The sequence below is a fragment of the Mugil cephalus genome, chromosome 3, assembly GCF_022458985.1.
Source record: "Mugil cephalus isolate CIBA_MC_2020 chromosome 3, CIBA_Mcephalus_1.1, whole genome shotgun sequence".
Taxonomy (NCBI): Eukaryota; Metazoa; Chordata; class Actinopteri; order Mugiliformes; family Mugilidae; genus Mugil; species Mugil cephalus.
The window spans coordinates 9290105-9434283 of NC_061772.1; the positions used below are offsets into that span (position 1 = coordinate 9290105).

The 144179-nt window shown below is 42.8% G+C and overlaps 1 protein-coding gene and 1 long non-coding RNA gene across 2 annotated transcripts; one reads left to right on the top strand and one right to left on the bottom strand.

Annotated features, from left to right (window-relative positions):
- The first annotated feature begins 25987 nt into the window (after positions 1–25987).
- Positions 25988–30769, top strand: LOC125005320. The gene is made up of 2 exons (XR_007112442.1): positions 25988–28868; positions 29107–30769. It is a non-coding gene; the product is annotated as an uncharacterized LOC125005320 (long non-coding RNA).
- A 1937-nt stretch (positions 30770–32706) lies between these two features.
- On the bottom strand, positions 32707–101239 carry mafa (v-maf avian musculoaponeurotic fibrosarcoma oncogene homolog a (paralog a)). Its single transcript, XM_047580590.1, has 3 exons — positions 99546–101239; positions 91674–91739; positions 32707–35199 (listed from the first exon to the last, which is right to left on the bottom strand). Exons 1-2 carry the CDS (start codon positions 100502–100504, stop codon positions 91712–91714), a joined length of 987 nt encoding a protein of 328 aa, XP_047436546.1. The 5' UTR covers positions 100505–101239; the 3' UTR covers positions 32707–35199; positions 91674–91711.
- Positions 101240–144179: the final 42940 nt, after the last annotated feature.

The following is a 144179-nucleotide window of genomic DNA, read 5'->3' on the forward strand; positions in this document are numbered from 1 at the left end:
GGCACGATTGTTCCTGGTTGTACCCAGGATTGGACAGGGCGTCCAGGGAGTGTGCGCGTTCAGACTGTTCCTCCTTGACAATTTAGTTGCACGTCTGCATTAATTTCATCGTCCGTCCCTCCTGCATTGAGTATTCCCATGGCTGGTTGCAACCGGAACACTAAAAACTTTTTGTTCATGTTTATCTTGTGTAGACTTGTAGGTAAATGTGCTTCCGTTGAGAATACGCGCTAGAACATCATTGTACTGCAGTGACTCTTACACGGAGAAACTTCAGCACTGAAACGAACTGAAGATGGATTTATACACTAAAACAACTCAAAACAAGAGCAGAAGGAACACATGTTGGCGTGTTTGTTTTCTTGTGAAAGGTGAAACCCTTTCCCTGTAATGGAGCTAACTGGAGTGTGAGCCCTGATTTCAGTTGTTAAGGGTTAGGTGATTTGGGGTGCAGTAGACAAACCTCGGCTCTGGATTGGAAGCATGTGGCCCACATCTGGATCTGCTTACGGTGTCAAGGAGGGCGCTTTCGTGACAGCCCGGCACGTGGCAACAAAGTAAAACATTTGCAGGAAAAATGTCCCTGTAACTCACTCGTGAAAGAAATGTTAGTGTGGCAAGCAATTTTGACAAGCTTAGCATTGTATTTATAACAGACAGGGGAGGAGAGGTTGTCCAGAGTTTAACAACTTTTGGCTTGAAGAGGAGAGACTTCAGCTGAAAATACAGAGACGTGAAGTGTCGTTTTTGATTTTCGTGACGCCCTGTTTAATTTATTTTAAATGGACTCGCTCTGCAACTATATATATTGTAAATCAATGAATGATTAGGTGCAGTTAACTTGTCGCCCAGATCAGTATCCAACTACTAATCTTTTCAACCTGAAACGATATTTTCATGTTAATGTACACTTCAGATTTATGTCATCTCACTGTTTTTGTCTTTCTGATTCAGCAGAGTCTTCTCTTTAATCCTTGTCTTGTCAAGCAGTTAGCTGGAGAACTTCAGTCAGAACAACTGGTTCTCGTTTGTAGCACAAAGGGAAGTCTGTTTGCTGGGGCTGTATCTGTGAGATTACATTCCTTTCCGTCGTTGCATGCATATGGTGTATTAAAAGAGGGGTTTTAAAGGGTTTGTACCACACACTGCTATTTCCTCCCTCATTTCTGATGTCCGTCTAGCTGCTCCGGCATGCTGCTGTGTCTACTATTCATATATGTCTGGTTTACACTTTGTCCTTTCACGACTGTTCTTCACTCACACTTTCTCTTTCTCCTTACTCTCCTTCTAACTCCTCTGTCCTTCTCGCAGGCCACTCTTTCCGAACACTGTTTCTCACAGCTATTTCTCTCCCTCCCCCTCTGCCCCGCTCGCTCTCATGGACATGACAGTGCGGGGGGATAAGGGAAGAGTAATTATGGTTCAGTGAGGCTGCCAGGTGTGATAAATGACTAATAAGGGGAGCAGAGCCCTGGGTCCTCTAAGGAGGACTATTACAGTCTTATCAGCACAGGGCTGCAGCTCACAGCCTGGCCTGGGACAGAGGCCCTTGTAGCTGCGCTCGCTCCTCTCCTAACCCCTTCACCTCAGTCATCCTCCGCAGCCAACATCAGTCCAGCCCACCCCAGAGACGAGCTTCGGCTTTAACATCTTAGCTGCTGGTCCAGAGTGTGCAAATTCATCGCGTATCAACGAGTTTTCGTGCCACATGCATTTTGGTATTTGCAAGGATAGACAGTTGGCACAGTTTCTGTGCTCTTGATCAGAGAAAATACACAGAAATCCTGAGGTTGAACAAAATGCCCTGGCCGCGGTCGGTGATGAAATGTAAGGCCTACCTTTTCTTTGTCAAGGGGATAAACCTTATTCATACTGTGTTCGTGTATGCATCAACTGAAGATGCTACTTCTGTTCAAGATGACTGACATGGCACTTACTAAACAGAGTAGCATTCATTTTCCACAGGAGAATTAAGCTATATCTCCTTTTGTAACTATTAAAAACTTGTAACTTTTAAAGGAAAGGTATAGAACAGTGCTGAATAATCTTTAAGTAGGCGACACAGCCGACTACCATGAGCTAATCTTTTCCACCGGTCAATACCTTACCATTTTGGCAAATTGCAGCTAAGCTGATGTATTTAAATCACATTTTTTTTTCTGTTCATGCCATTAAAATTCTAATCTCGATTTATGGTAAACAGGAATAAAGATTTTGTTTTCTCTTGTACCCTTTTGTAGCCATACAAGTCCTCCCATATAAACTGTCCATGAACCGACTGCTGCTCAGGGCACACAATGTGTACATTCTTATCCAGTTGAATGATATCACGTCTGGTTTAAATTGCCTTGCAGCCAGTTTTATCTGATGGTAGCATGGCTTTCTTTACTGTATGCATTACAGCAGAAAGATGGTGTTAAAACTTGATAAGCCATTGCCACAAAAACCTTCAATGTAACCGATTGCTGTATGCATATCTGTGTCTCCATCCAAACCTCACAATAGAGAAATTCATATTCTAACCAGTGTGTGCTTTGAATAGCTGAAAATGGCCGAAGAATTCCTTAATGATGTCATTTCCCCTGTCATTAACCTTGCTTTAACCCCTCAAAAAATCAGGTGTTGTTATAGAATAAGCAGGGCCTCCACTATATACAGTTTCATACAGCCAAAATTCCCTGGCAACAAGCAGATCTTTCATAATTCCTAAACACTAACATGATGTTTTATTTAGGAAGTACATAGCTTTTTTTTCATATTGCTTCTTCTTATCATTTAGATTTTTAAGGAATTAAATAATTTAGTAAAATGTTTGATCAAATGAACTTAGTGAAATGGTAAATGGTTAGATTGAGTGAGGCATGCACTAAATCAAACATAAAAAGACAGATGTAGCTCAGAATTTAATTGATTTTCCACTGCTCATCTGGCCCATACAGAAATGACAGCAAACTATGAAAAGCTATGAACAATCCCCTCCCGAGTCTTTCAAGGATCTGAATTTGTTTCCCGTTCAGTCCTCGATAGACTCCACCACTCCTTGTACCCAAAGGACATAGTCAGTCCTCCACTAAATCTACAAACAGAGGCGGACTGGATGGACAACCTCCCGTCAGTATTTAAAAGGCATGGATGACAAACTGGTCCAGCAAGTACAGCACCTGGATCTCACATTTAACATTCTGTCAGATTCTCCTCTCCAGAAGGGAAGAATAGCATCTCATTGTGATGTCAGGAGAGTGTATTACCACCGTTTCACTTTTTTGCTAACTCTGAATAAAGACAGACAGTCTAAAGAAAGAATTTAGCATTGTCCATCGTGGTGTCAGTCAGCTTTCTACCTTTATAAGCAGTCTTCCTTCCACTGTCACACTACTGTGTATTACCAGTTCTGGGCAGCTGTTCTTATTAGCAAAAAGAAACTGGGCCCATCTTGATCGATATTTAAAGAATGAACTGTGTATGAAGTCTGCGATATCACCAGCAAGTATGTGTGGCTCATCACTGCCTAGGCATTGCCTGACAATACCTAACTCCCGGTTACACTAAATGTGGGAGTAGAGGTGGGGCTGAGGCAGGCAGGTGATGTCTACGCAGGCACCCTGCATCTGCACCCACATGTCATTGTCATTGTCACCAGTTACAGAGATCACAACAGTTTTTGTGGTACCTTGTTGGTAATATATTTATTGCCGGTGTATATGGGCATTTTAACATTGGACTCTTTGGGGATTGACTCTCCTTTTAGATACAGCCTCAAGCTATTGAAGGCTACCATTTAGTCTAAAAATAAAACTACCCACAACTTCATTACTTGGTACTTCAGTCTCCCACAAGGTCTTTGAACTGAAGTCAAAATGATCCTTCGTTAGGAACCGTCCCACAAACTCCAAGAAAGCTAGATCGTCTTATCTTTACTGTAAAATCATAGACAATTCTTCCTGCAACACATAGCAACACACAGCCTTGTGAGCGCCTCTCTAACCAGTCGACTGCTCTCTCCGTTCAACAAAGAAGGTATAGCCCCTTGTAGATTTTCATCAAAGAGGTGACATTTCTTAATGCTTCTTTTAAAGCCAACACATACACCTACATTTAGTTTCCAGTGATGACTCCAGGTGCAAGAACCGTCTTTCCTTTTCTAGACCAACGTCTAAATAATCTTCTAGACCACTTCCCCATTTACTAAAAGATAGCCTACCAAGAGCAGTGGCCACTTCACAGCTCAACTTTCATCATAATCGGAATCATTTTATTGCCATTGTACAAAGTACAACGACGTTGAGGTAGCAGTTCCTCATATTCAGTGCGATGTGAAAGTACCATAGCTATATAAAAAAGAGAGAGAGATACGGAAAAAAAAATCATTGTGGGTGTCTCAAACTGCAGTCTCTCTAAGCTACCTACCAAGCACATTCTCACTCAAGACTATGATAGAGAACCTACACTACACTACACAAAACTGACCAAACCTTTGTTACTTGGTAGTTGGTATTTCAGACAGTGACTATGGGAACAAATCTAGTTTAATCATGCCCACTGCATCAAATAGTCTCCAAACATGTGTTTGTACTAAAATTAAAGATCCTTCCTTATGAATTGTCCCACAAGCTCCAAGAAAGCTACATCAGGTTCTCTTTACTGTAAAAATCATCAATAATTGTCCCTGCAACACACAGCCATTTTTGTGCAACTATACTGAATCTTTGCTGTAATACTAATAATGCAACCCATATCACACTTATTTCAGGCATTTAAACTTGCAAATGTCACGGCTAAATATATTTGCTCTCATCAGTGTGTTTGTACACTATGGAATAAAGAATGAACATGATAATATATAAACTGTGCATAAATAGCCAGGGGAAGTGTGTCAGCAAATTTAGAAGGACGCAAATGGCATCTGTGTGCATTTACACCTCAGCTGTTTCCCTACATTCAAATGCCATCCATTGCCAGTTCTTTCTCCTTTAACCACCCAGATCGTATAGTTTTTTTTTAGCATCCTCTCTTGGCGGATGTTTTAAGAAGGAATGAATGACAAATGAGTAAAACATGCACCCAATCCTTTAACCCCCCATCTCAAACTCACAGCTAATTCATAGCCCCGTTGATTACCCAGGGGAATTCTTTTATCTCCCCCATTTCATTCCTGAAGCGCTCGGTGGACATTTTAATGGCTGCACTTTCATCGTCTGTCAGATATTTAAATGGAGAAGTGCGTGTGCGTGGCGGGGAGTCAGGCAGCACGGGGGCCATCTCAGATTCTGCATGTCAATCTTTAATGCCTAGAGATATGGACGAGCTCTGACCTCTCACTCTGTCATTCTGCCTCTCCCTTGCATAAATTGACCTCTTGATAATCATTTCCTGCTCCTATCTGCCGTAACGAGTGTTCCAGGGCACTTGATTGTCACGTGACCCAAAGAGAGCCATTAGGGTTGAGATATTGACCCCTCTGCAATGGCCGTAGAGCCTTTCTCTGACATATGGACCACCGTAAGATTGTCATGGCAAGTGAATTTCACTCCGCCTGTTATGACCATGAACATCACAGAAAGACATGTACTAGAAGGGGAAACCATAGGTATAATGGAACTGCAAGTGCGTGTCATTTGCCATTATTGCTATCTGTTGGTAGTTAGACCTAAAGGAGTGTGTGGTAAAAGAAGATGCGTGAGAAGATGAATGAAAGCTGGATGTGTGGTTTGATAAATGATCTTTTTTATTTATTTATTTTTTTTTTTGCAAAAATTGTGGACATGTTCATGTTGCTTGTATTATGTTGCTGAGGTATTCTGGGATTTTTGGCAAGAGTGCCACATCTCCATTAAGAAATTGTTCCCTGATGGTATCGAGCACTGCTGTTAACCTGATTTAGCATCACTTTAATGAAGCACTTGAGCGGCTGGGTGATACATCCACAAAGAAATGTTCGATTTTTTTTATTGTTTCATTGTTACAAGGGTTTCACAAAATTAATCATTTTTTCTGTTTCCATGATTTTAAGATAAACAATGATTTGAAACCTTAAGTAAACGGTGCTTTCCCCGGGTGATCTGCTCCGTTTCGTACTATGCCACAATACGTCTTCTGCTATATATTTGCGGCTCAGTCGTTCACACTTGCAATCGGTTGGTTGCATCATCTTTACAAATCCAGACTCCTTCACCTTGTCATGGGTACCATGACTTCCTGATATCAAATGCCAGCACAAGTCCGGTCATATGGGGTGACACTGGAAAATGCGGGAGCCACAGTTTGTTGCTTTTGGGCTGGGATCTCATTGAGACATGGCTTGCTCACATTCCACTGCATGGTTTTGTTGTGGGTGGTGCCACAAGTTTAAAATGGTGCTACATTTCATTTACTTTGATAAACATTGTGTTAAGTTAACATAGTACAACTGCCTGTTAGACATCTTACGTTGACAAACACGTTCTATCTCAGTGAAGTAACAAGACCACCTTCATCTCTCAAACTCTATGACTAAACTCTAATGTGACAGTGACTTAAACTTGGCAAAAAATCGACAATTAAGGGATTTTTCATATTGTTCAAAAACAAAAACTTGAATTATTTGATATATTGTCCTTGATTCCTTTCACCTTCCTGAGCTGCACTATGACAGACATATGCTTATGGCTGCCCACCTGCTACACAGCAGTGGCTGTTCACAGATGAGCCAACACACACACAGAGGCTAAAGGTACTGTGGTACGTAGCCTACGCCAGTGAGAGCCATTTATCCGGTGTACAGCAGGCTATAGCGTTAGGGTCTGGGCCTCAGCTACAGCACCAAAATTGATGCAGAGGTATAAACCACACACAGAATGTTATGGACAGAATATAAAATTTGAATGCTACATACTGGTTTTGTAACAACCGCTCAGTCTTCCTCTCTTCTCCCTAATAATGCCATCTCGCATTTGTGTAGCAATGATCTTTCGGTTTCACCTGGTTTGTCGCATGATACAAATTTTATTCTATTTGAATGTTAAGAAAGGATAGTATGAAACCCTGACCCCCCTGGATCCTCCAGTTCTCCAAATGTATATACCCAATTAGTTCCAGATGCAAATTCTACTTAATTAGTTTACCTAATCCTTACAAGAGTAATGGCCACACACCAGTGGCCCTCAAATGAACATTTAATCCTTTGCGGGCACCTCTAATCTTTTCATATTAAAAGCTAAATAATCAAATGTGAGTATCGATCTAATTATACATGGATTTCTCTGGAGAGCTCTTTGTGTTCCATATGTAGCCTTCAGCCTGCGTTGATATGCCAGACTGTGGGCAGATTTGTAGTAATGTAAAGCCTTGGGAGAAATTGGTGCCCAAATAAATAAAATGAGAAACGGAATGCAAATCTGTAAATACGCTGTTTGTGTTGTATGGATTGCTTTATTTTAATGATAATTAATCATTTGAGTTGGGACTTGGAAAGAGCTCACACAGTGTATCATCTTAATTACAGTAATACACAATCTTGGGCTGATTTTGCATGCACCGCGCAGACTTACATCCAGTGTCCCTTTTGAAAACCAATTTGACTTCATTTAGTTCAACTAAATGAGGGCTAGTTAGCTGCCAAGTCCATTACAATAAACATTGTAAAATGGGCACCGTCAACTTAGGCCCTGTTTTATAGATTTGAAGATTTGTGCTCATCTTCATTGACACAGCAGCAGAGCTACTGCCTACAGCCCTTTTCAGGTTGTCATTTGTTAACTCTATCGCTGTGTGTCATTCACAGCATGTGTGTTGTACCTTCTTTGTGGCTTTATTACCATTGTGAGCGCAATGGACGCACACCGAACATTTTTGTACAGCTTTTGTCTTAGTTATCAGTGTGAAAACTGTATTTAATTACGGGACAAAAATTGGGCGCTTGATTCCTATTTGCCCACATGCTTTAGTGTAATGTGTTGATGGATGTGCACGCATTCACCTGTACAGTTAGCATGAAGGAACGCTCAAAATATATAGAATATTAGCACAAGCCTCCCAAATTCACCTCTTACAGTGTCCTTTAGCATTTAATCTTTAGTGTCTAAAGCAGATTTTATTCTGCATAAGGAGATCGTATGCCCAATAGTTTTTTTTAAGAATGGAAAAATATTCCCACTTCATTTTTCTTCTTCAGAGTATTTTCATTTTAGAATTTGCCATGTTGAGAGGGGTGCTCAAAAGGTTTTCGATGTGACCTAACAAGAATGATTGATGACATGAATGGCTTTCTATTCTTTATCCGAGATTTGGTCACACGCTGGTATTCAAAGGGACTTTTTTTCCCCCTGCAAAACATTCAGTGATTTGCTAAAGGACACATGTTTTGCGCCCTTGGTTGTAGGCGGTGCACTGGACTGGAAATATAATTAGATGTGTTTATTTTGTGAGGAAATGCAGTTTTGCGCTTATGTAAGTGAATAATTTTTAGACAAATATGCACACCAACTTGGCCGGCTCATAGGAATACCACAGCTGTGTGTTGAAAAGTAGATGGTTGATATAATCGCTGAGGAAGAATAATGTGTACAGACGGAGCTCAAAATATTTCTGGGTAACTATGTTTGTTCTTAGCCTCATCACATCTACAGATCTATAGATATTTGTGTTTTCAAAGACCATTTGGTTTTCTGATTCACTTTCACTTGATCTGATACAGTAGGTGTTTCCTGTTATGCGATTATGAATAAATATGTTTTCACCTGTGGTTATCTCAGTGGTGAACTTGTTTGATACTAAGACTTGTATCATGAAAGAGCAGCATAATGCAGAGATAGATGAGAGCCCTGTCTACAAAGGTTGTGCAAAAGCGCAAGAAAGGTTACGGTTTTCAGTGAAAGCAGTAAATGACGTTCCTCTAGTGGAATGAAGCTGCATTGAACTGACTCTGTGATACGTGCTGAAATAGAAGATTAATGGTGTATGAATATCTTGTATTTTCCTGCAGATTTTGCTGTGTGGGGTAAAAGAAATAAGTTTTTTTTTTTTTTTCTATTTTTTAAAAAGTATAAATATATAGAGTGTATTCTAGTCTACTTCTAGTCTACTACTAACCGCAAACCATGTCCTATATTATTTCTTGATCATTGTTATATGACATGGAAAAGTTTGGACACTTTTTACATGTTTTATATATCTTTTAAAGCAGAGGTCTTCAATGTTTTTCAGGCCAAGGCCAAGGAAGTAAGAAGTAGGGACACTCTACCTACGATATGTGTTCTATATTAAACTCAGCCTTGTGCTATTTATAAATTTAAATTTGTGGGGGGAAATTGTGGGGACTGGACATTAACAAATAAATAAAATAAAAAAATGTCTAATCAACCAAAGACTTTGTGATCCCCCTGCAGTACCTCTGCGGACCCCCTGTTGAAGACCTAGGTTTTACAGGACCTACATATACATCATTTAATGAAATAAGCCCATATAAATGTTATATTTTGTAGTCATTTTTTAAAAAGTTGGCACATTTCAAAACTAAGTCAACACATTAATTATCCCTTAAGTGTGGTTTATGTAGACGGCGTTATCTATGCACGGACCCTACTCCGGTGTGAGCCATTTATACTTGTGCTCTCGTCGATCTGGCTGTAAAAACGCCACCGGCGCTGTGTCTTTTTTGCCAGTCGGCTTTCATGTTTGTTTCTACTTCCTGCTTCATTTTCAACAATGGCAGCTGAAATTTTGCCAAAGACGAGTCATATAAATGTTTGTATCGCCGAACCTCCTCAGTTAACCTTTACTCGATGTGTTCCATCTTTGTTGATCCAAAAGGAAGCGATTCAAAAACTTCAGAGATGGACAAGCAGACGGAAATACTAAAGCGGAAACATGCTTCTGCCAGGCGGACCAGTCACAGTTCTTGTGGTGAACGTTATCGTAACACGTGGTTACATTTCTGGGGAGCTTCACATCAGGCTTCGGCGTTAGGGTCTGGGCTGATGACGTAGCTATGGCATCAAATTGAATTTAAATATAAACCACGCATTAGTCAGGCTTCCATATAAGTTGCCAGTGGTTCAAACTTCTTTAGAAAGTGAGTGATAGAATCTGTCATATTTAAATGTATGACATCAAGGAGCTGGTGTTGGGTGTCTCTGCCACCGAAGTGTGTGGGGTAATCTTGCCAAGATCCTTTCAAAGTAAAATAAAAGAAAATCATCTACCGATTTCAAACAATTGCCAGTTTATTCACAAGTGACCTCCCCAGCAAATTGAGCCCAAGATTAGAGTGATGCCAAAAGAACTCTCCAAGATCCCCTCCAAGTTTCAGTGACAAAAAGTCAATCAAAATGAGATTGTACAAAATTGACCTGGTCGGGTGTTGTTCCAGGGAAAAAAAAAAGCCTCTTCTGTCCAAAAAGTACATTAGAGCAAAACTCCACGTTGTTAATGAACACACAGGCAGAGATCAGGCTTTTTAGAATAATGTGCTCTGGACAGATGAATTAAAGATGGAGATGTTTGGGCACAGAAACAGTCGTGTTTGGCACCGACCAAACACAACTTTCTTTTACGAGGAGCAACTTATACCAGCTGTGAGCCACATTGGTGGAGTCTTTTTGGTTTGAGGTTGCTTTGCTGTCTCAGTGGTAAGGCAGCTTGCTACCATTGATTCATCTATGAATTCTGCATGATATTAAAGAGTGCCTGAACATTATGTGAGACCATCTGTCCAAAGAAATAACCAGAGCTGGACATTATATAAAATTAGAACAGTAAGTGGTCTTTTTCACAGTGGCAAATCAAGAAGGAGAGAAGAAATGAGGGTTTATGGAATAACTTCATCAGATACTTGATCAGTTTGGGATCTAGTGAATTTGGAGGCCAGGTCAACACCTTGTGCTGTTTTTCATGTTTTTTTTTTGGTTTGTTTTTTTTTTACTACTGCCTAAACTGTTGTTGTGTGTGTGTCTGTGTCAGGCTGCATCCTGCTGGAGATGGTTGCTGCCACTTTGTACTTTGTACTCCAGGGGGGCAGCGATTTGTAAGATGCTTTCTTAAAATTCATGTGTCTGTCTGGAATAATAAAAAAAACAATACATTTCCTTTTCTAAACCAAAATAGTCTTGCAAAATGCTTTTCTGTGATATAGTGCAGTATCGTTGAAATCTAGTAAATGGTCTTCAACATACACTCCACTGGAAGGCCTTCAAAAACCCGGGTTATGCTGATGAGGTCTGATGGGAGTTGTGAGAAGTCTGCATCATTAAACTGTTGATTCCTCCGGTCTCTGAGCTCTCCCGGCCTGTCAGTGTTATCTCTCCCTCCCTGGTGGGAGGAGACACGCTCCATGGGAAGGGCTATCACCGTGGGCTGGTGTGGAATCAGATTCTCCTATCACAGCTCCTGACCTCACTGTTATATGATAGAATGTGAAAGTTAACCTGGATCAGAGCCCGGGGACAGTGTCTGCCTTTGTCGAGGGAATATGATGTTTCACTCAGTTTCAGGACTTCTCTCTCTCTCTTGCTCTCTCTCTCTGTGTGCACAGTGTTGGCCTTCAATGTGTTTGACCACACACATTAAATGACCGTTTTCCAAAGCCAGACCATTCAGAAGTACAGGCTTGAGTTGTTTCAGAGCACATACACTTTTGAGTGCACCTTTGCCTATTTGTCAAGTCGCATTTATTCCTTCATCACCCCATTTACTCACCCGAGAACACAAACCGTTCACGAAAATGCTTTCTAGTGAAAAAATATATTTAGAGAAAGAGGAACAGTTCCCTTCCAGAGCTTTGTTTAATACTTGTGTGTTTGCCTTTTTTTCCTCCCCTCCTCCTTGCTGTAACTTTGACTGAGTGCCACGATCCACAGCAAAACAACAAAGCAGCGAAGGTTATCACCGGCGCTGCACTCAAAATCAGGGAAAACGTTTCAGATTATCACTTTTACACAGCAGAGCTGTGTAACGTTCGCTGGATGCGTGGGAGGACTCGCTGCTTATAATCTGCTGGGAGGATCTGTGCATACACTGTTTGGTATAAAGGTTAATGAAATTACACAGGGGGTTGCTGCCACAGCTGCAGGTGTGCTCTCTCACACACATGCACACTTAACAGAGCGCTGGGAAAACAGAAAGAGCCGAGTTCCTTGGCTGCGAATTAACTCTAGACACACACGTGCAGATCGCTAAACCTGCGAGTGTGGTGGGCACGGCGGAGCTGACTGAGAAGTGCCAATACGCACAACAGTGATAAATGGTGCTGAAGATACAGTGAGTTTGTCCGTTTTTACAATCAGCTCCGCACAGGACAAAACTAGTACGGTTTTTGTGCTTAATGTTCTGATTCCTCTGCATCGCTGTTGGCCTTTCTGGATATTTCACACAAAATTATGCGTCAGTGTACTTGGCTCATCAGTGGTTCGTTGTCAGATATATTTGTTATGTCTGGCTGCGGCCCTTAGTATTGTTAACAACAGGCTGTGCTTCACACCCTAAACCTGTCAATGATTAACTTCCAAAAAATTCAAGCCTGTAGTAAAGCACTGATTATGATGAACGCTTTGTGACATTTTTTCCTAATATCTGGGCCTGTTGCAGCGGGTCAAATGTCACATAGTGATGGATTCATCCGTCCTCTAGTTGGCAAGAACGAGCCAAGATTAGAAGGAGCCAAAATGCAAGGATGACAGCAGGACAAAGATATTCAGTTTCACTGTCTTTAGTCTGTTCTCTATTCTTACAGCTGTTTACAACTATCGCTGATCCCGGGGAACAGATGGTGGTATCCTGCTCTCTGCTTTTCTCTTTTTTTCTTTTAATACCATTTGCTCATGCATGTTCCAATCCTCCCATTTGTATTTTTTAATCACTGTATTTTTACGACTTTTTTATTTTTTTTTTAAACCTCTGTCATAGTTCTAACACCAATTTGGTAGATTGCCACTTAACAACTTTTTTATTTACTTTTTATTTTGTAATGGTTAGTTTATAAACCTGTATTTGGCTTCATCACGTGACATCCAGAGCAGGATGAAATTAAGGGTGAATTTACCTATGCGATTCTGACAGCTGATGATCCATTAATGATAAAAACACAGGTTGCCACGGCACTGCAAGGGGAAAGAGAAACTGCGAAATAAAGCAACAACACCAAAACAAATGAGTAGATTGAAGGGGCGGGCGGAAAAAGTGAAAAAAGAAAATGAGATAGAGTTGCACAGAGAGATCGAGTTAGAGACAGGGAGGGCTGGAGGGATACAGCCAGTGTTCTAATGACTTCACACCCCATTAGCCACTTAGTCTGATGCGTCACACCTCATTATGCTGCTGGAGCAGCAGTGCATGAACGCGTGAAACCGTCCACTCAGCCGGACCTGTCCACCCGCTCCAAACGCTCACTCACTTACAGCAATTAGAGTGTGTGTTTGTGTCTCTGTGTTGTTTACGTGTGTGTGTCTGCGAGAGAGAGAGAGAGAGAGAGAAGGTAATATCCAACTGGCCCTGCCTGGTCCTGAAAACAAGTGGTTAAAATTGATTGTTTTCCAGCCCAGCGAAGACCTTCTTAGCAGAGATGTAGCTGCTCCCGCTATGTGGCATTTCAACATAAGTTCGCCATGGCTACCCCGCAGCTCAAGCGGGAAATGCTGCGAACAGGCCAGAGCAGCGCTTTCTTTGTCAGCCTTCATAAGGGAGGAGGACTGAGCAGCGTGCTCCAGAGGACTCGCCTTAATCACTCCGCCTTAAACACGCAATCGCACATGCACACACACACTCTTGCGCAGTGTTATGCACGCGCACGCACGCACGCACAAACAAACACACACACACAAGGACAAGGAGATGGAGAGAACGGAGGTCTTTCCATGCCATCCCCTGCACGGGCAGCCCCAGTTGGCAGAGTGTGAAGTGTTCCTTTCCAGGACAAGGCCTGCTAACTCAAATCCCTGGCCAGCAGCCACGCTCCTCTCCATTACAAACACTGGACCCATTTATCCCAGCGTCCCCTCCGCCCACCACCCCCTCTCCAGTCGCACCGCCACCCCGGGGGGAATGCCACATAATGGCTCCGTGGCCACTGTAACTGACATCTCTATTCAGCTAATGTTTATTGTTTTGCTCTGCTTGGTTTGTTGATATTCAACAAAAAGTGTGCAGCACAGAACTAAAAAAACAAAACCAAAAAAAAAAAAACCCAAGTGGGTAAATATTTGCATCATTGTGCCAAGCTTTGTATAATTCATGGATCCCAGACAAATATTTCATATTTAATCTGAGTGCACTCCTGTTTCCAGCCTAGTTAATGTGTTAATACATGGAGATGAAGGAGCTACTCTGTTATGGAATTAAATGTTTTTCACTGAACACCTAAATTTCTTTGTATTTCTTTAGCTATTACTTAAATCTTGTCCACCTTGGCCAGACCAAATTTCCAAATCTGAACTGCCCTCTTATATGGTTTACACTTGGGATTTGAATCATGTGCCAATTTGATAATATTTAGGATTTGGTTTTCTGATCCTCAGCAGCCTTCGTTTGCTTAACCCACGCTGTGAGCAGGCCCCTTCCAAGTTCACTTTTTCCCCCTCCTTCTCTCTTGTATTTCTCATGCAAATAAGGATTTCCGTGATTTTTTTTTTCTTCATTCACATTTTTGTTGTCAGTGAAGGTGGAATGCAACGGGTGAACGCATCGAGACGCATGAGCAGATCACTGTGACACATAGTAAAAAGAGGGGGTTGCTCTTGAATGGGTCTCACTCCAGCTGTTATCTGCTGTGACCTTATGTCATGGAATACAAGTCTGCAAAAGAAAAAAAACAAATGGACTTTTGCATAGAATTACCTCTCACAATATTGTTTAAAAAAAAGAATTTAAGAGCAACAGACCAAATGACTTAGAAATGGAAATTCCTTTTTAGAAAGACATAGTTTTTTCATTATACGTGATCTCAACAGTTTAATAGTCATCTAATGAAAGATAAGCCAGAATGCAGAAACTGTTTTAATGCTTTTAATTCAGTCTTTCTTTCCGGTTGTCTCGCAAGTGTTTGGTTTTCCCCACCAGAGCTGGGGCCTCTCTCCTGACCTTCAGCGGCGCACCAAGAGATAATGTAATCATGGTCAGGGAGTCGCTGCTGTCAAACACATCTCCTCCCTGTGATGAACGCACGCCGCGTGAGCATGTCAAACATCACACACCTGAACACCTGTCTGTTTCTGTCTCCGGCCCCACCTAGCCCCCCATCATACAGGACGAGCATGAGAAAGGACAAAACCGGGGGGGGGAGGGGGGTCGCAGAGAAACCGCCCTGTGCGCTCGCAGCGGAGAGGAAGGATGCGGCGGGCGCGGTAAATTACGGCTCGCAGTAATTGCGCTGTTAATTTGCTGAAATGCGAGCTTAATTAAAGAGTTTATCTGCGCGCAGTTCACGCGCCGCGGTACATAGGTATCATAATTTGTTAGTGATCAAACCTCGCTGACTGGCAGCTGTGACAGTGGGCACAGCTTGGAGCGTGTTGGCCCCCGCCGTGCCCTGATACCGGGTCACGGAGGCCTTGCTGCGTCGCTGTGTGCTGCAGACAGGGGGTGGCCTTTTGTGTCAGGCTTCTGTGACCTCGCTCTTGATTTCTCCCCTCTCGTAACCCTCTTCATCTCGGCGCGCTGTCCTCCAGGATGAAACGCAACGAGCTTGTATCAGCTGGCATGCAAAACATGTCTCACATGCTGGGGTAAGCCTTTAGACGGAGCGTGCTCGTTCCATAGCAGGCGCACAAAGGCACGTCTGTTGTGGTGCTCCCGTGTGTGTGTGTGTGCGTGCTGAGCTGTAAATATAGAAGGATAGCGGTGTGAATAAGAGGTAACGCCCTCTGTCATTCCCAGACAGTCTCAACACACAGCAGCCCGTGACTTTTCAACTGCTGAACTTAACCCTCGCTGCTGGAAGAAACTGTATCTACGGACATGTGACGAACATGCCCTTGCCCAACCCGCACTCACACGGAATAAAGATTACTCTTTATTTTGAAGACACAAGTGTGTGGGGGAGGGGTGATAACTTACTATGGTCAAATCTAATTATCCCTCTCAGTTCATTATTCCCTCCACTGCCTCCACTCACTGACCCCAAGCCTGCTGTCTCTCTCTCTCTCTCTCTCTCTCTTTCTCTCCTCCTACCTCCCCTCCTCTCGCTCATTTACTCTCCCTTACTTCTTCTCCTCTCTTACTCCCTCTTCTCTTTTGGACGGAGGTATGGGTGAGATCATAATTATGTTTTGACACATGGCGTTAGCCCCTAGAGCGCGAGGATTTTAACTCAAAGTGGGAGTTGTCACTGCGACAGCCCTTACTGCTCCTAATTGGAGGGGAGGGCCAAGAGGCCCGCCCACAGACCAGGGTGGCAGTTTTAATGAGGTTATGTTCGTACAGGAAGTCAGAGTTGTGACAGGAGGAAACTGTCATTGGCCCGTTAAAGAGAGCGGCTGACATCTCAAAGCTTACTGTGTTCGTCAGCGAGAGGGGAAAACCTCTCCACTCCTTCTCTCTACAGGTGGAGGCAATTAAAACAGAAATGAAGAGCTAAAAAGCACCCAGGGCAGCCACACCGACTGGAGTACTTCACCAGTAAACACCAATCAGAAGAGGAAAAGCCGCTGATAGAATAATAATTGCTAAATGAAATACTTATTAACCTCCTTGGACTCACTTCAACACGACTCGGCTGAAAATGAGCACAATTACCCCAACTAAACGGCAATTAACGCAAATCAGCCGGAGTATGTCTGTGCATGTTGAGTGTATCTTTGCGTTCGCTGTGTTATTACATGCGTGTGTGAGTGCGCCCACACTGCGCGGGGAGTGTGCCGCTTGGTGACGTTTTTTCTAATATTTGCTTCGGCCTCAGAAACGGAGGGAAGGAAGGTGTTGAAAGCTAAACTGCAGACGGCTCTAGCCAAAACACTGGCCCCAGTGTTCTCCAGGTGCACCCTGTTGAGAAAGGGTGCCGTTGCCAGAGTAATGTGGCTGTTGGTAGTCCGCCCTAACAAACAGGCAGTGCAGCACCTTTGATCTGCACAACGCTCAAAGGGAGTTCCCACTTTGACGAAAAGTCCATTTACGAAATCCATTCCATTCTTTCTCTCAGTAATAACGAAATCCAAAACACTGGTCCAACGTTTCATCTCAAACAGACATTTATTTGGAGTGGGAGCTGTGTTTATTTTCCAAAGTACTTTTCGAGCGGTTTTGAGATTCAACTATGCTTTTAAGCACACACACGATGTGCGTCGGCGTCCAACCAAAATGATCACAGAGATCGTAAGCCATTTCCTCCCGCGAGGCCCTCCACGGACCTCCGCGTGTTTCGGGCACCGGTTTGTTTTGAGGACGAGGATACCTGCGCGTGGGGAATAATTCTGTGGGATGCAGAAAATGACTTTTTCTAAGAAACGTGGGCAAGAGATGGCTCAGAAGTTTTCCTTTAATGGACTTTGTTCAATTTGTGAGTCTCAAACGTCAGAATACAAAAATATATATATATATATATATTAGTCTTATTTGAAGACTGTGTTTCTTAAATCTTTCAGTTTGTGTAACACATGTAGTTATACACGCGTAGATCTGATGCCAGCTGGTCTGGTCTTTGGTTCGCTTCACCTGGACCTTATAGCATGAGCCTAATAGTCTCTCTTTGTCCACCATGACAATATGTGGCTTCACACAATTAGAGAGGTCTCCTTCCTGCTATACTATAGATAAGCATCGCCTGCTGGCTGTATAGATTGGAACAGGCTCTCCAAGGTTGTCTGGAGGTCTTTCTGTGTTTGGCTCCTCATTCAAACAAATAGCGCAGAGCTCGCTCCGCTAAGAAGGCAAAAGGAATGTGGGAGGATCTGTCCTGACCTTGCGTGCCATAGGTCACGGCAGTAAGATGGGGATGAGGTGAAGCATTTGGTCCCATGCAGAAAAAGACAAGGTCAGTGTGTTTTTTTCAACGAGCTGGCGGAGGTTGTTTAGTTAGTTGACATGGACCACGGCAAATGGGCTTTATCAGGAGATATGGACACCAAGGTGAGAGGGGGCAAAGTCCCATTTAAAGCCAATTTGAATTTAATGCCATGGTGAACATGATTCTTTCCCATGTTGCACATCAGAGGCTTCTGTGAGAGATTTCTTGTGGTTTGATCTGGAAAAACAAGCGAGCAAGGTGCCTTTTAACGGCGACTCCATCAGGATGCACAATCTCAAAGATCTAACAGCCACATGGAGTGGCTGCTCCCCTCAGGCACACAGGTTCTACCGTTAGGCTCATGGCCACTGTTTTGCTGTCGGCCTGGTGCGTGAGAGCTGTGGAGAGGTTACGTTTGAGCTAAAACTGCTACAGGCATGCACCACTTGACGGATCACTTGTGTATGTAGAGAGCGTCTGTGCGTGTGAAGCTCTGGCTCAGAGCTGAGCACATCCCACCTACGAGGTACGTGTTGTGATCAGGTCTGACTGTAATCTCACCACAACCCAGGTTCACATTCACCCCCGGAAAATTTTCATGAGTTTCAGCGGAGAGCACTATTGCTTAACTTCTTAATGCTTCTTGAGTGTGAGAACAAACATGCTAAGGCTGTTACCCAGTACTTCCTCCGTGTGATGAAAATGGAAACAAACATACTAGAAAAGTGAACGTGCGCGCTCGCCAGTCGCCGTGTGGAAAATACTGAGCACATGCTCACAACAGGTGCAAGCGCAAGATTCCAATATGTGTCCGGATGTCGGTTTGACACAGTCAGACAAAAGTGAGAGACATCATCAAACTGGCTTAAATGTCACCAAGAATTAAGGCTGAATCATTGCAGATTCATTAGTCTGACGGTTTCCTGTAAATCCTTGTGACACGCTGTTGTAGAACCGTGTTGTAGCGTATAGACTTTGTGAGTCTCTACAGCGATCACCTCTGGTTAAACCAAGAATCCATAATGCTCCAAGGTCCACTTAGCTGGGCTTCTCTAACATTAATAATGCACAAGATTTTCCTAATGAAGGAACATATTTTTTCTTTTCCATTTTTCTTTCAACATGTTGGATAACTGTGTTAATCAAGGCTTTACTTTCAGATTTCCTCTCTAATGGCATATCCAGTGAAGGGAAAAGGTCACGGTGGTAATAGACTGATCTGTAGTCCTCGGGGAGATCTCTCTCCCTCTCTCTCTCTCTCTTTCTTTCTCTCTCTCTCTCTCTCCATCTTTCTTTCTCTCTCTTTCTTTCTTTCTTTCTCTCTCTCTCTCTCTATCTTTCCGTCTCTCTTTCTCTTTCTCTCTCTCCGTCTGTCTTTCTCTCTCTTTGCTTCAGACAGTCTCAGACATCCTCATCTACCTCCCACTGTGCTCAGCCTAGCTCGCCAGGATTTCAATCACAGGGCCAAATGAAATTATTAAGAGGTGTTAAACTTATTAATCATTAAATTAGCTAAATGATCCTCCAAGTACAGCCCAGATGAATGACATGTCATTCTGTAATGCAATTTGCCTCTCCACCTCTCCAGCGGGTGAAGGTCAAGATAGGGCCCAGAGCGCGGCAGTATATTTCTCATTTCTTTTCTTTCCTGTCTCCGTGTGCACTTCAACAGAGTGTGTGCTCCGCCTGTCCATGAAGCGCACACTGGGACTGTTTAAAAGAACACGGCGTGCTGTGAAATGCCAAAATGCAGTGCACAACGTGGCTGCGAACGTGACAAAAAGAAATAAAATTTAAGTATACTTGACACTTCCTGTCATCATTTCCTTTTTGATTATAGACACGTAGCAAACCAACTCTGGAGTTTCGGTTTCCCTCTTATCTTGATTTGATTGGTGGGAAAGTAGGTGAGCATATATGAAACACACCTCCTACATAACACTTATGTTCTCTGCATTAGTACGCTGTGACATTCTGTTGATATGATGTATAAACATCCCATGAGAACTGGAATACAGACGCCACTGTGTTGATGTCAGCTCTGTCCTGGTGGTTGACTCACCTTTCAGAAACCTCTAGAGTCATCCCGCAGTGTTGTAGGTTTAAGTGGTTTACTTGAAAATATGCAAAATTCTTAACACTCACCTGCCTAAATGAATCATTAGGAAGTGCCTATTTTTACTCTAACTCTGATAGCATCTATGTATCCGGCTTGAACACAGAGATATTATGAGCCCTTTCTCCTTTCGGCACCAGCTCACCTTCCCTTTCTGATTTGTCGTCAGTGTACCATAGCAGAGTCATTCCAAATGCGACAGTGCCCGGTAATCAGTGAAGTTATTACGGATTTTACAGAAGGCTAACAAAGCGTACCTGAGGTCCGCCAATTACTGCTGTAGTTAAGGTCAGTGCTGTGGATGGGGCTTTGAGGAGGCAGACAAGGTCACACCATCTAAACATTAAAATAAAGTCCCTTTTAATTTAAACAACCGTGGAATCAATCATACAATTGTTCCATCTATCAAGTCTTGAGATTAATTGTTTTTGTCAAGGCATCGAGATCCTTTGTAAGATTTTGGTCATTTCTCACTCTGCCATCGCCATCTGTTTCTATGCGGTGTTTGCTGTCATACCTGTGTGTGTGTGTGTGTGTGTGCGTGTGTGTGTGTGACATACGCCCCAGTGGTGCAGATTAGTCCTGAGGGATTTAAATATCATTTTAACTAATCTGCTCACCTGAATTTAATGAGACATGTCCAAGGGGCTGTATGCATGTGTGAATATGTGCATGCGCGTGTCCATATGTGAATGCGAGTGAAAGTGTGTGTGCGCTGCGTGTGAATCTGTATGTTCAAGCGTGCGTGCCTGTGACTAATGAAGTTCATTGCGGGACTTCAAATAGCCTCCTTCATTTGGTCCTTTCAAAATTTGCATCTCTTACCTGTGTCTTAGCCATAAAGGCAGAGACGAGGAGACTTCCTCTGTTTACCTCACAACCCGAGCACCGCTACTTTTATATAATAAGCTGTCAAGAAATCAATTCCATCTGTTATTAATACGAGTATGATTGTATAATTAGTCTGAGATCAATATGGCATTGATTCCAATGCAAACAAGGGATTAGAGCTCTCTGTGTTGCCTTGGTCAGTTCAGCAGACATGATATGGACATGTTCGACAGGCTGACCAGCTGGCCTGTGCAACCTTGACCAAGTTTACATCAATATGTGATTGAACAGAACATAGAGGTTATGGGAAAATGCGGAGACAGAAGTTGCCAAAAGGAAATTAGTTGTAACATCATCTGAATATGCATTCAGGTCTTGGCATGTTCATGTTATTTTTACTCAATGGTTTGTTTTTTGATAGCATTTATTTATTTATTTTCTCAAAAGGATTCAGCATATGTTTGCTGGATTCCGTGAGACCCTAGGGGTTTTTTTGTTGTTTTTTTTTTTTTTTTTGTGGGGGTGGAGGTACTGTCTTAATAAATTGAGACATGCAAAAATATTTCTGATTCTTGGCAGAGTAAATTAGACTTTTGCAGAACTGCCATTGTATTAATATAGACCAATGAGTACTGGCAGTTCTGGGAGTATTAGTTGTAGCAGCAGTCACTCTTAACAGTTCCTTCTCTGCACAGGTTTTCTTACCTGAATTGTCAACCAACAAGCTAGCTACGTTGTGTTCTTAGCTTTCAAGGCTCCTCAGATTGCGACTTGTTGTGTTTTTTCTTTGCCATTATGTGTTCTGTTAATGTGACTAGTTGAAGTTACCCCATGATAGCCAGGAGGTTCTATCATCAATCACCTGCTGACAAATACTTGAAAAAGAAGGCAGTTTCTAAATGGTTTCCACAGACAGTTCCTGTGGTGTTAGGTTCACTTCTTTGTAGCACTTTACGAAAATGCAAGATTCTTAGATCTGCATGTGCCATTGAAGGTTTATAGATCAACAACTTAGTTGATTTCTAGTATAAACTAAACGTGATATTGGCACAGTGAAGCTATTTTATTTTGTGCATTTTTAGATAAATATAGTTTCTACGGCTGTGCAAACAAGGAAGGAACGAAATGAAAGTAAACATTAATTACATTATCAAGGGTTACTAATGAGGGCTTTTATCTGTGTGCACTTTTACAGAGTGCAACTTTAGGCTTGCAGTAAACTATGTTCATGTACATATTGCGTTGAATTGTCTGTTCTATTTTCTGTCCTGAAACATCCTTTGTGTGTGCGCACTTCGCGTTTGTGTTGACTGTGACTGTCAGAATGTGGTTGTCAGTGTGAAAGTCGACCACAAACATGCAAGCGTGTTGCCAGACATTACACAATAGGCCCACACAAAACCCTCCCTCCCTCTATCACCATCGCCTGTTTCCCCCTGTTCTGCTTTTGTTTTGTCCAGCCTCATTTGTGATGGTATTTATCTCAGTAAACGATACAAAAACCTCGCTCTTGTCTGAAAGAAGAGTCATTTACAATCATTTACATTAACAAAAACTGTATTTTACCATTACAATAACCTCAGACAATAGCATATATCCGCCTCGTTCAGTTTGTGCAACAAATGAACAGAGGTACACGCGCTTCCATTGTTCTGGTTTAAATGCGCCATAGCATAATCATCCCCCCCTCCACTTCGCATATTAGATAATGAGAAGATGCTGATAAGTTCCTCAATACAATCTGCTCCCCACTGGCTAATCCACATCATTCGGTATTGTGAGGATCACAATGATGGTTTATTATTGCTCATTCAGAGCTCAACAGTGATTTAAACATTTGCAGTAGGAACAAACACACTGCCTCAGATCACTCATCCGTTTAAGAGGATGCCAGTTGTACTTAGTAGCAGCTGTTTGTTGCTTGGAGGGTGTTGATCATCGTTAGTCTCAAAGCGCTGCAGTTGATGCCTACCTTTGAAAAGCTGCACGTTTTTTCCAAGAGGATGTAAAAACAAACAATACCAAGATGGACAGATGTATGGTGGATGTGCCCGTCAGGTAAGTAAGTGCAAAATAGAAAATGAAGGGGACTTTGATATGATGTGGCTGCAGTAAATGTTCCCATTTCCTCAGGATCTTATAAAGACATCTTCCTGTTTAACTCGGCTATGCCTCTGCTGTCAAGCACCTGGTGTATTGAATTTCACTGACACTCAGACCCTTAATGAGAAGCAGAGCGACACCTTCACATTATAACTGGTGCCCTACGTCTCTCCATTTCTATGACTTGCTTTAATAAATTACTGTCCAATAAGAACTTTTATGATCTTGGCATATGTTGCCTTTTATAGGTGAAAATAATTGCGTTCCCAGATCACACTACCCATTCTGAACATGAGAATGAGACTAGCGGAGCCTACAAAATGAGATAGTTTCACAGTGTCTGCACAAGTCCTTCTCATTTGGGTCGTTACGCCTCCCCCTCCTTCTTTCTCAGTTTCCTGGCATACCTTCAGAAGCACCAACCCCCCCTCCTCGCCACTCTCAACTCCACTCATGCCTAAAGAGGCCTGCGCTTGCATGCCAACAGGCACTCTTAAACCCGCAACACCATCCCCCAATCGACTTCGTACACACATGCACAGGCACACATACACAGAGTCTTGTTTTTCAGTTCCCACTGAAGTGTGACAGAAGCCACTTGACAGGTGACACACACACTTGATGTTATCGGGTCAGGGCCAGAGATTCAGCCTCTTGAGTGATGAGAGACTGTCACTGGCATTGTTTATCTATGCTACAGGAGGAGAGAGAATGGAATGACAGAGAGAAAGTGAGTGCTTCTTTCTTTCTTTGTCATATATCACTCAAGGGAAAATGGGAGAGCATGTGAACTTTCTGGCCAAAAGCAATGATGAACAACTCAGAAAAATGAAATGACTCTCAAGGTATACATGATGATATTCTCCATTATATAGGTTTCTGCTAAAATGCCGGGAGGCTTGTGGAGGCCTGAAACAGAAGTGCTCTTCAGTCATGTAGAGAAATGTGCTGTAGTCGGCTCACAAATTGATGTGGCTTTGTTATCGGCATTGTCAATTGATTGCACCTTGGGCGATAATGAAATAACTAATTGAATGTGTCCTCTTGTAAACAATTTGTTGAAACGTGCAAAACACAAACTTGCCTCGCTCTGTGTGAGTGCCTTTTAATTAAACAAAGACTGAGTCTGATAACCTTCACAAAACTATTAGCCACGCCTGTGGACGGAGCCATGGACTGATCTCATGATAAACTCGGTGATAATACAACAAACATCACTAATGTTATTAACTGATAAATAATCTGTGGGGTATCATTGTTTTGTGGTTGACCGGCAAATGTGACTTGTTATTTGATATATTTAAATAAGTGAAACAAGCAGATCATAAACAGACACTGTAATTGCCAAGAACTAGCTCATCTTCCTGTTACCGCTTTTTATTTGAAGAGAAAATTCTAAAAATGGTTTTCTCCTTCAGGGTTCACCCAAGAATCCTTGCATGCCATCAAAATGGAGAATTTGGTGGGCCAGATGTCCAAATGTGGACAATATTTCATTCCTGTAAACACATTTCAATCTACATGTCTACACATATCAGCCACAACATTAAAACCACTGACAGTAAATAACATTGTGTTAATCCAATGCTCTGCTGGCAAATGTTTGGACCTGGGATTCATGTGAGTGTTATTTAGATATGTACCACCTGCCTAGACCAGACCATAACAATGACACTCCTTGATGGCAGCAGCCATCCCCAGCAGGATGCAGTCTGACACATACCCCTTTCACGTCGAAAATACCAGGTTGACGGAGGATTTTCAGACCCGGGGCAACTCGGGTTCGGTGCGCTTTCACATTGCCAGAAGTCCCAGGTCTGACCTCCCACTGTGAGAGCTCCGTGTCTGTTTTTTTTTTTCCTCCCTCTCATACGCCATCGCGTCGATACCGTCATCATTAAACATTTACGTCCGCCAAATCTCCTCTTCTCCATGGATGCAGAGCAACTCTCAGATCTTTTGGTCTTGTCAGTGTGCCATATTGCTCTACAAGCTGTATATAAACACAACAGCGCATGCTCTTTCACGTCAAGGTTCCGCGGTGTGATTTCTCAAACATTGCGTAGGGCTAATTCTCGTGTTTCCACTAACGATCGCGTAACAACACATTTGACTGAAAAAAATGGACACAAATCTCTGCCCTTTGGAGATCAGTCTCTTATGGGAGTAAACCAAAACTTTGCTCTGTTTTTGAGCTGCTCACATCCCTGGAGCTTCTACAATGACACAATCTGACAGGCCTGTTTTTGTTTCATGCAGTGTGAAATGGGCTGCACACACACACACAAAAGTGATTTAGGAACAACTCAAAAAAACACAAAGAACAACACAAGGTGTTGACCTGGCCTCCTGGCCAAATTCACTAGATCCCAAACTGGAACAAGCCTGATCCACAGAGGCCCCTCCCCTCAACCCATAGGACCCAAAGACAACAATAACAACACTGTGTTACCAGACACCACAGGACACCCTCAGAAGGTCCATGTTCATTCTCTGATGAGTCACAACTGTTTTGGAGGCACAGGGGAGATCTACACAACATTAGGAACAATAACAATAATAATAATAATAATAATAATAATATTGGTGTCTATCAATCAACTGTATCGTTTTCTCCCACTGGTCTTGCCTACTACCTGCCCATTTTGTGTTCATTTTTTCACTTATCATCATTACAACTTTGTGAATTTCATTATGATTCCACAGTTTCTTGTTGCCACAACACTAAGTTTCTTCCTGTGAGTGCGGCCTTTTAACTTCTCTACTTTCACAGCTCAGATACTGGGGTCAAAGGTCATTGTGTTTGAGACTGGTTTCTTTAGGTTCCCTAGGGTTCCCCGAAAAATGAATGAAAATACAAAACACTTAATTTCCCCTGAGGCGGTTTTCTCAAAAGCGCCTCCGGAAGTCCTTTCCAAGTAACCTCTCTGATTCTGTTTAGTTTCTCTGTCTTGATTTTGTCATGTCACAGGAAATGTGTTCAGTGTGGTAAAGAGAGAGTTCAGAACTCGACACAACACAACACGTTTTCTTGTTACAATAATTATTTATTAAATTTAAAATATCTTTAGCACAGGTTAAAAATTAGACACTTCCATCTACCATGAGCGCCTTGGGTTTTAACATGGTTCTAACATGGTTGAAAATAAACACTCTTAGAAACAAGACAAAACAAAACAAAAAATCTTCTCATTTACTCCATTGCTGTATTCATAAAATGTCACATTAGATTTGCTAGGGCAGAGGCAAATTTGGCATTTTGATAATGTTTTTTGTATTTTTTTTTTTATTAATTTTTGAATAATGTTTTAGAAATGAAGAAAAAACCTATCAAACATTTCAAAATCTCTTTCCCTTGCAAGTCATGATTTGGAAAATTTGAGTGAAAATTGCTCGTTGTACCAGCTTTGGAGGTTTGCATTCACCGATCAGAAACAAATGAATGCCATTTGGGAACGGCATGCTTTAAAGCTGGTGATTTTCATTGATGAGACAAATGACATGGCAGCCTAGTTTTTGCCACTTTTGAGCTAAATGCCTTTGCCACTATATTTTATTGGTTGTGGTTGACATTAAGGACACAAAAGATAAATAATTAGTTAAGTGTACGCATGTGACCGTGCAGTGGCAATAAAGAAACTGCTAACAGCATGGTCAGACCGTCCCCTTCCCCTTGTCTTCTTATTCCCCCCCATCTCGTCTATTCCACAAACCAGTGATTTATGGTCATTTTCTTTGCCTCAGCCCTACCTTATGAAAAACAAAGAAAAAAGATAACAAGTAACATGAGCAGAGCACTGTAGTAAATGGCAGGCCGATGCATTAGTTATCAGTAAGAAAACATTAACAGCAAAGACAAATATTTTTTGTTTTGAAGTTGTTTACAAACCATATCCTTGTTCACAATTTATCATGTTTTTCCCGTGTTTGCTTTTTGTCATCGTTACATGCCATATGAGAAGTCTGGATTACAAAAGTACCTGAACAAATTGCTTGTATATTAGCATGCATAGCTGTTTGGTATTTACATCCTATTTACAGGCTTGAACTAAGGAGAGAGGGATCTACAATACGTTTCCTTTCATGTGTTTCATTTACATTTCTAGGATGGAGAACAAAAAGCAGCCTCATACCGATTTGCCGAGTACACAGGACATGCACATAAAATAGAATGTTTGCTTGGCTGAACAAAGTGTGTCACCCATCTACGAAAAAGGGAATATCCCAGCTTTGTAACAGGCTGTGTCTCTGACCAGTGCTACCGCATTGCATAACACGCATCTATTTGTTTTTTTTTTTTTTCTTTGTCTGTATTGCGCACCAGTCTCTGAGCACAGGGGGCTCGGAAAGGTTAATTTACGATGTTAACCGTGCCGTGAAGGGAAAAGCAAATAGGAAAGAGCATGCACAGCACCAGAGAAGGACATTAAGCTGCGACTACATCTTTCTCTTTCTTGCTCCCTCTATCTGTCCAGTGCCAACAGTACCCCCCCTCCCCTGATGTGTACAAAGACACAGGGCTATCACCATCCATCATCGGAGACATACTGAGAGGATCTTACGCCAGTGATCAGGCTGTAAGTAGGCACTCACTACTGACAACTCAGTTTTTTTTAGCAGTGTGCCTGTCACACCCAGAGGAACATGTTCATATCAACGTAACACATGTGCATGGAAATAAATTAAAGAGCCATTTAATGAATGGAATGGAGGAAAACACAGGATACGTAAATCGTACAAAAAGCATAAATATCATCACATCTATAAGCACATTTATGTCCCTTTTGTTAAAGGGGTACTTCTTTCTGTAGAAAGAGCGGAAGACGCGGATATATTTATTTGCAATCCAGGGGCCGCGCATGGGGCGTCGCAGTCATTAAAGATATTGCTCATTTACTGAGAATAACATCAGTATCACATCCTTAGTTCTCCCCGCTACTACAAGTCCTTTGTCCACCTCCATCTCATTTACAGTCAACCTCTAATATAGGCAATCAGCAGCAATATACCCTCACTTGGGGGTCCATAAACACTTGATTTCACCGAACTGCCTTTGATAAAGGAGGGAGGTGACTGCCAGAGCATGTTAATGTGCTTTCCCATAAAGCTTATCTCTGACTGGGGTCATGAAGGCCAAGTGGCAAGGGGCTGATCGCCATAGCAATAAGACCCTAGAAGCTGTTACCGCAGCTTACGACCCCTCTGACAATAACCGAGCCGACCAAGGTCTACCTTTGGATAATCAAACCCCTCATCCAGGCCCATGTGGGAAATAATGTGGACATTTACTACAGTACAATTGAAATGAGGGGCGAGCACAAATTAACCTCTGGTAACAGTGAAGGGGCTCATTGTGATAGGAATCATAAATTTTTAATTGTTCACCAGCAGCAATATTTTAAAAGCATGTAAAAACAAAATTATGAGCTGACCCACACTACTACTGGGACGCGGCCACAGTTTAAACAAAGCAGGAATCAAAGAATGTCACTTCAATGTTCAAAGCCAACAGATTTTCCGAGAAATATGTGTTTATATATATATTTTTCTGTTAGTACACTGAGCTGCATAATTATGTTTCTTCTATTTTCGTCAGGTATATGTGATGATGCTGTATAATTCAGCAGACTAAGGATGGGCACTTTGAAGAACACTTTGATAGCATATGGTTATCCCCTGCTGGCTCACACTCTCTGCTCTGTAGGGGGCCCAGACGGGATGTATTCAGAACTTTCTGGACTCTGCAAACTTTTCACTTCGCTAAAACGGAAGGATTACACCCTGTTCACAGCAGGGAGAACAGCATGCATCCAAGAATCTCCCCTTGAGCCACTGTAATCTCCAGTTTGCACCCTGAAGACAGACCCCAACGTCCCCTCAAAAACAAGCCAAGGCTCAGATGGCAGAGAAAGGGTAAATGAAATCAGTGCTATTAACTTCCTGACCGCGCTATGCATCTGACCCTGAAGTACCGCCCTCAATCTTTCCATGATATCAAAATATCAAGTGAAAAAGCTTGCTACCCAAAAGTCCATTCAGTATTTTCCATGCGCATTAGCTTCATCAATTTAGTTTCAAAGCAGGCAAATTGGAATCTAGTTAAGTTGTTTTTTTTTCCTGCCGTTAATTTTCTCTCTGTTTTCTGGCTCAGGTGCAGGAGACTAAATCAAGCTGTCAGAAACCAGACTGCACAGCTAAACGGTGCAGACTGAAATGCCACCTGTCCACAGCTTCTGGTAATTTATTATTTCCCCATTTATTTGTTTCTATAGTAGCAACTTGGGCACTCGTATGTGCCCCTACAAATTCGGCTTATCGTTCTCATCTATGCAGAGGTTTGAGTTGTTTCTCAGCAGCTAAGGTTGTGATTTCCTCCATTATCTAATCAGACACTTAAGATTTGGTTTACAGCATTTGTCAATGGTATTACACTGAGGTCAGTCCAGAGCATTCTTCCCAAATGAGGCATTTTGGTTAATCCGATTCTCTTACCCACCCCCCCCAGTTTTCTTGGGAGCCCATCTCATCTCAGCGAGGGGCTTGATGGCTGCCCACCTAGAGCTCAGGCTTACGTGCAGGCCAGAATGAGGCGGGAGTAAGGGCTTTAAAGGCTCTATTATTCATCCCCGTCATTAGCTACAGTATGTGGCACAAGGAAAGGCTGCAATGCCTCTGCTGCTGTCTGGCTATTAGAACATTCCTCATCCATGGTATCACCACTTCACACTCACTTGATGTGCTACTTTTCAAACATTTTTTATTTTTAGCTCAAATACCTGAATGAGTTCGATATTCTGCGAGGAAGGGGGTGGTCTGCCGACAGTGTATTGTGCTCATACATGTGGGTCGTTTTTCAAGAGCCTCAGGTCAGCCGAGGGTCAGGATTACAGCGGAGCAGTTGACCATGGGTTGCTTCACTGTAATCCTTTCACCTTTGACCCCACTCCCACTACGCCATCCATGTGCAGCTTTAGGTCACGGCTAATCATGACACTCACACAGACGGAGACGCTCACGGCCACAGAGTGTGTCCGTGTGCTCGTGGGTTTGTGTGTGTGTGTGAGCGGGAGAAGATAACAGCGCGGCTGTTTATGTTTTGGCCGCTTCTGCGTTGCAGAGCAGGAGGAGCTGCTGTGGAGGGTTTCTGTCCTCGTTATGTGTCAATATTTGTTCGGAAATGTTTGTTAGAGATAGAAATGCAGGGTCCTCCGTGTATTATTACGATCCTATAGATGTATGTTATGTTGTGTTTTGTTTCGTTTTTTTATGTTCCAGTGTGACGGGGCTGATGCATCAAAATACAACAATATCCTGGAGTCAGAGCACTTGTAAATCCTTCGTCATCGTATTCGTTCAAAATTTATACAGAATTCTGAATTCTATTAAACTGTAAACTTGAGCTTCTTTCATCTTAGCTGTGCTTGTCAGCCTCAGTCCACTCTGGTAGTTGTATTTTTAACTTTTTAATGAAACAAACTGATGTTTTGTCCCCTTCGATTATTTCGTCTAATAGAGGCCATAGAATCACTTCAGTTGTCTGCATTTAAATATTGCCCCAGAAAACAGGGCCACTCAAACACCTCCCCCTACTTTGCAACTATTGTGCAGTGACAAATGAATCTGTTGTTTCTGTGTGTGTGTTTTTTTTTAAGTTGAAGTTCTACATCTTAGAAGAATTTCATCTAGCTAAAGTTCTTTTCTTATTAGTAAATAGCCATGTTTCCTCAACTCTCGTCTTGTAGAATTGTGTTCACGACCAGAGCCAATGGGTTTGTTTGTTCTTCAGAGTCGTGTTTCGTTTACGGTTCACAACTTCTACTACTCCGCTAATTAGGCAATAGAACCTACAGCGCCACCTTCTGACGACACGGATCAAACTAGTTTTTCTCATCGATCTTATCTTATTATATTTAAAAAAATTTGTTTCAAATTTGCTTGACAATTGCATGGAAACGTGGCTGCCAACTTAAAATATCGAGGTGTGAATACTGCACTCATCTTTGTTGTGGTAACTGACGTTTTCCAAAGAAGCGCTTTAACCGTATCTTGAGTTACGCGTCTGTGAGGCGCAGTGTCTTGCACCTATTGTCTGTCTCACAAGTTGTTTTTCTCCCCAGTGTTCCACCTGTGTTTGCTCTGTCACTTGGCCCATATGTGTGTCCGCTTCAGTGGCCCACAGACATACAGCACACAGCCAGTGATGACACTAATGGAGTGTTTAGTCAGGAGGACATGGACTTATTAACCAGTTGAGAGAATGGGCTAGATGATAATCAAATAAAGTGGAGATAAGTTAATAAGCTGTGAGCTTGTAGAGTAAGCTATGCAGGATTTATCCTGACTGACATGGCACTTGTATGCTGCTACTCGCCGAGATACGCGCTCAGTACTTTAAACATTAAACGGAGGGTAGATCCATCTCTATCAGCCACAAAGCTGCTCTATTTATCACATTGCTTGCCGAAATATAAACGCACACATATATACACATGAATATCTATAAACATGACTCTACAAAGCGTTGTCTTTCTGTCTCCGTCCTCCTCTTTCACTGCTCCTGTTTATGCATCAGACCAATGAAGGACCTCAGTAGCCCTATCGCTCAGACTTCTCCTTGCTTAATCCAAAAACAAGATTGTCGAGCTACTTTATCCCGGAACCCCACTGACTACAGAGATGGATTGACCGCTTTGCCGAAACAGATTATATCTGTCCGACACAGGGGGAAGATGGTGGAAGGAGGGATGAAGGGAATGGAGATAGGGAAAGACAGGGATGAGTTATTTGAGGAGAGATGTGGTAAATAAAGGGAGGAACCTAGAAGAGTAAGAAAGAGGTAGGCGAGTGGGGGAAGGAGCGAGGAGAGAAGGAGGACGGTTGATTAAGTGGGGCCCGTGCGAGGGAGGCAGAGGAGAGAGAGGCTGTGGACGGGGCCCAATAGGGGGTAAATCTGAATCAGTAGAGCTCTATATCTCTCATATCGCTGCCCCCCTTCCTCTCTCCCACATATCCATCATGTTAATATACATACAGCGTGGCCCTCTGGGTAATATATCTTTGACCTGTGATTACGCTAACAGCTTATTGTTTGCACACTGAACAATCCCATTATGTCGACAATCTGTTTACATACAGCCTTGCTGTTTAGATTAGCATGGTGTGTGTGTGTGTGTGTGTGTGTGTGTGTGTGTGTGTGTGTGAGAGAGTGTGATGAAAAGACCAGGGATGTGCTTCTGTGTGTTTCTGTGCACTTCCACATGTTCTGTATCTGAAGGTGCACAACTATGCATATTGCTTTGATCCTGGTCAGTGTCGCTGGCAGATAAAAGCACACTCGCTGCCTGACTATCAGGGCGGAGCAACTTCAGTATTGCAATTCAGATACATAGAAAAGCAAATGAACCTGTCACGGCGCCACATCTGTGCAGAAATAAGGCGTTGTTTCGCTTCTAACAAAGTGGGAAGCCTTGAGGCTCAGAGAAGCGCTTTCTCGGTGCCTTGTTTCTTGCCACATGCGACGTCTCAATTTGAGTGACATCTTCATCCTTTCTGTATTTTAAATCTCCTTTGACTAATCACTGCTAAGTCCTAAGTCCTAATTTCAAGTTTGTTTACATGTTGACTGTAAATACCTTCATGTGATGTTTAATGTGCGCTGACAATATTTGACTTAAGATGTGGCTGCGGAGCCAGGTGTACAAAGTAGGCAACGACATGGATTCAGCTAAAATGACATTATTGTGCGCACCGACTCGATCAGAATTTTTATTATTTTGTGTCAAAAAGGGGAAACACAGCTGTTCTACAGAGTTCCTCTCTACTCAGTGTCATTTTTCACTCGGTGAAGCTGTTTCTGTACAGATGTGTGGGCAGGCATCGAAGAATCACAGAGGGTAACAGGTATTTAACCATGAGGCTGAACATCTGGGTGAGCTGAGAGCCACGCTCATTAACACACAGTTAACCTCAGACTGGACGGGAGGTCATACCAGCTCAGAGAGCTGCATAAGAAAAAAAAAAAGAAAAAAAAAGAAAACGAGGTCAGATCAGTAAAATACTTCTACATAATCCCAGCACAACCTTAAATTTTGGTCAAAATGACCTCTTGCTCTCTCATTTCTGCCAATCCTCGCCTCCTTTCTCTGCTCTCAGACTCCTCTGTCGGTGCGTGGACTCATTGAGACGTGCAAATCCCTTTGACACGGGATGAATAGACAGTTGCTGGCAGGATGCCCCATGCCACGTTGTGTGCTGCCACTTAATTGGAGCGCCCCAGTTTGCCTTTCCCCCTTCTTCTCTTCTTCTACCCACACTCACTGTGGCCAGGTTCAAAGAGTGTCCCTTCAAAGAGTGCACAGCACTGCGGTTTGGCAGAAGACAACCTCTCACAACGGGAACGGGAGACTTGAATCTGTTTCTGTCAAGTTACTGTACATTTCCAGAAATCAAAGTCGGGAGATGACAAAGAGCTTGGGTTGACTCACACAGACGGCCCCCTGACCACCTGCACGTCCTCTCCTATGAATAATGGTCACGTTCCATCTACAAGTCAACATGCAAAGTACAGCATCTGAGACTATACATGCTGTACATATATACAGCAACATATTCGAGTGGTGCTGTGTATGCTTGTGCATCCGTATGCATGCGCTCATATGTGTGAGTGCATTTCTATCAAATTGAGCGTTTGCTTTGTTTTCCCCGTTGCCATAAGCGTTCGTCAGTAGCATTCAACGCTGGGACCCTCCTCATGAGGCTCTATGGGGACATGCAGCAGTAAAGTGGACTGTGGGGACATTAGAGGGGGGATCTCTAAAAAGATATGGATTCCTCGATGCACAGCACACACGGAGAGGTAGAGGATGCATGATGGTGGAGATGAGGTGTTCATACACTAGTATTTTCCCTGTTGTCCATGCAAAGGGTTCCTGTCTTCACTGATGAGGGGCTGATCTTTGAGATCGTCTGTTCATTGGCTTGGCATGTTGTCTGTCGGTCCATTTGGTTTTTCCTCACAGTCCACTGGTGACGGAGGTGAGAGTCCTCATGTCTACATTGCAGTCAGCGAGGTGCTCTTTTTCCCCCTTCGTGTTCAGGCTCAGGATCGGAGCACTGTTTCAAACTGAGAAAATAAAAAAAAAAGTGTCCTTTTCCCTTCTCTGACAGCTTCTTTGCTATAGTAGTTACAATTTGGACATGGAGACTGTCTGTGTGGGAGGGGGGGTAATTATTGCAAAGGGAAATAATAAATAAGTCGATACTGGGAGAAAATAGTAAATGATTGACCGGTTTTTAAAAGTAATGTCAGATTCATGCCTTCAGTTTGCTTACCAGTGTAACTGATTGATGACACCAAAGGGTCCTGCCTCAGTTTCCAAGTGAGGTCGTCGGATAACAACATTACCTACAGCTAATGCCTTTATGCATCTATTCAAATACATAGGAAAAGTGTCCAGATACCTGGGACTATTTCTATCAGAAAACAAGTTCAAGTATTCTAAACTTTTAAAAAGGTTGTCTGAAGTATCCACATACTGAGATTGGTGATCTAACTGGGTGGTAAATATACACTATAGTCTGGTCCATGCTCTTGTGTTCATTCATCTCTATTTACATGTACTAGCGTGGATATTGGAGAGGAAGACTAGGCTGTTACGTAAAGAGAATAAGAAGAATAAGGAGTATGATTTTTAAAGTCCAAATAACTCCAAAGACTCGAGAAAAGATATTTGAAATGATAATCACGTGGGCTCTGAATAGGTAATACTGGATTTATATGGAAAATATCAAACCATGAGTACTCTATCCACAGTAATGAAGGTTTATGAATTTGGTGAGAGCAACTTGGTATGTTTCTTATATTAGGAATAAGAATAGGGCTTTATTATGATCTATTTACAGCATGCATCAGTGATCATCCCAACGAAGAGAAAATAGTCTTTCCGATGTATATATCCAGCGACGTTTGCCACCACATGATAATGAGTCTGTCTGTTATTTTTTCTTCTTCTTTTTTTTTTTTTTTTTTCGTGTTTTGTAGAAAAAAGCTGGAGGTAAAATATCAGGGAGGGGAACAGGAGTAGTAAGAGGCCTTCGAGAGTTTCACTGTGAGGGGTTTCGAGGGATTCTAGCAGGTCTTGTCTGTTGTTCCTCAGTGAAGTCAGTTTGAATGTTGTGCTTTGTAGATGTCTTGTTGCGATTGGTCAGCCGCTCTGATGTCATCACTGCTCAGTTGTTGGGTTATCTGTTAACAGAAGGAGAAAGGCGGGGAGGAGTTCGGAAAAGAAAGAAGAAAAAGTCATTAACTTGTGACTCAAACTGAAGTTTTCTCTCACACACACACACACACACACACACACATGAACGTACATAAAGTGATAAAATGCACGATGAGACTTTGAGTGAAGTCCACATTATGAGCTGTACAGGACCCACTCTGAACTCTGTCTCCTCGTCCAGGCTTCACGGTGACACACACAATGAGTCAGTCGGTGTATTTGGAGAGTGGGGTGGGCTCGCCTGTCACTGGTGCCAGTGTAACAACAAAGGCAGAGTGACCACCCTGTGAGTGTACATGGCAAACCTACTTGGCTGAGATTCAGAGTGACAGTGGCGTCAGCATGGGAGGGGGGTGACTCTATTATCAGCTTCAATTAAGGCCAGGGAGAGATGAGCAAATTCATTAGCAGTCCGGACGAGTCGACTTCATGTCTACATTATTACGTCTATTCATGATTTAAAACATAAAGATACTGCGCTTCATTCCGTTTTGCGTCTAGATTCACACAAACTTTGGTGAGACCCTCCAGCATGTCGTGCACTGTGTAAGGATGATTCATGGAGCAGAAGGAGGTCTTTGTGGGTGGGCCATTAGACACAGGGGCTATAGTGGAATTCAGCGAGTATCTACTGGAGATCCAATTACATGACTCCACTGTAAAGGTGCCGCCTGCACCCATTATAAATCACCATAAACAAAGGAGCTATTGACATTGCTTTGCATACCAGCTTCACTCATGAATGTAAAATATCACAGTTATAGTGAACAATTGTGGAATTAATTGTGATGTTTAAAATAAGACTTTGTTCCATAGCTGATGCCAATATTAATGCAGGTTGTGTTTAGTGGTTTTATTTATTCTTGTTGGTTTTTGTTCCAGGTTTAAAAGTTTGTCACGTTTTCAGTGTTGTAAAATGGGCAGTTGAAACAAACTTTAATACATCCTTTTTTGACGGAAAATCCAATTAATGAAAAAAGCCATAAAATGTAAAATAAAACATTGGTAAATCATAAATAGAATTGTCCAAGTCCAATAGCAAATAACCAAAGCACTTTGAGGACAGGACGAACATCAGAAATGGGGAATGTCACCTTAAGATTTGCAAACATGGCACTCAACAAGTCATCCCATGTTCTACTTATAAATTGCTCTTCCCTATTTTTCTATTATCTTGGTTGTATGAATAATTTTTTTGTGTATGAGATATATAAGTTTAGTTTTACTAAACATTTTATTTGTTACTATACACTTTCCCAAGAACACGGATAGAGCCAGAAATAATATGCCTGGATACGTTCAAGGCTCTGATTTCATTTCTTGCATTCTTACATTATTATAAATTACCAGCGCGAATCTGTGCAAGTTATGCGCCTCTGTTTTGTCCACCTTTTGCACAGCAGTCAGCCATGTCCTCTGAGCTAATATCCTCACAACTGAGATCACAGCCGTTGCCCCGGGGCATGCTACATCCACTCTCAGAGAACAGCAAGCGTCAAGACTCCAGACCCTTCAAAACGCAATGTGGTCCCAGGGTGTGTGATAACAGAGTATGTGATGGGAATGCAGGGCCATTTGGACCTCCAAAGCCAGGTGTTAGCACTTCAGCTCACTGCCTCATCAATAATTGACAGAGGCAAACCAATCAGAACAATTTGCTCCCCACAGCGAAGTGCTAGAGCAGCCTAACACCAGTGAATCATTAATGAGGCAATTAGCTGAAATGGTTAGACGGTTAGCCCTCGCTGGCAGCACTCCTGTGATTCTACTGTGACGGTTCGCCTCATACGGGAGCTGCACGTGATGGACTGCTACGCAGGACAACGCAAGAGAGAAGGATCGCGCGACGGCGCCTGGAAACAGAGCTGGATCTCCTTCAGGTTGGAGTGTAACTTGGGTCAGTGATGCCAGCTCTCCATCTGTTGACCACAGCTCAGAAGGCCAATAATGGGAACAAACCCAATTGGCCATTACCATGGGAGATTGACCTTTATTGGTTGTTGTTACCATCGCACAGACCAACAGAAGCTGTCTCCCGGGTGATTCAAGTGTGGGAGAGCCTTTATGGACATGGATGAAATCGACCTCAGTGACATCACTCAAACATGGGGGAAAGCAGCAGCAACAATAACAGCAAAGATGGAGTTTGCCTTTGAAGAGCAGAGATCCTGGATTGTTGTTTGAGAGGAAAATCAAAGCCCCGGGGGAGCTGCTCACAAAGCCTCATCGATCGGCCATATTGGAACCATTTCATAGTTTATCGATGCTCCTCTGCTTGCTCTCTCAGCCCTGGGTCCAGTACAGGCTCAATTAAACCAGCAACCTTGATCTCAGGAACAAACCATGCGAACACTACATTCTGTGGATTATTCCCAAACACACTCGCAGACGCTCTCATCTGAGGCAGTTGTTTTCTTTTTCACTCTGTCCATTTCTTTCAAGCCAGTTGGGGTAAAAATGATGCTGTTTACTCTTCAATACAACACAAACTCTTCGATACAATTGTGTGCGAACACACACGCAGGCGCTCGATTTTTCATTCATCTTTCTTTCCGTTTCTCTGGGATGGAATGAAGGAGTTAAAGTGAGCAGGGTCATAAATGCATAGCAACCTCTTAGGATTTGTTTCTAAAAACACTTCACTGTAAATTGCAGTATACGAGGGTGATGACAACAACTTCAACCAAAGCGAAGGAAATAATGAGTGCAACCGGCTCATGTAATCTTTCAGTGGAACAAAATTGTCCGGATTCTCAGGGCTCCACCTCCGGCGACAAAGAAATCTAGAATAACGATTTGGCTCTCTTGTGTTCACTTCAGATGTTTACGTGCTACTCGCCCCATGGGTGCGGAACAAAACACGATAGTTAATCAATATGCCGTTCTTTAATAAGTTCTGATGACATATTTTAGGACCCGTAGAAGATAAGGAAAGTTGAAGACAGGAAGAAAATAGCTCTACTGTCCATGCCAATTATTTGCCCCCGCTTGGAATCGCTGCGTTCAATTTCCTGCACAGTCTGAAAAATTCCCTGCGGTGTATTAATAAGTTACGCTTCACAAAGCAATCATTTTGGGAATTAATTTACTATGCCAATAGCTGGATGTTCACAACAGTGTACAGTTGCTGCCTAAATTCATCCAGTGATCCTTCATTTAGGTACGTTTGTATTCAAAAATAGGAAAAAAAAAAAAATCCTAGCTGTTCAGCTTAAAGGAGAGTTTCATTTTTCACAGCAGTAAAAAGCCGTACATACACAATTGCTTATTTTATCTGTTGAAAATAATACACATAAGGTAATTTCATCCTGAGTTGGACTAGGAATTTATTACAGCTTTCAATCATTCTTCAGTTTCCAGTTGGCTGAATGAAGTGGGTTAACTCAGTTGATGTGGAAAGTTCAGTCGCTTGTTAAAATTTTGAAATTTTATTGTGTTATGTAGAAAAAAATGCGACCTGTTTTTTTTTTTTCATTAATAAAAAATAACAAAAATAAAATATTTTAAAATAATACATATATATATATATATATTATATCATATATATATATTATATATTATATATATAATATAATAAATTCCCTATGTGCTCTGATAATTATTGCTGGTGGAAAAAAAATCCAGCCATTGATTGGAAGCCGGGTCAACGTGCGTTGCTGATATTGACACTTGCGCAGCTATTGTAGACAGCTAGTCTCTGTTTAATGATTGCTATTCACTTTTATGGCCCTCTCAGGATGCCATCTTCAATAAATATTTGCAAACAGGAAATTTGCTGTATGACTTGAGAGAGCCATAACTCTGGCACCTATGTGTTTTGAGATTAACATGTAATTAAAATAGTAAATCAATATTTATTAAGCAGCCGTACAAAACAAATGAGAAGTCAAGTCGTGGTCATGTAATGAGTCACTGGATGAAGGAAGTGCTCTTTGAAGTAGCGACGCAAATATTTCTACGTGCCGAGAAATGAAATGCCTACAGAACTGCTTTAAAAGAAAATTATGTTTTTTTTTTATTTTTATTTTTTACTTCAGGGTGATAGGAAGACACGCACAAATACAAGTGTAGAATACACTTACACGTGCACCTCATCCTGTGACCCCCCCCCCCCCCCCTTTCTGTCCTAACCACACTTTTTAAATGTGGAGTCTATACTTTTTCATTCACCGACCACAGCTTTCCCACAGTTATCATTTAAGTATTTTCGTGCCTTGCAGTAGCTCCACCTGCAGAGAGAAACCACCAGAAAACACCCCGCCGCTCACATTCCTGATCGCAGCGCGGTGAGACGGTGAAACGGGCCCACAGGACGCGGCCTGTACTCACCAGCAGCTACCGTGTGTATGAAGAAGAGGATGTTAAAAGCTTAATGGACTGCTCCTCTTATTGTTTAAAAATTGCTCGACATATAAATGGCTGAAGAAAGAAAGAAAGAACAACCATCATTGGCCGGCCTCAATTATGCATTGAAAATAAAGTTATGAGCTAGTGGCTGAATTATTGATGCTGGCACCGGGAACAAGAGCATGTTGGCAATGTGTCACTGCTTTTTGCTGATGCTTCATCTTGTATTGATAAATTTTCATCTAAAAAGCCCATGAAGTCTTGATCTGTGAAAGATGGAAAAACACACCATGAATATTGGAAATTGAATGCAATATTACTGGAAGAGGGAAACAGATAACATCGAGTAACATAATGGAAAAATAAAAAATAATAGTCGGAGAACGCGGCTTCGAAACGTTGTAGTTTTTCCATTTACATCATCGAGTCAAACCGCAGCATGTCGTGCACAATGGAGGTGTTCCATTAATACCAATATTTCTCAACTTTACATCTGCGTACGCCGCGTCTTCGCAAAATAGGCCAAAAAAGCTCTAATGCGCTCGGTTTTTGGGACCGTCCCGCACGGCTGACACATTTCCTGAGATGCAAATGCTTGTGGTTCATCTGCCGATAGCCGCTCTCTATCCTCTGTCTCACTGACTCACTAAGACGCCCTAACGCCCACACACACAAGAGACACGTGCAAGTATGAGCAGAACATGAATTAAAGTGCAGATGAATGCTGCAATATTACCATATTTTTTGGCGGAAATAAAAAATGAGAAATAGCTGTGGCTTCAGTTTCTTATTTTCGCGTCACCTTTATCGCGAGCAGCACTTAGAGGCTAAAAGCTAAAAGGCTGGACTTCCTTCACGATTCCAGTGAGGTCATGGTTTACTAATTAAATAAGATTCACATATTTGTCCATGTATTTTTTTAATTTCTACATCACCACTGTTACTTCTGTTCAGAATCCACTCGCACTAAAATAAATACATACATACTGTGTAGCTACTGTATATTGTGCGCTAACCTCCACTTCTTATTTTGGAGTATGATGCACAGTTTTATAATCCGTGAGGCCAGTCAAGTGTGACTTTGTAATTGTACTGCAGTGACTGGTGTGTGTGCTACAGCTCGTCTGACTGACTCCCTGCTAGTCATGGCTGTTTAAGGTCGCCATCATCTTTCTTTCTCCATAGCTCCTCTGTGTCAGACACTCATAAATGGCCGAAAGTGATCACTAACCGTCAGAATACGTTATTGCTTATCATGATGAACTTTACTGTAGAAAATCCCTATTAATATTAGCTGTGAGTCAAGGAGTGCTCGGCTCTTATCTCTGTGGATAGTTTGTGAGTGACGCTGGGGATCTGACTGCAGTTAGGTGTGGTAATTTTCATGTTTTTAAGAGCCTGTAGTGGAGACGCAGATTGCCCAATCAGACCGTGCGCGTAGAGAAAAAGTCACAGCGAGAGCAGCACCGCACCAAGTGTTTCACAATCAGCATCGTCTGTGCAGCCGAACGCTGCGTGTGAAGTGCCTTTCAGCAATTATTGACGAGCTCAAACAAGACAAAATCATTTCTTTAATTTTTTGATTGTTTTCTGATTTGGTACTTCAGTAAAAATACAAATGCTGTTCCCCCAGTCAGATGAAATGCTCCAGGCCTTTTTGATTAAAGTTCACACACATGGATACTTTTTTCAAGTGAGTCACAAAAACACAATTACTCTGTTCTGTTTAAAAATAAAAAAAATAAAAATTGAATTGGCTGCCTATTAATTTACAGGACATGTATTCCCTGCAAATGAAACACAAAAAATTGCATTTGCATGCCAGTGTTCATTCATGTATTTTGTTTAAATTATTTTAGGTGGCGTATTACTAATTGCATGCATAATAGCGAGCGTCACATATGCAGACGCCTTTTCTAAGACACACTTTTCGTGGGCAAATTATGTGAATAAGTATAATAAATCCGCCCTCTTACTAGGCAGCTGACATTTTGAGCAGATACATAAAAAAGCTCAATGAATCATCTGTCACCCTTTTTCAAAAAGGTTTGTAGAGGTTGACAAAGACCGAGACATCAAAAGAAAAAATACAGAAGTGAAACCAAGTTGAAAAGCAAGCGCCTGTGATATTTCTCACGACACGTTATGACTGTCCCCTGCCCGCACCCGAGTTAAGGCCAGTTCAGAATATCTCCCTGCATGAATCACTGAGCGGCGCTCTCGGTTAGTGCGGTGCTACAGGGAAAAGGATGTTCTTGAGTCAAACAACCGCAGGTCTACGCTTCTCTTATGCCCATACACCTACAGCCTACGCATGAGTGTCATTGGACGTGCCGAGCAACGTTAAAACCAACATTGTGTACATTTTAATTTTCTTTCCTTTTTTTTTTTTTTGTTCTGTGTCGGTTTCATGGCATGTGACTCAACGTCTTCGTCGTGCTTCGGTCTTTCATCTCCACAACTGCTGAGATACTCTTATTTCCGATAAATGACTGACTTTATGTTCAACTGGCAGTCAAAGGCCACTGTTAACCTTTCCACACCTCCGCAACCGAGTGTTTTTCACCTCATTTGTGAGGTGTGAGATGTGTGCTGTTAAAGAGTCGCCCACTCTCTTCCCTTCCAACGTCCCATAATGTTAACCTGTGGAGACGCTACTGAGAAGATCAATACCCATCAGGCTGCTAAAATAAATACATTTATCACACCCTGCTACTGGCTGCGACGTACTACTGCAGCCTGTTACATCTGATTGGAGGCAGACACTTATCTGCCAACTACACGAGCCGCCATCGGGCTGTCCTCTACCGTCAAATTACACTCGGATTTTCATTTTCCATGCCTTTGAACAGGAACATGACAAGCTCACGGCTCTTTCCGGCTCAAAAAGAACGAGACTTTTGACTGCGCTCTCCGTGTTTTGCCGCGGCTTGCGCAAGCTCTCGAGGTTTTAAAATCTCGTCTGAAGAAAATGTTCCTTCTGTCCTCCCTCTGCTGCAGATAAAGAACAGGCTTTTGAGTAATTATGGTGCATTATCGCCAAGGAACGTTTCATTGCTACATTTTAAGCTGTGTAGTGAGCGGTGACAAACGAACGACCATTTTAATTTCTGTCAGGAGGAAAAACACATGGCTGGAGCCAATGAAGTCAGCTCTCTCATTCTGCCACTGACTGAGACCATCTGGACCAAATAAAGTTTTTCCCTTTGAATCAACAGCTGTTGGAAATTACACGGGAACACTCTTCGTCTATATATCGGCCTTTTTTCCCCCCCTTCCCTTTTCTTTTTTTCGTGTTTCGCGCTCCTTTTAAGAACCAACAGTGTTTGTTTTATGGTTTTAGTTTAGTGCCAGATTTGATCAGTGCTCACAGCAGAAAGCAAAATAAAACCCGACTTTCCAAGTGCACCTGTTTCCCCCCCTTGTTTTGCCTCCGCACACGCCTCCTGGCCCGTCTTTCTCTCCCTAACCCTCGCCGCTCTGTGGCGGTAATCGAACGGTTGACCATGTCAGTCAATCTGTCAGCGGCTGACAGTTTTACAACACATGCACTACACTGATGGGTGCCATCACTCATGTAACGATTGGCCTCCGTGCGGAAATCAAAAGACAAGACAGAGTGCGAGGGTTGGAGGGGACTGAACAAACGGAAGTAAAGGCAGCCGGGTAAAAATAACAGCTTGCGCGTCTTAAGGCAAACACAGCAAGAGGAAAAGAGACTCAATTTTATCTCAGTTTCATCTGAATGAAACTGTATAGTCTTTGAACGTTTTGAGCTTGAGGAGGTAGATTTTCCTCTCAGTGCTGCAGAGATGGAATCACAGTGGTTTTCTCTTTCCGCTGGCCGTCGTAGAATTTGTTCCACTCCGCTGGAAGATATGATTTCTAACACTTCATTTCGCCCAGGATTATTATTAACATTACACGGCCAAGTCATTAACATATTTTTTTTTTTAAACCCTGTACCATCTGTGTTTAAGGCAGTATTTTGTATGTTGTGGTTATGCTTTGTATCTAGTGATGAAATGCTGATTTGCTTTTCAAGAAAAAGCATTTTCTGCGCAGACACTTGAGCCTTTTTCATTTGTACAGTCAGTTGCATTTACATTTCTAAGAGCTTTTTATTTCGTCCTGCTAGCTGACAGCTGGGAAGTGGCAGGAAACGCGAGGAAAAAGTTCCTGGTTGAAGCCGACGGCGCACGGCCTAGACGGCTGGGTCAGCAGGAAGCCACAAGTATGCACGTTTGAGTCTGGAGTTTTACTTACATTTTAGCCCGTTTGGAGGTAATAAATGACCTGATGGCTTTAGGAAAATGTAGATACAATTGGTGAAACGTGAGCGAGACGGAAAGTCATTTTATTTATTTAAAAAAAAACAAAAAAAACTATAGAATTAAAAAGATACATCCATCAACTGCTCATTTTTTTATTGTTTTGGCACCACGGTAGCTCGCAGGTTATTAAAAAAGTGAGAAAATGAAAAGTCCATTGAGGAAAAAACAATTTATGAAGCGCGTTCCTTAACTAAAATATGTTTTTGAACACTTTATTTGTTCAGAGCTGCTCCCAGACCCGACAAGTTGAGGTGTGCTTTCAGACGAGTCTGACATTTGACAAAGGGGGCTTAATTAATTAAAAGAAGCCGTGCTATAAATTGTATCTCGACGCAAGCTCTCCGGAGAACCAGGCGAGTCCTAAGCGTTCCCCAGAAAGCAGGAGGCAAAAGCTGCCCAGAGGAGAGAGGCAGCGGAGCCAATCTGTTTGTCTGTGCATGAGGAATGGCAGCAGTAGCATCCCGCCGTCCCGCTCTGTCATGTGGGAGCCAGGCTCCGACAAAAAACATGCCTAATGACTCAATTCATTCATCCCGTCACTATCTCTTCATCTTTGCCTTTCAGTTGTTTTTTGTTTAATGGTTTCGCCCATATGTGCCTCCAGTGCTTAAGCTATGGGTCCATGGTTAACATCTTATAGTTTCTGTGGATGTGTGCGTGGCGACATCTACGACAAAGTGCGCTGCGTCCCACTGAAAACTTAATCTAGGGAGTAGTGGGGTCGGATAGTTGCCAGTTGCGCGGCCACGGAAGGGTTTCGCTTGTGTTTTGAGAGACCGTGCGATGCATGTCAGTGACATCTGGGCCAACACAGCCGGGGCATTGATCAGACTGTAGCTCTGGAAGGTCTCTCAAAAGCTTTATTCTTAAATCTATGCTGACAGGCGATGACATGATGGAGACGGGGCTGGTGAATTGATTGTGTCCTCTCTCTCCCTTCGCTCCCCCACTTCTCCTCTCGTCTCCCTCGCCTCTTTGTCCCCTCACTCTGCCTTCTATCTCTTCATCCCTCCCGCCTCCTTTTTTTCCTCCATCCTGCTCTACTCATCGCTTGGATGTGTCTAGCACAAGATGTCAGATTATTTCCCAGCAGACACTGCGCTGTGTGACAGAGGACTGGAGCTGTACATCACTGGATGACACTTCCTTTGCCTCCCCTCCTCCCTTCCCTCCGCAGACGACATCAAATATCACCGGGCCTTTTTGATCACTTAAAAGGCTTGTATTAGGAGAGGAGCCGGTGTCTAAACAAAAGCAAACAAAGTGTTTCATCTGCCACGTTTGTCAGTGGGCCATATGTGCCATGTAACCGTATTTCAGAAAAGGTGGTAAACCACACGATATCACGCTTTATGGGATGCGGAACGAAACCTCAGATGCTCTGAGATGTCAAGAAGCAGCTCTTCAGTCAGTCCAGTCTTATCTTCATGTCTCGAGCTCCACGAGGAAACCGCATGCATTACATGAAGCGGGAAAATCTTTTGAAAACTTTTAACTTGTAGTGCTAAAACCTATAAAATACCGTCGGTTTTCAGATTTTTTTTTTTTTTTTTTATGTTCTCTAAAACTGGGCTTCAGTCCATACCTTGTAATTCTAATTGAATGCACTGAGGGCTCTGGCATTGGCGGGGTCGGTGTAGTATCCAGGCCAACCGCTCAGCATATTGTTTCTGTGGCACCTGTCCCCCCAGATTAATAACTCCAAGGTCTGCTCTGGCAAAGCATGCATGGATACCAGAAATTACAATACTAATTCAGCACTAGGGATTTATACGCCAGCCTCTCCCAGGATTTACGGCGAAAGAGAGCTGGGGAGAGGGCGAGAGAGGAAGGCAGACTAATAATGCCAGCGAAAGTGATTAGCTCAATGGGAGAAATTGTGCGTTTGTAGTCCTGCGATTATTATTGTGTTTCTCATCACATAATGAGTTTGAACAATGCAGTTAATGGTATTATTGGCGGGCCACCAGGAACGGAGTGTATATAAGCTTGATAGCACTTTTTCATCAATAAATCACTCCAGTGCACATGGCAATATTTAAATCTATGTTATTAAAATTGTTGGAACAACACTATCAGATTTATGTTGTGTTATTTTATTATGGATTGATTATCATCATCACAGGCATATCTGATTTGCGTGGTGGCAGCTGGAGCGTGGTGGTTGGTTTAATCCATTTTGATTGCACTGCAGGGGAACGCAACCACTTTGCCTGAACGGACGGCGAGTCGCAGCGCACCTCTGATTAGGTTAGAGGGGGAAGAAGAAAAGTGTTTTTATTCTCCCTATTCCGCGAAACAGTTGTGCTAACCTGTTGTTGAATTCCCTGAAATATCTCTGTCCCCTGCGCTGGTATCATCTCAAGAGGAAATAAATTACAAATGAAAAACACCACACTGAAATCAGTTCATCATTCGCCATTATTGCCTCCTCTTTTACCGTAGCTCTCGGCCATTTATCTTGGTAAGACTTGAGACACAGAGAGTCTTTAGAATCATTACCGGTTTGATGAAAGCATTATGAATCGCTTCAATTCAAAAGCCAATTGTATTCAGGGGATAAAGACAAATGGAAAAGAAATGCATCAGAGGCACACTGGATTGTCCGAGTAATTTTAGATGCATTAAAATGGAAAAGAGACGGAGGGAAGAAAACGTGTTAAAACCGGAGAATCACGAGGAGCGGTAGTGTGACCACAGTACAGACACATCCTCTCCTCGCCTGTGTTTACAAAGTAGTCTGAAGTGAATCTAATCATAATCAGTTTGTTCTCTTTATTTGAGATGAATGACAATTTAGGCAGGCAGCGCGGCGTCGGATGAGATCAGCCTCAGCACGGAGAGGCGGCCTAGTGCCTCCGCTCACCGATACGGCAGCAGAATTACCGGCTCTCAGAACTGTGACAGCCCTGAAATTACAATTGAGTTTTGCTGCTTTCACACCTACCTCCTTCTCCCTTCCTTGTTCTCCCTCCCTCCCCAATACTCCCTTTCTCATTCCCTCCCTCCCTGACGGCTCAATAACAGGTGCCATGCTAAGAGAGCTGTTACAGCCGTCCCTGAGTGGTTGTGTCAGCAGCAATGTTCGGGTTGAGCTTTCCAACCTGCTCACCGTGCAGGAAAAAGGGAAGAGAGAATGAGGGGAAAAAAATCTCTCTGGTCCCCAAATGATGCCCGCAGGGAGCCATCGTGCGCTAAATTTCGCCGGGTGGTTCTCCCCTGTTTTCTGTCTTGTGGCCCCCGGACTCCGATTTACAGACAGAGCCATATTGGGCCTTTCTGCATGACAGGGCCCAAGCAGCTGTGTTCAGCAGAAAAAAAGAAAAAAAAAAAAATGACAACAACGAAATAAAGAAATAAATAAACAAATCAACAAAGACATAAGAAAAACCTTTTTCTTTGCAAATGCTCGGATAAGGACTTTTTGTGTGCCATCTGCAGAAAACGAACCGTACAGTCGGACCTTGACTGCAGTAAGACCAAAAAAAAAAAAAAAGCTGTTGTGGAAAATCCACAAAAGTGTCGAAAATCCGCGCAACCACATCAAAACAAATTCGTAAGTTCTTGAAGAGCCAATTTACTGATACTGATACCGCCTGCCTTTAACGCGAGCTGCGATCTGTCGCCGTGATTGCTCATCTTAACCCGTCTTTAAGCGCACTCCTAAGGCTCTGAGAGGTTCTTGGCAAAATCTATGCAAATGAAGCTGCTTTGTGAAAAGACGCGTAACTGTGCCTGAAGCCTGAAGCGGGCAATAATCACAGGCGGATTGTGTGCAAACAAGAGACGCTAAGCACCTCAAACCTCGGCAAGCGACAGAAACACAGAGAGGAAAACACACGGGGGGTGAGAGAGATAAGTCAAACACTCAGGTGATTGCTCACTTTTTATTTTTTTTTTATTTGTTGTTTCTTTTTTTGCTGATGAGCAACAAAGCACCATTTCACATGATGTTTACCTGTAAAACTTTCAGATTCTCTATATTTACTGCATTTGTCTGTCTCTATGACTGAGTTCTTAAAGAAAAATTTGAATGTCCAAGCTCAGGCACACCGGCATATGGTCTCTGTATCTTCGCATAATTTAGAAGCCAGTTTTTCTTTTTCTTTTCTTTTTTTTTGTGGGAGGGAGGAGGGCATCTGAAGATATGTTAGCATATAGGTAATCTAAATTTAGCTTCCATACCATCAAGGGGCGTTTCATTTTACGCACACAAAAAAAATGATAAATTTCAAAGGTGACCTGATGGGTTTCATTACAGCTGATTGATCGGCTTATGTGAGGGTGTCACGAAATGGACAGGGCAGACATAGTACACCTTCAGGATCCTACGTGGGACGTATAGGCTGAGAGTGGCGCCTACACGAGCCACCGATACACTGCACAAACAAATCAGCCGAACGTTGGTTGCACTGTTGTCAAATAATTGACGACGAATTTGCCGTCTGATATTCCATGATTAAAAATGATTGTTTTTCTCCCTGGAATCGTTAGTACAATCAAAAATGATCCAAAGGAAATAACCGTTTAAAGCCATTTAAATCTATATGACTCAGTATGCAGAGTAAATTAACAGACATTTCTACTCTACAAAAGCCATTAAAACAACATAACCTTGACTCAACACTTCATGCCAAATTAGTTATTATAGCTTATTTAAAAGAAGACAACACATCTAAACCACGGCAACTCAGGTGTAGAATAAATTATTTCCAAATTGATAAAACTATAGAGAATCTTTTTTTTTCTTTTTCTTTTTTTTAAATAACTATATATGTATCAGGTTAAATCATTGGAGGTTGTTTAAAACATATTAAACATTTCTCTGTCACATTTCCTAATGGAATTTTTTTTTTTTTTTTTATTAAAAAAATGTGTCTTTCAGGATCAGGAGTGAAAGTTCCAGTTCCAGCAGTTATTTTTATGGATGTCTCTGCATTTTTGCGAGTGCTGGGCACAAAGCAGGGATGTGTGATTCTCTCCTATGAACTAGTAAATAACCCCTGCAATTCATCATAACAACAAGAAGGAAATGTCAAGGGCACAGGAGTCCCCCTCCCCCACCCCCCTCTTTTTTTTTTTTCTTTTTCTTTTTTTTTTTGTTGAGGTCACACATACACAGCCTAAACAGAAACACACATGCAAAAACATATACACACATTTACGTGCTGCATTGTGACCAACACTGCGCTACATACAAGTCGAGGCATTGACAAATCACTGAGACCTGAAAGTGGGGCCGAGGTGGGACTAATTGAAATGAACTTTAGAAAAGGGGGGACACCTAATTAAAGATGAACTTTCTATCCCGTGTTTGTGTTGACATCATGGGGCCTAAATTTAAGCTCATCTTTGTTTGGCCAGACCTGGCGGTGCAGGCAAACATGCGTGAATGTGGAGAAGGAATAAGGTCATCGCTTTCCCTCAGTGAAAACATATTTTCCTCCAAGTCACATGCCGCCACTTTTCTGGAAAGTGTGAGAGGTCCATTCATTATCTACGCGTCGTCCTCAGAGAGACCCGCGTGCATATGGTGTTTTTGAGTTGTGTTTTTGTGTTTTGTGCTGGTTTGAAACAGCGTGCTGTGCTGATCAGTATACATAGAGGGCGTCCTAATGCACCTGTGTGTGTGTGTGTGTGTGTGTGTGTGTGTGGGGGGGGGGGGGGAATAGATGCGTGCGTGCCTGCGTGCAGTTGTTTGTCGCTGTTCTATTTTCTGTATTACTTAGTCGGGGACACGGCCCAGTACAGGAGCTGTGAAGTTTCCCAGTAACAGGCTAATTCCTCAGTGGCTGTTTAGAGTGTCTCCAGCAGTGCTAAGTGTTCTCCTCTCTGTGCCTGATCAGAAAACAGGACCACTTTAGTCAGTTTGTTTAAGGTCCCCCGAGAAGGCTCTCATATCCTCCCTCTACTCACCCCTTCCTTTCCCCTGCTCTGCCTCTCGCGCTCACACGCGCTCACCGCGCCACTTTCACGCTCCCTAACTTACGCTGCATATTGGATACGTAGGTTGACACGTGCAAAGGACTTTTTGATGTTTGTGTGTGTGTGTTTTTTTTTTTTTTGGTTGTGGTTATCCGCAAATTCTGAAAATCACATTTACTTGGTGGCGAGCTTTTTAACCTCGTTTAGAGGTGGCGAGAAAGCCCAAAGCATAATTTTGCAGCTGTTAATTAATTGTACACTTGCATGATTTGCTTCAAAAAGAGGCCCGAGTGCAGAGTGGAAATATTCAGTCGCGTAATCACAAAGCCACTATCTAGGCGCTGCGTGTAATGCAAAGCCATGAGTGAGCACTGTGTGTTTGTGAAAATATGTTGGGAAGACTGCAAATAAAATGTTTATGCTGGGTTTTTTAAACTGCGTAAAACCATGCATAAACCCTTTTTTTTCTTTAAATAAAAATTAATGCATTATACTCAACAGGTGTTCCTTTATGAATGACTGTTGGAGTTTTGTTTCCTTTTGTGTTTGTGCTGCAAAGTGGCAGCATCGTTTTAAAACCTCATAAAGGAACAGTAACATTTAGTCTGTGAATATTAGATGTGTCCATTTGGCAGGTGAGTGTGATATCTTGCTTTCCTGTCGCACATGCACATGGATTATTAATGAAAACTCACACTGTGTGATAACTTCCCTCTGTATCACCCATCTCTGTATATTAAAGTAACTTGTAGTGCCCTCATTACACCTCACGCATTTCTTGCATATATTTAAATAAATGCGGTATGCAGTCATAGCAGGTGACAGTAGTAGTGCTATAACATTTTTCCTATAAATAATTTATAATTGGTGCAGTTGTATATTGTGTATGTGTTAAAATACCTTTTTGACTGGCATTTAAGACTGAAGTATATATATGAGTATATGTTTCCAGGAACTGAGAGCAGTGCACATTTGCAAGGGAAATTCTTTGCAAGAGAATTTACCTCAAAACATGAAGACGTATTCTCTCTGTTTTCTCTGGCCTGGCCTGTTCTATTATCCTTGTGTAAAGGTGAAGTTTCCTCACAAGAGCTGACAAGTGTGAAATTACGATAGGAAGTGCTTCATACCCTGCCATTTACCTTCATTCATTACCGCGGCATACACACGTGCACACCTACACACTCCCTACGGTCCACAGCTGACTGGCTGATGCAGTCATTTCTTTAAGCGGGAGTCTTGGAAAATACTGCGCGCATTATGCATGACAGTCTCGGCTTCGGAAAACTCTCAAACTTGGTGGAGCCCTCAAAGGCATCAGTTTGTCTTTTTTGAGCACTATTGAATGTAGAGCTACAAAGGTATCGGAAAGGAGGTTTTAGGTAGATAGACCTACACGGATTATAGCTTATCTATACATCCATACCGCTAGTCTCCAGCCCTGGAACTCGATCCATGATGTTCAAAGCGCCTCGACGGCAGAGATTTTCTACAGAGAAGAGAGGCAGGTCACAGGCATTGTCCTTCCAGGGAACTCTCACATTCTTTCTCTTTCCGTTTCTGTTATTTTAATATCAAATGTTCAAAGTTAGATACTCAAACACACGGGTAACAAATTGTTCTTCGGGTTCTGCGCTTCAGCACTTTCGGTTTGATATAAAACACTGAACAGTGCATTAAAGTCGAAGTTATAATTTGAGTAGCTTTACATCAATATTGACTGTGTGACGCGTATTTGTTTTAACACACAGTGTTGAAAGCTTAAAAATATATCTCTGTGCCTTTCTCCTCCCCAGTTAATGTGTGTTGTCTGAAGGTTATCCAGCTCACTCTGGCCAGAGGAACTGAGACACTGGGCGGTCATAATTCTTTGTCTTTGAAGACCGCACGCTGTGTCCGTATCGCTGTTGCAGCGTAATTGATACAGGCTCATGCTGTTGAGCTTAACTGAGCCCCATCATGGCCTTACACTCAGATCTCTCGCAGCTGCAGGGCTCATAGCACTGAGCACTCACAAAATCACACAAGAGCTCACACACGCACACACACACGCACACACAGACACACACAGCACCCAGCTGGCTTCTGGCGAGATCACAGCTAAAGAGATCCAGAGCGGAGCTGGTTAGACTAACACTAATGGAGATGAGCTGCCTGGTTAGCTCAATGGAAAATTGAGTAGAGTTGATGCTTATTTCATCACAGCAGTGGTCCGTTCCCCAGGGAATACACAGCCAACTTACACTGATTTTAAATCTTCCTGAAACAAAGACGAATAAATATTGCAGCTTTTATGAGGGATCTTGTTGGCCCACTACAGAGAATCCTTTATATTCTGAAGTGTTATACTGTATGAAACTGCATGTGATGGATGATTTTCTCCTAAGTAGCAAGCACAAAGGATACATTTGCAAGAGCATGCTGTGCTCAATCAGTGTTCCTCCACTGACGAGGAGCTCTTCTCACTTGGCTCCTTAGTAGCAAGTGCTTTAAATCATGTCACCAGCCGGTCCGGTGAAATCTGGGCCACACCTGAGTACATATGTCCTGCCCGGCAGCACTGTAGCGTAGTAAAAACTGCAGAGGATCACTGGGAAGCAGGAGGAGGTCCTCTGCTTTTATCCCTCCGCCTGACATTCTGTGACATTTAAGAAGTCGTTAAAGGTGTGAGCATGTGGAGGGGAGGGGGGGCGTACCTCCTGAGGCAGAGAAAGACCCTCAGCGCTGTCACCAAATTAAACCTTGTTGGATGAATTGATTATACTGTCCAAAAAAGAAAGGATATCATAGCGTTACATGACACTCTCCTGGAACAATGTATTTATTGTGTTGACAAATCATGTCAGGTGACGACTGGACGCCTGAGGCAGCGCAGTATTATAGTTCGGTCCTATGGCCAGTGTAAATGGGAGGATGCTCTGCAATTATTAGATGCAGAGCAGTCCATCTCTGGCCCGACTTGGTCTCGGTTGGGTTTCGTTGTGGCCAGTCTTGGCTCTGACACAAACACGCAAGGTCCACGGAAGATATGCGTCTCACCCTTTTTATGAGCTTCTTCCTCTCCACCAACAAACAGCTATTAAAGTGCGGCCAGATCTGGCTCCTGCTGGTGCTGCTGACAGCTAATGTCCTGCTATTTGTCCATCTCTGGCATCCGTCTCCATAAAGGCCGTGCCGTAAAAAAAAAAAAAAAAGAAAAAGCCCCGCTGACCTACATCGTTAGGAGCCGACCCTCTCTTTACAACAGTAAATGTTTGTTTAGGGGCAGTCCCCTGTTCTGAAGTAGCGATTAGCCTCTGGTAGAGAGAGGAGCCCTCAGGTTCAAAGCCCTTCCTCCACTGAGAGACTGTCAGCTCCAATACTAACAAAAAACACAGACAGAGAAATGCACAGGCAGAGACAGGACAGTGATTACAAAGCCTCAGCTCTCTGCTCAGGGCCTTGTGCTGTTACTCTGGAGGGGGGAAAAAAACCCCAATGAACTGACAACTGGATGTGTTCAGGCACTGTAGTGTGGAAGTGGAAAGAATTCCTGTTCTAGAGAAGGTAGGTTTACATAGTTTACTCAGGCAGTACACCAAGATACACACTTAGACTTGAGGATGTAACGCTGTGAAAAGTATTGAGAGAGACCACACATGCATTAAAGCTTGACTCCATGTTAAAGTGATCTTATGTTACAGTACTGCCCTGTGTGATTGTGTAAAAACAGTTTTGACTGGTCAGGAGAATTCAACAGCGCTATTGTGCCTTTAAGGTTTTAGAGTCATTCATGTTTTAAGTAGTGCTGTCAAACAATTAAAAAAAAAATCTGATTAATCACAGGGTTGCTGTGGATTAATTTCAATTAATCGCAATTAAATATCATTTATTTTTAATCTGTATTAATTGCGTTTCATTTTGCAAGAGCAAACAGACTCAAAAAGGAAGGGAATATATATGCACTTAATGTGTTCATTAAGCACCTACAACAGTTTCAACAGAACAACTTGAAACAACATAACTTTTGGTCTCTTTTTTAAACAAATATTTATCCACATGAATCTAGCCCTGTTCTATAGGAGAGTTGACCACTTCTTGTTGTGTTCATGTTAACTGAGAACAGTCTCTCTCATATAGCGGCAATGCAGAATCCCAGACTAACGTATGCTTCATGTTAATGTAATATTTTAGGCTGGAAGATCCTGCAGAGTGTACATAATACTTTATCTCAGACGACTGTTCCATGTTGTTGTTTTTTTTTTTCTGTCTTCAAATTTTCCATGGAGATGGAAAATGCTGTTTAGCACCTTCCATCTTTATCTTTATGGTTCTGCTGCCTGTCGCTACTAGATCAACTGCCCATTTGGATGTGGGCAACGGTAACTCTACTTGGACAAACTGCCTGAAATGTGTTGCCAGAGACATTCAGACTAATTCTGCACTGCAGATGGATTAATTGCATTAAAAATTTATAATCTGATTAATCATAGTGATGAATTACCCCACGTTAACTTATTCATTTTGACAGCTCTAGTTTTAAGACTTCACCCGCACTTTTCCACCAGTTTTGGTGTATATGCACATTTTCATTCAAAAATAAAATAAAACTGAGCTACATGGTTGGAAAAGAGTCATCTAAGACTCCCCCTTGGAAACCTGGAACTTCATACTCGTCTCACATGCCTGCACCATGTAAATCCGTCCACGCTCTTAGAGTAAAAGTCACCCAGGGTGCTGTTAGACCTCTACCCATCAATCTGAGACACACGCTATCCACACAGGGAGGTATTGACATTCCCACAATGCACACAGAGGTAATGGAGGCCCATAGATGCCTAAGGGGACATACGTTACAGTCAAAAGAGATGGTGACAGAGTGACAGAAGATTTCTACAGATGGGTGCCTTCAGTCTCAGGTACAAGCCCAGAGGTCACTCCAGCACCAAACTCCTTCATGGTATCCAGTTTAGATCTGTCCTCATCCACATCAGTTATTCCGCAGGGAAGAGAGCTTTGTGATGTTAAAAAGTTGAAGCCTGGAGGTTTGGGGTGTTTAAATAAGGAGTACATCTGTAATATCCTGTGTGGTTTCTCAACTGCTACAGTGTAAAATTGAATCTCTCTCTATCTGTGTATCTCTTTTTCTATCTGTATCAGTCTGTCTCCCTGTCCCCACATGACAGTTAAAGGCCTGCATGTCCTGTGCCCCGTGAGCAGGCACCGATCCATTTTAGCTGCTTTTCCCCGTGAGACTGACCGGCTTCACATAAACATGCTTCGCTACGTATGAGTACAGATTTAATAGCGTCTTTGTACATTGTAAGCAGCTGCACAGAACTGTGCATCCACAACATGCAGACATAGCGGCAACGCCAATGAGCCCTTATCTGCGTGCACAGGACCGTATACATTCACATTATGCATTTAGCCAGGCATGAGCCCAGTGATGTATTTTCGATAAATACATTTAGTCACTACAGTAAAGAACATTAAAAAAAGGAATGCAGCCATATCGAAGGCTTCCTAGGTTTTATAGCCACTTTTGATGAATAATTCAAGTAGTACTTTAAATTATTTACATAAAGGTTATAGTGTAATATTATGCAAAAACCAGCTTGTAGCACTATGTTAGAGTTATGGGGTGATGTTGCTATCTCTCCATGATAACATACACTGCAGTACATGCTCTCACTGTTCTCGTGATATGGTTTTCATTACTATTACTGTAACTCTTAGCACCTGGAAACATTATGGCATGTATTAGCACAAGAAGTCCAATTTTCAGGAACATAAATACTGTTTTTTCTTTTTTATCTGGGAACTCATCCCGGCCCGTCTGGCCTGAACCTGTCTGAGTTAAAGCCAAAACCAAACAGACAGACATCTGGTCCCTGTAATCCTCTTACAACTGACTCCCCATACGTACTGCTCTATGGTGAGTATGTGCTGTCTGTGACATTGTGACATGGCAATTAACTTTAACTTATGTTTATTGATTATCCAAAAGTAGCTTATCCAAACAAGGGGTCAAGGAACCGACTTAGAATCTTAGGACTGAACAAGACAGGCCAAGGGTCAAACACACTCGTCTGAGTGTGTGTTTGTGTTGTACATAAAGAAGACTCCAGGCATGCAGGCAGACCTGGACTGATTGTTTTTTGCTTAAAAAAAAAATCAATGCACTACAGAATTACCCACCTAAAGTAATGTTTCAGGTGATGAATGGCATGAACATTATTTAAGTCTGATTTGATCCGATTTGAATGAAGTGTGCAAGAGTTTCACGCATGTCCAACGTCTTATCATCAGCGTTTAGCTTGTTTCTTGTGTTTGCACTTGCAAATAACCATGTAGACTTTTTATTCTGAAGATCTGATTTGAGTGACAACTCAAGGCAAAAGCACAGTGGTTCCCAAGGAAGAGAAGGAAAAAGATGGCAGAAGTTTGAGAGCAACAGGAAAGCTCGAGTGAGGGCTTTGAGATAACGGAGAGGAAACTGCAGTGTCCCTGCCACGGTGCATGGCCCTGCTGTCATCACTCTCAGGAACACTCTCCTCTGCCCAAGTTTGCATCTCGTTGTTCCTAATTTATTACATGTTCCACGTGTTAAGTGTGCAGACCTCCGGGGAGCAATTTTAACAGCAGCAAAGCATCAACAAATCTTTGTTTCTCCCCCGGCAGAGCGCTTAGTAGAAGTGATAAAAGGTTTTTGAGAGAAACAGACTGGAACAATGGTGGGGACTTTGCTCTAAACGGCTTCCTGTTGCGCTGCAGCGCAAAGATTGAGCACTGCTTCAGAAGAGTAGGGCAAGAGAGAGAAAAGGCGTTTCATATCACGCACATAGGGAGCCAAGCAAGGGATACGCAGACTGAATGAAAGTGAGAGAGACAGTTAAAACAAACAGCTTATTGGCTCTGCTGGGGAGAGCTTGTGTGTGAAGTGAGCAGCGCAGAATGCATGCGTGTCTACGGAGGCATGTGTTTGGTCTTCTTTGCAAGCCTCTCCCAGTCCTCACAGCCACTTAGCTCCCTGCCCGAGGGAACGCAAGTGGCTGTTGTTGGAATGTCTCAGGGGTAAAAATACTCAAGAGTCAGACACTTTGAAAATAAAACAAAATGGATCTGAATCCTTAAATCACCAAGCACTACGCGCAGTTTGTACAACAGCACTTCACTGATGAACGCATTCAGAGAGGTTAAGATTTGTTGAGTCTCTGTTCTCAGATGAAAAGTTCAGAGGCAGCTGTGAGTAATTGCTCAGAAGATATGCAAACACTTCTTCTATCTTTTCAGACATGCTTTTGGGTTTCTTTAAAAAAAGGCGCTCAGGCTTCACGTCAGACCTCCGTTTTTTCAAATCTGTTTTGTATGCAGATTGACTTCCAGTCTGCTGGAAATCATCTTCATATTCAACTGATTTACGCTATGCAGTATGTTTGCAGGAAATATAATGCTGGTTGGATTTTGTGATTATAACAAAAAGTTCAGTTTGTGCTGTTTTCAAAGAGGTTGCTTAAAATAATGGTGCTGATGAAACAAAAATGTGCCGAGATGAAAAACGTCAGTGGAGAGGACAACTGTTCCTCAGATATTAATTGCTGTGTTTAGACACCTAAAAAAATGGTTAAAGATAAGGAAATATTGTGTTGCTCCTCAAATGAACACAAAATGTCAGTGCTGATGTGGAGGACAAAGAGAGACGTGTTGATGTTTAAAGAATGGGTGCAAAAGTGCTTTCTTTCACTTCAAACTCTTAAGAGCCTTCAATTTTTTTGTTCGCTTTTCATCCCATCATCTGACAAAACAAAAGAAATTGTCACTAATCTCTATCTACATACTTTCTGTAAAATAATTCTGATAATGTAAATTGGTGATACAGAAGCATGTCTTCTTGTAGACGGGGGCTGAGATTAACATGCCATTTATCAGTTTAGACCCATGACTGCACAGCTAAATATAGGCGGCAACACTTAATGGCTGAAGGTGTGATATACACTAACCCCCATATCTCAGACCAACCTAACCTAGAGTGTCCCCATAAAGCCACCCACAGCCTTGAACCTGAATCCTCAGCGTTGCCTTACCCATCTTAAATACAAGGTATTCCTTATTAGCATCGGGCCCAAGATAGGACCGTGGAAGCTGGATAGGTGAGAACCCCCCTGAGCACGATAGATGACACTTTGGCTTTGACTCAGACCTATTTGGATTTAGTCGCACTTTGTCACTGTCTTGACTCGTACATATAAAAATGGAACTGCCACGAAGGCTCTGTGCCTCACAGTTGGTTAAGCAGAAAAGAGCATGCACACACGCACTGAAAAAGAAAATAGCAATGCATCTTTTATCACAGCCAGACCTATAAATGTAACTCTGAGCTGTAGTAATGGTAATCAGAAACAGAGTGGTCCCGTCAGGAGCCAGTTCTCACTCTGTTTTTCATTAAAATGCTGGCCACTGCTTCTCACATCTCGTGTGCATTTAAATAGTTAATGGACTGCCCATCCGCTTGGCTACTGTAAATTGGGGGGGTTAGAGGAGGTAGGGTGGAGCTCTTCAAAAGTTTCTCTTTCACATCAGAAAGAGTGACTTTACAATCTTGCAATATTCATGATGTGTTTAGGAACTCTATACCCTTTCCTAGCTTTGAAGTTAAAGCAATGCCAGATTTGTGCCGTTTCTCGAAAGCTCTCGGTCTCTTTGACTGGTCAGTAATTGGGAACCAGTGTAAATACATACAGCACATTTCTTTCATTTTTCAGTGCGTCTTGTTGTTTTTCTTCACAAGTTCAGAGTGAGGGTGGACCTTCATGTGTTAATTCTGGTTTTCTTGCGAGAAATCTGCTTGTCAGTACTCTGATCACGTTACACTGCGCGTCTGTACACTCATGTCAGTTTGAGTAGAACTCTTTAATGCGCCGGCCGAGTCCTTTCCTCAGGTTTCCTCATCTATAGCAGCTAAAATAGGCGTCTGGTCGTACCGTATATGCACTGAATGTCTAGCTCACGCAAACCCGTGAGGAAAAAAAAACACACACACAAAACGCAGTCTCTGTTCTGGGGAAATGCAGTGAAGTGAGTGAGGAAGGAGATCGGTAAAGGAGAGAAGGGTAACTCTATACAGGTGCAGGATACCAGGTAGGAAGTCTGACTTCTTGCACTGAACCCTTACAGAGACTTTAGTACGGACAGCAGGACCTCTTTGAAGGAAACCATAAAATATTAAGAGGAAGTGGATACCTCACTTGGCTTAATGCGGACATGAGTCAGGCCACACATAGGCGCATAAGATAAATCCTCTTTTTCTCTCCTTATCTCTCATTTCCTCTCTTCCTCCTTTACAGTCTTCCGTGTCTCCTGTCTGTGTGGAAAGAAAGGTGCCATGGAGTTTTGAGCTACGCAGACTTCGAGCATGTCTGCGTGTCTCTGGCAGTCTTCCCACAGGCAGGGGTTCAAGTTCTTCAGCCAGTCCACCTACAGTTATTTATCTGCACCGTAGCACAGCTTAATAAAGGCTTGTTTGATTTATTTATGTAATAAATAAAGATCTGATTTAGCTGTAGGAAGTATTGTTTTACCTTTCAGTCTCTACAAATCAAGTAAGGCTACTTTTCAACCTTCTCCGTCGACTTTAATTAATACAAAGAGAGACATTAATTATTCAGTATTCCTAATGTTACACAATTAAATGACAGGGCTCTGTGAGAAATTGTCAAATCTTACGTGTTATTGTTTAAGGAAAAATGCTAAAAAAAAATCTAGGGCTTGTGGAATGTGAACATATCTTCTGTGTTAGCAAACGAACTGCAGGCTGAACAACTTTTAGCTCAGTGATTATACCATAAAATAATTAGATGATTAAGAAATAAAGAAAGTGCCTGCCTGATATCGTGGACTGGACCCAGAGTTTTATTTCCTTTTCCAATTAAAAACCTTTGCCTATAGTGTGTCTGTAAAATTGACAAGTTTACTTTCTCATCACAGTGAAAGAGGAAGACAGAAGGAGGGAGACAGAGGCAGAGAGAGACGGCACCATACAGAATACATCCATCAAATTGGTGGCACCGCGCTCTGGCTGCTTTTAACCCTACAGCTATCTACCCCTCTGTCTCCATCCATCCATCTCCCCTCCGCCTCTCTCTAGCGGGGCCGCGCAAAGTTACTGATACACAGTATGCCGAGCCAGATGGTCAGCCGCACGGTCGAAGCATGTACTGCTCGGTTTCAACACCCCTCTAACAAACCCTCCTCCCAACTCCAGATGGCACGCCGTGCCTGGTTCCAGTGCCACGGGGGGGACTGCGACAGGATCGGCGTGACTCAAGTGCCTTGGGGCACGGTCCGCATATGCATGTGTGTGCGCACATGCGCTTGTTTCGGTGCGCGTGGAGAAGCGTGTGGGTTTGTCCCTTAAGTGCTCTTGTTGGGTTGTGTGTTTTGGAGAGGTCCCACAATCAAATGCCTTTGTCTCACGGGCTGCTGATTTTTCCCCTTTGGCTGGATTTGGCTGCTGTGGTTCAATATGGAGTGCCTTCACTAATAAACCTCCCCACTGAGCGTCACTCTTTAAGTAAGTGATTTCAAAGGGAAAATAGGGCCTGTGAAAACTTATCGTAGCAATATCATTTGAATCGAGGGGTATCATATCCATGCATTTTCCTTTACTAGTAAGTACATTGCAGACAGGCCCAATCAAATGTTTATGGTTTATCAGTTGAGTGGTGACTAAGTGTACTCCTCTGGGTCAGTGTCACCCTACTGTTTAATTACACGAAATAGACAAATACACCATAGAGCACAGGCCTTCAACGTGGGGTTGCAAAATCTTTGGTTGATTAGACATTTTTATATTTTTTTTTTTCCTCCACAAATTTAAATTTCTTTAAATACACATCAACATGAATCCAATACATATTAGTAACGGGATAATGGACAGCTTAATATTGAATGCAAAATGACAATAAAAATTTATATTTATAAATAGCACTAGGCCGAGTTTAATATAGAGCTCATATAGTAAGTAGGGGGTCTCTACTTAATCTCCCCATCAGTCTGGGGGTCCTTGGTCTGAAAAACGTTGACCTGCCATAGAGTTTGTGTTTGCTGGTAAACCAACAGTGATCACTCTCTTCAGCGGCGTTTATTCTCCTGCTTCATCCAACGAATATCACAGGGCTTTGAAACGCAGCGGAAGGGGAAACCAGAGAAGGAAACCACTGCCTCTGATCTGGGAATATTTCTGCTGATCACCCTTCTAAATTAAAAAGCAGTTATGAATAATCCTCACTGGAGACTCTACTTAAATTAATGCCTCAATTAGATTGGGAACATTAAAGGTAGTAATGATTCCACTCCTCTGTATTGTAATTTAAGGCCTGCTTGCTCTTCCCTTGGAAAGCAGCTCTTTGCAGTGAATATATTAGAGTAGATTAATGAGGGGAGGATATGGCAGTGGCTTGCATTGAAAGCCAGGCCACTCTGCGTTCTCTCTTTCCGCACACCCTTAATGGCATGAAAAGAGGAGGTTTATCAATCACGCCGTCTTTGTCAGTCCGAGTTTGCGGGATACCTTAGCCAAAAGGTTCGAATACAACTCTCAAATAAAACTTGAAACGTAAATTCCAACTACGACGAAGAACAGCGTACACTACGAGGTGCTATTAGCCGCCGTTTGGGGAAGGGCACAACTCAGTCAAGACCATCACCTCTCTGTGCTGCTGTGAGTCACTCCATGGCTCCACCTGAGTGCTGGGGTGGGGTTGTAACGATTGCTGCGTGTAAGTGATCCATCCCTAATCGATCCAGACTGTCAGCATGGACTAGACATTCACCTCTGCCTGTTATCTCTATCTGTAAGGAAGCCTTCCTCGGCCGCGGCAATGACCACAGCCTAACCTAGCCGGTCAGCTCCAATCACAATCTACTGTGGGGATGAATGTCGTACACCTTCCAGCCAGGTTCTGGCGTGTTTGGATCTAAAGTCAGGTTTAACTTTGGTGGAATTGCCAGTAGAAGGATGTTGGCTGGCTTATATTGCATTAATAGGTTAAATCTATGGTGACCTTATTTTTGGTGAAGGAGCGTGATAATTGGAAGTCCCGCACAACACTGGGGATTACCATGTTTATCCTCCTGTAATCCCCATAAACATTAAGACACAACGAGCTACATGCTGATTAGCCTCAGGCAGGCGCAATCAATCAGAGAGAGATAAATAGCCCCCTGGCTTTCTAGCCGCATGAAAGAAGGGTAAGTAAACAGCTAATGTGTCGCTGCTTCGGCCTTTTTGTGGGTTTGCCACAACGATGACGTGTCAGACGCCTTCTCACTAGTTCACGTCTGCAAAAACGCCAAATAACACAATGAATCTTTCTAATGCTGCATTTTTCTGTAATACTTTGGCTGAACTTTGTGACTTTAAATTAAAGAGTTTTTTTTTTTAAGCAAGTAATTCAGATAAATCGTCAATTCTTTCCATAACTCCTGGTTGACAATCAAAAGTGTAAACATTTATCACATGCCCCAGGCCTGTGGGTAGGATGGCTCCTTTGGCAGACAGGAGGCCATTTTGCCATGCTGCATATTTGCCTATTCAGACTGGGAATGGGCAGAACCCCTCAAGCAGAACATATTCAGGAGGTGCGTTTTGAGGACTTCATGTTTGCAAATGACTTTCAGGTACACACATAAAACCCCCTACCTGCTCTCGATAAAGAGACTTGTTGAAACCCAGACAAGCGCGGCTGCTCAGCGACTCTAACCAGATGCAGGCTGGAGGAGACAGGTTGTGTGGTGAGATGGAGGGAGGAGGGGGGGGGGGGACACACTCTTTCCTTGTCCGTGCGACGCCATGATAAGGAGACACTAGAGCTTGTTTACATGCGGCAATGGGAAAACAAATTGAAAATCCCTGCCGGGACGCAGATGCATATCAAAACAGGATTATTTTAGAAATAATCGCCCATGCCACAAACTGTCACCAGCTAATCTCCACTTTGTTAGAATTCAAATTACTTTCCCATGTTTACATTGCCATTACTGCAAGGGCAGGGACCAGGGACTCTATGGGGGCCTATTTGCACAAGAGTAGCAATAATAAAAAAAAAAAAAACAGATAAAATAAACTTTCCATAAATATTCCAGACCAGAGAGAATGCTCAGGTCCTGTCGGCGCAATAGGAATATTGAATAGGACAAGATTTTGGAATAATGGAGACTGAAAGGCCCAGCTATAAAGCAGAGGCAGCAGACAGATAGAAATTATGATGGTCTGTCCATTTGGCGGTGATGTATACTGGCAAAGGAAAGAGCCAATCAGAAGTAGACTAAAAACTATTGGAATAGCCTTCACTGACCTCCACCTGGCCAGGATGTGTCAGGCTCAGCGGGAGTGAGCCAAGCAAATCTGGACTTGGCTAAGAAGAATAGAAGTGCATTAAGTTTGGGCTTTGTTGGAGGCAGAGGCGTCTCTTGTCTCTGGATCGGGTTGCTGGTGTTTATCACTTCTAGCTGTGCTGGCACTGAGGGCAGACACACTATCCCTTATCCAGGGCTGTCAGTCAGCGCGCTGAGCAGCCTCAGTCATAGCTGCTGTGAGCATCAGCTGGCTTCAGCACTGGAGGGAGCCACGGAAAAACACACAGGACTTTTTGCCCCATATCCCAACCGATCAATGGGGCTTGTCCTTAAGTGAGAACGGAAGTGCAAAGCTGTGCGAAACAGTTCTCGTATATCAGAAGCCTGGCCAAGTCATTACACTGTTAATTCTGAATATATTGATGAAAGAAAAAAGAAAAAAACAAAACAGGAATTTACACCTCAGCCGAAACAAAGAGAAGTCAAGCCCTTGTGCATGCAAGTCAGTCTCCATGTTTCTCGAAAAAAAAACTCTTTTCTCGCGGTCAGACTCTCTGCGCTAGTCTATTTGTTGCTTTGCTGTCATAGAGGTTGGCCTTATGGTTCCCAGAAGGATAGGGGATGTGTCTTGTGGTGAAAACCACACTGTGTGACAGACACAGAGGAGACTGGAGCAAAGTAGTTCTCATCCATGTTCACTGGAGCAGTGGTCACATCAAAGGCTATTAACTTGTTTTCATTTGGTTCTCCAAAGACTTCAACATTCTTACTGTACAAAATCTTGACAAATTCACAAACAAATTTGTTTACAAATTACACATTTACAGTGACCTCGGAAAGCAGAAATAGTGACATTTTTGAGGCCTAAATATTGCATTTGGTGGCCAAACACATACTGATGGAGTTAAACCGGTTCACGATGTGGGTCTGTTTCTGTGAAGCAAAGCAGAGACAGTGTGGCGGTGACTCGAATCTGCGCTTCTGCTCTGACTTTGCTCTTGTGTTCCCAGCCCTTGCCTGAGGCGGCAAACGGCTTTGCTCACTAAGGGAGGCAGGAGAGGGAGTGTGGTGTGGGATAGGAGGGGGGAACAGAAAGAGGTAGGTTAGATTAGGTTTGACAGGGTAATGCTTTGAAAAGAGGCCTGTTAGATGATTTATTCTCAAACACCTATCCATAATGGGCCGGTGCGTGTTTCTATTAAGGCTGATGGAGACGGTGCTACGCTCACTCTCTTAGACACTCAGTGGTCTGTCGTGCTGTCTGGCCCTCCTTTATATCTACAGCCTCTTCATCTTTGCAGCTGTCCCTTATGCACTCCCACAGAGATGCACTCAAGAAAGTTCTCGCAACTCCTACCGCTCCTTTCATTCTTCAACATTACTCACTCGTCAACGATACTCATCTGATGTTTCGTCCGTGAGTTTGTCTTTGGATGTTTAACAGCAGAACATGCAACCCAGCACCTCAGGAGACAGAGCTATGGTGGAGCTTACGTCTTCTGTCCTCAGACTCAAGACAAGTCTTAGCAGCTACTAGCTGTGTGTGAGTGCCCCTGCGACTGAGCCAAAAGGAGGCCTGTCTTTTTAAATTGTTCACTTGCCACCTCACCCTTCAGACGCCGGGCTGCAGCACTCAGTGTGGGAGTGTAGCGGTTTAGCGTACAGATACGAAGTAGGATGGAGGAGAGAGTCAAAAAGGAAACGTCACTGAAAGGTTGAATGAGGGTACACCACAGATAGGCTCGATCGAAAACATTAAGCTCTCTGTTTAACCTAAATGAGAGAGGGACTGCACTGCGATACATAAAATCCATACTGCACAACATAATATTCCCCAATAAAACCAAGTTGTGTTCACTGGTCTCTACGGTGAGCTCTTATCTGTTGTTAATAGACAGAGCTAAGAGACTGTATACTTGTCATACTGCGAGCTTCGACCACTGAAAATCACGTAAAATGTCTCTCTTCCAAGTATATTTTCACTTTCCATTCTCTCTACCTCCTTTAATACCCATCTCTGAGGCCATGAGTTCAGAGCATGACTTCCTGTGACTGGGGCTGATAGCTGTGGTTTCAGTTGAATAGGGTCAAAGTTGATATAGGAGCACTGAAGCAGCCAGTAAGACAGAGCAGACACTGCCTGGACAAACCAAACAGGAAGCAGCATTTTACTCTGTGAGGCTGTCAGAGATATCGGTCTGAAGAGAACTACGATGGGCTTATGGTAAGATATGGATGCCTGCTCTGAGCCATGGCAGGAAGGAGCAGAAATAGATACCATTCTTTCCGCAGTGCTGGGAAGGTGCAGCTCATATCGGACAATCACATAACAGAAGAAAACAAACACAACTGTAAGGCAAGAATTTAGACATTTGAGGGTGCACTTTAGACTCGCGATGAGCGTAATGCGTTAAAGGAGAGCAGGATATAAATCCACTTCTGTTAAAAGTGATCGCAGATTTCCTTTTATCAGCAACCTGTGACAGATCAAGTCCAACAGCGGAGGCTGCAATCAGTATTGACCATCTGCTGTAATGTGAGGATGGGAAACCAGAGCAGTGCAAATCCTGTGGCCGCTCTTTATTTTGGTATTAAGAGTAGTGATCATTTATTCTTGAATTCTTAAATTTGCAGTTATTTTCTTTCACTTGGACTTTTGCACATGCCATAAAGTCACACACATCTAGCCTTGACTTGTTCCTGTAAAAGTGTACTGAACTGTAGCTGTTGTTAAGGTGAATCATAGGTTTTATTTCCATTCATACACTGGGCAGCAAGAAGGGATTTGCACCATAACAACATAAGTTAGAGAAGTATCTTTAAGAAAACCAGTGGCCTCTGGTACATGGTACCAAAACATCCTGGTGGTGTTTGGTCCACAAATACTACGGTCCATTCTAATTCTCATGTATCACCTTTTTTTTTTTTTTTTTTTTTTTTTTATGGGTATCTCCAAGGCAATTCAATACATCCCCTTCACGAATAAATTTTAGCGGCATTTTTAGCGATGTCAAACATTATAACTATAAATAAAACACCTTCCCGCAACACACACAAATGCACACGGACACGAAGGCAGCGCGGCTACATAACTGGATGCATTAGTGTTTTGTCTCTAACAGCAGAAAGCCTGGGTCACTATGTACCATCGCAATAAATCCAGTTAATTCATTGTCAAGACAGTTTGCTGAAAACCAACATTCATTATGTAAGCTCGCTCAGCGGAACATGTCAGCGGGCATTTTAGATGTTCAGAGACTGTTAGTGTTTTCGTTTGCACAGCAGTGGCAGAGGCTGCAGTCTCGCATTCCGGTGACTTTTGAGGTGGTGAGAAATGATACGCTATCTGTGGCAACAGAAACTTCACTACCTGCTTCCCTCCCGCCTCCCAGGCGCCCCCTCCTCCATAGTGCATAGCACTCACACACATCTGTGAACCTCAGTGTGACCACCTTTACCACAGGTTGTCAGCCGGTGACATTGTTACCCCTACCCCCTCCTCAGCCTCGGGAGCTCTAAGAAGCAGCCTGAGGAGCTGTGGTTTCTCTCATTGTGTTTACCATTTCAAACAACTCATCAATGCCCCTCGTGTCCGGCTGTTCAAATTTCATTTTGTTTTAATCTCCCCCTCTGTATAATCTGCAGAAGAGCGTGGCGTAAACGTGAAAGGCTTCTTCACGCAGCACTTTTGAACAATGGGCGCAGGCTGGTTTACTTTGAAACACACTTAAAGATGAAGTTGATCTACTCTTTTCTTCATGTGTCATGACAGAGAGAGAATCGGAGGGCGGTTCACGAAAGTGAAGTGGGGAGAAGGCCGTATGTAGAGTGTGTTTTAGTTGGCTCGCACACATTACTAGAAAACAGGGCTGGAGCGGTCACAGCCCACGTACTGTGTTCCTGAGGGAGGAGTGTGGTGATGATGAAACAACTGATGATTCACACTTTACTGTCAGAGGTTGTCAAGGGAACGCCTGCTCAAAAACAGCGCGCTTCTTGACTGCGCCGCCATTGGCTGGCACTGACTCACATCTCCTCCGCGTCTCTCGGCCAGTTGCGTTTAGTCACGTCCGCAGAGATGCGCGTACAGCCGGGCTGCTTTTAGATCAACGTTGCTGCAGCATGTTAAAATATCTCTAAGCCTTAGTGGTGTGTGACTGCGCATGTGTGCTTTATGGAGGCCTGTGTTAAGCGCACCTGCGATCACGAGTGTGCGTTCTCAGCGCACTCGGACAGCAGATAGTGATGTCTGTTCTCCATCAGTGGGATTTCAGTAGGAGCACATGCCCATGCACGCCGCCTGCGTCCGTGTTCCCATTGTGTCTAAAGCTGCCTGTGCTCCTCGCCTTGTTTCTGTCTCAACCTGGTCCCATTAACTCCTTACCATGAAGAGGATGGGACAATGAGGATTACTCCATAAAACACTGTTAAAGTTCTTGCCAAGTGGGCCACCTTCAGTCGCAATGAAAGCGTGGAAAACAAGGGCAGGCACACTGTAAAAACAATCACTGGCCACGCTGAAACACTTCTCTGCCTAATGGTGTTTTTAGTGACAAATGGGCAGTGTTTACTGGGGCCTGTGCAATCAGTCCTAATGAGGCTCAAAAATAACTGATATACTTTCTGAATGCGTCACTTTTCCACAGTGGACAGTCTAGCTTACACGGTCCTGTTCAGGCCTGTGTGGTGTGAGGAAACTCTGCGATGTGCGCTCACATCGTGCAGCGTGATGACAACAGCATTACTTGCGACACATATGTACACACATATATATTACTCTGCATAAATTGTCCTCACACTTGTCTCTTTTCTCTGTAGTCATGCTTGTGAATGTTGCTGAGTGTGAAATAATAATGCATGTGTGCACATTCACATTGCAAAGACAATGAAAATGTAACAGTCCGGAGAGACGGTAAATATTCTGGATGCATTTGTGTCCCTTGCTCGTCGAGTTTGGTCCAGAAGGTAGAGATGTGTTTTTTAAGCCCAGCGGTATCTGTCTAAACACTGATAGGGTTCTTCCAAGACCTGGCTGCTAAAACAAACACTGACCCGTGCATCTGTCAGTGACATGCCACAGGTATGGTTAAAGCAGGAAATAAGATTTCCATGTGTGCATGCATACGGTGGACAGGAAAATTCTCCATTTGGAGGTGTGTGAATTTGGAAATTAAACGCGTGCGTGTGTATGGCGTTTTTATTGCATTTCTAAGTCCGAGCTTTTGCAGGTTGCAGAAGTGACCCACTTTTACTCATGCTACTGTGAACGGGAAGGCCCTACTCAGATAAGACTGAACTCTGACCAAGCAGGCATCCTGTCCCTGTCGCCTGTGCTTTTCTAACCCTAACCCAGGGAGCATTTGAGGGCCTGGAGGCCTGTGTCTTTATGGTCCCCCACGGGCTCATAAAGCTGCCAGGCCCAGGACGCAGCACACTCCACCGACCATGTCACTCCCAGCTCCTTCCACATCAGTAGAGTGTGCTCATGTCAAGTGTAGTGCAGGATGTTTGATAGTTGTCTCTTGCGTGCCGCTCGGTGTTAAGAAAACAAAAGCAGGTAGTTTCTCACCCCTCACTCCGCAGCACCCTCTTGAAAGCCATTTACTATCAGTCATCTCCCTGACGGAGCATGAGGGAGGAGTGGGAAGGATGAGGGGGCAGAATAAACAAGATCGTAAAAGTTTTTAAAGTAGGCGGACGGCAAGCCAGTAATGTCTTTCTTAAAGGTCTTTCAGTTTCCTATATGTGTGTGCTCCAGTGCACACATTCTGACTGCAATGACTCCCGTTCCCTTATTTGTACTGTAACTTTCTCAGTTTTTATTTTAGCTTTCCCTTTGGTCTTCTTAAGGAAGTGCCTCAGCTAAAAAGCAGAGATTTGGTCGCTCTGAGCCCTCACAAACCCCTGCTCATACGAAGGGCTAAATGCTTGAAGGCCATGAGAGTTGAGCAAAGAGCCCAGAACAGACTCCCATGGACCAGCTTATGTTACAGCACAACTGGGGACGGGCCTATAAGCTTTCATCACACACCAACACATGCAGTGATGAATCGCATGCGAGTCCCTTAACCGCAAACCAAATACTTGGGTTTGGTTTTAATGAGTGTACCAGGTTCAAGCTTAATCTGGAATGCTGTTGACTGACCAGCTGAGCAGAGGATCCTATTGATAGAGGTCTGGGTTTGGTTGCTCTCTAATTAGCAAGCAGGTGGAAGTTATCTTACACAGGTACATTGTGTGTCTTGACTCTTGCCATATGGTCAAGTTGAACCAATCGAATGCGAAAAACACATTTCGAGTTGAAGAAAAACGGCCTTTTGATTATCAGATTTCTGACTAATTGCTTTATTAAAGAAACAAAACCACACACTGTGCTTCTGTGTGTATCTGAATGTGTGTTTGACTCAGAGAGAAAGATCAAACTACACACAAGGTTATGTGAGGGTCAGTTATCAGAATTTACATATTATCTCATCAGTACATAGTTATTTTCCAGTATGAGTGTAATCAACCTTTACATTTCAAAGATTCACTGTATTTGTGATCTGGAAACTCTATATTGCACTGCCATACGTTGCGTAAGATTGCAAACCCATATCTCTGTGGTATCCTTTCACACAGAGCAGTATAGCGTTATCAAGAAAATCAGTTAACCTCTTAAAGAAACATATTACAACTTATGACGGTGAAAGAAATGAAAGTCGATCTGCAGCGAAGATACCAGATGAAGAGAGGGAAAGAGGCTCGTACGTTTCAGGAAAAGCCTTTATTCTGAGCCTGCGCTTGGCACCCTCTCTCATCAATATAAATAGCATCAAATGGGTTGTTATAAAGTTGTCTAGAGTTGTAAATGATCCCAAAGACAAATCTGGAACATAAAAAAAAAGCACAAAATCTTTTGCACAAGTGCGTACCCGTAGACAAACATGTATTTCCAGTATGTGCGTGTGTACAATACCCCCTTCCCACTGTCGCACTCCAACACACGCAGCTGATTTCCGATTGGCTAAGCAATCAGAAATGCTATTGCAGAGGGAGGGAAATGGTCAACTCAATAAAATATGCTTTTCTTAAGCAAATTACCTTTTTACCAGCAAAAAGAGGGAAAAAAAAACTTGGCAGGCAAGCAAGCAAGCGAACATATATTTTTAAGAATGCATGCATGCACGCACACACCGCTTAAAGCTGACCTAAGGCAATACTTTTCCTTCAATAATGCAAACAAACATCTTTATTGCTTTGTTTGGTGGATGGCATGATTTATGAGAAAAACCTCTGATCAGCAGTATTTCATTTGCCTTATACCAGGGGACAGTGAAAGGGCTGACTGTAAGGGAGAGGAGACTGAGACACAGCAGCCGAGCACCTCAGTCAGACATGCTGTACACGCTGCCCCTTGTGGTCATACGTAGCATAGTCGTTTGTAAAACTTAACTTGACTTCATATTTTACTGCTGTTTATTTTACACGGACTCATTTTAGGTTTGCATCATTTATTTTTTCCTCCTTTTTTCTTCTCCTGTTTCGTCTACCTCTGTTTAAGCCTGTTCATTTATCCCAGGGAAGTCGAGAGAAGGAGATGCAATGATTATAGGGACTTATTGTATTATAACTCAGGCAAAGATTAAAGGGAGAAACGGGTGGAAGGATGAGGGAAAGCTAAAGTGCTGCGCTGGCTTTTTTTCTACACACAAAGACTTTTTAATGCATATGCAACTACCCCCACCCACCCAATTCTTCCTCACAAATGTGTGCACCTTGAGCGAATATATTCCAAGATATCTCTCCAACTAACTTCTAACTTTTGAGGTAAAACAAAAAAGCAACAAAAAAAAAAAAAAAAAGTAGTGATTCCGGCTGACAACAGAGGAGCGTGTGTCTAACCACTCGATGCTCTCGCTGCTCCAGGGTGCTCCCGGTGATGGTCGCGTACGGTAGCCGTGATTCTGCGGATATCACACAGACTGGCTAATGAGCATTAGCATTATAGCTAAGAGACGCACAGGTAAAAAAAAAAAAAAAACACAGAGGAAGGAACCTCCTGAGGATATGTCTAACTTTTTAAATCCCCTTTTTTCCCCCCTCTTCTTTATTTCCCCCCTACGGACCATTAGCCAGTATATCCCTCCCACCTCCTTTTTTTTTTCTTTCTTTCAGCATGGTGCAATTAGCGCTCTCATTGAATATTGAAGGTATGAAGAAGAATGGGGCTTTTTAGCCGTTTCTCTTCCGCTAAGACCATAGCTCCGCTGAGGGATGGCTGAAGGCTTCGACTAAATCAGGATGCTGAGCTACAGCAACAGCACTTAGAGCCAAACAATCACTGATCATTTATTTAGTCAGCCTTATTTATTCATCCCCGTTTGCTGTTGCTCAGAGCTGTGATTATTTCACTTAGGATTATTCTCATGTGATTCTCTCTTCTTTTAACGCAGACAACTCTTCTGAGATCCTCGAATTAATGAGAATGCTTAAGCTCAGTTTTGCCAATTCAACATCTGATTATTCTAGGTAGAAAACCCAGCCAAGTGTTTTATTAGACACATTTTATTAGTCGTATCGTTCCGATTTCCTTTGTGTTTTTGTAATCTATCGCCACAATCTTTTTTTATAAAGCGCGTTGCTCGTGTGTTGCGCAGCTTGCAGGATGTATCATATCTCTGCTCTGTGTAATTCAGATCAGAGAATAGTCCTATACTGTACTCGACTGTGCTGCACTGATGTCTGCCTGAGGGCTGTGCGGCAGGCAACCGGCAGAGGGGCCAGTGTAGATGTTCTCAGCACCCGACACATCAATCTACCAGCGCAACACGCAAACATTGTCTGTAAACTCTCGGTGCCCTGTGGCCGCATAGTCAGACATGATCCTGATTAACACAAGCCTTCTGTAGTCAAGCATCCACACATGCAGACAGCACAGACACACACACACACACAAAAACACATACACGGTACGTGCTGTCCCCTGGATTTCGCACATTCATTCATGCACAAAAGCCAGACATTTATTCTCACACATGGTACATTACAACTTCTCATTCTCTCACTGTCTAATACCCCGACTCAGCTCATATTGCACTCTATAAATACATTTACAGTCTCAACAGGACCATGTATCAGGTCTGGTATGCTGCTGAACTTTGGCACTTGTTCGTTGTGGGGCAGATCTCCCACGGCTAGGCTGGGGGCATGGGTGGAGGAAACTAAAACCTTCTTGAACGTGCTGCTGTTTGGACTTGGTCTCTGTGTGTTGTTGTGATGGTCTTATGGATGAGTGCGTCTCACTCTTCGTTACTAGCACTCAGAATTTGTACTCGATGGACGCGTTTTAACTCCAACTGAGACCAGCCATTTCCTCTCAGGAAGGTGTCTTTACATTTTGAGAAAATGAAATGATAGCAGGGCGTTCTGGGTGTTCTGCAGCAGCACTGGAACAAACAAGCTCACACACACACACACACACACACACACACACACACAGTAACGCACTGATAGAGGTATCGCCGTCTTGTGTACCACTTCCTTTCATAGAGCTGTTCTCTGTGGTAAGAGTCATAATGCATAACATAAATGCACCACACATAGACAGTGATGCAGATACAGGAATCGAATACACACACATTCAGTCATTTCCAGGAAGTCACGTCTCAGTGCTGTGCAGCTGGCCACAGGCAGCAGCAGACACTTATCACTCTCATTTCTTGAGATTTGATGTGTCTCCTTATAGTGAGCAACACTTGCTGCAGACAGCTTCGTTTCACCACATTCAAATCACCACCGCGATAGAAAGTGTATAAATCGCGAAAGGAGGTTGAGAGGAGACGGGTTGCAGCCAGTGAAGAGACTTGCTATAGGCAATGGCCAGACCACAGTAGGAGACAGGCTCCAGCCTTCCCTTACAGCTCCATCAATGTTTAATGCGGTGGGGCAGAGAGAGGGCCGAGCCTGGGCTGCCACCCTCGTAGAAGAGGTCATCTCTGGAGTCAGCAGGCTGGAGGGAGACCACAGCGATTTAAAGAGTGTGACAGAAGACAAGGGTCTGTCACACAGAGGGTCTTGTGGGAGACACTTCATCTCAGAGGTCACAGTCTTTTTGTAAAGCTCTGTCACTGCAGAGCTGTCATGTCTCCTAAAAAGCATGTTCTGCTCCTTTTTTTTTTTTTTTTAAATTAACAAATATGTTACTGAAATTGTAGTGACATGTAGCGTTTAAATAAAAAAAAGTAACCTGCTTCTACTAGCTGCCAACATGTTAGACAACTCAAATTAATTTATGAATTTATTCAAATGCTTCATGCTTTTCGAATGAGACCGAATGGGACGGACCTTTTCAAATGGTGGGGTACGTTTTTGCATTTTTCTCCCATGGACAGCATTTTACAATCCCGCGTGACTACAGCGTAGATGAAATTGTTTCCCATCAACCTTTACTGCGGAGAAATACAGCCGAGGCGGACAGCATTTACGCCCCGGCCGCAACACGAGAACGCAGAAGATAGTACTTTATGAGTGTGAGTTAGCAAGAGGCTCGCAAAGTTTTAGCCTATTTGCGAGAAGACATCCTGCGATGATAAACACACAGCAGGCCAGACACACAGTCTGTGATCGCTCCGCGTCCACTCTGACTCAGTGGGATACGCGTCCGAGTCATCTCCACTCGCACGACGAAAAGACGCTCACGGAAGAAAGCACCGGGACGTATTTTAGAGCGCAGACAGACGGGCTGTGATTACCTGGTCTAAAGTGTCATTCTGGCCGTCGGCTGAAGGAGGGGCTCTGTGTGTTTGGAGGAGAGGGCCGACATAAACAGTTAGTGACCTTCATCCGCTGCGCCCTCAGAGCGGGTTGTGGCAAAAGGACGGAAGGAAACAATGACGGCAGTTATACATGGATGGATTAGCAGTAAGCAATACGCACTGAACAGAGAGAACAGACACACACGAGATCTTCATAAAAAATACAATTTATATAGTATTTACTTTGATAATAAAAGAGCGTTTTGGGGTTGTTTGGGTGTGTTTGTTAAACTGGCAACACCAGAAACCACGCCATAATCCTCTGTCAACACCCAAACATCCAGCAATGCACATATTAGCTCAGGCATGTGTCCTGAAGGGATGTCAGACCTGCGGCATCTGTGGCTGGCAGGCAGGGGAGGGATGGAGAAGGGAAAGTGCTGACTCCGACACCGTCTCTGTGCGCCGCTAACACAGGAACCAATTAGCTGGGAGCCTGCTTCCGTTGCTTGCGCTGTTATAGGACCTCCTCCCCGAGTCCCCAGGGCTGACTGCAGCTCCCGGGCTACGGTGGCACATATACAGTATACAGCAGACAAGCTATAGGAAAGACACAGACGCGCTACCGGCGGGGACGCGGTGTGGCCTTCCAGACAGAAAACACAATCGCTGAGAGCAGAGAGTCACGACAGGTCAAAGCACAAGGGAGCCTAACCCTAACCCTAATGCACTGGGACTGACCTGCGCCACGCCGTCCTCATGTCAAACGTTCTAAGACACCTAAAAACAACAACAACAAAAAAAAACGACCTCAAATACCACACTGTCTGCAACTCACTTCCTCTCTGACAACAAGCGTGCTTCAGAATTTCCACTCCCTTTGCCTATAAAACAGCTCACTCACACTTCTTGACAGCGCGCGCCTCACGTAATCTTAACGTCGAGCAGATATTAGCACGTTCGCTCACGTGCTTTTTGGTATTCGCAGAGATCCAAATGTTCGTGCACGCACGCGCACACCTCCCTAACCTACACCTCGCTGCCCGGCTCAAAGAGGGCACCTGGTGACGCAGTCTTTTTATGACAATTATTGATCCTCTGGAGCGCAGTAAAAACTATCCCCAGACAGACAACAAAAATAACTGTAACCATATAACAGCTTCCTGCCAGGGGAACAGATCCCACAGAGCAGCCACGTGACTGGACTATTCCTGGAGCATACTGTAGACCCCTCGCAGGCCCAGGGCACTGACCAGGCATACACGCACATACAGGAGGAGGAGGAGGAGGAGGAGGAGGAGAGGAGAAGGTTATAGGGAAGTGTAGGTTTAGACTTTGTCGGTACTTCAGGCTGAAAAATGAGCATTTTGTATATTTCTCTTCACTGAGAGGCTTTCAATTTGATTGTTTATGTGCAGCTCCTCTCCCTCACCATATGGCGCTGCTCACTTTTAATTATGATAATATCACAGTCTTTGTCTTGCATAGTCCATTTATGTAATAACATTTTCCCGATGCAGTACTCACGACATACACCGCCCTTCGTACCCGCGCGCTCCCACTCTGCACATTTCCTCCTGCACAGACATGACTTATCGCATCTATCCTCCTCGAAGACCTAAATGTCTTTAGAGCACTACACTGCAAAACACAAAAGGAGAGGAGCTGAATGCGAGTTATTTCAAGTGTAAGAGTGTGCAATTGTATGCATTGCTCTGTGGTGGAATTTGTACCGCTGGGACAATGGACGAGATAAGTCAGTATTTCTCCCACAGAACAATTTGGCTGTCAGCAGGGAGGAATAACTGTTATAAAGCTGTCTTTGATTCTGCCACCCTGTCATTAATAGTGTCGGCTAAAACCTAGATCCCAGAAGGACGGTGACTCCTGAGACGAATTAGACAATGACAGAAGGCAGATGCTGTTAGAAGCAAAGTTTAGACATTGCGCGCTGTAGCCTGTAGTGACTTTTTTTTGTTTGACCTTTTTTTGATATTCCCACAGTTCCATCGGATGTGAGTCTATACTAAACGTGTAACCGGATAAGCAGAATTGAAACAAACTTTAGAAATGTTGCTAAAAAGAAACAGAAACGAATGAGCTGAACTTCCATCAAATGGTTTTGAGCGATTAAACTGAAATGAAAGGAGCGTAATGATGTCAGATGATGGCAGTATAGGATGCTTTGATGTGGCCGTGATAAACTGAGTAGAAGACGTAAATGTTGCGTACCAAAAGGGAAAAAAATACCAAAACGTCTCAGAGGAACAGAAAAAATGACCCATTAGCCATTGAGAAAAAAGTGAATGAACATCAGGATTTCCAATTGGGCAAGTTGTGCATACTCTTTTATGTCATCTGGCTTCAGCCGCGTTTAGCACTGTACAAAGACGAAGGCAAAGAAATTCAGTCTCTCTGGCGCACACGACAAGGAACATATGACATATGACAATGACAGTTACCGGGAGTTCACAAGTAACAGGAGAGACAGCATCTTCTTCTTCTTCTTCTTCTTCTTCTCTAAAAGCTGAAACCAACTCCCTGTCATGTGAGTTCAGTCGTAGCTACGTCCAAACTTATTTGTAAAACGTGTTCAGGTTTTCTATTTAACTCATGAGCTATTCTGAAAAAAATAAATAAAAAAATCACATGAAGTAAGCGTTAAACACGTTTTTGCGGAACGTTCGTGTATAAAACTACTTAACGAAAACACGGCTGCAGAGCTTATATGAATGTCTGTTTAGGCTTTTTGTCTTGCGTTACAGCTGAAAAAAAATCAGTTAAAAAAAAATAGAACCAACCACGTGGAAGCAGAAGGGCTCTGGATACGATCTGGGCTCAGATGCAGTACGCTGGCTGTCAGACAAACAGTGTTCAGTCTTGTCAAATTCTAACACTCCACAGTCCACATTAGGTTGTGGCTCCCGGCCAGCCCAGTGACAAAAACCCCTCATCAATGCTATTCCTCATCTGTCCTCCGAGTCCCATTGCCTGCCGTGTTTGTACCACTTCAGCTCTGATCTCTCTTCAGACCGACTTACAACGCAGTCACCGACGTACTGAACATTTAGATAATGCACGCGCTGAATTTACTCTGAAAGATGCGATAAATGCTGCCACGGCGGCACACAGAATATCATAGAGAGAGAGAGAGAGAGCAAAGAAAAGTGGCGTAAGAGATCTTATTTCATTTTGCTAATAACTGATCATCTCTCCGTGTTACCACCTCGTTAGCGGTCGCGACGCTGGCTCCACTAAATGAGACGTAGCCTGACTAGTGTGTCGCAGCCCTCCTGCCCCTCAAGGGGAGCTTTCGACTGGGGGAGGTCTGTTTGATCTCGACACTTATCTGCTTCATTTCTGTTCTCTTATGTGGTGCTCACCAACCCTCACTTTGATTTGTGGTCAGACTTAAGTCAAGTGCATTAACCACCTAGCACACAGATGTGTATGTTCAGCTGCATAAACTCACAAACACACACACCATCAAAACGAAGTGGTCCTTTTGCAAACCTCAGCTGGAGCGAAATGAGTGTGCTTGCCTGCCAGGTGTTTGATAGCATTTCACAAACTGTTTGTTTAGACTGTATTCATGCACCTCGTGCACAAAATCACAGCACACTGCCGGTGCTGCGTTACGGTTTCAACAAGCTCAGAGAGAAATCAGTTTTTTCTTCTGCCAGAATGACTCATTTGCTAAGTATTCACTCTCAGACAAATCTGTAAATTGCTCCCTTTCTTGCATCCAGATATCCAGTCCCATAATTATTCCGAATAAAGCCAAGTTCCATACTTAAACAAAACAACTCTCAGCTCCTTTAACTACTCTTGAAGATTTAAGATTGAATCACTTTTACCCACACAGAGAACAAAAGCTGTAATCTGTGCACCAAAAGCAATGATTAAGAGCTGCTCCTTTAACTACGCACGCTTCCACGTCGCACCGGACATCGTCTGCTTTCTGATTAAAACGTGCATTCATAGCTCTGCCCAACTCCAGTCGTGACTGACCATGCTGCACGTCATCCAGCAAACTTCAGGATTTATGTCCATCTTATGCAGGCAGAGTGATAACGACAGAAACACTATTCAACTCATATTACTGCATATCTCCAAGATGGTTCCCTCCACTGCCCCCTTCGTAGCATTTAAACAGCTTAATACTGAACAGATGCTTTTGCATCAGAAATTTGTGAACAAATAAAATACTTTATAAGCACTCTCTTTACATTAGCCCTATGATGTACTGCATATTCATTTATCAAGGAAAGTAAATGGAAGTAAGTTATTATTATTTCCAATTTTTAAAAGAAAATTTACTTGGATGCTGGTATCTCAGTCTACCAGACAATGAAAGAAGGCTCGGATAAATAGAATTAGACAGCAGATAACCACTGACGAAAGCGGGTCAGTGAAATTTAAAACATACTATTTCCTTGCTCTATATCGTATTCCTGCGTGGCAGCCTTGTGCATCTATATGTGAAATAGATTCTTGTGTCGTCCAGAGTCCTTCACGGTGCTTGGTAGCGACGCCCCTAAATATAAAGGAAGGTAAGTCTGCATGTAGATTAGGCGGCGAACGAGAGATGCACCCTGGAAGCGGTTGGCCTGTTTTAGTGGAGAAAAGTGTTTTCTTCTAGAGAAAGAGGAGCACCGGAGGGTGGGCTTTTCTGCAGCGTCTGCAATAAGAACGTTAATTTCTGGAGGTATCTCCTCGCGAGCAGGATTGTTGTTTAAGTCTGGAAGGCAAGAAGGGGGGAGCTGGGAGGTTTTGGGGGCAGCTGGGGGCTTCTAGTAGCAGGTTATCTGTTTAAATAAAGCCTCGCAACGCTGTGTGAACGGGGAGGAAAAACACACATGCCAGGAAAAAAATGAAAGGGATCCCTGCAGACACTCCGTGGAGCACATGCATGGAACTCGACAAATTTTTAAGGTTAACATGGTCACACTTACACACAAGCAGGCACAAAGAGTGCGTCCCCTTTTTTTTTTTTCCTTTTGGGATGTGTGTTTGTGTGTAAAACATGTGTTACAGAGAGCTGAACAATAGTAAAGGGCTGCATTTGTGTGAGAGCAGACAGATGGAGCAGTGGGAAACGCCACATTTCTTTTTGTGGTTTCGGTTCTTTTTTTGTTTTATGTTTTGTTTTTTATTACTCTAACAGCTAAGTTCGGACAATAAGCCTCAGTTGATCCATCACTAATGAAACATAGCCATACCAGATCAGCCTAAAAACAATAATCAGGATAAACAGTGATAGCCGTAAAAAAAAAAAAAAAAGCTTCTTAATCCCAACGTGTAAGCAATCATAAAATAATTGAGTTCACGCTTGCTTATTATCCACTTACATATCTTTGTCTGCAAGAAAAGCAGCAAGATGAAGAAAGCGAGATAGTGGGAGGAAGACCGACACTGACAGACACACAACGAGTGATTGTGAAAGTACTGTAGATAAAGAGTTGAGATTTCAGATATAGCCTTTAGCAGTTCAGCCATGATGGTGGCTGAACACAGCTGTCAGACCCAGATGGTGAGGTGCTAATAACATTCAGAGTTTTGCAGCGCACCGTTTATTTTCTAATAATAAAACTGTTAGCGCTTGCTAATAGCATAGCCGCTGCCTGCCAAGCACACGTTCCGGCTGACACTCACACCCCTCCGCTGCCATTTACGTGCCTTATTGCCGAGCTGAATGGGTCTACAGTCGGCCCTTACGCAGCCAGAGAGACACACACGCGCGCACGTCGTCACACATTCACATGGTGACTAGAAAAGTAACATGTGTAACCAAGCAGATCAGACATGCCTGTGGTAATGATCAAGTGGATGTTCCAAACACGAGTAAATACAGAACACACGTCCTTCAGGGTTCACTTGCTGATCAGAGAACTGAAACTTAAAGCATGTGATTTTTCACTTTAAACATAATCCAACATGATGAGACTTTAAAAGAACAGGGTTTAAATTTGACTTACTGTCAGTATAACTCATGCTACCTTTTTCATTTGTTTTGTTTTTTTTTTGTCCTAGATATTATTATTCACCCTTTTACAGATGCTGCCGCTTGAGCAATCAACTAATTTCACTCATACTATCAGACAAAAGACTATACTTGAGGTTAAAAGGCTAAAAGGTGTGCATTTTATAAACAGTTTCTATACATATTAAATATTTCCCCCCAAAAAAAACTCATGGTATAAACTGTAAGAGAACTTACTAAGGGGAGAAAATAGCAAAATTGAATCTATTAAATAAAAAAATCAGATCCATGAATGGTGTGTGTTTGTACGGTAGTTCCGGGCAGAACACCCAGACTCAGAGGGACAAAAACAAAAGGTGCTATTCTGCAAAAGCGCTGACTCATCACAGTGCGCCCTACAATAGAGAGCTGCTGTGGCGTGACACAGTATGTCACTGACCCTAAAAGACTGCTGTTTCCTTTTATAGACTTTCCCTTTTTTGGCGAGATCGATAGTCTGAAGCTGTATCTAATTCAAAAGTATTTTATCTCCCTCTTTTTTTTTTTTTTTTTTAAAGAACATACACAGTATTTTTTTTAGATATTTTTAACTTTACTCAATTTCACACAATAGGCAATGACAGGACATATAAGGAGAGGAAGAAAGGTTGCGCTGTGATGTACAACGAAGGGAAACATGCATGTGACACATTTACAGGATCTAAAACTATTGGCTGCTGTGACATCCTAAGTCCTCACACCTGTACGTGCATATGTGTAAAAAAAAAAAAAAAAATTAAATAACCAGAAAGAACGAGATACGTTTGTCAGTAGTGTCATACACGGTGGTTTCACCTCACGAGTTATTTATTAAATATTTCAAGAGGAGCCAATTTCCCGTTAAGTGTCATTACAGTGTTTCTGCACACACGTACGCTCGCAAAGTGCCACAATTAATTGGACTTCATTTCCGGGAGATAATTTCCGACTGTTAGGCAGGCTGTAAAGGCACATCACCGTGCACATAATTACATAGGAAGGCAGGAGCAGCCTGCAGAATTTATCTTCCACCCCAAATATGAGAGGCTGGTGAGAGGGACTCTGCACCAGCCTTTGAAGAGGCGTTTATGTCTGTACGCTAACAGTCTCTAAATGAGGCAGCGCTGTCATATCGCGAAGATGCAGCTTCATTTAGGTTTAAACCCACTGAGTCGGGCGTTTCTGTATCACTGATTCCGTCCAAATATTTACTGAATGAATGAATTAAATTATATCGGCGTGGTGGACAAATTAAAAAAAAAAAAAAACAAGGACGGTAGAATAGCAAAACCGACATGAATTAACTTTAAATTAAGTCTGTAGTCTGCGCTGCCTCTCCAGCTGTCTCATGTAGCTGAAAGCAGAAACCTGTGTCTTGGGTAATTGAGCTCCCCTCTGCCAGAGATATCATTTTGCTTATCATTATGCGGGTATATGTAACACAGCTACATTCTGGTTGGCTCAGAAGTGAAATCACCCCAGCGCTACAAGGTTTGAAATGGACAATAATACAGACAAGATGGGAGATGTGTGGAGGACAGGGGCACAGCCAAGTGACGCCGCGGGGGGGCTTTCGTTAAAGGTCCGTCCATTCCCAGTTTTTTTTTGGATAGGACGCGCGGGCAGAGAGAAAGAGTGTTGACTTAAAAGGGAAATTAAATGATTCGTAGAAGTCTATGAGGCGGATGAAGCGCTGGTAGGTTGTTAACATGGAAAAATCTGGTCAGTCTGTGTGTATGCCTGCGTGTGTGTGCGTGTGTGCGTGACAGAAGGTTCCGGGGCTGCTGTGTGCAGTACCGGCTGGCAGGGTGGCTGTCAGAATGGCCCTGTTTCCTGTGTCAGCTCTAAAATAGGTCCAAACACAGCAGAGATGCACGACACACTCTGGCTATTTACAGCACTCGCACAGTGTGTGCGCAGGATGCTGCCAAGTGTATGGAACCAGACGCTCTCTGCGTCGCACTGTATCTGCTCAGAGACTGAAAAAAAAAAAAAAATAGGATTTCACTTTAAATAGAATGCAATGAAACAATGCAAAAAAAAAAAAAAAAAAAATGTTGCTGGCAAATGTGTTGTCAAATGGACAACACAGATGCATTATATCTTCCATATGTGGAGTGGTTTACACCGCGCGGTAAAGCGTGTGTGGGAGCCAGCGCGTGCGCGTACCCTTGACCTCTCCATATGTAGGTGTTGCGAAGGCATTGTGTATGGTAGGGGCACTGCGCCCTGCTTATGTCACCGCACCTACCTCCTGTTCGCTGGAACGTCGCCCTCTGTGTGTCCGTGACAACCAGAAAACCTCCCAAATGATTCAGACACCACCTTGCCGCCTCGCTCTGTGCATAAATCTTTCCGTGTGCGCACTCAGGTAAACTCTACTACCCAGGACTTTGGGAGCAAGCTATGCAAGCTATAAACGTGTGGTCGCAGCTCTTTCGTCACATGTCAGCATTATTTTCGACGGCGCACGCCAAAATGTTATCTCGTTCAAACCGTCGTTCTTCGAAAGAGCTACTTCTCTATAAGGTTATCTGTCTTTTTCATATCTTTTCCGACCTCTTTCACAGAACACACCCACAGTGCTGCACTGATGGTAGGAGATCGCTGTTTCACACCTGACCCAAAGCACGAGAAAAGAGTCCCTGACACGCTGTGGGACACACGCCTAACTGCCACTGACCATTTCCTGCCACTGCTGTTTAAGTAAAGCATCAAAAACTCTACAGTCAGTTGTCACATCAGCTTAACTGTTAGCAACAGTTTGACCACAAGGATTCCATTGTAAACTGTACATGAGGAACTTACCAATTGTCTCAAGGGGGATTCTCAATTTATCTACGACGAGCCTTCAGTATAATGTTGGATTCTGTAGTTGGTGGCATCTCTTCCTAGGGAAGGCACCGGTTTACCCACAAGACTGACTCAAGCCAGCTTTGATGTAAACTAAACTAAATTGTGATCACACACAAATGGCAGGGCCTAGTTGCGACTCGTGTTTTGAGAACGTCCGCCCCCACTGTTCCCAAGCAACGCACCAGGACTCATTCATGTCTCGCTAAAGGAACTCGAATCTATGCAAGACGACCCAACTGTCAGGTCACTCGGGCTGCTGGAATTGTAGGAGTTTTTGGCGTTTTGCGTGTTTTCATCGCTACACATTTTGTGTGCTGCTATTTTTAGTTTGCAAGTTACCCCCACGACAAGAGCCAACTTGAAGTTTCAGGCCCTGTTTAGTTTCGCTTCGCAGCTCGCCCACACTTTCTCTAGCGTATGCTCCTCTCTTTCGCTTAGTGTTTTCTTTTAATCAAAATTTCCATCCATAGCTTCAATGAAAGCAACCTGGTGTTTAACGATCATTTCTCAGGTGAGGCGCAAAGCGAAGTCAGCGAGGCGACGAGGCGGCGATTTTTAAAACCAACGACGCTCAACGATAAAAGCTACATCCGCTCTCAGATGCACAAATGGGTACGCTTTGCAAAATCTACTGGGGAACTAAACAAGAAGGAAACTGGACAAGCTGTAGTTTGTGGCCACATATGCCTGTCTTTGCATTGCGTGCATGTCTTTATGCTCGTGTGTTTTATAATATTGCAAGTGTTTGTGCGAGAGTGGGAGCTGCAGCCGAGGCGAACTGAGTGGAGAGGAGGCAGCTATACGGCAGCATAACAATGTACACTGTCAGTTTTCAGTCATCAGGGCCTCTCATGCATTCATGGTTGAAAAGGAGGAGGAGGAGGAGGAGACTTATCTAGAAACTGATAGGGCAGCTCAGGCCCTTCTCATATCATACAGAAATTATTTTAATTGCCAGTGAGAGCAGCAGAGCTTCGAATTTTATCTCCCTGTTTCTGTTTGCCCGCGTCTGTTTCTCTGTCTTTCGCAATCCCGCCCCATATGGCTCCCCTCCTCTTTCCCTCCCGACTCGCTTCACCTCATTGTCTATCAAGTTTTCCCCAAAATATCTTTTTATGCACATGCAAATGTCAGCCTCCATCTGGGGCTGCTGAGAAGGGAGTGCTTATTTCTGTCAGTGTACGTGTGCCTTCTTCTGGTGTGTGTGTGTGTGTGTGTGTTTGTGAGTGTATGTGTTTGGGATGTGTTGATGTGCAGAGGTTACAATGTCAGTGTTTAACACCATGTGACCAAGCTTTGAACCAGAAAAGTGAACCAAGAACTCTTGTCTTAGTCGATTTGTGCACGTGTGCGTGTGTGTGTGTGTCCTGTGTTCACTTGTGCTCCATGAACCAGAGAGCCCGGGTCAGACGCTTCCAGTGTTGGGCTTAAAGCTGCTTTGAATGGGCCAGGCTGTGCTCATCTTCTGTCTAATCTTCCTGCTCTGGTGAGTGTAGGGAGGAGGAGAAAAAATCCATAGTCTTTTCATCCTCCTGTGACCACTGTGCCTGTGAGACAGCAGCCGTGGGAATGGAGACGGATACAGGCAGCCCTGCCTCTGACCTCCCTCTACTCCAACACAAGGGTGGAGATAAACAGGGCCACAAGGATCGCTAACATCTTTCTTTCTCAGACGCACACACACTCATACTGGCACACACAACGCACACACACACACACACACACTGAACGGCGCAGACATCTCATTAAAGCAATAGTAGGTGAATGTTGCAACAGCAGTGTGCCACTGGGAGAGAGGTCTATTAGGGATACTATCAAGAGACGAGGGAAGGAAATGAGAGTCGGTGTGCTGGTCCTGTGTGCATCTAATTCGGGTATGGCACATGTGTTTGACGTATGTCTAATTTTGACCCGGGGGATCCAGCCAAGGAGCCAGTATTAATACTTATTGGCTGAATCATTATGATAATGCAGGGACTAGAGATTTAATAAAAGAATCCATACAATAAATATCTCTCGACTTTAAGTGTCTGTGCCTGTGTCACGGAGAAAAAAAAGACTTGTTCACATGAGATTCTGTGCTCGAAAGTGAGAAAGACAGCGAAAACGGACTGCTTGGGAGATTTGAGGGAGCATACGGCAGGCAGTTCATCCTAAATTACTCTTTCCTCCTCTCTGTTTCCTGGGGATTTTGGAGTGATACTCCCCTCCTGCTCCCTCGCTCCCTCAGCTGTCACAACCCGTCACCACAACTATTCCACTTCTGCCGCGGGGACGGAGGGAAAGCTTTGTCCCTCTCCATCAGCCTCCTTTCACATCCCTCTATCTAATAGTAATTGTGGCAGACTGGATTGTATGTTAAGAATGCATTTACTTTAACGGTGACCTATTGGTTTAAGGATACGACAGAAAACTAATGATGCTTTAGTTTTTGCTAAAAAGAGCCTCATGTTGCGGTACGTCAAATTGGAAAGTAAACACAAAGCCATTCCTTTGGTCATGGCTTGTATCCATATGGATGCATGTGTCTTATTATGGTTTGTCAGGGGTCATTAGTGTAATCCAAGCAGACAGAAGTTTATACTGAGAGAAGTCCGCCATAGTATTCTCTTACTGTTTGTGTCTTTTTCCTTTTTTTTTTTTTTTTGTCTTAGCATCTATATGCAGCCACTTCCGATAATGTCATCCTACACTGTTCTCCGCTGCTCGCAACCAGACACTATCAGCTGTGAACTCATCAGTCCCCTTTAAAGACCAGGACACAGAGAGGAAGGAGGAAGAGAGAAAAATAACCGTGAAGATGTTGCGTTTGTTCAACCAAGGGGTTTCGCGTGTGGTTTCAAATGCATGTCTCTCTTCATTTCTCTTTTTGTCTTTGCAAAAGAATTCTTTCCGGGGGTTATCGCACCTTTCAAAGGGAGAAAAAAAAGAAAAAAGAGGCTGCAACGAAGTGACCAACGAAGTTCACGGTTTGGTCTAGTCTGGCGTGCCTCCGGCTCACTCCGCTGATTAACCTCCCGACACACGGCCATTAACCAAGCATGCCTCTCTGACGGCAGTGACAGGCAGGCGTGTGCCACTCTCTGGCCTCCTCACTTTAAGGCCCGCTCGCTGACTACGCCGTGTCTTCACAGAGCCGTTCTCGGGCAGGTCTCTGTTCTCTCCAAGGGCGACACTACCCAAACTCTGTAATTATAAAGCGCAAAGAGCATTCCTCAGCCTGGTTAACCAGAACTATGAGAGAGAGGGACAAATATTTACTTCCCCCCGCCCCTTCCCTCTGTTCCTCCCCCTTTAACGCGCCCCCACCCCAATAATTTAACAGTAAGAGCAACTCAGCCTTGTAAACACAATAGTTATGTCTGCGCTCACAGAGGCATGAAGCAGACATACAGGCTCCACTACCCCTGCAGCGACTTCTCATACAGCTCTCCTCTCCTCTTCTTTCCTCTCCTCTCCTCTCTTTCTTTGCTTCATCCCCTGTATGTGTCTCTTCATGCCTTGACATTCAGCTCTCAGAATGTTTACAGAATCTTGGCCGCCCGTTTTCACCATTTTAATGAATGCTGAATTTAAATTTTCGCTGCAACTTGACAGAGTATCGCTCGCAAGGTATGGGAATCTAGGAGCCAACAGCTTTGATATCTCCTCTCCATCAGTATTTATTCTCACATGCTCTAAATTGAGGCTGTGAAGACTCCAACAGGCCTTCAGGGAATCTGTCTACTTGCTAAAGTTGTCAAACCACAATACTTGGCTCAAAATAAGACTTGGTGTCAGGAATATATCAGCAAATCAAGGAAGTCGGTGGGTTTATTAACGTGATACCAAGTATTGGTTTAATTGCCAAGGGAAACACGCGGCTCGTGGCTGCAGAGCACGGAGGACATGCGCATGTATCTCATGTATTAATAGGATACCCCACCAGACTGTTTGTCTTAACACTTTGTAAACAGTGTGATAATATCTTAGGCTTTAATTTCCCTGCCTGTGCATGCATTACGACAATCCCAGATTGATTAAATATCCTAACATTTTAATTGAACGCATAAAACGGAGAATAACAACTTTTGGTCCAAGCGTTCGCGTCCGACACCGAGAAATTGAGAGAATTGCATTGTTCTCGGAGGCTATTTGTGTTTGATGTTAACAGGCAAACACAATGCATAAAGCCGGGAATGTAAGTAATGTGCACTTAGACGTACAGCCCCAGCCACCGTGTGTGGACAGCATCGTTTAATGTGCGGCAATAACTCTGTTAGGCTGCTGCTTCTCATTGCCTCTCGTTTTCTCCCCGCATCTTTTGGGTGTCTCTTCGCATTGTCACTCTCTGTGTGCATTTCTTAAATGGCGCAGTGGTGTGAAAGATGAAAGATGAGAGAGAGAGGACATAGCGAGTCTCTTCGGAGCTATTTGCTTTGTACTGTTCCATCTCCCTCCGGTCCTGTTTGTCTGGGTGCAGCAAGACGGTGAAAAGACTCCAGAAACATTTGATATGATGCAGTGGTACTGGGCGACTTTTATTCTTGCTTTGAAAAATATGGAGGCATGTTGTGATTCAAGAGGGGAGCTGAACTCTATCAGTATAAATGCAGACTTGGCCTCCACAGAGGACCCGCACCCTAGGTGAATGACTGTGAGAGCCGCTGTATGGCAGGATGAAGTGTGTTCATTTCCTTATTTATTGACTCACTTGCTTTTCTCTGAGTGTTTGAAATTAATAACAGCCAGCAGAAATCAGACAGAGGGATGAAAATCAGCACTTTCCCCGCCGTGAAGCCATTCATCAAGCTAACGAGGGGGAGAATAGAAGTGGAGGAGGAGAGGAGGGGTGGGGGAGGGAAGTGACGTTTGGAGAGGGAGCGGGAGAGCGGGAGGGAAGCAGGTGCAGTGTGAGGCGCGGGGAGGGAGGGAGGGAGGCAAGGAGGAAGGGAGGGAAAGTGACGCTGGGAACAGAGGCAAGGGGAAGGGAAGCGAAGTTTGTTTGGGAGGAGAGTCATTTGGAGGATAGCGGGGCAGACAGAGGAGGAGGAGCCGCGTGTCACTCTAAAAAGAGGTGGAGAGACAGAAAGAAGGACAAGTTTGACATTGGAGTATAAATAGAGAGGGAAGAGGGGATCAGAATGCTGACAGGTTCCTCCAGACAGAAAATTGAAGGATTGACAGAGCCATCGAGTCAGAAACCACCAAGTCATAGAGACTATCAGTGCCGTGTTACACTTTAAGGAAACGTATGTCTGTGTGTCTTGGATACGATGACTGGATTCTTCATCCACTCTCCACAAACACTGTGATGACGTATGGGACACAGACCAAAGAGAGCCCTCGCTAAGTTAATTTACACTAGTATTACTAGTATTTTTTACTCTGCCTTCCTTCTCTGCCAGGCGCTGATGCCCCTGCCCTCATCTCAAAGACTTCACCTTGTGATGGCTCCGGTCCCATGCTGCTCTGCCTCCCCTACAGTCCACCAGGGACCCAACACTATCTCACACCCAGAGTAGGGCTGACTAAGCACTCGCCGCTGCGCCTCTCTTCTCAGAGTGAGAAAGGAGCGCCATGCTGAGAAAACTGCCACAGGAAAATAATTAGCAAAGTGGAGCTCTGCCCAAACACACTGGGCTAAATCTAGTAGCACTCCACAGTCAAATGGAGCCATAAATCTCACTCTTCCTTTCCCTCTTTGTTTGTTTCCCCCTTCCTTTGTTTGCATAGCATTATTCTCACGATCAGGAGTAAACTTTTTCCTGTTAAAACTTTGTCGTCGCGATGGCGCACAAATGCATTTAATCGTTCGCGGTATTCGCGCAGGATAAATGTGCACCAGCTCAAAGCGAAAGCGGCTAACATTTAGCCCTTCGTGCTCTGTGAAAACTGCGTGCTGGTTTCCACTCTTCCCCACCGTCAGATCCGAGCTGAGAAACATGTGCGTCCTGCGTCTCGTAGTGACGCAAACCATGCCCATCTCACTGTACATGGATATCCGTATTTTTAACTTTAAAGTTAGACCACAGTGTCTTTGGTCATCGATGCTAAATATAGTCAGCTCCTACTGAGCAGTCTCCAGTTTCTCACTCCTTTCCGAGAGGCAGGTGGAGCACAGAGGGGGAGGGGGGAAGGAGGGATAACACCCAGTCTTGAATAAATCATCCCTCGACTTTTGACCCATATGGAACAGGAGGTTGTTTTTATACTTCTGCGCTGCCCCCTTTCTCTCCGTGGCCTCCGCGCCCCTCCTCTATCACATTCATTTTCTCCTCCACATGACAGGTCAATCTGGATCGATTTCATCTGCCCTCAACGACTGAGACCAACATCCTGGCACCCAGAAATAGAGCTCCCTGTGATAGAAGAGCCTCCGACCAACCGTTACCGTTAGGTCTGAGAGGGGGTAGGCGGGAGAGGGCGGCGAACTATTTCGAAAAAAACACAGAGGACGTAATTTACTGCACACGTGAACTACACTGACACAAGGAAGCAACAGACTCGCTAGGATGGGGAAACTGATCGCTGCTGTGAGATGCGGTGTCTGGGTGATACGGCTTCAGCAAGTTTCACCCTAACCGCCCTGCCTTTCCCGAGTCGCATCATTTCTTGCTTTCCCCTCTGCAGACATCCAGATGCAGAACCAGAACTGGCGGCGTCAGAATTGTGGAGTGTACTTACTCATAGGGTGCCAAACGTACATGTGCAAAACGGATGTGTGAGGGGATTTTCTGTTATCCATTCTTTTATAATTCACCTCGAAAAGAGGAAGATGATGAACTCATTTCAGATTTTTCTGAAATCCTGTGTTAAATCCACCCGTTGTGTTTTGGACCTGGAGGAAACAAACACCAACAGCAAGCTTTTTTATGGCGCTTGGAGCATCACTTTTACAGTCAAATCTCTAAATTAAATTTCTGATTCAGCAGCTAAAAACAATCAGGAACCTTTCAGAAACCCTTGACCTTCACAGTGATACCATAACAACCCATCTACATAGCAGACCCTAAAACGATGCATGCACGGAAACACACCATCACACTGTGAACCACATTTCCTTGTCCACTCTCAAAGCCTGCGTTGGTTCGCTCGCACAGACATGGAAACCTTGAACTGGTGTGTGTTCATGCGACCACACACACAAACATGAATTCCCCCGATCTATATTTGTACTCCGCTCTCTACCTCACAGCCTCTTTCACACACTTCCAGTGCATACACACGCACCTGGTGTTTTATCCTTGTCAGCAAATTCTAGGTCCTTCAACCCGCCTGCTCGCCTCTGAACTCTACTGTGTCTTTGCACGGCGAACTCGAGAGATGCGCCTCCCTTCGTAACGCGCACTCACCAGTCGCAGGTGAGACACATTGACACCTTCATACCAACATTAACCTCTCTTGATCTCCTCACCAACCGCACGTCTTGCAGAGTAAATACATTTGTGCTTGGAAAAGTCTTTTTCCCTTGGATTAGTGGGGTAGAGGCGCAGTGACACTGTGTCCTGATGGTGTCTAGGCAGTCCAGGCTGGAGTCAGGACACTCTTTCCCCAGGCAAGGGCACCAAGACCTGGCTCTCCGTCTCCATCACTCAGCTTGTCCTCCTGGAGCTACGTGGCCAGACTGCTCATCACCCCCCCTGCTCCTCATATGCATGGATTTGCATAAAACAAAGACATGGCTCTGCCTGCAACGTCTGCCATGGTTGAAACCGTTAAGAACGGGATCGACCAGACCAGACCGCACGCAGCCCCTCTAAGCTCAGCTGGCAGGTTGTCAGAGCGCAACATCGGCGTAGCGCACGGCAAGGGAACTGAGATTTACGAGGCTGACTAAGATAGACACCCTCATGGTTTTCCACTTTAATTCGTTTAACATCCGTTCGTTCGGCGTTGTTTATACTCGACACCCCTCAGCGGTGAACAGAGGGCACCTAATTCACAGTGATGACGTGGGAGGAGAATCGGAGCACTTAAAACACTTCATCTAAAGATGATTTGTCCTTGTCTTCCCTGATGGCTTTTGTCCTGTTTCCCCTCCTGAAGTTAAGTGGATCTGGAGAAAGGCCAGCTACTGATCCCACGCCCCACTTAGACACAATCAAGTAAATAACAGTGGATACAAAACATGCACACACACACACGCATACATTACGTTCCGATGGAGGAAAGCCACCGATACAGGCTCCAACTTCCTCTCATTCTTATGTGTCGTGGCACATCGTGGCGGTTTGCTTCGGAGCGATCAGTAAAACCATTACAGGAACAATTTAGGTCTGCAACATACATTTGCCCAGGTTCCTCTCTGTCTCCGCGTATCGATTTCAAGACTAGAAGCTCATTCTTCACTCTTCCTCCCTCTTGTTTCCCGAGGCAAAAGACAAAATCTGAGCGTGAAATTTGCATCTGAATGAGTGGCTGTAATCTGCTGGTTGTGCCGGCGATCCGGGGCCGCCTTGAAAACTTCACGCAAGCGTTGTGTGTGTTGGTGACTGTGGGTTTTCTCCGTCGTGGATTTGGATGAAAATGCTTACAGCCCCCGCTGCACAAAGTGATCGCAGTGGGGAGAAAGAGAGTGGTGTGATGTGGAGAGATACTGCCAACAGGAAGAAGGTGTGTGCTCTTAAGAATATGAATAGGAATTGACAAACCACTGTGCATTATGTATGCATTATGGAAGCCTTGCAGACATGTGCATTATGCTTTAAAGCATTCTGTATCATCTCTCTATTAGTATTAGTAGAGTCTAATTAATGATTATTTCATGTGGATTTATTTGCGCAGTGATTCAATAGCAAAATAAACACATGTTGAGTAATATCACTATATGACGTATATCTATAGCACTAGGTACACAAATCATTTGACCGATCTTATTTCACTCATTATGAAGTTGGGGAGATAAGTAAAAAGTGTTTTACCTCAGGGATCCGAGGGCGTGAAGGATTGGGGCCTGAAATCACAGATGGAGGAATTTTCTCGATGACCTGCAGAAAGGAGCAAACGAGATCGGACAAATCTCATCAGACCAGATAAAAGAATATCAAAGCAAACACGTGTGCCGTCAACAGCTCTCCCTCCCCTGCTCGCGTGTCACATTCTGCCTTTCCGTCAGACACATGCAGACAATCGCAGAGAAGCAAGTCGGCCCACTCTGAGTGAGATTCACTCTCACCTTGTCTGTCTGCGGAGATACAGTACATGTATCACAGTAAGCGTTTGATGCGGAGGGGAAATGTAAAAATTTGCATGCAAATAGATTCTACAGGCAGAAGCCATGCATCAAAACACAGTAACCACAAGAGACAAAACTAAAATATCTAAGCGAACAGTGCCGTCGCACAGAAAAGGCAAAACAGTGTTTAAAGCGGCGCCTCTATTCTTGCATGTTGTGACTAAATTACACAATTAATTGTTCTTAAAGTGAAGGAATTCATCATGCGCACAAATAAACAGCAGAGGAGGACACTTTCCCTGCACCTTAGCTTCTATAAGCGCCCCCAGTAAAACACACATAGGTGAGCATGTCGACCAAACGGCGGTAATTCATATCCCTCATAAATTGCCACACGTGTGAAAGCATTAGCTTAGCTTTTCCTCGAAGCCAAGCAGGCGCCCTTTAAAACGCTGTGGGAAATGACAGTTGTGGAAATACTCTGCCAATACGCTGCAGTGAGGGAAATTTTAAATCATCGGCTTTTCAAATAAATGCCACATAACTCACCGCTGCAAAGTATATAGAACCTGCAGGAAAACAGCAGCCTGATGACACTGCAGCAGAAACACACGTCACTGCATCTAAATCACTAAGTGTAAACTTTAATCATGGCCCTGAAGAAAATGTAAAGCGGAGGCTGAACTGCGCTGAATTAACTGACTTTAGACACTCCCAACACTTTGGGGCTGGGGGACGTGTTGGTGCTTCTCACGTGTTAAAAACATGTGGAGATGTTCTCTATATGTTGTGAGATTGACTTTATTTCACTTCTGAATATTGTCATTTTCTACTGTAGGTGCTAAAAACATATTCTCAATGCAAAAGACATGAATTTAGATCATTATACATGTTTATATTATATATTATACATTATCTAAATCCTACTTGGATCCGTGTCTCATGTGTATTGCTCAGCCGGAGCTCCACATTTCATAATAATAAGCTTTAAAAGTTGTAATTAGATGTGAGAAAAATTTATATACACCGCACAGAAACTGTGATTGTGATTTTTTTTTTAAATTTATATGAATTTGACAACCGTTTGCCACTTCTGACGATTATTCGCCCTATATGATTCGTCTTCTCTGTGTCACCTTTTGCAGTGGCACTGCTGAGAGATGGCGCTGCATTTATTTAAGTCACAGCCTCTTGGTTTGGGTCCATTTACAGACATATAAAATTACCCCAGCAAGTCCCTACCACCTCATTACCAACATAACCTGCAGCCAGTCTTTCAAGGACAACTCTCTAATGACACCACGTGTATCCGCTTAATGTCTGTTTGAAGCACCCTTTCTGCCACAAAGAGAGGAAGAAATGTATAGGAAGAGCAAAGCACACTCTGATAAAATAAGTAGCTTAACCGATCCCTGATGCCCTTTTAATTCTGCACGGCTGGGTGTCTCTGTACTGTATCTCTCATCTACACTGTGTCGGTATCTATGAACACTCCATTTATTCATAGAATGACTGTTGGTGTTAACTCACTGTTTCGCTGAACCAACCTTTATGATTTCACTTTAATTTCAGAAAAATCTTTTAAAGACACACTTGATCATTTTTTTTTTTTTTTTTTACATACAGTGGTACTGCAATGGGCTTCCAACATGCTTAGGATAATGACCTTTATATACTGTTTATATAGACAAACTTGCTGAAAAAAACAACAGAAGGGAAGGATGTGGTAAACTTCATATGTTCTTCTGGGATTTAATCAAGCAAGAGACAACAAATCTCTCCTTGTCCTTTAAAACACAAAGCTGGACTTGTTCTGTATTTTTTCAAATGCGTGTCTTTATCAACCAAAGTGTAAAATCAAGACTGACACTGAAAGTTCAGTTCAGCACACCCAGTCAGTGGATGTTTAAGAGGAGGAACAATGAATTTTGCTTTTAGTGCTGCTGGTTGCTTTGTTGTGTTTTTGAAACACCCACAATACAATGCTCGAATGATGTGGGTGTGAGAATAAAATTAACTGCTCATCACGGCCGCCACAAACACTTCAGGACAGTCCCCTTTATGATGCTGTGATTAGTTAAGCTAGTACAAAGGCTGTCTTTTTTTTCTTTTTAACCATTCCCTATTTCCACTTGACGGTTAATCAAGTCACCTTTATTTCTGTTCAGCTGCGTGGGGTGAGAAGAGAAATACTTTTGGCAGCGTGAAGCTAAACCTGCCAGGCTTTAATCAAGTGTCTGCCCTGTCCTACACGTCGTATGGAAACGGCTGTACTCTATATTCTTTATTATTTGTGTATTTATAGAACTACCATCCACATGCAGCGACAATATGTTAGCTGATGAAAAACAAAATCGGAAGTACTTCCACTAAAATTAGTTTTGGCATTTTGTTAAAGCTTTTGAAAACTGTGCTGCTGCAAGAATGTGACCGAGACTCGAGAGAAATACAGGAAGTGGGTGAAAGAAAAATTGCAATGCAAGTAGTCTTGAATTTACTGTGTACCGCACCATGTCGGATGTGCATGTACTTTTCATTCGGTGAGTTCTGGGCTAAGGAAATGAGCATGAGCTCCCCGGGGCAGGGATTACTGTAATGACTTTGAGAGTGGCCTGGTGCGCTGTAACTTTTGACCTCCACTCATCCTTTCCTCCAAAAGGCAGAGACGAGAGACATTTAAACATGCAAGCCCACGTATTATCTAAACCTGCCACTAATCAGCGTCTCACATACTGTGCAGGTGGGCCGGCATGAGTTTGGGGAGCGTGGTTGGGATGTGCACAATCAAACGGCAACACACGCGGGTCGTCTCCAGCCCTTCCTCTGGCACCATCTAAAGCCTGAAACAAGTCAGACCCCCAGCCAGCCTTTATTTTTGGTTCTGTCAACTGGCATGTTGCTACTCGCGTGAACATTGTGCTGCATCTTATGTTGTCAGCTCGCATAGCTCCAACGTTCCTCGTGAGTGCATCGCTGGGAGATCGATCGTTTTATCACTTACGTAACCGTGGCGCTCCGTGGTGCCACGGATGTAAGCGGAAACAACTTTTTGCAAATTAGATCTGTCTTCGCGCAGATGTCGTTTAGCATGGAGACTCGAGTTCATGAGTCACACAAATGGCAGAATAGGGAGAAAAGCAATGAATAATACGTTGTAAAACAATAATGAGAAAAAGCTGGGGCAAGTCTGTGCCGGGCCGCTTACAGTTTGTGTGTTTGCGCCGTTGCATGTAGGCCGGCGACTGTGTTTTCCTCTCTGGTGTCTGAGCGGTGGTGTTTTTAGTTTTAACGCATAGACATTAGTGGTTTAACGGATCCATTCCAATGAGGAAACAATCAAACTAAACAAGCTTTCGAGTCTAACAGAGCGGCCTTAAACAGAAACCAAAATTTCATTTTTTACATACCACCCAAAACACATCAAAAAACCCACCACACAAATGCATGCCCTTTAAAGAGGCAAAGCCTAAGTAAAGAAGACATCATTCTGTCTTTGAAGTAGCAACTACAGCTTAAAGAGGCGAAGCAAACAGTTATTCCCTCTGTAGTCATTCCGTACATTGTTGTGGTTAATATGAAATATCAAAATATAGCGAGGCTGCTGCTTGGATCAAATAGATGTAATTAGATAAATTGAGGAAGAAGGAGAACGGCTTGGCTGTAAATTGCCTGGTGTGTGCATGCTAAGACCCAACACTGGCACAGCTGCACGGAGCTGCACTCACGATTTATCATCTCTACATCGCAGGAGCTGGTGGCCCCCACCACTATTAATCATCAGCAAAATCATTTAATTCAGCCCAAGCCCGACTATTGTCTCAGTCTCTCCCCTCACTCTGGGCAAATCAGCCGCCACAGCAGCAGCAGCAGCAGCAGCAGCAGCAGCACACACCTCAGACAAGGATACAAGTGTTGAGTTAAAACTGCCTTTTTCTTTTTTTTTTTCTTTTCTTTTTCGGCCGAGCTTTGTCGCACATCATCCACGGCAGATGGTGCAGAGGGTGGCTTTCTGTAAATTTCACAAGTATGAAATTTATAACTGCAAAGATTAATGTTTGTTTTATGGAATAAGCGTTGATCACTCGGTGCTTTGTCAACACGAGGCCGGGGTTGATTTTTATGGAAGGTGTCTAATTTGTGCTGCCTTTCCCCCCCCCCCCAACATGAAGTGTGGCTGAGTCGCGAAAAGCTGTTAATTTCAATTTGAGTTTGTCCACAGAAACCTTATGTTTCTTCACAGTGTATTCTGGCGTGTTGGTCTTCCTGTTTCAACAAACAAATTGTCCTGGAACAGTGAAACAAGATGCCCACAAGGCCATTCCTTGTCCCAGAACTTAGGAAATAACTTTTCTTCTTGTGTTTCAGAAAAGTGGCCTTTTCAGTTCAAAGTTACGTTAAGGGAAGCCAACATAACATGTCTAAACACTAAGTGGATGTCAGGATTGGGTACAGCGGCGCGTAGCCTCTTCTGCTCACCGCAGCGGCCGACTTAAATTGGCACCTTCTCCGACGCCCCCTCGCATGTCTGACATGGCTGTGCCCTCGCTGCACCCCCCCTCCCAGAGCATGCCTGCTCCAGGCCCACATCCAGACCACTGACAAACGGGGGAAAGCCGAACGATGACATGCTTATGGCGGTGAGCGCACAGTGTCGGAAAAATGCAGGCACAGCAAACGCATGCAGATCAGGCAGCAAAGAACAAGAAAAGAGGTGGGCAATCTGGGTGCAAATATGTAAAAAGCATAACCACAAGAAGTTCATATGAAGATGTTATAGTTACACGCTGTCATTCAAAGAAATGCACCAGCTCAGATTCACACCTATGTAAGGTCACAGATATGCTTTCACATGCCCCCCACACATGAGCTCGCACACACACATAACACACACACATGCACACAGCGACAGAGAAACACACCACATAAACCAATCAAAGGTCACACTTTACAATATAGTTAACAGGATGTAATTATCAGATAGTGAGCCATTCTGGGCTTGGAGAAACACAGAAGAGGAAGCAATTTGTGGACTGTAAGATTTTAAATAGAATATGCAAAGATAATATTTCTAAAATAAATTGATTGTGAGCAGAACAATGGAGAGGGAGTTGAAATAATGAAACAAAAAAATCTGCGTCTATGCGTTGTGGTTAATGTACTGTGAAAATGTTTATTAATTATTCACAGTTAATTTGGGTAGTACGAAGAAAAGAAAAGAAAAGAAAAAAAAAACAACAGACCACTGCATAACCTGTGCGTGTTTTCATTAACTTAACACCGGACGTTCATCTCCACATTCATCCATTCAGCGTCTATGCGCCAAAATGGATGAACTGTGTCAGCCGGAATCGCTTTCACTTATATTTTCTCTATACGTATAGTGTAGAGGGGAGTACTGTCAGAGTAATCTGATAAATGACCTAATGGCGGCTTGTTGTTAAATTGTCGTTGAAATGGTTTGTGTGAAAACGCGTTAAGGATGGTCACTGTGAGCGGTGTTAAGTGTCGTGCACTAATCTCCATCATGTTCTGATTCTCAGCTCTGTACCATTCAATCCCAAAATCAAAAACTCTCAGTCAAAAGAAAAGTGAGAAACTTATTGAAGACAGTTACATACATTTATTGCATATCATTTAATTGTAAAATGAAATGAAAAACGAGCACATATGAACATCACATATGGTTAGTGAGTGAAATAATTTTGCACAGCAAAATATATATATTTATATATATATATACTATATGTAAGATGAAAGATTAATTAACATATTTTCATGATTTATTGGCGAATGGTTTCTCCCTCGTTTTGTACATGCAGGGTGGCAGTCCCTGACGATCTAACAATGTCCAGACATTATTGATGATAATAATTAGTTATTGCTTTGCAAGTATTGAGTTCGTTTAAGACAAAACAACAGCCTCATCTGAACTGACGATAAAAAAAAGAAAAGAAAAAAAAATCTCAAAGTGTTACGATTAATTCGTAACAGAATGTCAAACGTCTCTTCTTTAGACTCGGAGATGACTTACTTTTCCTTAACTTCCACATGACAACAGGCGAGATTTTATATATATATATATATTTTTTTTAGTGCATTTCAGTTCAAAATACGTCAGTTCGCTGAAGAAATACATTTCCAAAAGCATGGCAATTTACTTCCGCTGTGAGAAATACCTTCCCCCAACAATACATTTTGTTTTTAATACATTATAAAAAATGAGTGGGAGAGTCCAGAGCTCTCACACTTCAGTTTTTAAAGCACATGCTGCAAAAGCGCTGTTTATGCACTGCACAATACTGCTCGGTGTGTAAATTGGAGCCGAGCCAATTTCTCTAAATCAATATTAAAAAACACTTTTGTGCAGCAGTCTCCTTAATAATTACCCTAGTGATGTATATGCTTCAACCTGTAGCAACTTAGATTATAAAACTTTGTACTTAAATTACGCTTTAAAAATCATTCAGAGGTTTGACAAATGCACAATGGAATATCTTTAAATAACAATATAGGCTTAGCAACAGACTAAACTTCCAGGAAATAGACTGGTGGGTCTCCTTAATCGTGAAGTCTTTTCCTTTTCCCTCGCATCGGGATCCCCGCCGACAAACTTCCACCAGGAATGCACAGCGCATTCACTGCAGCCTAAAGACAGCCGATGGTGGTGCACCTCAACACAGCTGAAATGCACTGGTATAGATTACAAGAAGGGGGGAGGGAGGAGGGGGGGAGTCCTGTCACTTTTTTGTCGCTGTCCCAAAAAAGTGAGGAGGCCTAAATGAAGTAAGAATGTCATGCTGGAGTCATCCGACAAAGGGGACATCTTCAAGCACAGAAAGAAAAAAAACCCATACATGTCCAGCATGCAGGCCAGTTCAATAACACATCTTTGTAAAAACATGAGTTCGTAATGAATATAGTCTTTTTTTGTTGTTGCTCAACACAATAACAAGCAAACGCATGAGATGAGGTGGCGTCAAACGGCAGGGCTTGCAATCCTCCCAAGAATGGCAGACAAAAAAAAATAAAATAAAATAAAATAAAAAGGAAAAGATAAAAAAAAAATAAAAAACAAAGGCCAGAAAACATATTGACGATGGGTGCAGTTTTGACTGGAATCTGTACACTGGATCAAAAGTAAAATGATGAAAAAGGGGGCTGAAGCTGATGAACTCCAGCGGAGAATACTTAGTGGCTGTGTGCACGCTTCGTATACTGCGACATGAAGTTGGATCAACTTTCAGAAAAAAATCAAACACTGCAAATCTAATGAACAGCGGTGAAAAAACAAAACGAAACAAAAAAACAGGCTATGCATAATATAATGCCGAATATGACAGCAAAAAGTAGATGAAAGTTTTCTGCATATTCTCCAAAATTAACACGGATGACAAAACCCTCCAAATCTAATACAGTTGCAGACTTGAGGAAATTGTTGTTTGAAAAAAAAAAATGAATAAAATTAAAAAAAAAAAAAGTTGGCAAATTAGTTCTTGGTCTAGTGGGCTTTGCGCCAAAATGAAAATGAAAAAAAAAAGTTTCCTAATGAAAACTTTTTAAGCGTGGTGAGTAACTCATTTTTTTTTTTCTCTTTTTTCGCGATAATGTCGAGACTCACATGAAAAACTCCGGGGATGAGGGGTTGTTGTCACTGCTGGATCCATTTTCTCTGAAGCCGTTGCTGATGAGCTTCTCATACTTTTCTTTGTACGCGTCCCTCTCCCGGACCAGCCTGGAGATCTCCTGCTTTAGGTGGTCGACCTGCTGCATGAGTTGCGTCTTCTCTCCCTCCAGGACGTGCCGCTGCTGGACCCGCTTGAAGCGGCAGGACTGAGCGTAGCCTCTGTTCTTTAGGGTCCTCCTCTTCTGTTTCAATCTGATCACTTCTTCCTTGCTGACCCCCCGTAGCTGCCGGTTGAGCTCCCGCACTGACATGGTGACCAGCTGCTCATCTGAAAACCGATCATCCAAGCGCATGTGTGGATGATTTGTCCCAGAAGTGCCGTTGGACTGGACGCCCGGTGCCTGGTGGTGGCCGTGGTGGTGGTGGTGGTGGTGGTGTTGCGCTCCGTTCTGGGCGGCTGCCGCAGCGATAACTGCCGACACCACCGCTGCGGCGGAACCCATCTCTTCCCCGGCCATGGTGCCTCCTGCTCCGGCTGCGCCAGCAAATTGCTGGCCCCTGGCATAGCCATCGAAAGACTGGAGCTGGTGACTGCTGTTGATCAGCGCCTCGACTGCGTCTTCGGGGCTGAAGCCCAGCGCCTCTGGATTCAACTGCTGTTGGTAACCGGACATCCAGTAGAAATCCTCTATGTGTGTCTTCTGTTCGCTCCCCGAGCCCGGACTGGGCGCCGAGAAGCTTGGGGAAGGGGGCACCGAGCTGCAAGGCGTGCTCATCGGGGTGGAAGACAAGGATCCCCCGGCGATAAGGCGACTGCACTGGCTGATGTTGCGATCGGGCTCCACCGGCTCCTTTTTCACTTCAAACTTCATCAGATCGAAGTCATTAACATATTCCATGGCCAGGGGACTGGTGGGCAGGTCGGAGTTGCTCATTGCCAGCTCTGATGCCATCCTCTTGCTGCTGCTGCTGCTGACAGTCCTCCAAGCGGGGTGAAGAGCAGCTGTCAAACTGGGTTGGTTGGAAAGAACGTGAGCCAGTTTGATTTTTTAAGCGTTTTGTCTTGAAACTGAAAAAAAAAATTAGCTTTTCAGCGTCCTTTTTGCAGCCGCGGACTTGCAGGCGTGTGAGAGTAGTTTGTCTTTGCAGAGTCTATTGCACAGACACACCAGTGCCGCGCGCACGAGTAGCGGAGTCCCTTTTCAGCATGTGAAATTCGGCGGTTTTGTATTTCAAACATTTAACACTTTACGGTTTCTTCATTGCGCAAGCGGAGAGGCAGAGAAGAAGCCGAAAAGCAAGGGAGCAAACGCAGCCTCGCACGTTACGAGCCGCTGACTGGTGGGGCGATTTTTTAGAGGGATCACACAGCAGATGAGTTTAAGAGCATTGTAGCTGCCCTGACGTCAGGCTGCAAAAGGGAAATTGACTCGGACGAAGAGCCAATAGGGTCGCACACTCCGAGAGCTAATTAACATATTAGTAGCCCCTTGAAACAAAACTTTTCTCAACTGTCAAAGGCCGCCAGCTGACTGTCAGCTGCGACAACGACACTTTTGCTCCAGCAGTTTTAATTTTAATGACGGGTTTTATATTACGAAGCTAACGATTTAGAAACGTTGAGTTTATTATTATTTCTTTTGTTCTACACGTGGAATGAAGTAAATGTTAAATCACTATCAGAAGAGCCTTAATGCAGAACATTTCGAAAAGAGAAAGCAAAACGATAGATAGATAGATAGATAGATAGATAGATAGATAGATAGATAGATAGATAGATAGATAGATCTACAATAATGTCTACAACATCTATAACTACGTTTAATTTTTTAATAAACAGGACATTGAGCTATTTTCTTGCAACATTTTATATTTTACAATATTTCTTTTAACACTGTTATTCATCGTGTTCATTTTATCAGTTGTGTCTCTTGGAAAACGCCCCCCCCCCCCCCCCCCCCCCCCCCAGCCCATCAGAGACCACATATAAATTTCATTAAACCATATTAACTAGATATAGATACTTATATGCACGATGCACAGCGTTAACAGGACCAAAAAGAGTCTGGTGAAAGGTGGATTGAGGAGCTTTGTCGTGCCTCTGCGCACCATTGTAAAACTCAACACTGCCACCTTTTGGACATGCCAGTGCAAGGGATTCCCCTCCCAGCAAGTACACTCAAATGGCGAAAAGTTGTTGTGTGACAAGGAAAAAATATGTGGTTTGCAAAAGAAACACGTTCACGGTGTTGCTATTGTCTTTGTTTCACTGAGAGAGGTAAATCCTAAATATCCCTTGCGAATTTCAAGTGGATAACTTCAAATTTATATTGCTTCCAAGATGTCATGTCAGAGGAAGTGAGTGCCAGTGAACCCAGTGTTCAGTTCAAACAGCAGTCATAAAAATCCCTTTATCTAAGCAAGGGCCCAGGCGTTGCTTCAGGAGCCATATAAACCCTGTACATTGCACTTTATCTCAGTTCAGAGGTCTCCTACTTTGAATTGACTTGTGTACAACAGTAACATGAGAGCGTCTTGATATTCCTGCAGTGTCACTGTGTCCCGTCTAGCTAAATGGTCGCTGCCCATGTACACCCAACAGGTTTTTACACAACACTGTAAAGCATAGGTAGTGAGCTGAATATGTTGGTTTAGCTGGAGGATACAGAGGCGCTTTCCTCATGATTTTATAGCATATTTAAAGATAATGCGACTGACACTTTAGAGTTCCTGATAAAGAACCACCTGATGCTAGCTTACTCATTCTGATTTCTATACATTAACCCAAATTAACGATAATGACGTGACCTAAGTAAAACATGTGCGACGCGGAGTTTCAGTTCCCCATTGTACTGCGAGAATGCGGGTAATTGATGACACATGGCAGTGTACTCATTCAATAATAATGCAATTGGTTAGGGAGAAGAGTGATGTAAGTTATGCCAAGGCCTGGTCTCATTGGCCAGTCAGAGTGTCGATTTCTTCTGTGGCTGCTTTTGACAGGGTGCTGACAAATAACCATTTCTTTCCTGCGACAAAGCCTATAATCATAGTCTGTCTCTCGCTCCAACCGTGTGATCTCATCATTGCAGAGATGTGTATTTTTAGACATTTGGGTGCACGCTGTTTAATGACAGGCCAAATCAGTTGGCCGCCAAAAGCTCCTGTGGAAGATGATTCTCACAATCAACCAGATATTTTCACAACCACGAGGAGTTCAATTCTACGGTTGTCTAGAAGTGTGGCTCAGGTTGTTTGTCTGCGTTTTAGATTTAGTGGAAATACTCTTTATTTTCCCCACTGTCTCTCTGTTTGGTGTGTCTATGTTACTTCAAGTACACAGGCATAATTTCGGATGCTATATGTCATACTGGGTGTTGACAGTGAAATGTAGTGAAGACATAATTATAGAATGCAGAAATTAAGGTTTATTTTTCATAATACTGTGTAGAGGAAACAGCAACAGACTGAAATTAAGTTAACTAAACACATAACACACATGATGATCATCAGCACATCCTCAGTCTTTTAGGAGAGGGCTATGTGGACGCGTCTGGTCGTATGTTAGTGTAACCGTGTGCATGTGACTCAAACAAAACCCTATTGTTTCTATTTCCATTCTGTTGCCTTGTCATCTGTTTGGGCTTACCTGTTCATGGGAAGACACAGCAGTGGCCCGTTCCCTGGAGTACGGCCACAGCAGAGCGAGACTAATATACAAACGAAGGGAGAGCTCATTAGTCATGACAGAAGAAAGTGGCGGACCTAATTTAGCTGCTTTTGTGCCTTTGAAGTTATTGATGATACAGAGCTGAGAAAGATCTTCATGGTGAGAGATTGGGCCATTGTGAGGAGAACTAACCAAACCAGGAACCCTGCAAATAATATATTGCTCTTCTGTTTAAAGTTCCTTATCTAAAATGAAATTGTATGTTGAAGTGTTTATACGGTGAATATGAAGCCTTTTACTATACGTCACCAATATCCAGTATCTGGCCTCTCAGCAAGCAAAAGAAATAGTTTTTTTTAGTTTTTCTTTATGGTATTTTAGAGTTTGACATTTAATGGAAAATGACTTAAATTTCATCTTGCACTCCAGGGCACCTAATGAAACAGTTTTTCTAATTTTCACGTCCCTACCTTCCCCATGTGTCCCTGGATGGGCAGGGCCTACTCAGGCTATTGGACTTAGCCCTTCAGAGCACACTGGGCCTTTCCACAGAGGGGCAGCCTCTCCAGTTCGACCTTTACAGGAAACACCTAAATACGCGTAATAAATTAGTACCCCGCCAGCTTTTTCGAGGAAATGTTAACGCTCATTTGGTGGCCTCTCTCAAGTTCACAAGCATTTGACAGGATAACACCTACATTCTCACTGGGCACGTGGCACAGACACATTTCACTGTGTTGTGGCTGACCACTGACAAATCATCTATTCAGATTTGCAAATCTGTAACATAAACCTTGTACTGTTATTAAAGCATCTGTTGTTATCATTTAATCCTTAGTGATTGCTGAGTGCTTTAAATGTTGTACAGCGCTTTGCAGTGTGACTTGGCTTAGACACAACAACATAACTTCTTCTTTTGTTTTGGAATATTGCATGGTCCCAGACTCATACCCCATGTCATTATTACTGCACTGTAAATGCAGGTATTACAAGTCTTTAAAAAGGATCGTGCCCGAGTTCTAATGCTGATCGAGGCTGCTCTACTGGAAAATGTTTGAGGGCTATTTGGTTGACTTTAGTGTACTGTCAATATGCATCAGGAACTCTGCAGACATTACATTAAACATTTCAAGGAAGTAAAAGGCCAGATGATATTCCCTTTAATTGTTGTTAACCAGAACATTTTATGAGCGCTCATTTCTCTTATGGTGGCAGGATGACGTCTTCCAAATATTTAGCTCAGCAGACCACTGTTTTCTTGGGCATGGCTTTGTCAAGGTAAAGGCTTGACACCATTTTTAATTTGAGAGCTCTCACAAACTTGAGACAAGGGGAAGAGTTTTGAAAGTGATCTGAATTACATTTTAAAAAAAGTTGTTAGAAGTAACAATCGGGTTATTGCCATCATGACTGCATCTGCAAGAAGTTCTGTCCAGAGTGAAAGAAACAATGGAGGAAGTCTATTCTCCATGCTATGTGCTGTTATACTGGCTGCTTGTCCATAATAAAATATACACAAACTGCATTCACAAACGTCAACAGTAACATGGGTATTTTCATGTCGAGAGCAGTAGTTGCAACTGAGTAGAAGGATCGGAGGTCAGTGAGTTGTTTTCTATATATCTGTTAGACTGTGTTTGTGTGCGGGGGTTGCGGGGGTTACTCAGTCCCAGACAGGGCTCGATAAGGCCATTTAATCAGCCTCTATGCATTCCAACACTTTTGTAAGCTGCCCCTAACCTGAGCCCATTACTGTATCCATGTCTGCACTGGTGAATACCTGAAAGCTGATAGCACCTGTAAACACACAGGCTACGTATTTGAAAGCAGCTGAACATATAACCTCTGATATGGCCAAAACGCACGCTCTAAGTGTTGCTTTTAAATTTAAAATGAAAAAGACAAAACCACTACCCTTGCTTTACATCTCGACTAACGCTAAGAGCTGGTTGGTATTGCTCCAGGGCAATGTAATTCCATCAACAGTTTAGTGAGAACAACAAAGCTGGAATATCAATTTTCACCCCACCAACAGAATGTGGGCACAGCCAGGTCATAATTACCTTAATCCATTAGTCAGAAGGAGGGTGAGGCTGAGAAGGGTGTGATGGAGGACAGAGCAGACAAAGGAAGGTCAAGAGGAGAGCAGATCTTAAGTCTGGGGTGGATTTTGGATGGCCTCCCTGACACTGGTGGAAGGCATTTGGTAGCCTACAGCTAGTGGGCTTTATGTGAGCGGTGAGCTCCGGCGTACGACATTGAGCTTGTACCAGTTGTGCGGCTTGGTGCAGGGGGACCAGCAGTAAGCCAGTGAATGTGTTATGGGGCTGCGAACAGCGGAGTCACACGTGTTTTCTAGACTGTCTCACTGACACATGACCCCGGGTGACGCAGGGTTTTGATGTTTGATCTCATATTTATTCCCCGTCCAACTGAATATTTGTCAAGTTAAATTTCGTGGTGGCTAATTAATACTGCGTGGCCCGCGAATGTAGGCTACCCCTTTCACCCGAAAGAGATTAATCGAAGCAGACTAGTCAATATTGCACAAGAGTTGGCAGAGTGGTTTGCATATTAGCCATAATTACATTCACATGAACATAATGTATTGGTTTACTGTCATGTGTAAGGTTAATGTGTATCGCAGTTTAATGATATATTAACTGCTGGATAGCTTTCAAGGGTTATCTCCTTTGGACGCCCTCGATGGGCTCACACGACTTAGACTTTCATCTTTAGCTGCGAGTGTGTGATTCAGATTGTGCGTGGCAGTGTTTGCATGTCGGTTCACGCATTTGTGTGTGTGTTTAAATTTTGATATCGCTCAATGTTAAAACAAATACTTACAGTTATGTCTCAGACAGACAGGGCTAAGTATAGTTTATGTGTTTAGCCAAACCAAAGAAAGGGAAATAATACAGAGACATATTTTTAAGAAGTAGATGAGTATTTGTTGCAATATGGCAGTTTAACATAGATACAACAAAAATGGCAAAAGGGTACTGAGGTATTAAGTTTCTTTTTTTAAAAAAAACAAAAAAACAGTATGTTTATTGTTTTTTAACGTTACACAAATGACGAAATACTACTGCTAATGCAACTACAACAACATGAACACGAACAACTCAGCTCCCTAACAGAAATATAACAGAACACTCTGATGTCACATTTGCAAACATGAATTAAGTTTCTCTTTGACTCGAGCTTAAAAACATTTCAAAGGCAGGGCGAGATGCAAGCAATTTATTGCTTTATAGTTTATAATAGTGTGTCCACCTCCTTTAATTTATCTACACAGGGCCAAGAGGAATTGCAGCAATGTTTGCTGGACTTGTCACCTTCTACACAACTTTCTGGCTGGTCTCTCCCCTTCAAACTCCAGTCCCCTCCCCCATCCCTGCAGAGCTGCTGTGCCCTTGAGCTACTGTAGCCTGAACCGGACACTTGCGGTAAGAGTCTAATCTTCACATTTACAGAGAGTTAGCAGTCTAATAAGAGCGGAGATCCTGAACAAATGTCGCAGATGAGGACTTCTTTGCCCCTCTGGCTAAAACCGCAAGCTGTTAATGGCGGTAGTAGTGGATGTACAGTAATGTGTGTCCACACACTCCCATGCTAATGCCTTTGTTGTTATTTAACACATGGATATAACCTTATTTATGGCGTTTCCCCGCCCATTCGTCATCTCTTGCACAGTCATTACAGTAAACTTAATGAGACTATGTCTTCATTGTGTTCAACACAATGTTTGTCAAATATGCCAATGTGAACCATTGATTTAGTGAAGATATACAGCAGCAGTGGCTGTCTGCCTACAGCAAAGTAGGCAGACACAGTTTGATTAAGATCCTCAGACTTTCCAAAAAGCTTACCAAACCAAACACTGTCTGTTATTGGGACTCAAGCCTTATGCTTCTGTTACACAACCGAGGCTCGAGCTGCTATGTTTTTGAAAAGCAGTAACTTTTTTTTTCTATTTTCTATTTTTTTTTTTTTTTTTTACTTTTCCAGAAGTGAGACCACTCAGAGATGGAACACATATACACATTTGTGTACGGATGTGTACGTCTTCTTCTGTCACACCCACGTTACCAAGCAAGTGGAAACGCGCAAGCAGACACAGTGACACAATCCCGTCCCCAAATGCATGCATAATCACACAAATGCACGTAGCGGGACGTGGTGCGCATGCTCCCAGAATAATGAGAGATTTTCTGACCTTTCTTTATGTACCCCTGGAGAATATTGATGAATCCCCTTTTAAAAATAACTCCCGCTTGTAGCGTCATTAAATGATTTACAGTTATTTCACCAACACATAATTATTACATTTATTATGCTTGACTGTACAGGGTGGGGCCATCCTGGTAGGAGGTGGTCCTTTAAACACAACGGAGGCGGTTTTTCTCTATACTGATTTTGTCAGCGTACTCTGAAATTAACATCACAAACAAAAACTTTTTGATTTTATTTTATTTTAGAGTGGAGCTTCCATTATAAAAGTAAACCTGTAGCCTTTATGGTGCGCTGTATGATAAGTGAAAATAAGTAAAAGAGGAGGAGAGAACATCTTACTATTAGCAGCTCCTAAACACATTTAACTTTTTCGTAATATCTTGTAACCTTAAAGTACTGGTCTTGAATTTCATCCATTGCTAATTAGAGGATTTGAAATGACATTTATTGTCATACATTCTAAACCTTTACGAGGAAAACCTTTGCGGCAATGAAACGTGAGTGGATGAGTTTTGTCCCCTCTCGGATCATTCCTATTACCCATGTCAAATCAGATATAATCTAACACAGTGAGCTGAGTAATCACAGTTGGTCCTGTGGCAAAAAGACTAATCGCCATATTAAAATTGCAAGGTTGTGGAATTATCTCTGACCTGCAAATGTTCAACACTCCCTGCACTGTGCAACCAGTATTATCAGGGCCTTTGTGTGCTTGAATCCCGCAGTCTGGATCTCTTCCTAATAATCATATCTTCCCAATTGTTAGGCGGCTAAGCTGGTAAAAAATGCCATCTGACTGTGATCGTGAGCGTGCCCCTTCAAACACCCCCAGCGGGCGAAGCGCTTAATGTTCATTTGAGCTCTGTGTTGAATACAAGGTATTAAAAACCCAACCGAAGCCCAAATGAAGATGATTTAAATGAACTCATTTGAGGAACATTTAATTACCGTTGGAGCGTAATTGAATGTTTCTCTGAAGTGCTGAGTGATTCCTAATGAAATGAGAAAGTCTGGGGAGAAAACTGACGTGGCTGAGCGCAGAGGCTGCTAGTCAGGCCCATTCTCAGCCTACGGGACTGATAAAAACATCGGAGAAGAATCTATTGGATAAATAAATCTGTCACTGCTAAATGATCCTTTAAATTGCACCAAACAAAGCTGAGGCACAGGCCTGCTGGTCCTCCTACAGTAGGTTTTATTTTATTTTAAATCTAAGTAAGTTGCTGTTTTTTTTTTGTTTGTTCTTTTAAAGATGTTAGAGAAGGGATGGATGACTGTGAGGGACAGGTGAGTAGGGGATGAGACGATATTTACAGGGCAGGTGTGCTGCGAGGCCAGTAAAAGCCCCTTCCTCTGGACACATGTGGTTAAACTAATGCTACTATTGGTCCTGCCGTTATGGCCTGCATATTTCTTGGCCTTTGGAAAATCCCATATCGCAACATCCTCACACCTGCACCATCCATTACAGAGAACCTCATTCTTGAACGCATTCGAGAGGAAGAGGGAAACTGAGAGGGCTTCCACATGTGTGCGCAAGTAAATAGGCGTTCAGTGTTTATGAGTGACAGGAACAGCAGCTGCTCTCCCCGTGGCCTTCTCAGTGTCTGGAAGCTCAAAAGCCTGGAGGCAGGAGATGCCAAACAAATCTATCTTTTAGCTTCTTGTGGGCTTAAAGCAAGCAAAACACAGAGCGATATGTTTAAAAAGAACACCATTGTTGCTTCCCCACTTTCCGTTTCATCCTCTGGGTCAGTTTTTCTTAGAGACTTTAGCCAGTTGTCAAGGTCTATTTGGTGTTTAGAAAGGGGCTTCGATGTAAAGCAAACAGGAGCCGGTTGGGTAGATGTCGATGACGCTATTATAAGGTTAAATCTAGAGTATACACGCCGGCAGACTGTATGATGAGAGCATTTCCTGCAGAACAATGAGTCTCCAAGCTTGTCTGACAGGCACAGAGACACACAGAGAGAGAGAGAGGCGTAGAGAGTGAGTGAGGAAAAACTGAAAGAGATAGATATCATCATTGCACGGTGTGTACATCTGCATCAGGGCTGCCCGGCAACCAAATTTATAGTTCAGATAGTTCAGCAACTGAAGTTCAGTTTTCTTTGTTGCCGGCGCGATGATAATTCAAGTCAGTGCGGTGATTAGTATTTCACAGCGTCTTCATTAACAGTGCATTTAGACTTTTATTGGATCACAATAAATTCATAAAGTGATAAAATAAGTCTCTGTGTATGATTTAGGCGGTGGCGTTACATTCCATATCACAGACTTATCACCTAATGAGGTTTTGTGTCCTCCAACACAACAAACACATTACATTTGTTTTATCGTTGTTAGTGCACGCAAGAGTGATGAATTGCAAAGAATCTGTTTTTGCCTGAAACATGGGGAATGTGAGCACTATTATCTTAACAACTTGGAGTCTGGCCAGTTATCGATCCACGCTAGCCCGCCGTACTCCGCGCGGAGTAAAGGATGAGAGAAGGGAATTTCATAGTATAGTTTTTTTTTTGAATATCATACACATCTATAGCAATATTAGCAGGTGTTTGATTCAACTTTGCGAACACGAGTCGCCGAGAGGAGATCAATAAATGAATAATCAATTGAAGGGGTTGAAGGATCGACAGCTTACCAACATTGTTTCTGACACTCTGTGTATTGAAAGCCAGTAGATCTGTAATAGCTGTGAGGAACACGTCTCCATATCAATAGAAGAATGACAAATATTCTCCTTCTTTTTTTTGTGCACACAAGCGTCTACATCCTCATCACACCCCTCACCCATCACACACAGATACGTATACTATTCATGTATATTTCAAGAATTAGTCTAATTCTCAAGGCAGACATCACATGGTTGTCGTAATATCCATACCAGTCAGACCAGTTAGTCAAATGTCTCTCTGTACCAAATTCACTTCCCATGGAGACATAGGAACTAAATTGGCTAATAAAAGCTCATAAACTAAATTGCAGTTTGCGACTCCAGAGCACTGGCGTTGGAGTGCGCACAGACAATGACACCCAGTTGTCGCAGTACATCCTCTAACCAGGCTGACATTCCAAACAGCAATTACAGCACCGGGCCCACCAATCCAGACCAAAACACCTACTCACTAAAACAATGGCTTCACTGTGCACGCACAACGGCAACCCTGATTCCTCTGTCCCCTCTTCCTCTCTGCTCCTGGGCCAATCTTGTTATTAATCTTAACTCATTCATTAGAAGAATCCTCAGTCATTGCATGTTCTCACATTAATGTAATGGCCTTGACAACAGGTCGGGTCCTGGCAGTGAGCGTGCTGTCAACCAAGACTCAATTACAATTGATGTGATTTTCAAATTCATCTATGATGATTAGCATACTGCTCCACATTTGCATTCTTTTTATTTTTGGTTTTCTGAGTGGTAACAGAAGGCGCATAGTCATAACAGCCCACTTTTTAAGTAATACGTCTGTGGATAAAATATAAAAAGTATGGAGAAAGAGACTGTGTGAAGCCGTAGCTTTGTGTCCAAATAAAACATATTTCCCAGCTCATATACACCATATATACTTGGACGCAGTCTACCTTTCCTGAATTATTCTGTCAATTTTCTCAGTTTCTTTAAGGCACATGAAACTAAAAAAGGCCGCGCCGTCCAAATGCTTGTATTTCATCCGCACAGCCATTATTCACACCACGTAATGATGTGTTAATGGTCTGCTCTGCAGTTTTGAGAGCGAAATCTGGTTTGTAATTCAGTGTGAGATGAAATATCCCAGATGTGATGGAAATAGTCCTACTGAAGACATGTTTCATAACATTTCACTACAAAAAGAGTGCACATTGACCAGACACAGTGGAGCTACCAGTCATTCTGCATAGACGCTAATTACACACGGTGCTCATTTATTCCAAATTAACATACAAAACACATAAAACATACTCACAGCAACCATTCCTACAACTGAGTTTGTAGCGATGGTGTTGAAATATTGAGGCAGATTAGTTCAGTATTAACTAGGCCATGTCTATGCCTCTCTTATCAATACCAATCAATAAGTAAAAGGATTTGGCAAGTGCTCAACCACAAACAAACAAGTGAAAAATGCAATAACGCAAACATGTGCCCCACTCTTCAAGTTGCGTTGCGTCACAAATCAATGGTAGAGTTCGTGTTTGCCACGGGCTCGTTCGTTGGTGGCTGCTTCTTTTCAAAACCATCTGCAACAAAGCAAGCTCGCTGCTGGGCTGCGCATGAACCTAGTCTTGTGCAACGCTCCCTCAAAAGAACATTTGTTCACCATCTGTGACTGCTGCTCCCACTTCATGCAGAGTTTGAAGTGAAGACGCAGAGCTGCTCGCTTTCTTACAATGCAGAATATGTTGGCCCTGGACTGGATTTCCTATACTTTATCACCCCCGCAAAAGTAATCGAAGATAAAAACTATAAATCAGTTCCGTTTATGACAATCAATTGCCGGCCTTCTCAGAGATCACAAAAACATACTCGCTGCATGAATTACACCCCTTTTTTATCACCAAGACCCCTGGCCAGAGGAGTGTGTTTTGATGACAGCTATGTGTTTCCTGTTGCGCCCCACTCAGGCTGCAGCTGGCTGTTAAAGACATTACTCCAGGCTGGAAATATTGCAAGCGTGCCAGTTAGACTCACATGTCCACGCAGAGACTCATAGACAAACCACAGCTACAGAACGTAAGGAGAATAGATACGTTAAGACTGCTAAATTTGATTATGCTGCATATATATGACATATGTATGTAATTTTGATAAATGTCCAGCAGAAGTATTGATTTCACCTGTAGGAGTCTGTGAAAATATTAAATTTTTACTTACTATATATGATATAATAAAGTATTTCTAAGAATAAAGGAATCAATTTAAAAAGTACTTTCCCTTTAGACTGATTTTACCAAAACTGATGTAAGAACCCAACCCACTGTAATGTTTCATTCACATGATCTAAATAGTATTTTACTATTGTGAAAAGTTAGAACTCAGGCCAGAGGACCTGATTGTGACTCAGAGTTGTGCGACTTTGCAGCAGCGTCAACACAAAGAGCGCCTGTGGGCATGCCTCGTTTCTGTATCAGCACACTCACTTTCACACATGTCCAATCTACACTGTCATTGTCCAACGCTGTGGGATCTCTCGGCTCTTTTCATTTTCTCCTCTTTTGTTTGGTTAAGCGGGGGCCAGAGGTTTGGCTTTGTCTGTGTAGGTGGAGTTTTGAGAAATCTCACTGGTTTAAACTGCCTAGTGACAGTTTGCTGTACACCAATTGGAAGCCTTTTAGGAGCTGGACGGGTAGATTATGGATAATGAGTCTATATGCTACAGAGTCATGGTGTAATTAAGTCATAAAATCATGTCCGTACCAAACTATTGGAACAGAAAAGACAGAATGTCTGTGGTTTGTCTGCTGTTTTCTTTAATTTTTTGATGAAGGACCTAAGTCCATTTGCAGTCATGCATTCTGATCATTAAGTTAGCAAAACAAACAAGCAAAGTTCAGTCTTCCTTCAATTTATTGACTTGTTGATTGTGTGAGTTTACATAGTTTGGTTATGTTGGGGGGAAAAAACCCAACAACTAATGACCATCTTCTTCAGTTCAGTCCAAAACACTGAGTTTTTCTTTTCTTTTTTTTTCACATTTTCACATAACTCTTCCTCGTTACTCTCCTGTGAATGTCAAGCTCAGTTACCCATGGCTGAAGCTGAATCAGCTAACTAAACAAAACCAAATGGCACCCAAGGACTGGAAAACCTTATGATAACTGCCTCTAAAGATGTGGCCCTAACACACCAAATGAAGAAAACCAGCACTGGCATGATGTTCCACTCATTAAGCAGCAGCTGTGGTCAACGTGAGCAGGAACAAATGTCATTGTTTCTATCATGTCACAGTTAACACTATCCGTCTCACCTAACAGTGATGCAGTAGTTGATCAGTTTGTTTGGATCCATCCTTGTAATGGACAAGTTCATTTAGAAATGAGCTTTGTACTTGCAAGATATGCACATCTTGTCAGGATTAAATTAAAAGTCAAACACGGCAAATTGTACACTCAAAAATTGTACACAAATCGGAATCTACCGACTGCCAAATAATTTTATAATTTTAGACTTCTATATAAACTGGACGAACATACAAAATGCTTCTAGGCAACAACAGCATTAAAGTGGTTTAACTGGAAAAAAAAAAAAGAAGCTTGACATTGTCTTCAGTTTTTACATTATTGGAGAATTGGTTAGTGGTCAGTGCCGTTCCGCTACAAAGCCAAGATGGTGACTATTGAGGGAATAGTCCATTGTTTTTGACCAATATGAGATCAACATCCTGGTACTCATAGCGCACTGCGTGTAAACAAAGTCAAATCAAAATAGCATGTGAAAAGATGAATGTAAGCAGTTTTAGACGTGGTGGAAATCTTATCCATATGGCGATCAAGCTTTAGCCAGATGTTGCATTTTTTTTCGGCCAGTAAAAAATATACAATTGATTCTGGTATAAACCATTGTAATCATATGTCCTCTGAATTACCCACATTAAAATGGCATGAACTAAAAAAGAATCAGTAGAACATAAACACGCGGAGTATCGACCGTCTTGTACTGTTTATACCGTGTCATGTGAAGTCCTGTGGAGTTTTGCTCGAGGGCAGGGTTACAGTCAAAGTCTGAAATTTAGGCCAGAGGAGCATGGCTCGGAAACCCAGGCTAGTTTAATGAGAGGTTAAAGGTCATTCTGGGTCAAGTACCCTGCTTGGAAAGTGCATGTTAAACACACTCCCTGGGGTAAAAGTGGGACAGCGCGGTGTCTGACAAGATCAACAATGTTGGCCTAATTAGAACAAACACAGACGCCAGGGACCATCCATATTTCCAAAGAACAAAAGAACCAAAGCGAATCGTCTTGTGTGTTGTTACTGTTTTGAAATCAACTTATTTTCTTAAATTATTCTTTCCTTTCCAGTTAGGGCTGTCCTCTCCACCACCACCACCAAGGATTTACCGTCTGGAGTGTAATTTGGAGAGGCTCCTTGAGGAAACAGCCTCCTCAGGGGGAAAGACAATTAGTCCTTCAACAAACAGCACGGATCAGTCGCTTTAATTAAACACCCTCCCCCATCATCACCTCACTCCCCTTCCCTCCCATTCGCTCCCCTCCCTTTCATCTCTACTTTTTCTTCTCTCTTTTTATGTGAAGGAGTCTGGATTTTAATCCTAGGCCAGATGACACCCTAATAATTTGTTGTGCGGCTTGGTGAGCTCCTAACCAGTGGATTAGATGGATATTGGTCGGTGGGGTAGTTTGTGGAGTTAGCGCTAACAGGATTTACCATCTACTGAGTATATCAAAGGCAGAGGCCTGTGCTAAGCACTAAGCACTCCACCAAATTAAAAAGTGACCCACAGGTGGCCTCTCTGCGCTGTTTGTGCCGATGGGCCATGACGCTAATTGCTTTCTAACTCTGTTACGAGTGCCATCAAATTACACTCGTCAATTAGAGTGAAGAGGAGTGCATGGAAGGTCTGAGAGCTTATCTGACTGATCACTGTTGTGTGCTTTACTTATTGCACACTGGGCCCTGAGTCAGACACAGACAGTGCAAACTCACTAAACTCGGCAGTACCCGTCCAGAGGCTGTTTTCTTGATATTCACAAGCTTTGCTGTCAATTTATTGCGATGTAGGGTAATCTGGAAACGCTAGTTCAGCTTTTTCAGACAAGTGCTTCACAGAAACCTGCGTTTTGTGTTATTGGCATGAATGATGTAGATCGGAAGGAGGTTAAACAGGTTAAGCTCCAGATACAAAAGAAAAAAAGCCTAGAAAGTACAGTAGCTGTGAAAACAAAACTGAAACACCACAGGAAACTACTCGGCTCAAGTATGATGAGTATCTGGTTGTTTTGTGTATGTGTGTGAGCGCATGCAATTTTTTTTTAATGTGATGTGGTGAAGCAGTGAGAGGAAGGCAGGATGTGATGCCTCACATTCGTGTATGACATCCTGTGATGTTGGGGAACCCCACTCTTGTCCTCCACCTATAGCTACTACCTGCTAAGCCCTCAAGAAACTTCCTGTGCTGTTGTAACTTTGAACAGGAAGACAACAGTCCCAGAGAAAAAGGTAGCCCACAGCGTTCATTCCTCTGAAGTGCCCTTGAGCAAGACTTGAAGTCTGGCACTCTCAGCGGCTGCAGTTACGGAGCTTGCTCTTTGACTTGAATCCCAGGGAAAATAAAAAAGTTGTTTGGTTTGGCATGTGCACTGTTTCTTCTACGGTTGTGCTGAGCTGACATAAAGACTTTCAGGGAAGTTTTGCAGCTCAGTAAACCTATAGCCTCAGTTAAGTGAGTGACATGAGCTGGGTCGATGGATGGGGGTGTGACATCTGCACTAGATGCTTTACTGGCATTGCAAGGCGTACCTTTCCTGGAAGAGACAAAATAATGGGGGAAGAGAACAAAGAGAGAACTGACTCCCTCAGACATCCAGATCAGACAACACACCTGCAGCAGGAGGTGAGCGAGTCGTGTGGCATGGTCAGGGTAGTAATTCCACCTGTACTATCCCCTCCCCCCCTGTGGGCACAAACCGAGTCCAACACCCTGCACTAGAGAGAAGCAACAAGTGGGAGATACAGATATGAACATTCAGCACAGAGGCGGTGAAAGATCTGACAGCCGGAAAGCAATTCTGCAATTCACTGAATCCTTCTTATTGATAATGCATTTTAAGGCAGGCGGCAACCTCCCCTCAGTTTTCTCAGTTTCACTCCAGCAAGGCGTATGCACGACAGCTGTTTCTCTCTGCTGCTTTCAAGTGTTGTGATTTTCATTTACTTGACTGCTTCAGGGCACCGCACCTTCAGTCCTTCAGTGTGGCATACAGCATGTCTGGCATAGTGAGCCTTAAATTACCAAAAGTCTGCTGTTTTACACCGTGGAACACATCGTTCACATTTGGAAAAGGGGAAGATAGAGGGAGGGGTTGGAGCAAACGTGTACGTCACTTAAGTCAGGGGTTTACTGGAACTAATCAGTTGTAAGTGGATGTCACATTTTTTTTTAATGTTAAAGGTCTTAGTGTCTCCTTTAAGTTATAATACTCTTTCAACTTTTGATCCAGAGCTGATAGCACACGGGCATCACACTGCCGTGCTGGCACCACACTCCACCACATGCAATCAGTTCACACAGGAAGTGATTTGGTTTGATAATATGCAATCCTCGGGTTTGTGTGACAGGAGAGTGTTGTGGGAATTATAAACCATTACGGTAACAGTGAATGTAGGGGATTATTCAAAATTCGGTAATTACATTGCAGTCAGCAATCTCAATTCAGATCTGAGTTCAGGCACTTCGCCGCTTACCAGGTCATCATCAGTTTCAAGACAGTGTTGCTTAACACAGAGGCTGGGTATGAACGCTCTTCTGAAACAATTAATTAACACATGTCAGTTAAAATGTAATTACTTTGGTTTTTAAGTATAAGTATTTATATTTTTTAAATGTTCAACCCATCAGTACCAACTTTAGACCCTTAACAAAAAACAGAAAACCCAGTTAGTCTGCCACTGTGGCTGCTAAAAAGTAAACCAGGCTTAGTACGTGCGGCTTTTTAACACTGGTTCAATAATTGTTTGAAGACTGAAATAAAAACAGGTATTTCATTTCAATTCTTTGTCTAATAAAAACAACCGCATCGTGTTGTCCCATTACTTGACATGAGAGTAGCTTCTTCAGTCTCTAGTTTCACATGACTTGACAGTATGAAAGACGGAGTGTTGTTGCATCAGAACTGCTATAAACTGTTGAGTCACACAGATACTCTTATCTTAGCATCTTGAAATATGAGAAAAGGCAAACAAAAAGGAAGATTTGTGTGGGTGCTTTTGCACATTCAGTATTGTAAAATGTGGATGTGTCACAACGCTGCTACACAGATGTTTTGCCGTCTGCACCTCTGCATGCAGAGGCATGCCCTAGTCTGGGACTGCTGCCAAGACAGGAAGCCTCTGTGTTAACCCATTGTGTCCTGGAAGCACTATTGGAAAGATAAACCCAATAACTCTTCAACAGGCGTTTGGAGAAATACAGTTTATACCCAGCATTGGAGTATCTACTGCACAGAGTGAAATGATGTTTCTTCGCACACTTGCAGTTGGCGTTGAACTTGGCATTCTTGCATTCAAGGCACAATGAGGTGGACATTTCATATACAAATCTGTGGAGATTTTGTTGGAAATCTGTATTATTTTAACGGAAATTGAACATAACACTGATAAATGCACAGCATTGGCCAACTATTGCGCACAGAGTTGCACAGTTGATCACACTCTGGTTAAAGACAGATTGACATGTTTTTATTGTATTTTGAAGGGATACCTCTAAAACTGAATATGTATTTCTGAAGTGACATGGAAATTCCCTCTTTTACCTTCTACCCTTGTACCACTTTCTACATTTGCCTTCTCCTTGGAGTTTAAGACGTTCTGTCAAGTTGTCTTTCTTCATGATGCTCGGAACAGTGGGGTTTTACTTTGGTCATGTTGAGTCACCAGTTCCTAGTCCAGGTTTTCTCTGATCTCAATGTCATTCTTTAGAAGTTTCCACGCTCTTTGTTTTCACATTGAGCACATTCATCCTCCCGGCTTCCAGGTATTAGTGAAGTGATCTCCACTTTGTCTTCTGATAAAACATTATTAAACATTTTTCACAGTATCAGACATCACACATTATGCATACTGTTAAGGCAGCACTTGGTTCACAGCCTCTTTTATAACACTGATAAAGTTTTTAGTTATTTTCCCTGTAGCGCTTAATAATCACCACACCATAACAGGAAATACTATTTAGTGATATATAAACTGAATTTCTTAGCAACAGTTTTGTGACCCTTTGCATGTATGTTGATTCCTTACATGGACTGGTGTCTGCAATCCTTTTGACTATAGACACAAATAAAACTTATGATCGGTTGGATCACTTGGAGATGTGTCTCAAACAGTAAATTACTAAATAATTAATGGGCTGGAAGAAGGATGAGCTGATGTATATCATAATAAATACATCACTGATCATTTTCTCAGCATCTACATCTACGCTACTGTTTGGCCGGATTGGCAGAGAGACAGGCTGTGGGATACTTTCTTATTCTGCAGTCTTAATTATACACATCACAACCGAATATATTTTTCAAAAGCAGATGAAGCTGGTTGTACTTAACGCTACATAATTACTAAACAAATTTGTAATAAAATAAAAACAAAGGAGTGAAGCCTGAGGCATATAGACACTGGTGCCGTGTTGGTCTTTACGCAGCTGTAATTCTTTTGACAAGTGATTTCATTTGCACCTCAACTGCAAGAAAAACATAGCTGGGGAAATGAAAATGTTACACAGAGGCCGTGGTTGTGAGTTGGACTTTGGACAAGAGAAAGTTCTGATTTACAAGGATATGCATTAAATCTGTAACCAGCCACGCTACACACCACAGGGACACACTCATCCCACACTCACACCTGCTCCCAGGCAGAAACAGGAAAGCAGGGAAAGAGGGAGGACAGAAATATGGCACAGAAAACTTTACGGTAAAAGTATGTTTGATTTTCAAACGGTCCGTTTGAAACTTACTGACTGCATGGAACACTTGACATCAAGGTTTTCTTTTTGCCTTACAATATCCAAAAGATGGAACAGTACACAGAAACCTAAATTAACTTCAGCTCCACAATCCATCGATAAATTGTTAAGCCTGGTCCATTGTCGTTTCCAAACCTCCAGAACTAACCGCTCAAGCCCCTGGCTAGCTCTCATAAACGAACAACCTTGGGGTCTGTGGGTTCAGATTCAAGTTTATTTGTCAGGTCCAGGATAAACAGAGGGTTAGCAGCACAATTAACTGGTCAGACATAGGTAACACACAATAATGGTAAGAGCAAACAACCCTAAAGTTACTAAAAATGAAAGCACACAAACTTCAGTATTTACAGCATTTTCACAAAAAGTAACAAGTGGAAGTCATATTGCACATGATAGTGTAGCGGCTGATAGTGTGTCTGTTCATTTTCCAGAGAACAGTTTATTACGAGGTGGGGAGTCTGATGGCCTGGTGGTAGAAACTGTCCTTCAGTGTTTTCATCCATGCAGCCAGGCCCCTGTACGGTCTGCCAGATGGTGACATAGAGGAAGGTCTGCTCCCCGGGTGGCTGGGGTTTTAAAATACAATAGTCTTATCGCTAACCCGGAATGAGATTTGAAAATGTGTTGCGATAAAATGTATTGTATTGTATTGCTTTTCATCTTATTAGTACAGTACTAGGCAGCTCATGTTCACTGGGTCATTGTCAAAGTTGAGTAAACATCTGGTCCATTTTAAAGAAAACCACTCAGCACCATGTTCTGCCTCCGCAGAGTAAACTGTGTCTAATTGAAGAGGACATGATGTTTGTCCTCACGATTTGGTCTGATGCCAAATGCTGAGCATCGGGGGGCACGCTCCTTCAGGCCGTGAAGGCTCTAAGATTACCTCCCTCTGCTAGCTTACATCTTCACTAGCTTTGCTGCCCTCCCTCCGCTTCCCTTCTTTTCTCCCTCTCTACATGAGGCCAATTTGTTGTGGCAGGCGTGCATCTCAAGGTCCAGATCTTGTTACACAAATTTAGGTTTTGTTGGAAGATTTTGGACGTGGTCCAGACCAGATAAACGACGCAGTGTGTATCTCTAAGGAGTGCCAGGCACAGAAGACGTGATATGGGCTGTTATGTTTGATGAGATTTAATAGGACGGCCATGTGTGCTATACAAACGGCATAATCTGTTGGCTATAATGTTACAAATCACTTACTACGTGCCACCTGAAGAACATTATTTTCAATGTATTCCACTTCATGGGCCAAATAACCAAAAAGAGTGCTGATAAAGACCCACAAAATATACAAAACAATTATCAATCTAAACTTAATATCTATTCATGCCGCCCGTACAGCAGCTCTTACGTTTCACCCCCTTTCCTGACAGCTTCCTCGGTGCTTGTTTGCTTGTACCACAACCACAACAGAACTGGGATTATCTAAGAGAATACTCATCCTTTCCTGGATGAAATCCTGCTGCAATCTCTGACACAGGAAGCAGCAGCCATAGGTTTTGTGCTCAAGAGGAAGAGAAGCTGATGCGGTTTACACAGCACTGTTTTTATCTCTCCTATTGTTGTTTTAGGGATCGGTTGGTTGATGGGGGTGAGCTGGGGTTGAAGTGTTCAGCAGGGTCTGGCAGCGATAACCATCTCTACTCAGTATATTGCAAGTTTGATGATGGTACTGAGGCCATTACAGATAAGAGAACATGTGTTTCATGGTTTAGTAGCAAATGCATTGTAAGCCACAATGCGTTCTGGTCTACATTTCCATTAACAGCAAAAGTATCGATTTAAAGAATCTGTTTGTAATGAATTGGTCTGTAAACACCTCCACATTAAATCATGTAAGGCTTCAGTCCTTACATTAATGTGGACTCAGTTATTCATTACATAACAACAGTAACTGACTAGACTACACCGATCAGGCATAACATTATGACCACCTTCCTAATATTGTGTAGGTCTCCATTGCGATACCAGAACAGCTGTGACTCATCAGAGAATAGACGTGGGCCTTCTGAGGGTGTGCTGGGGTGTCTAGCAGCAGGATGCTGTTAGTGGGGGTCTTCGGGTCTTTGTGGGTTTAGGAGAGGGACTTCTATGGATCCTCCTACAGATACTTGATCAGTTTGGAATCTAGTGAATCAGGCTGTATCCTGCTGGGAATTACTGCTGCCATCATGGAGAGTCATTCCTATGGGGTGGGGGTGTCTGATCTGGTCTATTTGGGTGGTACATGTCACATCCACACAAATGCCAGGTCCAAAAGTTTCCTGTCAGAACATTACGCTGTCACAAGATCATCAATGACTACTTCACCTGTCAGTGGTCATAATGTTATGCCCGATCAGTGTGTATGTCTTATTCCAGAAGCCTCGGTCCAGCAAGTACTACAGTCTCCATTCCTCTCCTACAGAGCAGTGGGCAGCTAGGCTGAGAACAGAGGGCAGAGAGAGCCCTTTAGAAAGTAAACAGACACAGAATTGAAGAAACAAGGAAGAAGGAGGCATCTGAAACACGTGGGCATTATGGGAATGTCAGATTGAATGGACAAAGGCTAATTGTGATGGGTGGAAAGTATGTAATGGCCCCTCCTTGTTTGGAAAAGATTACAAAATTATGACCCAAGTAATTTTCCCACAGACCTTAGTTAAAGCATTGTGAGTCTATTTCACTGACAGGCCTTTCAGTGTAGAGGCGAGGGTGGGTAGACATGTTGATAAACCGGGCATCTATTGTGAATGAACTGGCAGTTTGAATATTAATCAGTCCATGGTCACAGAAAACACTTTTTTTTTCATCACTTTTTGGGTTTCTTGAAGACATATCAAATTCTTCAATGTAGATGCAGCCTTTTAGCCTGACAAAGCAGCCAGGCAGCTTTATATAGAGCTGCATTCAAAGCAGGCTGAAGTCTGCACTCGGACACAGAGCAAAAGAAGCATGGAAGTCTGGTGAAAACGTGACATATTACTGTCATTAACAGCATTATCATGCTGGACTATGGTTATAATGCTGTTACACCGGCTGACAAGCAGAGGATTTAAAGGAGCTGTATTTCTCTGCCAGAATCTTAAACATCTTATTTTCCATTAACATGAGACCTAGAGCAGCATGTGTCACAGAAGGACATAAATCTCCTGTTTCCCTTCCCCCTCCCTGGCCCCCGCACAGTGTGGAGGAAGAGAACACAATCCAGCCGGAGCAGCTCTCTGCTTAACCCTATCGTGTGCTACTGAAAAAGAAACCAGCAGCCTCTAAAACTTAGAGCTTGTATCCTTGCATTTAGCCACAGCTACTATCACACAATTTAAATCATGTCCAGTTCCCACATCTCAGAACACAGAGCTGTGATATACCCCCGCGCTCCATCTCCACCTCTAGCAAAGCAGTCATTAGCTTCTCATTCCCTTGCAAAGGGACTTCGCGAAAGCAGTGATGGATGACTCCTCACACTCGTCTCTCCTGTGGCAGAAGGGAGCATGCTTCTTCACCAAAGACCCCGCTGCCTGCTGTCCTATCTGCTCCAGAGATGACACACAATCAGCCAGAAAAGAGCCCATTTAATGCACTATCCTGTGCTCTTAAAGGGGTATTGGAGACTAGCAAATGGCCATTCAGGGCCTTTTTAATGGGTGTCTGGTTCTAAGCTCTCATGGGGGCACAGAGCACACTTAAGAGTAGGAGAAAGAAATACTTTGGGGTCGGTATAAGTTAGGGTCAAAGACCGACTTCCATGTTTCCAGTTTTAAAAAAAGATCTAAATAGATCCTCTGAGAATGAGATAAAGATTGTGGAGTGATAAAGAGGAAGATCAGAGTGATACCCTAAACCCCACTACCTCCTCTGCTCTCTCACACATACATGCATTCGTGCCAGTCCACTTTCCATTATCACCCTCTTTATTGTGTGTGAGCACAAGGCCATCTCTCCGATGACCTGCGAAACCCTGTGGTCTATGGGATATCCCTCAGTTGGCCAGAAAACTTAATTTCAAGCAAAGTATTTACATTTTACCAGCACTTGTTCACACACTGACGTGTCTTAAATAAATACAGTTTATGGTATGGTATGGGTGCGTGGTTACTAGACAACTCACTCTACTGATCTGATAAGATGTTTGCTCATTGTATGATTTCTTCTTGTTTTGTTTGTTGGCTACATAGATCATGGACCCATTGCTGTTGTGCTGCTTACAAGATTAGCACCGAAAGACTTTTCATATACTTGTTCAGTAATACAACCACTGACTGTATGTACTATGGACCAACACACCGTGGCGTCACCCATTGGGTTCTGAATTTTGAAAATGAAGCCCAAAGTGGGCGGAGCCCGCTGTCGCCATGTTGGTTGAGCTTTACTCCACTCACACGTGGATGTTCCAAATATGGACGCACAATGATCGCATCGGACGTTGAGACCCACCCACCCAGTTCTCTGCTACCTGAGCAGGAACGCTCTTAATTTTAAACCTTAATAAAAAATAACGAACAGTTGTCATGAATAGTGAAATAAACTATTGAGACCAAAGCCACTTTTGTACCAGGCAAATGGGGATTTGCTCCCTTTTGCAGCCAGTCTCAAGTGGCCACTTGATGAACTGCAGTTTTTTGCACATTCACATGGGCTTCATTACTCAGACCTGGAGGTTTATGCTTGAATACAACATATTATATAAACTCAAAAAATTAGGTAAGGTTCTGGAAAGTAGAACTTAAGGTTAAGAAAAGATCAGGAACAGTCGCTGTCTGTGCTAAGGATAGAAGTAGGGTTTGCCAGGCACATGGTAACAGACCCTAAAAGGATAGTATAAAAATACTGAGCTGCTGTAGAAAGTTGTTTTCTAGTCTGAGTGATTGCTTTATAGCGGCTCATCAAATTGTATTGACTGTATTTAAAGATCATCAAACCCTCTGTCTCAAAATAACTCAAGTGATTGTGTGAAATATTCACCCCCATTTAGTTGTTGAATAAGGAAATTCACCATAGAGACCGAAACCCTTTTTGTACCAGACTGTAAACATGAACAGGACACGTTTCTGCTGTAAAGTTGGGCATTTCTACATGAGGATCTGTGGCGACTGACTCACATATGTCACCAGCCTCAAGCGCCCATCGGAGAAACCTCGGTGTTGGTTTCATTTTTCAGCCCCGGAGGTTGCTGCTTGTCAAATAGTTGAAATGGATGATGTGTTGGCAAAGAATCCAGCAGAAATAGAACAACTTAAGTATTGTTTTGGAGTCGTCTAGCTCCAGCTGTTGACTGCAACAGTTGCTATTTGCCGTCCTCTGCTTGTGTACATGAAAAATCACAATTTGTGTATTTCTTCAGTATTTTATTTTGAAAAATTAGAGATTTTTTTTTCTTCTTTTTAAATTTAAAATCTGTCTGACGTTCTGTACACTCTGTACGCACCAACACACCACTCATTTTAGTTTCCTGAAAGGTTCCAGTCTGGTATTTACCTTCAGGCATTTACCTTCATTTATATTTCTATAATTGGTTACCCCAGTAAATTATTTATTTTATTTGACCAGAAGTCCGTAATATTTTTCAAAATCTCATTGTTACTTGTTAGCTGATTTAATTTATTTTAATATTTCCCCCTTGCTCTTTCTTCATGCCGTATGGATCCCCTGCCTTACTGACACACTGACCTAATGCAGACTCAAACACATTATTTGGTCATTAACCGCTTTCTCATTAGTGGTGAATGGGTCTTGATTAGGGGCAAGTTCATACAATCTGTCTGATGGCTTTCCACAGGGACCGGGGGAGGATGGAAGGAGGCAGGAGAGCACTGGCCAGTCAATTAGATAGCCTTTAGAGTTGGATGGTTCTGCTGAGGGGGTCACATTTGGACACTTCTGCCTCCCATTGCAGATTTCATCCCTCCCACAGGCGCACATATCCTTCACTCTCTGAGAATAAGCACCTACACTTCTACAGTCCTCTGTGGCACATTCTGTGCTTTGGCAGATAACACTCAGTGTGCAAGGCAGAGAAGTCAGGAGTCATTAGTGGGTTTTGGCATGTGTTTATTGGTGTAATGTTTACTTGAACAGGTACAACTGGAATAAACTGTAGTATTACAGTTACGCCGAGCCTCAGGTTTGTTGCTTGCCTTCATTTTTGGGGTTGAAGAGTATCAGCAGCCAGGATAAACAAACTGCTGACATAAAAGTATGTCTCATTTGCACATGTCAGGTCTGTGTACGAGGTGTAAAAACATGCATGGACATCATCAGTAGTGATTCAGCAGCAGATTTTCTTTGGAACGGCTGACTTAAAAATATACAAACCTTTTTTTGTCCACCATTTAGTGTATTTTATCCCTCACATACTGTTTATTTTGCACGGTGGATTCAAAAACAAGATCTTTGAAATACATATGTTTGGATAATTTGCAGTGTTACTGCAGAGCAAGAGCTGATCAACTTTATGCCCGTCACATTTAGTTTTTCCTCTCTGGCATCGGACTGAGAAAAAGAATGAAGGCGCCAAAACACCTCTTTCTTACATATAAAATAAACACCGTAAAAATACTGTAAATACAAGTTGAGGTTCAAACTTATATGAGGTGCGGGTTGAATGGAAACGAGACAGCAAGGTAGCGCTGTAGCCGAAAGCAGAGCGAATGGTTCGGAAAATGTGCGGCTGACTCCAGCTTATCCTGAGGTGACACCAGACTCAACGGCATTCTCGTGTGTCTGGACTGGACGTGAGGCTTGGGGCCCGGCCAGTACCCATCAGCAGACACTGCTGCTGGGCATGGAGCTAAAGGCTCCACTTTAAATTTACAGACAACCATAGGCAGACTGGTTCTGGCGTCTGCCAAACCTGTCCAGGGAAACAAGTGCCATGGAATGGGTGAAGGAAAAGTGCAGGAGACAGTAGTTGTGCGTACGGGAATAAGGCAGCAGAATAACATCAATATTGGACTACAGGGCTACTCGTCCTCCAGGTGTGCGGCCAGTTAAGCTGTGTTTTATCATGAATAAATAGAGGGAAGGCAATACCTGGGTGGGAATCAGCAGAACGTGACATTGGTAATCAAAATGAAGACAAAGTGAGTGAGCTGAAAAATAGATACAGAGACAGAGAGCAACCGGGCGATGCCGAGGCTGTGTCCCACTGAGAAATCTCCAAACCGCTGCATCTCCGGAGGAAAATGTTTTCACCATCCTCTAAGTGCCCATTAACTGTCTATTCCCATTCCAGCCGTGCTCTGCACCGTGCTCTGGCACAGTGGGAGATGTGGCCGGAGCCGCCCACAGTATTCCAGAGAGGCCAGGCCGAGCAAGACCAAGTGTAGAAAGCTGTGCAGGCTCCCTGGTGCTTGAAGACATGTAGGTCAGTCCTTATACAAACAATGCATAGAGAGAAGCTGGGAGATCCAGCACTTACACGAATCTACTAACCAGATGGTGCGCCCCAGCTAATGGTCTCCTCCAGTGTGTGGGTTTAAAATGATAATGTTAATTCATTCAGTATCTATTTGTTGTATATTCTCCAGCCTTCCTTTCATATCTTCAGAAGAGATTGTTGTAATGTGTGTGTGTGTGTGTGTGTGGGGGGGGTGAGTTGCCAGAAGTATTTACAAGTATTATTAGCTTATTTACTTTCCGCATTTCCGTCATAGATTTGAACATCTGAGGGTGAGAGAGATTGCACCCCAATTAGGGTCTGATAACTAATCAATAGCTGCATATTCTGCAAGGAGGAAGTAAACGATTAGGCCCCTGGGAAAAGCAGTTCAAATTACGCTGTTGTCAATGTTGAGGGGGGAGAGAGGAATAAGTAGGAAGGGCACAGCGGCACAAAGGATTTTCCAGTGCCGGAGGATGCCTGAATCGCTGCTATCATTCTGCTTTTTAAAAAGCACAAAACATTAGCAAACGCATGTTTCATAAAGGTAACAGCTCATGCCTCATAGGAAAGACATGTTGTGGAGCCGTGGAAGAAATGAGCAATGTCTTGTGACTAGTTTGCTGTGGGGTGGGGGGGTGATCTGTACCTCCCAGGCTGAATTATGCCTTAGCTGGGGTGCACAGAATGAATAACTGTTAGGAGGAGGCTGCTGCTACATCAGCCAGCGAAGCCAGAAGCAGACCACGGACAAGGACACCACAAGTGGAAACAGGAAGAACCACTGCAACCCCTACAACCCCATGTCGTTATTTATGTATTTACTGTACCACGCTGAAACCACAAATATGAAGGAAAGTATGCAAACTGATGCCAGTATATTTCTATTTTTAAGTGCTATCTTTTACCATTAGTGTTGCGCTTTTGTAAATGTATTCACATTGTTGTAGTGTGTTTTCAGCGTTTGGCATCTGATTTGGCAAAATTGTATTATTGTGTTCGACAACAACAACAACAAAGAAAAGGTTCAGCTGTTTAATTTAGCATACTTCAATGGAAATAAAAGCAATGTGATATTTAAATTAAACTGAATTTCTGAGGTTGCAAGAAGGAAAAGATATTCACATCCACAAAGCTTCCCTTTAAAGTATTATAAGTGGTAATCCCCTGATTTTATCTTTCTCTTTTGTGCCTTTCTTTCTGCTGTCGAATGTCATCTCCACCTCAATCAATAGTTTAAGGAATCATTCAAAGCCATTCCTTATCAAAGCGTGGTGCTCCGGAGTGTGGTCTAGACCATCTACTGTGTGTGGATAGATTAGTCCTGTCTCATTCGGCTCTCAATCAAACCGGTGAGACGGGGGCCAGCGCGCTGTCAGACTGAGTGGATCAAAGGGGAACATTTCAAAGAACAATGGGGAAGGAAAAAAAAAGTTTGAATTTGCATTTGAAAAGGTATTCATTTTGCACAATAATCAGAGTAAGATTCTTTGTTTAATCAGCAGTCGTACTAATGCATGTAGTCAGTCCATCATGTGAATCAATGAAAGTCTTGATAACAACATTGTACGGCACGTTTAAATATGCTGTCTTGTTCTTAAGCAGATGTGCATTAGACGTCGGAAAGTAACATGTTTATCTATTTTAACTGAAAAGAGCGGACATAAGAGGCAAATTTTAAGTTTTACTTGGAAGAAGTAGGATAAAAAAAAATACAGAAATCGATTGATTACTAACCCTCCTTTGATGCGAGCTAATCCGAGTCTTAGTGTGAGGATGTTGGGAGTAAAGCATCTGCATATGGAGAAGATTGGGGCTCTAGGTGCTACTTTTTTTTGCTACTACTGATGCGTTGCATTAATCTCTTTTGCTGTCAGACTTAATGAAATCGAGAGATAGATGTATGTAAGATCTCGAATGCGTGTGTGTGTGTTTGCGTGTGTGTGTGCGTGCGTGCCCTAAAAACCTCTGCCTCAATCCTGCGGTGGGTTTGTGTGACGCCTACATAGGAACTCGGTGAAAAGGAGCATTGTGCTGAGGGAGTGTTCTCCTGGTGGGTAAAGCTTGTAAGCCGCTCTCCTCCACATGGGGCCTGCAGATGAGGCTCTGAGCTGTGGTCTGGATGGCACCAGAGACTGCTCCCTCTGAGACACGGCCAGTAATAGCCACGCTTGTTGCCCTGAGAGAAGATGAGGGATGCCGAAAATATGTGATACAAATATGATACAAAGGAAGAGAGGAACAATGGAGAGCAACTGAAGGGTGGAATTTTTTTTTTTTTTTTTTTTTTTTAACCAGTGCGCAGCTTGAGTCCGTGTTTTACCAGAGAACATGTCTCTCGTGCATATGCTACCGGTGATGGAAGAATTTACTCATAACTGCCGCTGTAGATGAATAATCAGATTAGAGCAAAGGTCATGTCGTGTGGTGTTGTTTTCATTCATACTGCAAAGAACTTTGTCCTCGCCCATCCTCTCCACCCAACAGCAGAGACAGAGAGGATATCTGTATATACGCGGTAGATGCCTTTCATTTGTAGCTGGGCAGCTATATCTGGACACTTATCTTCTCATATATCACCTTGTCACATCAGCAATCAAAGTTTTATCCTCGCTCTAATTGCACGTCCACCATAGATAGGAAGCGGACTGTTAGGGATGAGTCGGGGGCGGCAGTGCCTCCGTATGGCTCCGCTAAGGTCACACACACGACTGAGTGTGTATTTGTTTACGCCTATGTGAAAGTTTATGTCACAATTTAGCACTGCGCCCTCGTCTTTGCCACGTCTGTGGCTTGTATGATGATAAATTCAGTGCAGGTGTCATCCTGGTTTCGGTAGGTGAGGATTGATGGTCTGTAGAGGCCGGCGATCCATCACCATCGCATCGGGATTTCAAGAATCTGTTCCTGATCACACCCCACGGCAGGGGCCATGTGGTAACGACCCCTCTCAGTGCGACACCACAGGAAATCGATACCAGGCACTCAAGGTCAATGTACTGTTGGAAAACTACTTAAGCCCTGACGGATGGAGGGCTCGCCAGCAGATGAGACAAGCCATTGACAGATCCTCCTCCTACGACACTCAAAAAATATAAACACACGCAGACATAAACAAATATGGGTGTCCTTTAAGGTCAGAGGTTTCTCTTTGCGTCTGTCTCTGTCAACAGCTGTCTGTTATCTCTCATCTGAATTAATCGTTTTTAATAACAAATAATGACGGCTAACCAACACTGTCATGTGAAATTCAAAGAATGAAGACACTGAGGGAAACTGAAACTTACTGAATTATTTTCAGGTTATAGGTATTCATTGTGCATTCAAAGTCGTCTGAAATTCAGGGTTTACTGTAAATGCTGATTAACACAAAAAAGTGATTTCTGTCTGAATTTTAAATGGGCATTTACTTTACTTTATTCTAACTAAACAGAAGCAACAGATTCATCCAGCAGACTTCATTTTCAAATGTTTAGTGTAGTTATCATTATAGTTTTGTATAGTTTTGGTAAAAGTCTCTTTCAAAATTGTTTCAAAACCAAAGCACCTCTTAATTAATTGATATTGAACGGAAACAAATCGAATCGGGACCTTGTGATCCGGAAATCGAATCGATTCAGGGAATCAGTAGCAGTGCCCAGCCCAGTGCAGCAGTGTATTTGAAGAGTGATGCGACCACTTAGCTTAGGAAAGCAAATGAACAAATTACAAAGTCAGTAAATACAAATGTTTGAACTCTTGCACATGCCCTAAGAAAGAAAAAGTAATACTTAATGTCCCCCCTCTACCTGAATAGAGGATGGAGATATCTCTGTCTGTATCTGTATCTCTCATCTGTAGCAGCAGAAAAAAAAACAACTATGAGTCATTTAAGTGCAAACAATTGTGTATTTACTGTAGACTGACGGAAGTCCAAGTCTTCATAAAACATGAAGAGCTTAAAAGCTTGAAGCTACTTTTCTTTGTTTTCCGTTATTAAATATAAATAGAAAAAATATATGAAAAGAACATTCAGATTGTTATACGCAACTGGATTAATACACTTTTCACAACTAACCACCCAGTTTTCACACCTGAGATAATGTTTCAGTAGTGCATGCTTGTGTGCATCGATTCCCTTTAAATTGCTAGTTTGAGTCAAAGTTATCTGTTATAGATACCGTGAATTAAGAGACTAACGTTTCTGTGAATTACTGGGTTTGTCTCAGCTTTGGCAGCTACTGTATAACCACAAACCCTGAAGTGGTGTAGCTATCCTTTCTTTTTCCAACCTCCTCTTTAGGTTGCCTTTTTTTGCGTCACATTTGCATTAGATTTCCAGCCACTGGCATAAACACATCTCCATCACTGGGCAACACTCTGCCAGCAAGGTCAATGAGAAACTCATGCCTCCGCGAAGTAAAGCGAAATATATTCAGTGTCTCCCTCCCTTCTCTGAAGCATACCAACTTAGAGTTGCAGGGTGGCCTTGTGAGCACCGAAACCAACCTTAACCAGTGTGCTATATGTAGCATCGATTCAAGACAATATGTAACGCTTAGTAAGACTGACAATAATTTGCATTTTATCCAACCACAACTACCCAAAAGAATAATGAAATGAATAACTATGAACAAAATGTTGTCTCACTTTTTTTTTTTTTTTTTTTTGAAGACAGCAGTAGGCGTGTAAAAATGAAACTGCACAACATAGGTTTTGATGTGGATCAACCCAAGAACTGACGAAGTGCTTTTGTAGAACGGTTAGCTGTATATTCACACTCAATGAGACCACACGGTACTTTCACTGAGATTACAAGTAAATTGTTGTTGAAGACACCAGTGACCTATATCCTGTGTACCAGCAACAATGGGTTTTCATTGGAAGACCTCAAGAAAAAGTCCAGGTTCATCGTGAAGATGAGAACTGGTTGTGGTGTTCCTCACACAGGAAAGCCACAATGAAGCATTTCGAGTAAAAGATAAAGGACTTTTCAGATCAGTCATTGACTCTCTTCTTCTGTGTGTGAACTGGATTACGTGTGCAAACGAGACTGCTATTGCACCTGCAACTGCTTGCGACAACTTTTTGCGGTGGTGAGACGTAAGAAGACACAGGTCGTACTGGTAAAATGCTGCATCAGTCTGGTGAAACTAATTTGCTTGGGAATAGTTGTCATTGTGAGGCCAGTGGATGGCTGCTTTACATCTTTATTTAGAAAATATAAATGATATATTAAAAATAATAATTAACGTGGGTGAATGTGTGCTCCCCATTGAGAATAAGCCAGTTCCCATAGCATTAAGTGACACCTAAAGGTTATGGCATTGACAGTTTTGATTAAAAGTACAGTTTTAAATACAATTAAATTCTATTTTTATAACGCCAACAACGCTGGTTTTTGCAGATTTGGGCTGATGACTAAATTCACAACCTGCTAAAACACTCGTGGAAAGAACTGAACTGGCCTTAGTCTTATGCAAATGAATGCAGGATCACGTACAATAAAACACAGTTCGATGGCAAACAAAGTCTGAAGACTAAACAAGAACACCACAAAATGATTTTAAGATGATCACTCATAATCGTAGCAGTCATTTTCTTGGGCAACAGGATCCTTGGGAGGCTGTATATGCATTGAACTGTAGAGGCAGTCTGTCAGTGTTGATGTTGATGGAACACACACACACACACAAAGGAAAGGAACACAGACAATTTCACAGTGTTGTGAAATTCCCAAGAACTCCTACAACACTAGCAGTAAATATTGCTATCATCTACATAATGGATTATATGGGTCACCATTGAGGTGGTCTATTTTTCTTACTCCAGCTCATCTGTGCACCTTATTCTTTTTATACCTACAAATAATTAGTGTATCTAGACAGCACAACGCATTTGTGTAGCTGCGCTGTTAGCGCTTCTTCCCACTAACCTATTTAAAGTCTGAAGTCACCCACGCTTAGTGTAGCCAACTATGCGTTTAGCAAACAATCAGTTTGCACTGCCCTCTAAAACCATATTTTCATTCCTTTGCCATAATCCAGTGAGCATGCTGTCGTTAATACATTTAGGATGGATGTCTTTCTGCACGTTGGAAGCATGATATGCGTGCAGCGTATTAGAGTGAAACCAGTATTAATCAGGCAAACAGCAACGTCACCAGACTGGAAGGCGAGTGAAGAGCTCAAGCAACAGGCTTGCAGAGTTACGATCAACTCCTGTGTAGAGAGCTCAAGTAAGAAGGAAATGTAAATAAACACCACTTGCAAACCTTGAGGGAAATGGCCAGAATCAAGAGTTACAGCCCGGGGTGCCAGATTACACTGACAAGGCTGATCTGACCACAAGATGAGGGGTAAGAGCAGGCAGGGAAATAATGAAGCCTCTTCTCTACACATTACATAGGGAAACTGGCTGTGTAAAGAGACTAGAGTGGTGGTCAAAAAATGAAAAAGAAATTTGAATAATATAAGTTACTTCATTTAACATTTAAGACAACATCATACAGAGTTGGTTGTTGGACCTTTTCACATTTTACAATTACATAAATAGAATTTATTGTATATTCAATTTTAGCTGCGTGGAGATGATTCTGGTAGACTCGTAACACTGTCAATCACAAAGTGTTCTGGAAAACGCCATTTTTTTTATGTGTTTATGTTGGTAAATCTGCCACAGCTGAAGGCTGTCATGGAGTTCTTGGTGTATATTACGTAAAGAGGGATCAGAGGCTCTGGTTGCCATGTTTTATGACCCCTGGAGGGCACTTACAAACCTTACATTAGCCCCAGTCTGGGCCTAGGAGTCAGCCGCCTGTTTGAACATGAAAAATTAGCCAGGCCCTCAGACACCAGTCATTATGTGGTCGCCACTCGGCTTTTCCACCGTAGCTGGGCCAAATGGGACGTATTGCTGGGCCAAAGAGCCGACCTCCAAGGCTGGCTATTCATGGTAGACCTCCCTCAGGAATGGTAACTGCCCACAAAACCATTCAATTAATAGAAGGAAGCATGGAGGTGAGGTAAGTTAGAGAAGCCTGAAAGGAGGAAGAAAATGGAGAAAGAAAAGAGCACAGAGAAGACTAGTGATGCGAAGATTAAATAAGCTACAAGGAATGTGGAACAGAATGAAAAGGGATGATGCTATTGCTGGTGTCTGGTGTAGAGGCCAGCTCACTTGGACAGGGAAATGCCATAAAAGTGCTAACCAAAATTATATTTGAGCAGTTGAAATATATGCAATTAATAAATGGAGCTTTTCATTTCAATGTAGCTTGATTTTTCCCAAGCAAGCTCCAAGGGAATACGAGTTATATTACATACAGTACATCCTCATTTATAATGTGACGATGACATAAATGCTTTTATGTAAAGTGTGGACTGGCAATGAAAAACTTTCCACAGCAAAAAGGACATGGAGGCACACAGTTTGTAGTAGACTGAATTGAAAGAGTTTTTCCAATCAGCAACCTATAGCACTAAGTGTGAACTTTGCAAGATTTTTTGAAATTGCGAAAGTTCTCAGAAAAGTTTTTGATGAAATTGTTTCATACACGTTTCGAGAGGTCATGCATAATTGGAAACTAAAGCATATTTCACTTCCTTTTGTTCAGTTTCTGTCTTTCTTCATGTTCTGTAATTACTGTGTGAACCTTCACAGTGTGGTTTTAAAGCTTTTTTTTTCTGTCATAGATCTTTAGATCACAATAGCTGAGGTGTCAGAGGATGTATCTGAGTCACACGGCAACTACTGTTCGACCAGTTGTTCTGTTTTTTAAGTATGATATTATAATATGATGGCACCCCCAGAATGAGTCCTTCCCTGCAACTAAAAAGAAATACTGTAATAATAAAAAATAAATAAAAAAAACAAATGTCAGAATTGAGAGAAAGTACCTGCTGAATTTGTAAGATGGTTTGTCATATACAGTGTCTACCCCATATACACCAACCAGACATAACATTATGACCACCCTTGTGCCTCCACAACAGTTGTGACTCATCAGAGAATAGACATGGGCCTTCTGAGGGTGTCCTGAATGTTGTTAGTGGGCGTCTCTGGGTTGAGGGGAGGGGCCTCTATGGATCATCCCACAAATACTTGATCAATTTGGGATCTAGTGAATTTGGAGGCCAGGTCAACACCTTGTGCTGTACTTCATGTTTTCTTTTTTCTTTTTTTTTTTCTTTTTGTTCCTAAACCATTTTTGTGTGTTTGTCTGTGTCAGACTGCGTCCTGCTGGGGATGGCTGCTACCATCAAGGACTGTCATTGCTATGGGGTGGGGGTGTGTTCTATATATATAACCGTATGTATACACAGTAGTTTATAGTTTTAATTATAGTTCTCAGCTCTAGGTAAAATATGTCCTCTCCTGGATTGTACAAGGATGGAAGTCACCTTTCTCTGGCCTACATGAATTGATTTTGGACCTCTGTGTATATGTAAGCCGTGACTTGCAGTGGGCTGGGCCAAACTGGTGGCAGAAAGTGACAGTTCTGCAGTTATTTTGAAGTTTTTCCAGCAGAAGCTGAGGTTTCATTACTGAGCTGAGACCTTAAGTGAGTTCCCTCACATGTTCTAAAATCTTTTCCTTTTATTCCACTTGTTTCCACTGTTGTTCTGGCACCAACACACAGAATGAAGGTAGATTTGTTTTCAACAAGAGCTAAGCCAGACAGACACCATGAAAATAATTAAACTAAAAATCTCTGCTGTCACTCTGTACCGATTGATTGGTAACAGCAGTCGTATTATAAGGCAATTATCAGGTTTAAAAAGACGAATATTTTGCAGGAGTGGACTAAACCATTGGCATCTTTCATAGGGAGATGAAATAAATTTGGATAAAAGAAACTGTATATTGAATTTTTTAAACAGGCCACAGTAATACTTTACTTACTGCAATAATAAGAATTAAAAGCAGTACAGATACACACAATGGTTTGAGTCTAGGTGTTGTTTATGCCCTAACAATTTTGGCGCTTTGGTGACTTATTTTGACTATTCCTCTCACTACGATGCCCCTGTTTTCATTATGAACATTTTCCCACTGAACGTATTGGAGCCAAGGTAGTAAATCATCTTCAGAAAAATTTCATGAGGCGCTGGATTGTTAGTTGTATAGCACAATGAGTATTGTGCTATCAAATGCATGATATTTACTGTATGTAGGTGTATACTATTTGTGTGTGTTTACACATTAGGCACACAAGTTGAGACTCCATCCCCTAGACAACACAAACCTCATTTTAACCTACTTTAGTATATTTTTCGTACACTCTGATAGAATCAGTGCTTACAGTCAGGTTATCTAGGGGGAGCTGACCTGCTTTTCAAAGAAGAAATAAAGAAACATTTCCGTTGCTGTTTGGTTCTTCCTACAGCTAATTAGAATTTAATGCCAGTGTAACTGCAGAAACTTGTTTGCAGCCATTGTTTCCAAGCTACCATAAGAGGCAGCTTTGTCATAGTTGTTTTGTGTAAATCTCATCTTTCACGTCAACCTCGCATGGCCTCTGATGATACTATTCAGACTACCCAGAGCCTCAGGGGCTTCGGTGGGTGTCTTAAAGGAAGGAGACACCAAAAGACAGAGGAAGGAAAGAATATTAAGTGAGTAAGAGAACATATAATGAGAAAAACAATACGAAGAGTTGGATGGGAAGGAATGGAGACTGAGGGGCGTTGTTTGTGGCCTACTCTTGTTACTGTAACCACAACGCTAAAATTCCTCATCATTGCGGCTTCTCTGTCATGACAGTGGTTAAAGGACATGGAAATGATGCTCAACAAAACCTACACACAATGAGCAACACTGTATCCCTCAGGCAACCATCAACATGTACACAAAGACAACAACGGACAAACACTGAAAGGGTCTTTTATATTTTTTAGAATCACAAAAATACTATAGTTGAGCCTAAGACCTAATAATACTACATGTACTACATCCATACAGTATGAGAATGATATGACTTGTTAGGAGACGGTGTCAGTAATTGTAGCAAATACCTGTTCCTTTAACAGAATAATAACAGAATAGAGGCAGCCACTGGTACAAAACACGTGAAACACAGACTTTAGGTAAATATTCAAGAATTACTTCCTACTGGTTAAAAACACATTTATAATTTTAGTTAGCATTCATGCCACATTAAAGCCCCCTGTAGTATGCAGCGTTTATGTAACTTTTCTACTAAGTGATATGAGACAGTATTGAGATGGCCTATGTGAATCTACTGTACATGGAGTACAGGCTCACATATATATACACTATGTATACTGTGATTGCCATAAATCCGGAAGATGACATGTATGAACACACACATACAGGGAACACAATATAAACAATAACTAAAGAAGATTTACCCTGCACCAGGCATATTCACAACTCTGTCCAGGCTACCTCTGTCAATCCTGATGCCATGGAATTATGTATAAATAGAACGCCACTTGAGGTACATTTTGTGTCTCATGCTACGCATTGTGAGCTTTTCATTTAATGCCATAAAATGATACATGAGATGGTTATTGCTGAGGGTTTGAGGGGTAGACTGTCCTTCATGGGTAATACACGCAGTGAAATAACACACCAAAAACATAGAATGTATAATGATAACACGTGTCTTGGCTCAAATGACTTGGCGTGTTACTCGTGTTGCTGTGGTAAATGTACAGTATAGAAATCCAGGTTCCATCTGTAGAGGGTAAAACATTAAGTTCCCCTTGAAGTTTCCTGGGCCGCCGTTGTGCACAAATAGTGTTCATGCCTTTTGTAATTGTTGCGGCCTAAAGCCATGAGAACTGGCAGAAGACCACAGCACAGAAGCTCCTTCCTTGTACCTGTTAGACCCCACAGCTTCACACACACCAGGACGAATTTAGTATAATTACATAAGAGCTCTTAAAGCCATTTTTTACAACCACACGTGACCGCACTGCATGAAGGATCTCTTTGTTTTTAAGTCTAATCACAGCCTCTTTAAAGTTTTTACAGCAGCCAGTAAAATATCGATAACTAATATCAGCTGAATGCTGGGTTGTTTCTTTTTGGCAGGTAACAAGAGGCCCCTTCCTGGGCTATGTCCGCCCTAACTGGCATGTGTTCAGAGTCTTAAAGGTGTGCAGATGTGTTCAGGGATCCTAATATCCTGCTTTACAATGTAAAATCACTTTTTTGTATTACAGTTTTTTTTTATTGCTTGAGGCGTGGATGTTATGGGTTTGATGGACAGGTCAGGTAAACATAAGTAAAGTCCATAGATAGATCAGCAATGTACTACTTACCCCGTAAGGCCACTTACCTGACAGAGACACCATGCTGAGTCCGACAGCCCTACGGCACTGTCTACCTCCATACGGTATACACCACTCTGGCATGGCAGGCAAGCACAGCACAATCACTGGCTTTTAGCCCAAAGGCACACAAACACAGGTCACTCCTCCGCTAGAATTACCCTGATTAAATGTCAAAACTGCAGTGAACTGCAGAATGCAGCCATGAGTAAATTAATAACAACATTAGCATGACAGCAAATACATAACAACTGTCTAGTCAATTTTTGCGCCCCAATTTGTGCACCTCACAACAAAAAGCGGCGAACACAGTGCAAGTGAGAGGGAGTTCAACAACATGAGAGGATGGGAACGAGGAGGGTTGTGACATCAAAATGTGTTTCAAAATGAAGAGACCTTGTAAGGAAAGATAAAACGACTATGTTTACTCTCTTTGTAGATTCCAGGGAGATCTCTCATTTATCTCTCTCCTTAAACACAGTGGTTCACCCTGCTGCTAAAAGGCCACCTCAGCAGTTTCTCTCCCTCTCCTTACCCTTTAATATTGATGATTCTCACAGGATAAAATAAGTTAAGTGGAGATATGGTAATCCCTCCTCTGCTTGCTGAACTCGTTTGTTTACTCTGGGGTGACTCCAGTGATGTAGCTATGCCTTTCTAGTCGCATATAATTTCACGTTTAGCAAACGCTCTCCTCTTTAATGTGCCCACTATCAAGGTCATGAATAGCTAAAATATTTTCAGCCTCCGGAATTAATTATTCACAGATAAAAAGCAAAGGAGGGCTCTCATGAAGCATGTTGGCGGCACTTTCCTCTTTGTCCGGAATAGATTTCACACACTCCCCATTTTCGGTTAAATACATGTAGTCAGTGTTTGGGATTCTCTTTTGCTTGCTTTTCTTCCTGTCATTGTTGTAACTGAAACTTTTACACGCACACATTCACTGTTTCTGTTTTGTCCATGATATGTATGCATGTCTAGCACGCAGGGAACATGGTGTCTATGGTGGAAGGTCGATGAAGGCTTTGGTTATGATTGTGAAGATGTGAAGACCTGAATAAAGCTTACATGGCACAGAAGTTTTAAATCCAAAATAATTCCCTACACTTCTCTTCAAATAACTGGACGTTTTCTGTTCAGTCATTCTCAGACTAAATCCAAACTAATTCTACATATTCGTGTGGAAGAGGTCTTCATCTGAGCATGAAATAAGTGTAGACTGGATTCACTTCTTCATAAAAAAAGAGCAATTACTGCGGCTGGAAAAGGTGGATTCCTACTCAAGGTTATAGCAGCGATAGGCCGGGGCACCCCTGTGGATCCACTCTGCCCAAACATTGGAAATGGACTGTGAATTCCCCTAGATTAGCGCCTAGCTTCATTGTATAGTCTGTTTGAGAAGGGATTAAACTCTATAAATCCGTTACTTCATATGGAACTCTGTGTTTGAATTATCCTCTGCATTTTGCAGCAGTTACTCTCTATTTTCACTTTTTTTTCAGTTCTGGCAGCAAAGAACTGGACTAAATATGCTCTCCCAAATTGCTATACGCTGCTGTTTTCAGTACTACTTGTACGAAGAGTATTCCGGGAAAGAAATATAATAAGTTACTTGTCATTCTGTCTCGCAGAATAACTGAGACACAAGATTTCTCTGCATGTGGACCATTAAGAAAATGTTGCGCCATTAGCTATTTACAATGGCATCTACCAGCCACTGGTCACAAGATGACGTTCAAGCGGTAAACAGACTGAGCAGCCAAGTTAACGACATTAAGCTATTTAAGATTAGGGTTCAATACGTCTCAGATTGTGCAGCCTTCAGCCATATTATCATTGTACTCAAGGTCACATTCTTCCATGTGGAAAGAGTGAAATGCAGGAAGCACAATTCAGAAGACTCTCATAGCTAGGTGGGAGGAGAAACACCGCCGAAGCCTTCATATGGTCAGTGAACGCTTACGGGGTAGAAGTTGAGAATAAGCAGGGATTCATTCCATGACCAACTCATCCTGAGGTCAAGAAAAGATGGGGAAAAATTATATTGAGGTATTTCATGTTTACACCTGGAAAATGAACTAAATTAAAGGAGGTGTCGGCTCTCATAGACAAACACCTCCTCACTGCACAGCCACCTCTAAGACAGACAACACAGTCAGAGTAATCTGTTTCATTTACAGCTACAGCAAACATTTGCAATTAAGCTTCATCTTCACTGGTATGTTGTCACAATCTCATGCTCTTCCTTCTCTTTGAATGAATCACCTGTACACTTTAATTACTGAGTCTCTTTTCCCAAAGCCCACCCACTGCCGTCAGCCTACCTCTTGGAGGCCTCATTATCAAACTAGGGCAATTCCCCCCCCAGCAACCCCAGCTCTAATGCATGGGTGCTTTAAGCAAGACTAATGATGGCCAATAAAAGTGTTAGAGTGAAGCCGTATAAATGATCTGGGATAAATGGGTGTTTTGAAATTCAAACATGGAGCAGGGATGAGGCTTGAAGTCAATGACATTACATGTCTTCTGTGTATATTAGGCGAAGCTCTCGATGCTGAATCAGCCCAGACAGTGTCGGGTTGCCCAGTATATGATTTATCAAAATCAGACTTTAATCAAGTTGAGTACAAGTTTCACGGACATACACGGATTGCACACGTTTGAGTTGTCGCTGCTTTAGTTTCACCCCTTGATAGAACCAGTGATAGCATGCCCTCACTTGTGCTGAAGCAAAGTCCTTTAAATAAATTCATACGTTTTGTTTAAAAGGTGTACGCACAAGAAGAAGCTTTGGATCCTGGCACCTTGCTGTGCATTTTATTTTACACTATTTCTATGTCTTGCTTGTTCAGTGCAGACACATTTTGGATGGGAAGGTTACCCCGGCAACAAAGGCCTTGAACGTCCTCTTGTAGCCACATGTTGGCTACGACGTTAAGGCCAAGTTGTTCGATTTGAATGTGTTGCTTTGTGTATGGACAAGGTTAAACAGCTGTTATGTTAATATGTTTTCTTTCCTTCGTCTAATCACCCCAACAAAACTTCCTGCCACCTAATTAATGGTGATTGTGTTCACTCCTAAGGTTTTATTTGTCATCTTTGGGGTAACCCCTGGTGACATTTGTGAGCGGCTCCTTTTTAGGCAAGTTCTCGTAGCAGCAGTAGTCGCAATGAATTATTTTTCCGCTAACGATCCAAATGAGGTGAAGGATGTCCTTTCTCACAAATGCGGCTGTAAAAAAGCTGGAAGTGTCAATATGTATATTGTATAGAGTATACAGCTGGGTATTGTGTTGCGGCATTCTTTAACTCCCCACAGTGTCACTGACAAAGCCATAGATTTCTCAAAGGAACCTGCTGCTTATGAGAGATGACAGATACATGTTGTTGAGTGAGGATGTGGAAGGGATTGCTAATAAGCTTTTCCAGATCAATAAATGACTGCATGCGGCAAATTAAACTGTAAATCTCATCAGTGGTGATAAATAATATTTATGTCAAGCGCACGGTCATGCAAATGTATTTGTTGCCTCTGGAGATAAACTGAAAGTCGTAATTTTCTGACATTCATTAAAAATGGGCTAAGGACACTGCGATGGCTTAATTTTGACTCAAACTGCCGTTTCAGTGCCACACACTGGCGTTTTTTGTTGAATGTCTTTCCCGGATAAGACAAACAATATAGTCACTTTATACCCTGAGGCACAGTCAAGCACGATAACAGGGCATGGCGTCTAATAGCTGAAGCATAAAGAACAGATTCTATGGCAAGCAGGAAAGCACGATGCACAAACAGAGTCTGATTAACCAAGCGTTGCCCTCTGCGATATGAGTGGCCCTGAGAAAAGACCAAGCGTCCTATATCAATTTACATTGAAAGTTGTGTATTAAACAATCAGAACATGTTTTAACAAGGAGAGAACATTAAAGTCACTCTGGAGTACATTCGGAGTCGGCTGCAGACAGCACTGACATTGTGGTTTAACTCATGATGTAATGAGTTAATTGTGACTGGAAAGGAAACAACTAGAAAAAGCTTACCACACCACTTTGGTTAATGCATGTTAAGTACAGATATATAAAAAAACATCTATCGTTTTGAACATGGTGAGATGATTTTGGTGTAATCGATTCTTCTCTTCTCCTAGACATTATTTCCCTCTAAGTGCTTGGGAAAAACTGAATCCTTAATTTGGGGAAATTTGGAGTGGCAAGCATTACACTAAACAGAGATCATGTTTTAAAACCAGTTTCACCCACTCCTACTCATAGCTGTCTTACTTGGGAGTATCCCACTGCACGGTGATCATGAGGTCTCAGGAGAACATCTCTGCCCTGTGGCTTTGCACTGACCAGCAGACCACGGATGGTCAGAACCGCGCCGTTAAGCAAGCCTTGACCATGCTCCGTCTAGAGAGTACAGGAGTTTCGACAATTATATGAAGCTTACCATAGCAGTACATATGTCATGCTATGTCTTTCCTTTTGTGGTGCTTGTAATGAAACTTCTTTTGCCTTTCCGCTCTGTGGTGTAAGCCCCGGGTCCAGAGGCCAAATTTCTGGTGGGTAGCCATAAGTCACGTCTGGGTTTAGCACATTGCTGAGGCTGGCTGAGGTTTGCAGAGGAACCACAGCCTAATTCACCCAGTACTGCGAGGAGACGGACCGTCTACAGCCCAGAGCCATGACCAACCAGTGGCTTTACTGTGGGGCTGTACTCCAGAGATATTATCCCCATTCCCTTATTATTATATCAACCCACCCCCATTTTCTTTTGGCTCTCATATACTAAGTGTTTTTTTTTGTTTGTTTTTTGTTTTGGTTTTTTTTGTTATTTTTTTTCAGGTTAATGTGTCATTTAACATTCTATTTTTAAATTAACTCAAGTATCACTTATTAGCCTCCAGATCTCTTTGCCATCAACAAAGACTTGCTAAGTTGTTCTTTATCTGTGGTCATAATAAGCACATGTGGCAGAGTTTCGCTGCCAAATGGAAAGTGAGATAAATGTGTGTGTGAACATTTCACTCAAGTGCTTTACAATACTTGAAAAGATAATCCATTTTCAAGGAGAGAGGGGTGGGTGGGAGAGTTTAGGGTTTAAACAGCATAATAATCTCCCCATATCTCCTCCTCGACACGGCACACTTTCTCCCTGCCACTTACTGGAGATGTGTGGATGTGATAACAGAGAGTAAACATACTCGGGCTGCATGTTCCAGTACGCTCACGCATACACACACACACACACACACACACACACACACGCTGCTTTCAAATCATTCCCTGGTGCCACCGCAGCTACTTTACAAATAATGGCCCCCATGTGTGTTCAGGGCTCCAAGGCTGTGTGAGGCAGGGGGACTGGGCTCCGTGCCCAGTCTGAAACCCTGTCAAGATCACTGTAAATTTCTGCTCGTTTTCAGCAGCTGTAATTTAAGGGCCAGATGTGCAGGAGACTGAAGACAGAGGCAGATAAACAGCTTGTTACATGTATCTTTACCATGTATGCTGTTTTACATGGATATCATTTCAGCCCAGTGGATTATTCTCTGTCCAAATCTGATGTCGATATTCAATATCTATAGAACAGGCTGGAACAGTCTGCACGTCTTATTTAAATTGCATTACACTACTTCATGTCTGAATAAATGCCTCACAGCCAAAGCTCATGCTCCGGTTTTAAGCAAATAAAAAAATAGTCATACATACCTTCACACGTCTATTGGGATCCGGAGCGTACTGTGCTCTTTTCAACAGGCTTTCACCAACACACCACATTGTGTCATAAATATTAGTACTGAGGCTCTGTTACTGTATGTGTCACAGTGTGTTCTCCTTCCACTAATGGTCCAAGTTTCCCTGTGCTTGAACAATTTCCAGTGACACCCATAGAGACATTGGCAGTGTAAACAGTGGGCTGTATCAGTGAAAATGATGTTAAATCCTGAAAATCCACCCTAATTGGAAATATAATGGAGGATGAAGGGGCGCCGCTGGACTAAGTGGGAGGCCTGATGAATGTGTGTAGACTGGATATGTAGGGGGATCTCTCATGGGTTTTGGCAAGGAGGGAGAGCGCACTGTTTAGGCGTTGTGTGAAAAGTCACACACTCTAAGCTGGAGTGAAGGGGTCAGGGCACAGTGCTGTAAGTCATGGAAGAGTGTGAGCAAGTAAGTATAAGGGGCTGTGTTTATTTATTGAGCTGTTATTGAGATATGAAAACTGAATGATACGCAAAATGTATCCAGAGATAAACACGTGCACCCCTAAAAGACTTCCCACCTTAAATTATAAAGGCAGCTAATTGAAATAATGTCATCCATATGTAATAGAGATTATTATGTATGTCTGCACAGTGAAATGTATTCCTAATCACTTTTCTTTTCTTTTCTTTTCTTT

Excerpts from the sequence above, each read along its gene's own strand:
- mafa (XM_047580590.1), bottom strand. The coding sequence starts at position 100,504 with ATGGCATCAGAGCTGGCAATGAGCAACTCCGACCTGCCCACCAGTCCC. Across the intron at positions 91,740-99,545 it reads TCATCCCCGGAGTTTTTCAT|GTCATCGAGAAAATTCCTCC; the intron begins GTGAGTCTCGAC and ends TCCTTTCTGCAG.